Source organism: Delphinapterus leucas, chromosome 4 (genome assembly GCF_059928025.1).
Source record: "Delphinapterus leucas isolate spDelLeu-1000000601 "Yukka" chromosome 4, BTC_Dleu_Yukka2, whole genome shotgun sequence".
Taxonomy (NCBI): Eukaryota; Metazoa; Chordata; class Mammalia; order Artiodactyla; family Monodontidae; genus Delphinapterus; species Delphinapterus leucas.
The window spans coordinates 68,613,769-68,757,947 of record NC_143132.1 but is presented as its reverse complement, the minus strand read 5'-3'; the positions used below and the strand labels follow the sequence as shown (position 1 = coordinate 68,757,947).

The 144,179-nt window shown below is 47.7% G+C and overlaps 1 protein-coding gene across 1 annotated transcript; it reads right to left on the bottom strand.

Annotated features, from left to right (window-relative positions):
* Positions 1-31,043: 31,043 nt before the first annotated feature.
* PDIA5 (protein disulfide isomerase family A member 5) lies at positions 31,044-120,179 on the bottom strand. Its single transcript, XM_022567174.2, has 17 exons — positions 120,024-120,179; positions 98,537-98,663; positions 95,574-95,661; positions 86,090-86,173; positions 85,784-85,829; positions 81,777-81,869; positions 78,768-78,828; positions 73,860-73,927; positions 67,216-67,307; positions 67,051-67,122; positions 60,602-60,738; positions 47,314-47,384; positions 46,617-46,777; positions 42,375-42,505; positions 37,986-38,056; positions 31,764-31,898; positions 31,044-31,273 (listed from the first exon to the last, which is right to left on the bottom strand). Exons 1-17 carry the CDS (start codon positions 120,069-120,071, stop codon positions 31,193-31,195), a joined length of 1,566 nt encoding a protein of 521 aa, XP_022422882.2. The 5' UTR covers positions 120,072-120,179; the 3' UTR covers positions 31,044-31,192.
* Between the last annotated feature and the right edge of the window lie 24,000 nt (positions 120,180-144,179).

The window sequence follows — 144,179 nt, the reverse complement described above, 5'->3', positions numbered from 1 at the left end:
CTGACTCCACATCAGAAAGAAGGTAAGCCAGAATTCAATGAAGTAAAATCTGAAGGAAAAAGCTCTGTCAATCTAGAACTTTATATCCAGCAAAAATTCTTTTGAAGCATGAAGGTGAAATAAAGGCAAACAACAGCAAGATATACCTTCCTTTCAAGTGCACATGCGATATTCACTAAGCTACACCATGTCCTGGGCCATGAAAATAATTTTAAAAATATTACGTGGAGTAAAAGAAACCAGACACTAAAAAGTACATTCTGTATTTTTCCATTTAAATGAAAGTCTAAACAAGTAAAACTAATCTGTAGTGAAAAAGAAAATCATAAAAATGGTTGCCTCTAGTGGTTGGGTTGACTAGAAAGGGGCATGAGGGACATTTTTAGGGTGGTGATAATGTTGTGTCATCTTGATAGGGGTTTGGGTTTCACACGTGTGTCAATTTTTCAGAACTCTTTCAATGGTACACTTAAGATTTTTACATTTCATTGTATGTAAATTTTACCTCAAGAGAAAAAAGTGTCATGCAAATATTAAAGACTAATTAGCAATTCTGAAACTATTTCTCTGTTTTCTAGGTTTGAGCAAAGAAGTCCATACACTGAGAATGATGGAAGACAGGTTTCTCAAGTCAGGGAAGAGAGTTAAAAATAAGGAGTTATCCGAAAATAAGAGAGCAAAATGCCACTTCCAAGAAAAGGGACCAGAAATCTTTGGAAAAAAGGTTGACCTCAGGCCTGGGGCACAGAAAGAACAATAGGAGCCTGGGCCATCTTATGCCAGAAAGCAAAGACGTGCCAAAGAATGACAGAGATGTATCCAAAGGACATAAGAGCTAGCTTGAAGGAATTCCCACTGATCCAACCTGTGACATTATCACAGTATCAAACTAAACAATAATTGTAATATTTTGTAACCCCCCTTGAATGGAATAAAAATGAGTGAAACAAATAATTCATGAGTCCATACTGATATAAATTTAAAAGATAGATAAATAGGTAGATAGATAAATATAAATAGATAGATGAGGAGGAAAAGCTTTTCCTTAAGGTAGAATGCCAAGTAATAAATACAGGAAGAATGATGGACTTAGAAAATTATTAATGGATGCCAATGCCAACATAACTAGACAAAAGTATAATAAGGGACAGGGTATTTATATATTCTCAAAACATCTCCCCAAATTGCCTACTAAACAAAGGGAAAATCAGGAACTTTACAGTGGAGAAGCCTGGCAGACACCACCAAGTCACCAAGGTTAATGTTGCTATTTTAGAACAAACTGACTAGGACTTCCCTGGTGGTGCAGTGGTTAAGAATCCGCCTGCCAGTGCAGGGGACACGGGTTTGAGCCCTGGTCCAGGAAGATCCCACACGCCGTGGAACAACTAAGCCCGTGCGCCACAACTACTGAGCCCGCGCTCTAGAACCTGCGAGCCACAACTACTGAAGCCCAAGCTCCACAAGAAAAACAATCGCAAGGAGAAGCCTGTGCACTGCAACAAACAGTAGCCCCCGCTCGCCGCAACTAGAGAAAGTCCACGCGAAGCAACGCAAGACCCAATGCAGCCAAAAATAAACAAACAAATAAATAAATAGAACAAACTGACTTTATGTGTTTCCTAATGTGATGCACTGAAAAGGACACTGTCACAGATTGAGTTCTCTGGAGGCAGAGTTCGGAGTGCAAAATGCGTATTAGTGATTAACACCTATGAAGGGAAATGGAGTGGAAACAGGATTGAGAAGAGTTCAAACTGCAATTCAGACCTGACAAAGCTTTCCCTGATCCAGTGGGTGCTCTGGAGTGAGTATTGTGTCCTATGTGGGACAAAATGACCAGTCTTTTATAGTCCCACCTCATTCAGTGACCAGATGCAGGCTGCCCTGGGAAGGGTGTGACCCCAGATGAGGCAGTACTCTGCAGCTGATACGGACCCTGAAGGGTCTTCACGCATTGAAGCTGGGCAGCAATTTCTTCACTGGCTGGGTGGGGGAGGGGAGGGGAGGTCTAGGCAGCTTAGCTCCATGTCTACCACAGCCAATGCCTGTGTTGCTTAGACCCACTTCTCCAGGAATATGGTGGACCTCTTCCGGAGGGAAAACTTAGAGGAAGGAAGGGAGGGAGATGAGCTACAGCTGATGCCGTTGGTCTCAAGGCTACCATTGAGGTAATCATCACACCCCTCCTTCCTATCCGTTCTAGTTGCCCTCATCTTCAATTTCCAGCACTGCTGGCCTCAGTGCCTAATCAGTGGCATGACCCAGACTCCCATCCCCTGGGCAACATGCCCTGCTCCAGCTGTGGTTACTGTTCCTGATTTTTTACAGTCACAATTGGGCAGGGGATTGAGGCTCCCAAGTGGGTCATCTGCATTCCATACGTGTTCCTCCCTGCCCCAATTGTGTAAAAGCAGCCCAACCTCTTCCTGATGCTCCATAACCCCTGGCGAGACAGTGACACTCTTCTTGCCTGGTCCCTGGACACAGGAGCCCAAAGTGCTCAGGCAGCAGCCATAGCTCATAATCCAACGGGATTCTTGTATCACCTGCCAAATGTGTGGCACTTTTGGAGACCAGGAACTCAAACCCCTCAGAGCCCAGGGTTGTGGAGACAAGAAATATGAAGTCCCTCTATTAGTCTTTAAGAGTCATAATAAGAGGTGCCAATCTGCTTCTACCCCTTGGTACCGAGACTCATGTATTTTTCCTACTAGGGATACAAGGAATCATGATACTAGGGATACAAGGAATCATGTTACTCGTGATCAAGAATCATGAGTTTCTTGGGCTTCCCTGGTGGCTTAGTGGTTGAGAGTCCGCCTGCCGATGCAGGGGACATGGGTTCGTGCCCCGGTCTGGGAAGATCCCACATGCTGCGGAGTGGCTGGGCCTGTCAGCCATGGCCACTGAGCCTGTGCATCCGGAGCCTGTGCTCCGCAACAGGAGAGGCCACAACAGTGAGAGGCCAGCGTACTGCAAAAAAAAAAAAAAAAAAAAAAAAAAGCCATCCTTAACACATAGGTGTCGTATTTATATGATGTTATTTTTCTTTCAGGTTAGCGCTGTTTTTGACAGCCATATATCTTAGAAATGGAGGGGAAAAGCTTCTTATTTGTATCTTGAAAATTCTGAAATGACATTTCCACCACTCTGCAAAGGCTTTTGCAAACTGTTATCTTGGTTTTTTGTCCGAAACTATATTTTCATTAACCTTTCACAGATTCAACAAATTGTGTGCCCTATGTGTGCTGGCAGTGGCAATGGTAAGCATGATATGGTCCTCCCCTTTAAGGCATTAAATGGAGAGATGGGGAGAGAAACATGTATAAAGACAATGATAATCCAATAAGATAAATGTCAATAAAAATATGACCAGAAGGCTCTAGGAGGATCACAAAGGGGTAACTAAGCTGCAGAGAAACAGAAAACTTTTTAAAAAAAGAGGTGATAAAGAGGAAGAAGGAAAGTCAATCAGGCAAGCTGTGGTGAGTCATGGAGAAGGGACTCCATATTTGTAAAGACATAGACACATGGAACAGCATTAACAATTCAGGGAACTGCAAGTGGCCTGTGGTTGCTAGAGTGTAGATGGGAGGTGAAGCCAAAAGAAAGGCCAGACTCCAAAGAGCTGATATGCCAAGCTGCCAAGTTTGACTTTTATCCTGCAAACTTCAAAGGATTTTAAGCAGAGGAATGGTAAATAAGTGTATTCTATAATTGTAAAAAAAAAAAAAAAATGGTGCTTTAAAAAATAAGCATGTTCTATAGTTTAAAAAAAATTCAACCATTAAAACAGCTATAGGAAGATAAAGTTGGATATGGCTTTGGATAAAGAAGGATTTCTAAGCATGAAGAAACCACAATGAAGAAACCACAAAGAAAAAGATTAGGGAACGAGATTAAATAAAAATACAGGGCTTCCCTGGTGGCGCAGTGGTTGGGAGTCCGCCTGCCGGTGCAGGGGACGCGGGTTCGTGCCCCGGTCTGGGAGGATCCCGCATGCCGCGGAGCGGCTGGGCCCGTGGGCCATGGCCGCTGAGCCTGCGCGTCCGGAGCCTGTGCTCCGCGGCCGGAGAGGCCATGGCAGTGAGAGGCCCGCGTACCGCAAAAAAAATAAATAAAATAAAAATATAAAATGTGTACATGAAAAATTAAGAACCAGACAACAAATTGAGGGAAGTATATGCCAAGAGAATTAGGAACATTTTCACTGCAAATAGGCAAGGGACTAAAAAGATAATTCACAAAAGAGCTATAAGTGGCCAACAAATATTTAAGTGGTAATTAAAGAGAAAAAAATAAATATCTTACCTTTCTAGTAGGAGTTGTATTTCAGAGTAAACAAGTGGTCCCAGTTGATGAGAGAAAGCTCTATTTAATAGAATAATAGGAAGTAAATGTAACAGAAGGAATGATAGAATTATAAAATCATCATTTTCCACCCAAATGAAAACACTGATTTAAGCAGAAATTAACAATTAGTGGTAAAGTCTGTAGGTGAATGGTGGATACACAAAGGACATTCCTCTGGTGCAAAAGTGCACCACACAGATTACTGAGCAGTTGCAAAGGGGAAAACCCACTTGTGCAATGGAGGGAGAAGGTTGTCACCACTGTCATCAGGGGTCAACCTTAACATTCCTAATGACTGACCACAAGATGTTACAGGTTAGACCCCTGATATGATGCAATAAGAAATACACAACACCTGTGATGTATTCTTTCCAAAAATGTTTAGCTTGAATCTCATGCCTTTAGAGCTAGCTCCTCATTTACAGAAAATACAGGGAATAGAGGATCAAAGTGAACAGCACTGCAGGGAAACAAGACAAATCTGGAAAAATAAAACATTCTACAGACAACTGACCCAATCTCTTCAAAAGTCACTACATGAAAAGAGAGAGAGAGGAGAAAAGAAAGAAGGATGCAAGGAAGGAAGGAAGGAAGGAAGGAAGGAAGGAAGGGAGGAAGGAAGAAATGTGAGGAAAAAAGAAAGAGAAATAAAGGAACTGTAGATTAAAAGAATCTTAAGAGACATAATAATCAAGTTGAATGCATGGTCTTGGGTTGGATTTTGTTTTAAACAAACCAGCAAAGACATTTTTGAGACAACTGGTGCAATTTAACTATCAAATAAATATTCGTATAATATTAAGAAATTATTATGATAATTTTTTACTATGGAGGGAAATGTTCTTTTTTAAACTACAAACTGAAGTAAAAAATATACTTAAATTTTTTCAGCTACACCAATAAGTAAATACAAATTTTAAAAAGGAAAAACATTTTTACCTGTTAAATACATTTCTTCTTATTATTTTGGTTTCTTTTTATATTTTATTTAAATTAGAAATTAAGCCACTGGTCAGAGTAGGATGGTTGAAGTTTCATTCACTTTGATCCCCTTCTGGTAAAAGAGCAAATTAATTCAGCCTTTCTGGGAGTGAATTTGGCAATATGTATTGAGTCTTTAAAATACTCATGCCAATATTGCACTCCTCCTCCTTTTTTAAGAAATTTACCTTGAAGAAACAATCAAGAGATATAATGGAATATATACTTTATATACATATATATACATATTCTTTACCATGGTAAAAAATTAGAAACTATCAAATGTTCACTATGAAATAACTGATGGTATATCTACAACATGGTATATTATGTAACTATTAAACCTATGTCAAAAGTGGTTAATAAGGGCTTCCTTGGTGGTGCAGTGGTTGAGAGTCTGCCTGCCAGTGCAGGGGACACGGGTTCGTGCCCCGGTCCGGGAAGATCCCACATGCTGCGGAGCGGCTGGGCCCGTGAGCCGTGGCCGCTGAGCCTGCGCGTCCGGAGCCTGTGCTCTGCAACAGGAGAGGCCACAACAGTGAGAGGCCCGCATAATGCAAAAGAAAGAAAGAAAGAAAGAAAGAAATCACTGTATGATATCGTATCTATAATTCTAATTATTAAGGATTTATTTTAAAAAGACTGGAAGACAATACAGAAAAATAGGCACAGTTTATTTCTAGACAGTAAGATTAGTGTTGTTTTATTTTATTTGACAGACTTCTGAATTTTGCAAATTTTCTCCAATAAATAGACATTCTTTTATTATAATTAGAGGGAAAACTTGTGTATATTAAAAATGCCTTCCAGGGCTTCCCTGGTAGCGCAGTGGTTAAGAATCGACCTGCCAATGCAGGGGACACGAGTTCGAGCCCTGGTCTGGGAAGATCCCACATGCCGCGGAGCAAGAAAGCCCATGCACCACAACTACTGAGGCTGCACTCTAGAGCCAATGAGCCGCAACTACTGAAGCCCGCGTGCCGCAACTACTGAAGCCCGCGTGCCACAACTACTGAAGCCCGTGCGCCTAGAGCCCATGCTCCACAAGAAGAGAAGCCACTGCAATGAGAAACCTGCTCGCTGCAACTAGAGAAAGCCCATGTGCAGCAGCGAAGACCCAATGCAGCGAAAAATAAATTAATTAATTTATTTAAAAAAAAATGCCTCCCAAAACAAGAAGAGAAAATCCAGTAAAGAGATTGGCCCAGTGCAATGCGGGAGATAGAGGAAGAAATAGCTGTAAGAGCCTATCCATGTAAAATTACATGCTATTTTAAACTATTTTAACAAAAAATGTAATTTATACTTGTTTAAAAAATTATAGTGTATATAAAGTAAAAAAACAAGTCATCCTTTAACTTTTAACTTCTTTTACAGTCTTCTTCTTACTGTTTTAGTGTCTTCCATACAAAGCTTTTTCAAAAAATGAGATATTCTACATATTGTTCTATAACTTGTTTTTATGACAATATTTCATGCACAGTCCCTCTTTCTACCCCAGTCAGTATCTGTGGACTTACTTCATTCTTTTTCACAGTGGCAGATGGTAATATGGATTACTGTAAGTGATTGAATCACTTTCTACTAATGGATGTTTAGGTTCCCTTTTCAGGCCATTACAAACATTGATATCGTAAAGACTGTCATATGTATTTAGGTAGGACAGATTCCTTGAAGTGGAATTTCCTGGTCAAAGGGCATGTGGATTTAAAACTACTACCAGATTGCTGTCAAAAATCCTATACTAACTTATACTCTCACCAGTACTGTGTGCATTTCCTCAATACTCACCAAAGCTGGATTTGTATCATCAGACTTTAATTTTTTTCCTATTTGAAAGTGAAAAAAAGTTACACCGTTGTTTAGCTTGCAGTTTTTATATTATTAGTGGAGATGGTAATTGTTTTATGTGTTTCTTGGCCAAATGTGTTTTGTCTTTTGTAAGTTGCCCATTCATCTGTTTCTGTGGCTGAACGAAGTGTGAGTACTATTAATCTGTTGAAACCCTAGATTTAAAGCAGCATCTTCAAATATTACAAACTCTGTTAACCAAGGATAAAATGTTTCAGGTTAAACAAGGATTCTAATTTCCCAGACTCTTGTTTTGAATGTTTGCCTGTTTGGATCCAAAAGTCCAAAAATCTTTTTGATGTTCTATGTTTATAAAAAATAGACTCTTACCTCATACTTTCCAGATAGGTATATTACCATAATCTTCCAGGTGGAGACTCGGAGCACGAAGTGTAGTATTTAGAGTCACAAAATGATTCAGTGGCAGACATGCATCTCAAGTTCATCATTCCATCTTATTTTTCAATTACATGCCCCACATTTTCCTTCTTCAGTTCACTCCCCGTCAGTCTCGTTTGCAGGAATAAAGAGGCAGTTAGTATTCATAGGTTTTATTCAAATACATAAATATGTAAGCTCATGAGAGAATGAAACGATTGCACATAAGCTATAAATTATTTCTTGTTCTTGTTTACGTATAGTGTTTTAATTACTGTATACTTCTTGGCTAAAGGGAAAAATGACTTAGAAATAATTTTCACTCCAGCCAAAATTCAGTACGAAATATGTTTTAGTACAGCGGTAATTGCTCAGAGAGAGAGACCTCAATGTGACATTGCTGCTGAGGTTTAAGAAAAAAAATAAGCTGCAAGGAAAGGACTTTGAACTTTTATTACAGGAGAGGGTTTTAGGTGGGGGAAGTTCTCAAAATCCAAAATACCGTTTCCCTAACTGCTATAAATACATCTGTCATTTCTTCACCGCCCCCATACGGCAGTGACCTTGTAGGATAGACGGAGTGGAGGGAAAAGCCTATTTCAGAAACGAGGAGTTGCCTGTGCGCTATAGTAATCCCTCCCCTTTAACCATTTCCTGGGGACTAGGAAATGTTCTATTAACACTGATAATATGATTAAAAATAACTATTACCATTCCTTTATTGTGTGCTAATTACTTTGCACCCATCTCATTTAGTTTTTCTAGCAAACCTGTGCGTTGAATATTATAATTATTATTATTTTACAGGAGTAAGTCTCAGAAAACTTGGCCAAGGTCCCACAGTTAGTGAATGTAAGAGCCAGGATTCAAATCCAGGCTTGCTGACTCCCATGCTGGTTCTTTTCACTGTGATGCTTTGCTGCCACTTGCAGCTGGTAGTTCTGTAACAGGGAAGACAGACGAGCTGTGCTAGGCCTGTCATCTTAGGACACTTCACATGTCTTAGGGATCCAGCCATGTCAGGGTTTGCCTCTCAGCTCTGCAAGTTCAGAAAGCCAATGTTATCTATGTGTTGGTTCACCCTGGAGTGGAGTAAACCACTGGGCCACGAGCATCCCGAGGGAAGAAATCTAAGATCACGCAAGGGGAGTGTGAATACACTCAAAATCTGCAGGTCTGTGGAGGGAAGAGGAGGTAATGACCAGGGAAGCCACTGAGACTGGAGACAGGGATACAAAAGCAGGACAAGAGATGTCCAGTCCATGCCAGGGATCATAGCAGTCTATCGGGAGCCACATAATGTAGTGGATAAGCTTCTCCAGTGGCCAGACAAATGGCAGCCAGGGGCAGAAAGGCCTATGGGAGCCTTGGCTTCTCTCACTTGGGCAGAAGGCAGCCTGTGCAAGTCTGGAGGACTGCTGTGAGTTAAAGGCAAACTGAGCTGAGGATACAGAAACAGAAGGCAGGCACAGCTCTTTGAGGTGCATTGATTGACCCAGCTAGGAAACCATACTAGAGACTAAGTTGTAGTTACTCTCAACTTTCCCTTTCAGCTTAAGTTTTGGACTCATATTCCTGGAAGGATTAGTCTGTCAATTACATGATTCATTCCCACTTAGCCACAGCTGATTGGACCATGTGGCCAAAGGGGCTACCTAGCAATCAATCAGACTCTCTGAATTTGACCTAATAAACACAAAGAATGGGTTGGTCAGATGCCACGTGCATCGAGCTAGCTGCAAGGTCTTTTAGAGGGTGGGCCAGAGAGTCTATGAAGTGCCACAGGGGAGCAGACATTTAGAACATAGCAAAGGAAGCCCAAGAGAAGTGAACAAGACTATATCTCCTCAGAGAGATGGGGCAGGTAACTCATTTTAAGGTTCCCAATGAGGATAGGTTATTTCTTGCAATTAAGTCTCCGTCAAGGCACTTTTCCTTTTGGGCACCCTATCTCCCAGGGACCAAAATACTAGCAGCCACCCATGACAGCCCTGTCCTCTTGGGGCAGTATGATGGCTAATGTTATGTGTCAACTTAGCTAGGCCACAGTGTTTGGTGGTTGGTCAAACATTATTCTGTGATGGTGTTTTTTGCATGAGATTTACATTTAAATCTATGGGCTTTGAGAAAAGCAGGTTGTCCTCCATGATGTGGGTGGGCCTCATCCAGTTACTGGAAGGTTTAAATAGAACAAAGACTGACCTTCTCTGAGCAAAAAGGAATTCTGCCAGCAGACAGCCTTCAGACTTGAACTACATACAGAATTGGCTCTTTCTTGGGTCTCCAGCCTGCCAGCCCACCCTACAGACATATCTTTATCTATCTATCTATCTATCTATCTATCTATCTATCTATCTATCCATCTATCCACCCATCTATCTCTCCTATTGGTTCTGTATCTCTGGACAACCCTGAGTAACACAGGCAGTGATGGATAACCACTGCTAGATTCCCTTTTTAGTCTGCATGAGTTAGGGGCATTACTTCTAACATCTTGGGCTCATAGAAAAGAGCACTCGAAACCACAAAATAGGATATGCTACAAAAACTCCCTTCTCTTATATATTAAACCTCATTAGGTTCCATATTAGAGAGTGACTTACCTGACCTTGCCTTCAGATTCCAGCTTAGCTCAGTGTTTCTAACAGTGGGAATATATAAATTCACCAGGATATTGCTTGTCATACTTTAACACCAGCAATAAGAAGTACTGATTCTGGACCTATATTCTTCGGCACCATCACAAATCTCCATCACCTCTAACCACACACAAATGTCATTGATGCCTGCAAATGCCAGAGAGGAGATGCTAATTTGAAAACTTTTATTGGCTATCATTTGTTTGAGGATGATGAACTGAATCACAAATCAAGCTAAAGGTGTGTTTTGCTCTTTGTGAGTATACAAAATTGTCGGAAAGGTGTGGGGAGGGTGAGCCCATTGGAAGTTTTAGGTCAGTCAGTTATATATACTCTATTTTGAAACATTATTAGTTTTGTTATTTTGAAACATTATTTCCTAATTTCAATCAACCAATTAATGTTTTGAAGGGAAGACGAACAGCAGACGGACAGTATTTATTAAAATTATATTGTGAGCCTTGTGGCAAATGACAGTGATATTAGACTACAAGAATGCCCATGTTTTAATAAGATAAACTTAGTATTAATTATTATTTTATATATTTCAAGCTAAAAGGCAACTTATAAATAATCCATAGGTTAAAGGAAAAATTATAACATAAGTTATGACCATTAAAATTGTACAACAATGAAAACACTCCTTATGAAAACTTGAGTGAGGCAGTCAAATAGAACTAGAAGAAATACTATACTGTCTGATGGTTTATGCTGGGAAAAAAAGAGGGGTGGTAAGTTAATGAGCAAAGCGTTCAATTCAAGAAGTGAGAAAAAGGGTAATAGAATGAACACCAAAAAAATGGAAGGAAGAAAAAAATTAAGATAAAACCAGAAATTAATGAAAATAGTAAACATACAATAGAATGATCGACAAAACCAAAACAGATTCTTTGAAAGGTGAATAAAAGACAGAACTCTTGCCATCCTGTTCAAAGAGGAAAACAGGATAAGAAAAATCACAAATGAATATTGTCATAATGAATTAATGGAAAGGGTGACATAAATATAAACCCAATATAGATTTCAAAACACATTGGGGAATAATACAAATTAATATCCTATCAATAATCCTGAAAACACCCTTGAAATGGAAAATTTTTCAGAAAAAAATACCAAGATTGTCTAGAGAAGGAATATAAATCCTAGATAGACCAATAACTAATTTCAAAAATTGTGTCAATAATCAAAAATTGACCCCCCCCAAGGCATGGGGCCTAGACTTTTTTAACTTTTTATTTTGAAATAATCATGGATTACAGAAAAGTTGTAAAAATAGTACAGAGAGTTCCTGCATAATCCTCACTCAGCTTCCCCTACTGGTAACAAATTACATCACTACAGTATAATGATCAAAACACAGAATTTAACATTGATGCAATAACTAAAAAACTATAGACTTACGGAGAATTTTACAAGTTTTCCCAAAAATGTCTTTTTGTCTTGGGATTCAACCTAGCATCCCACATTACATTTAGTAACCATATCTCCTTAGTCTCCTCCATCTGTGACATTTCCTCAATCTTTTCTTGTTTTTCATGACCTTGATACTTTTGAAAAATAACAGAAAGTTACTTTGTAAAATGTCCCTCTGTTTTCTTTTTTTAAATTATTATTATTTTTTTTTATTTTATTTTTTTTGTGGTACACAGGCCTCTCGCTGTTGTGGCCTCTCCCGTTGCGGAGCACAGGCTCCGGACGCACAGGCTCAGCGGCCATGGCTCACAGGCCTAGCCGCTCCACGGCATATGGGATCTTCCCAGCCAGGGCAAGAACCCGTGTCCCCTGCATCGGCAGGTAGATTCACAACCACTGCCCCACCAGGGAAGCCCCACACTTTTTTTAATCCAAGGAAATGTACCATTATTTTAAGACATATTAGAAAATACCATATTTTAATATAAACTGTACATGCATAACTTCCCCTTTCTTGTCACCTGTATTTTTCTACTCATATGAATTGAAGGGAAGATGAAATTATTTCAAAAGTAGTGAACCAAGGCCTCCTTAGCTAAGAACCAGAACTTGAAATAAATTAGGTTTGGTTCAGTCTGGAATATTAATTGGATTTAATTATTTATAAGCTAAATGTCATATGGGTCCCTGATCCTTAAAAGAACTAATCACATTTCAAAGGGCAATGAAAAGCATATAAATGTAATAAAGTTGCCCAGTCTAATTATCAGCATATTATCTGAGAGTCTGTGGAGAAAGTGGCCTATTTGACATTCTAGAAACTAGCCTAGACTTTTGCATCAGACTTTGTACAATGTCATTTAATACCCATGGAGAAGAAACAAAGATTTTACACACACACACACACACACACACACACACACACAAAACACAACACAACACATACTTCATAAGGATACATGCATATTTAAAAACATATATCAGGTGCATTGGTGGATGACTATCTGGGGGAGAGTAGAGATGAATAGGTAAAAATAAAATTATATAAAACTAGAAAGGGACCTTATATGGACTGACAATAATTTGCTATGAATTGAAGAATAAGATTAATCCAGCTCTCAGCACTTGAGATTACAAAAAAATTCAAAATACAAAAAAACAAAAACAAAACAACCTGGACCTTCCCTTGACCTTAAGGTGCTTATAAATTAGAGGAAAAATGATTTTGTAATATAAATGTGATAGCTTGTAAGGTGCTAAGAACTTCTGGATTCTTAGCCAAAGAAATAGTACAGTAGGGCTTCCCTGGTGGCGCAGTGGTTGAAAGTCTGCCTGCAGATGCAGGGGACGCGGGTTCGTGCCCCAGTCCGGGAAGATCCCACATGCTGCGGAGCGGCTGGGCCCGTGAGCCATGGCCGCTGAGCCTGCGCGTCCGGAGCCTGTGCTCCACAACGGGAAAGGCCACAACAGTGAGAGGCCCGCGTAATGAAAAAAAAAAAAAAAAGAAAAGAAATAGTACAGTAATCTTTCACTTAATGAGTTACCCTAATGCATTAGTAATTTGGTTACCAAAACTTTTTTTCCAAAAAGGGGGAAAGACTATCATAATGCGTTCAGTGGAAGATATCTCATAGTTTATACCATTCTTCATGCATTCATCTCTTTTGAACTGTCACATTTGGCTACAAGTGAAGAACTAAGGCACACAGGTTAGAGAGAAGCCATAGGGAGAACAGTGAGCCTGGTGAAAGATGTTACAGCCCTGGCATGGGTAAACAGGAGCCCCTCTTTTGGTTTGGAGTGAAAAGAATGTAAAGGCAAATATCCAAGTGATGCTACACATAACATGTAAGGATGCAGACTGCGTGAACATCTGATCCTAGTTACATTACTAAAGCAGAATATATAAACCAAAATTATTCACAGTTACTGTGATATGACACCAACCATCTAATGGGAGAATTAGGGAGTTTCTGTGTTAAAATGCAGGTTTGTTTTAGATAAGACAGGGTAGACTCAACACAATAAAGTTTTACGTATCACTCATGTCATGGTCCAGTGTCTTGGGCTGCTCCCTTAGCAGCTCTTCTCCAAAGGGGGACCCAGGGATCTTGGTTCCTTCATCTAGAACACATGGCATCCAAGGGAAGAGAGAGCTGGAGGATCATTACAGGATGTTTTAAGAGTCAGACTGAAGGTTGTTTCCACTGCTCCCCCTGCATTTCACTGCAGAGAAGCCAGTCATAGACCCCACAGCATAATTATAAGGAAAGCTGGGAAATGCAGAACCCCCCGCTCCCCAGCATCCAAGAACAAACAGAATGAGGAACGCCCTGTGTTGCCTCTACCAGACAATTGGTATCAGGAAAATTATTGAAGAAATCAGAAATTGCTACTTTCTGATGCTTGTGACAATACACAATATGTGACCACTTATTTATAGACACAAAATGCTAGTCATTAAAACAACTAATCCCAATTTTTCAGGTTGATCTGGACAGCAAGTCTCAGAATAAAAAGAGCAAAAATCCAGCCCAATTTTCCCCTAGTTGTGCAGAAGCTCAGTAAAGTGGTAGAATTTATGGTGCTCCTGTTGAGACAGATCTGATAGAAGTAAATAAACCTGTATTTCATTAAGGTTCATTACTCTGTATCTCTTGAAGTGTAGTCTTGAACCCAACAAGGTAATTTTATTTAGTTGAAAAAATTCAAAATTCAACCATTTATTTGGATGTGAATTTTAAAAAGAAAGAAAAGGAGCAAATTAATTGTACATAGCAGCAAAACTGAAAAAAATACCATTGCCTGGCCTCCCTTTGGATTCCACGAAGCTCACAGAAAAAAATAACCAGTATTAGGAATTCAAAATGTCCAGGACACCAAAAGAATGCTTTTCTCAACATAATCTGCAAAAGCCCTGTGAGTCAGGGAGGTACCCTCCTTGTCCTCCTCACTTAACAACGAATGACCAACTGGCAGACAGAGGGCCTTGCCACTGAGGGTGGTGGTTCTTAACCCTTTTCGGCATTGTGGATCCCTTAGTACTACCACCACTAGTACTAATACCACTACTATTACGACTCCTATCCCTAACTTGCATTTACTGAGATTGCCATATGCCATGCGCTCTGTTCTGCACTTACACAAACTCTTCTATGTTAATGCTCAACACAACCCAGTATGGAGAAATCATCATGATGTCCTTTGTGCAGAAGGAGAAACTAAGGCACAGAGAGGTCCCGGTGACTTGCCCAAGGTTGCATAACTAGTTATCAGCAGCCTGGAGCAAGGACTGTGACCCAGGTCTGTCTGCTCCAGAGTTTCCTTAAGCTCTTAACAGCACTGCCTCGCTGGACCTATCATATTACATAACAGTTATTACTGATATACTTTATAAGACAATGCTCATTATGAATACTGGTTAACACCAAAAAATAGGAAGCAAATGAAAATCAACCTGTCATCCTACTATCAAGAGGTAATGGCTACTAATTTATTGCTCTATTTCCTTCAACCATTTTTAAAACAGCTTTGGGTCAAAATAAAGGTGTCATTCTTTTTTCTGTTTAACTGCTTTGTTGAAATATAATTCACATACCACATAATTCACCCATTTAAAGCCTATAGATTCAGTGGTTTTAGTACCTGCACAGAGTTGTACAATCATTACCACCATCTAATTTTAGATTATTTTTGTCTCCAAAAAATGCTCGGCATCCATTCCCCCACCCTCCTACCTCCCAGCTCTGGCAACCACTAATCTACTTTCTGTCCCTATTGATTTGCCTATTCTGGACATTTCATATAAATGGAATCACACAATATGTGGTCCTTTGTGACTGGCTTCTTTCACTTAGCATGATGTTTCTGAACATGTATCAGAACCTCATTTCATTGGATAGCATGTATCAGGACCTCATTTCATTGGATAATATTCCACGGTATGCATATACCACATTTTGTTTCTCTAGTCATCTGTTGTGGACATTTGGGTTGTTTGTACTTTTTGGCTATTATTAGCAATGCTGCTTTGAACATCCATGTATAGGTGTTTTGTGTGGGCATACATTTTCATTTCTCCTAGGAATGGAATTTTTGGCTTATAAGGTAACTCTATGTTTAATCTTTTGAGGAACTTCCAAACTATGTTTCAAAGCAGGTGCACCATTTTACACTCCCACCACAATGAATGAGAGTTCTAATCGCTCCACATCCTCTCCAATGCTAGTTGTTGTCTGTCTTTTGATTATAGCCAACCTACTGAGAGTGACGTTGTAGCTCACTGTGGTTTTGATTTGCATTCCCCTAATAATTAGTAAGGTTGAGCACCTTTTCATATCTTCTTTGGAGAAGAAGTCTATTTAAATCCCTTGTCTATTTTTAAAATTGGATTATTTCTTTTATTGTTGAGTTATAAGAGTTCCTCGAATATTCTGGATACAAATCTCTTATCAGATATCTGATTTGTAAATATTTTTCTCCCATTCTGTGGTTGTTTTTTCACTTTCTTAATGGTATCCTTTGAAGAACAGAAGTTTTTAATTTCCATGAAGTCCAATTTATTTTTTTTCTTTGGTTGCTTCTGCTTTTGATGTCATATATAAGAAGGTCATGCCTTATTTTTAATAAAAATATTTTTAAACAAACCAGAATCATATTAGATGAAACATTTTGTATCTAGATTTTTTTCACATCATATTTCATCATATGCATTTTCACCTGTAATTTACCTAAAAAATTTCCCCCAAATTTTACTTTAAGGTTATGCTATTTAGTTTTATCAAGGCTTCAGAGATATAGTGGGATTGGAGAAGATGCTGGAAAACATTGCAAAAAAAAAAAATCCCAAACTAGCAAATCAAATCTCCAATCCAAAAATTTAATAACATTCATTTTTAAAGTAATATAATTACATTACAAAAATGTAGAAAGAAGAGAAAACAAAAATACCCATAATCTCATCACCATAACAGCCCCATCATTATTATTTTAATGTATTTTCTTCTGGGACTTTTTTTTTTAAGCATATCTTTGAAGAATTGCAATCATACAGTATATACAAATTTGCATTCTGCTGTTAAAATTTAACACACCATAAGATTTCTTCCATGTTTCTCCCTAGTTTTCATAACTATCATTTTTACCAGCTGTAGAATATATCAAATGAATGTACTATAATTTACATAACTATTCTTTTATTAGATATTTGGCGTTTTTTCTGGAACCTCTCCCTCTTCCTTTTTTTCTTTTTTCCTATTATGAGTAATGCATAGATTAATGTTTTATTGCTTATAACTGTTTCCATGCTTGGGATTATTTCCTTAAGATACATTCCTAGAACTGGAATTGCTAAATTGGAAGTCAGGATTTTTTTCATGTCTCTCAATATTATATTGCCTGATTACTTTCCAAAAGATTTGAATCACTCTGAAATGCTATTGATGATGATGCTTCGGGTACTGTCATTTTTAAAGTACTTTGTTAATTTAAGTTTTTAAAAAAGCTTCTTGTTTTAATTTGCATTTCATTTTATTACTCCTTAAACAGCCCACATAGATGGGATGTTCTGGTTTCATTTCCTTTTAAGTTAATTTTTAATGCGAGGAACACAGTTAAGCCTGTAATATATTAAATATGTAGCTATCTATATTTATAGATATATGAATACGAATATATATTTCAGGGGATGCACTACTTTCAAGTTTTATTTCAATGGTAAATTTATGTTTATAACTTTGCCATAGAGATATAATTCTAGTAAATTTCTTCTGTACTTGTTGAATCAGGGTTATATATTAGTGAGACTTTTTTTTTCCCCTAAGCAGAAGGGCAAGTGGGGTGAAAAGATAAATTAGTAAAAAAAAATATTCATTTAGATAAGGTATTATTATATCTTGATATTGCTCATGTTAAAATTTTATAGCCAAGTTCCCATCATTTTGTAGACATCTTTTAGTATGTATTATTTTAAATATAGCTTATTATTTTAATTATCTCCAATTAAAAGCACTTTTACATATCAATGTGTATTCTAGTAAAAAGGAGCTTTGGATTCTTTCCATTTTGTAATATGGCCTCTATTTCTCTCTTTAAAGTAATTTTAAATATAGCCAATAAGTCCCAAGGAGTTCCTTTAGATAAGCTATGAATTTAAAAATTAACCCACATTTTATTTTATTGTGTATTGTGCTACAGAATAAATGTTAAAGGATTTTCACTAAGTGTTTTTGTGCCTTCACTAAGTACTTTTCTTTTATCTGATTATTCACACACTGCTTTCAATGAATACTAACTACTTCTATTTGGCATTCTATTTCTTAGCGAGAAGGTGGATTCACCACATCCTAATTATCATTATGATTCCATTACTCAGGTAGTCCTTGGAGACCACAAGAATTTGTCCAGTTACTTGCAGTTACGGTCAATCATTGCCACCTGAAATTAATGCACAATTAAGTCAACTCATGAATATCCGGATTCAGATGTCTATCTTGAAAAACCGAAGTTAAGAAGGCATTTTGGCAATTTCAGAACACATTTTTTCTTCACTGCTTTTTAAAAGAGCCTATCAAAAGCTTACAAAATGGGGCTTCCATCGTGGCACAGTGGTTAAGAATCCGCCTGCCAATGCAGGGGACGCGGGTTCGAGCCCTGGTCCAGAAAGATCCCACATGCGGCAGAGCAACTAAACCCGTGTGCCACAACAACTGAGCCTGCGCTCTAGAGCCTGAGAGCCACAGCTACTGAGCCCTCGTGCCACAACTGCTGAGCCTGTGCTCTAGAGCCTGTGAGCCACAACTACTGAGCCCTTGTGCCACAACTACTGAAGCCTGCGTGCCTAGAGCCTGTGCTCCGCAACAAGAGAAGCCACAGCAACGAGAAGCCCCCACTCATAGCAACTAGAGAAAGCCTGTGGGCAGCAACAAAGACCCAATGCAGCCAAAAAGAAATTAAAAAAAAAATTTTTACAAAATGATATCCATTTACTTACTACTTAATTTGGATTTTTTAGAAATTTAGGAAGCTCTGAGGGTGGGCACTTATTTGAATCAAAACGAGGGCATTTTTCTGTTCCACTTCTCCTCCTCCATTATTATTTTCATCCCTCCCTGTGGTTGGTTCCTTCCTTCTTTCCCTATTGCTCTTTTAACTTTATCTAATCCAGGTCCGTATTCCCACTTTATTCCCTCCTTCTGGGTGCCCCTCCTTTTGTCTTGCCCTGCCCTTTCTTTGAACACCACCAAATATCTAGCTGTGTCTCTAGTTATCTCATTTTTCATAACTCCTATTCTTTTTTATATTAATATTTGTTGTCCTAATTTTCATAGAGTATCACAGTAATTCATGCCCATTACAAAGACTGCAAAAACAGAAAATGTAGGAAGAATTGAAAACCACCAGTTATTCCAAGAGGTAACTACTATTAACTCATTCCTGTTTGTCTTTTGTCTTCTTTTCATTAAAAAAAAACAAAACAGGGCTTCCCTGGTGGCGCAGTGGTTGAGAGTCCACCTGCCGATGCAGGGGACACGGGTTCGTGCCCTGGTCCGGGAAGATCCCACATGCCGCGGAGCGGCTGGGCCCGTGAGCCACGGCCGCTGGGCCTGCGTGTTCGGAGCCTGTGCTCCGCAGCGGGAGAGGCCACAACAGTGAGAGGCCCGTGTACTGCAAAAAAAAAAAACTTAAATCAGGATCTTATTAGATACATTTTGTATCTAACTTTTCTCACTTCATATTACATCACAAGCATTTCACCTCTAATTTATCTAAAATGTGTAATACCTCATTGAAAAGAAATTGGAATATCTATAAAAGCAAGATGAAGAAAATGAAAATCACCCAGAGATAATCACTTTTAACATTTTGATCTGTTTATTTCTGGTCTTTATTCCTATGCATATTGTTACAAAAGCTGGATCATACTCTACATATATTTTATAAAATATTGAATTTTGTGTAAAAATTTTCAACATTTCCTCAACAAACATTTATCGAGCACTTAGTAAGTTCTGGGTGTTGGGAAATATAGAGAAGGAGACGGAAAATGCCTTCACTTTCATACAGCTTACTTTCTAGTGAGGAAGAAAGACAATAAGCAAACAAATAAGAAGAGATATGATATCCTGAGGGACAGGTGCTAGAGAAAAAGAAAGCAGAGCGAGGGGATGGAGAACAATGTAAAGGGTGTTGTCTCCTTTGTATGGGGTGGTGAGAGAAGGAGGGGCGCCCAAGGAGATGATATCTGAGCAGACATCTAAAGAAACAAATTTTAAAAATATTAAAAATACCATATATTTTTTCTGGATTTTGTGTTGTTTGTAGTGGATTTCCGCTTAAGTGTTTAACTTGAAATTTCTCCTTTTTATCCTTTTTTTTAAAAAGATTTTTTGACGTGGACCATTTTTAAAGTCTTTATTGAATGTGTTATAATATTGCTTCTGCTTTGTGTTTTGGTTTTTTGCCCATGAGGCATGTGGGATCTTAGCTCCCCGACCAAGGATCGAACATGCACCCCCTGCATTGGAAGGCGAAGTCTCAACCACTGGACCGCCAGGGAAGTCCCTCTCCTTTCCATTCTAAATAAATATCTGCCTTTATCCCAAATTTTGTATTCTTTTTCTTAAAGAGGGCCCCTAAATAGAATAGGCATCAGTGCTCACAAATCGCGAATCTGTGGCTGGCAGTGCTCTCTGCGATGGGGGCTGGCAGACATAACTCTTAAAGGGAGAATGATGTTGGGTGTCAGTCCTTAGACTCCACCATACTGATGGGTGGTCACTGGTTCAGCAGATCAGAAGCCCAATCTGACAGTGGAAAAGCCCAGAAGCAGATTCACATTACATAATTCTGGGCAGGTTTAAGATTTGGGTCAGGAATTCCCTGGAGGTCCAGTGGTTAGGACACGGCACTTTCACTGCCATGGCCCGGGTTCGATCCCTGGTTAGGGAACAAAGATCCCACTAGCTGCAGGGGCGTGGCAAAAAGGATTTGGAGCCCCAAGTACATCTGAAAGTGATGCTGGAAACAAGAGGATGGGTTGAATACACATATAGCAAAAAGTTATGTGCCCAGATTCTACCGCCACCTCATGCATCACCCTGGCTGATGGAGCTTGGTTTACTCCAATTCATTCTCTGAGCTATTGCTATCAGCAATTTACCTTCTTCAGACACCTCTTTTTTTTTTTTTTAACATGTCAAAGTCTTCTGAAAACCCAGGGTCTGCTTGCACTCAGATAAGCCCCTCTATGCCTTCACGGGTTCGTTTATTTCTTGACAGAAGAATTTTGAAACCCAGACCAATTTGTTTCCACGCTGCAGAAAGTGGAAGGTTTTAAAGCAGTCAGATGATGAAGGAATTAAAGTCTGTGTCTGCTGAGGTTCTAACGTCCTAAGAGGAGATGTTTGCTCGGCACACTCCCACCCTGGATGCCACGCAGAACGCTCAGTGATGTGGCAGCGTTTGAAACGCCATGTTCCACACGTGCTGCTTATTCTGTGGTCTGGAAAAGTAGAGGGGGGTATTATTACTGTCACTTACTTTGCTGCCTTTTGAGTATTAGAGCCAAGATTATTTCAGCTGCATAGATCCTGTATTGCAATGATAATGTGGATGGATTTACATATATAGCTCCCTAGCGAATGATTTTTAGAAACAATTTTCAGGAGAGTTAAAGGTAGCAATAGATGAAAAGCAACTTAATTACTTAATCATAATGAAAAATTACCAACCTTTCGGAGGATGATGTTGTTGGAAAAACGTCTTTCCCTTCATTTTTCCATTCTCCCAGCCTTGGTTCCATATATACAAGTAAGCACCGCACTCTGGTGAAGCCTGCCGTACTCAGCCCACCGTTTCTGAACTCCGGCTGCAGTTCAGAACAACCTGGAGATCTTTTGAAACATATCAGTGCCAGGACCCCATCCCCAGACACTCAGGTTCAGTTGTTTTGGGGGTGGGGCCCTGGCTCTGATAGCTTTTCAAGCTCCCCAGGTGGTTAATCATGGAGCCAGGATTGAGAACCGTTGCACCTGGGAAAACATGGGCAGGAATGTGATCTCTCCTGCTCCCAAGGAGCAAAGTAGCAGACAATACTGGTGACTGCAGGGAACTCAGCCCCTGGGGTTACCAGTTTCCAGTGACAACATGCTGATGTCACCTGTTCCTTCCTTTTCCTCATCATGAGGTACTTAGGGCTTGAAATAGGAGGGTATCTGGGGTCTGTGGGGCACCACTCTCAGCTCAGGCTGTGAAGGTAACTGTCATAGAAAGGATGCCCTCCCTCTCAGCTAAATACTCAGAGTCAGAGATGTGGGCCAAGAGGATGAGGACATTCTCAAAGGGACTGCGACTTTATTGCTGGAAGTGGTTCAGTGAAAAGAAGGATCTACATAAAAGAATCCAGTGGCGGAGGAGCACAGATCACAAAGCATAGGGAGCAAGGAGGGCACACGTAAGAGGCCTTGAGGAGAGTTCCTGGAAAGCCTAGCTACTGAGGCTCGCAACAAAAAGCTATGACAAAGCGAGAGAGAGGCATGGACATATATACACTACCAAACGTAAGGTAGATAGCTAGTGGGAAGCAGCCGCATGGCACAGGGAGATCAGCTCCGTGCTTTGTGACCACCTAGAGGGGTGGGATAGGGAGGGTGGGAGGGAGGGAGACGCAACAAGAAGGAGATATGGGGATATACGTATATGTACAGCTGATTCACTTTGTTGTAAAGCAGAAACTAACACACCATTGTAAAGCAATTATACTCCAATAAAGATGTTAAAAAAAAAAAAGCTATGACAACAGAAAGGGCTGTTTTAATTAAGTCTAGAGTAAGAGGTTCAGGGAGGGACATCTGGGCTCACTATTTGGAGCCAACTGCATAATTTTGATGGATGAGAAAAGAAAGTGAAACTCCACAACTTTTTATTTCTGTTTACTCTGTCAAAGAACATGATCACTGAATAAAATAGGATGGTCTTTGGTTAGAAAGAACTGAGATCCAAGATAGAAATTTTAACTGAAAAAAAAAAAAAAAGCCAAAACAGCTAAGAAAATTCTATTTAAAAAGAAAGTAATTAAAATGGGGTTTAAAAATAAAATAAAATAGGAATAGATAGATTAGTGGAACAGGGCAGAAAAGTAAGGCATCTGAACACATTTTGAAATTTACCATATGATAAAAGTGGCATTTCAGTGGGGAAAAGGTAAATTAATCAAAATGATGATGGGGCAAGTGGTTAGCTATTTTGAAAAACAAAACGCTGGATTCCTACCTCACTCCTTATAACAAAATAAATTAGAGGTATATTTTTAGATACCAGAAAAGCACCAGTAAATATATATATATATATATATGATCTTGGAGTAGAAAAGAATTTTCTGAATCTATATATCTATATACACATACACATATACATGTACACACGTACATACACACACATAAAAAGCACACTACAGGGACTTTCCCGGTGGCCCAGTGGTTAAGACTCCGCGCTCCCAAGGCAGGGGACCCGGATTCCATCCTTGGTCAGGGAACTAGATCCTTCATGCTGCAACTAAAGGTCCTGCATACCGCAACTAAAAATCCTGTATTCGGCACCAAAAATCCCACGTGCCGCAACTAAGACCCGGCACAGCCAAATAAATAAATAAATAAATATTTTTAAAAAAGCACACTACATGTTTGTTTATGAACCAAAAAAAAAAAAAAAAGCCCCAGACAAAATGCTTGGCAGGATACACACGACACTTAACAGAAGTTATTTCTGGGGCATGAAACTGGAGGGCAATAAAGTGAGACAGTTTCTCTCTCCTCTCTCTCCATTTATATTCTCTCTCTATATATATAGAGAGAAAGATACACATGTAGATGTAGATATATATACACTAAGTTAATAACTAAATACATATTTTATATATAATAGAAATATATAATATATATTTAATATGTATTTAGGTATTAGTTTATTTCGTTTTATAGAGAAGATATATAGAATTTTAAAAACTGTAAAAAATCAACATTGGTTAACAGTTTGAAGAAAAGCACTTGCATGCTCTCAATAATTTCAGATTTTTTTGACCCAGACAAATCTCCCCTCAGGGTCCTGAAAGAATGTGAGACATGTCTAAGTCATAGGCCAGGAAAGGGAAGACTTACTGAGCTGGCATTATGCTGGGTAGCTCAATACTGACTCGTGGGGCTTGGAAAGGAAGCAATAATTACTAGAAGCAAGCATCACCAAGAGAAAGTTTTGTTGGTCTTGGAAGTAAGGAAGGAAACCTGCATTGCATCTGAGCTCCGCTACTTACCACCTCTGTCAACTTTCATGAGTTACCTAAACTCCCGGAGCCTTGGCCTCCTCATCGCAACATCATGGAGTTGTGTGAGCATTGTATGAAAGGGTCCTAGAAATGATTCCCAACTGTAAGGGGCTGTGCACGGGTAAAGGATTATTATTTTTTCACAGGGTTATTAGATTGGTTCATCAGAGGAATGTGGTAGACACAGTATATCCAGACCTCAACAAAACATCTGACAATATCTTCCACTGTATCTTTTAGGAAAGGTTGGAAAATATGAGTTAGATGCTGGGACAAGTGAGGAACTTGTGGAATGGCTGTGCCTAGGGAAGCTGAACTAGTAGACTGACAGGAAATTTCTATTGGCCTGATACAGGAGTCTTGGTTACATTCTATCTTTTGCAATGTTTTAATTCTCATTAAATTTGCAAGGGACATGAAGTTAAAGACAGAAAACTTGTCAGAGACAGAAACCCAATCTAAAACATCCTGGCAGGCTAAAACAAAGAATTTTCAAGATAAAAGGTAACTAGAATAACTGTGTTTTATAATTACTTGGGGGTTAGGGGCACCGATCTTTTGCATGGTCGAAAATAGCGTGTAACGTAGAATTGGCCCCCCACATCCTCCAATCCTCTGTATCCATGGTTCTGTAGCCATGGATTCAAGCAACCGTGGATCAATTGTGTAGTATTATAGTATTTACTACTGAAAAAAATCCAGATATAAGTGGACGTGCAAAGTTCAAATCCGTGTTGTCAAAGGGTCAACTGTATATCAAAAATAAAATGTGCCAAGATCTTTACAAAAATATACATCCCAGAGCTAGCAAGGGTTAGGAAAACAGGTTACTTCATAAACTCTTGGTAAGAGTATAAATAGGTACACTGATGAAGGAAAATTGACAATATATATCACTGGCCTTAAAAAAACAGGCCTTAAAAACAAGTATATTCTTTGACCCAGAAAGCCACTTTTGAAAATGTGTAAGATGCATAAAATAACAAAACCAGAGCTGGCCATCCCAGCATTATTTATGATAGAGAATAACTATATATAACATATATATCTAATGGTATGAATTTATAAGTAAAGGATAGTATTTACATAGGATAAAGTACTATAAAGCAGTGATTCTCAGCTGGGGATAATTTTGCTCCCATGGGACATTTGGCAAAGTCTGGAGATATTTTTGGTTGTCACAACCTGTGGGGAAGGGGAGATGCTGCTGGCATTTAGCGGGTAGAGACCAGAGATACTGCTAAAAATTCTATAGTGTGTAGAAAAGTTCCCCACAACAAAGAATTATCTGTTCCAAAATGTCAATAGGGCCCAGAAATAGTTGAGAAACTCTGCTGTATGGTCTTAAAAATTATGTGGAGAAAGAATAATGACAGGAAATGATACGGGAGAGTGTTTAAACATTTTGTAAATTTTTTAAGTTATAAAATACTAAGAGATTTTATTTGTGCGTGATTTTTAAAAATTGGAAGATGATACGCTAATCAACAGTAATTGATGAGTAGCAGGGCTATGAATGATTTAAATTTTCTTTTGCATGCTTTTCTGCATTTTTCAAAGTTTCTTATAACATATATTACCTTGAAAATAAGTAAAGAAAAATATTCAATGAAAATTAATTATCAAGGATTGGTCTTTTCTGTGAGCAGTGTGAAAAAGTTTTGATGGTTTTTGCTGACAGTGAGCCTGTAATCTTAGACTACATTAATGGAGATATAGCCTATAAGATCTGGAATGAGTGATTCATGGTCCTCTCCCCCTTGTGCTGGCCAGGTCTCACCTGGACTCTTATGTTCAGGACTGGCCATCACATTTTATCAGGAATGTAGAAGATGTATATTTACACTCTGCCTATTTATACAGAGAAGAGTGTGTGTGTGTGTGTGTGTGTGTGTGTGTGTGTGTGTGTGTATTTTCCTATTAATTGATTTAGTAGAAGTGGTTACCTCAGTCTGATCCAATAAACTGAAAGTTCTCTTTAGGTAACTCTAGGATGGCTCCCTAGGTAAAGGTCCAGTCTTTCAAAGCCCCTCTTCTCCACGAGGTGTGGACAAAGTGAAACTGACAGAGGGACCTAGATTCACACCAGGCCCTGCAGATCCTAGCGCCCCCTGCTGCTCAAGGCTGCACCTGGCGTGGTGGCTGCTGAGGGTCACAGGGTCCTCCTGCTTCTGGGGTATTCTGTTGCTGTCTGTTCCTAAAGCCTGAGCTCATGCACTTCCTTCCTTCTCTAGACCTGGCTGGGGCACCACCTCATTCCCGCTGGTGCTGTGGACCCCCGAGGTCTGCCTGTGATCTCACTGAGGTGACAGCTTCTGGTAAGCACATTACCTAGATTATCAGCCCATTTCTGCACCCCTCTGTGTGGGCACAGAGGAACTCTGGGTCCTGGCCAGACAGGAAGCAGGGCTGCCTAGAGAGAGTTAAAAGTCAGGCCCACTTTGCTAAATTGGGTCACTTAGTTTATATATTTAGGGCATGCTCTTTTTAGGGCATGTGTAATTTTTTGGGGGGTGTGGGGGTTTGGGGAGAAGCACTTTTTGATGTAATTTCCCATGTAAAAAGTCACATATGCCCTTTACCTAGATTCACCAGTTATTTACATTTTGTCTCTTTATCTATGTGTGTGTTTGCACATATATATTTTTTTCTGAATCATTTGAAAGGATATTAAAATCCCAGGAAAAATTCATATATAGATAAGATTATTCTAAAATTTATGTGGAAAGGCAAAGGAACTCCAATAGCTAAAACAATTCTGAAAAAGAAAGGTAGTGGGAGAAATCAGTCTACTTGATTTCAAGGCTTACTATATAGATACAAGTAATTAAGATTGTATGGTGTTGGTGGAGGGATAGATATAGATCAATGGAATAGAACAGAGAACCCCAAAATAGACCTCTGTAAGTACAGCCAACTGATTTTTGACAAAAATAAAAAAGCAATGCAGTGGAGGAAAGACAGTCTTCAACAAATGGTCTGGAGCTATTGGACATTGACAGGTCAAAATATGAACCTTGACTTGAGTCTCACATCTTATATAAAAATTAATTCAAAACGGATATATTTAAATGTAAAACTTTAGGGAAAAAACAGAAGAAAATCTTTGGGAACTGAGCTTGATGATTTTTGACTAGCGTGCCAAGACTGTTCAATGAAGAAAAGACAGTCTTTTTTACAATTGGTGTTGGGGAAGCTGGATATCCACATGCAAAACAATGAAGCTGAACCCTTACCTTATACTTAACTGAAACTGGATCACAGCCCTAAATGTAAGACCTAAAACTATAAAACTCTTAGAAGAAAACATAGGAGAAAAACTTCCAACATTGGATTTAGCAATGATTTGTTAGAAATCACACCCAAAGCACAGGAGACAAAAGAAAAAAATAGAAATATCAGAGTTCATCAAAATTAAAAACTTTTGTGCATCAAAAGACACTAACAAGGAAGTGAAAAGACAACCCACAAAATGGAAGGAAATATTTGCATATCATATATCTGATAAGGGATTGATATCCAGAACGCATAAAGAACTCCTACATTGGACCAGTAACAACAACAAAAGAACCACACAATCCATTTCAAAAATGGACAAAGGACTTGAATACACATTTTTCCAAAGGAGATATACATATGGCTAAAAAGCACATGAAAATATGCTCAACATCATTAATCATTAAGGAAATGCAAATCAAAACCACAATGAGATACCACTTCACATCCATTAGGATGGCTATTATTAAAACACACACACACACACACACACACAAACCCAGAAAACAACTTTTGGCAAGGATGTAGAGAAATCAGAACCCATGTGCATTACTGGTAGGAATGTAAAATGGTGCAGCCACTATTGAAAATAGTATTATGATTCCTCAAAAAACTAGACATAGAATTATCATATGATCCAGCAATTCCACTTTCAAAAGAATTGAAAGCAGGGACTCGAACAGATGATTTGCACAATTTTGTTCACAGCTGCATTATTCACAATAGCCAAAAGGCACCAACAGCCCAAATGTCCATTGACGGATGAAAGGATAAACAAAATGTGGTGTATCCGAACAATGGAATATTATTCAGTCTTAAAAGGAAGGAAATTCTGACACATGCTATAACATGAACCTTGTTCATCATGCTAAGTGAAATAAACCAGACACAAAAGGCTAAATACATGCTTTCACTTATAGGAGGTACCTAGAATAGGCACATTTATAGAGACAGAAAGTAGAATGGTGGTTACCAGAGGCAGGGAGGACGGGGGTATGGGGAGTTGTTGTTTAATGCATACAGAGTTTCAATTTGGGATGACGAAAAAGTCCTGGAGGTGGATATTAATGATGGTTGTATAATAATATGAATGTACTTAGTGCCACTGAACTGTATACACTTGAAAATGGTAAATTTTATGTTATGTGTACTTTACAACACAAAAAGGCACACACGCGCACACACACACACACACACACACACACACTCCTCAGTGGCAGCAGCTACATTTCAAATACTTAATAACCACATGTGGCTAATGGCCACTGTGCTGGATATTCTAGGCCTAATATAAAGGATTTGGGGGGAGGCGTATATTTGGTGGGCTCGTAACAGTAATTTGATTTTCACATGTAGCTCAAGGATATCAGTTTCATCTTTCCAGGCTTAACATAATAAAATAATGGTAAACAGTAAGAGCATACCGGCAGGGAGCTCAGTTGTGACCAGCAATGCCCAGTCACTCTAACTGGGAACAGGACTGGCCCCTCCTCCATTCTGTGTGATTTGGGCAAGTCAGTGAGCCACAAGCTTCACCTCTGATACATAAGAGGGCCCAGTGCTTTCCAGATGCGATTCCACATCTTTTTACACTGGTGGAGCAAATCAGTTCCTGAACCCAGAGCATCACCTTTCTGTGCCTGGCACAGAGCAGCTTCTGGAACCAAACATCTCTAGAAAGGGAGGGCACCATGTGGGGAAGAGGAGAAGGGTTGGGGGGCCAGCTCTGGGAGCTCTGGTTAGTGGTGATGGGGAATCACTGGTGGGCGAGAGGCATGCGGGACGCAGAGTAAGGGAGACTCATGGGGAATGGAAACAGAAGCAACGACCCAAAGCGGGGAAACTGAGGTTATGCCAAAGCCACCAGAACGAAGACTGGGAATCAGTTCTCTCCTAACTCTACACTTGCTTCTTGCAGAGAAATCAGCCTGCAGAGGTAAGATCTAGGGGAACCGAGGGGATAATGGCAGGTCCTCGAGTGAGGGCTAGGGCGGGGTCTGCACTGAAGATCAGTGAACCCCAAATGAACCAAGCGAGGCCACTGGGAATGGAACTAACCAAGGGCCATGATCTAACCAATCTGCAGAGCTCCAGAATTGGGGCACAGGGTTGAGGGGTGGGGGTCGGGGGGAGTGGAGGAGGGGAGCTCTGTCTGCAGAGGCAGCTGCCCAGAGCTGGGAAGAACTTGCTCAGGTCATGCCCAAAGTCATGGTAAACACTAGACCTTCTGACAAAGGTCCCATAATTAACAAATCCTGCATATAAACAGTGAAAAGGATGCCATTTCCTGATGCTTTCAAGTCCTCACACAGAAGCCAACCCAGGCTATGGAACAGATGGAAAGAAAGCCTTGTGCCTTGAATGTGAGCGCCCATGGTCCTCTGCCAGGAAGTGGATTTTGTCAGGTATTAAAGATGCAGTTAAAAAACAGCAACGTTTTTGGAGGCACAAATAAGTATGTTCCTCCACAAATACTCCAAGTGTCCATTAAGTGTGCCCATGTGCACACACACTCCCTCATGAGCCCCTTGCAGGAGAGGGTACATGATATTCAGCATCAGGATCAAATGGGTCTTTGACAGCGTTCGGCACCGGCTGAGCTCAGTAAATGTGACATTTAAACGTGTGCTCCTTTCATACCCATGCACCTGGGGGGAGACCAGGGGCCACTTAAAAAAGTGGGTGCTTAGGGAAAAGAAAAGGCTGACCTTAGGGAAGCTGGGACACGGGCTTTCAAAACCTTTGATCTCACTTAACAGAGCTGTGTGCAGTGGCACTTCATCAAGGGCGCCATGGGGAACTCTGCGGCTCTCACCCCCCATCTGGGGGACACATCAGAAAGAAGACAGGGGCTGCAAGGGACGGGCCGGTCCAGGAAATAGGGCTGTGCCCACAGGCCAACTCCCCTGTAAGGCCACCAAAGTGTGCTGCCCAGTGTTGCAGCTCTGGCAATGCCACCTCTGAACTTCCCCGAGGAGCCCAAGGCTAGGACTGCCGCTTACCACGAAGTCAAGACAGGGGAGTGAAGCTGTTCTACTCCCTTCTTCTCCCTATGGAGGAGGACCACGGCTCTGGCAGCATCACTGGGCACAGGCCCGGTGTTAGTCATGCAGGGATGCGGAAAGCAGACCTAGTGGGAAAGAGTCAGGAGAGAGACGTGACAGAGACAGAGTGAGGCCTGGGTGGCGCCCATCCATGAGAATGCAGTGCGAAGATGTGGAGGTTCCTGTGGCGGGGTGAGGGGAGCTGGTTTACAGACCGGCATCTGCACACGAAGAGGCCACCACGTCCCACACACCGTCCCTTCCGGCCAGTGCCGAGCAAGCAGCTGCACAAAGGCCCCTCCCCAGCCTGAGATGCCCCTTCCAGCCTGGGCTTGACAGCTGCACTCATCCCTAAGTGGAGACTTACTTTTCTTTAAAGGGAGAGCTGGGAGGGAATGGAGAGAGCAAGAGAAGACAGAAATAGCCGGAGAAAGAGAAATATGTAAATGCATTCCAGGAAAACGCCAAAACTGAAACCGCAATGATCCAGAAAAAGCTAATGGTTCCCGTCAGCTTCACAATCCCATTTTCCCTGATCATCTTAACGTGTTTCCCCTCAAAATCAGTCATTTTCCAACAGGATATTTTGTGGTCTGATTCCGCTGTCCTGCTCTCCAGTGGCTGACAGGGGCCCGTAGCCCATGCCTCCCTCCTCATCCCCCTGCCCCCCAGTCCCTTCTGGGCTGGCGTGGGGCTCTCCACCTCCCAGGAGAGGACGTGGAAGGAGGGAGAACACGGGTATCTATCTGTTAGAACAGGCTCCCTGGAAATAACCCACACCACCAAACAACTGGTTTAATTTTATTTCAAAATTGTACAAAACGGCCGTAAGCGGCTATAAAAAACTTCATCTTCAGAACACGTGGAAATTCAGAAACAACAACAAAACAGGTATCCTTCACAGTGTAATGGAAAAGCTTTCTCTGAGGCAGAAATTACAACTCCTCCTTCTTCTTTCCTAGTCTCTCATGGTCTCCCTCCCGGAGTGTTCGAATAAAACTAGTAAATCCCAACTCCTGTAGCGGAGGGAAAGAGAAAAAAAAGGAACTTTAACCTGATGCGGATGTGTGCCCCCCCCCCCCCGCCTCCTTACTCCCCTTCCCTGACCGCCCCCGCGTGCTCACTCCTCGGGACACAGAGAGGAGGCCGGGGGGTGGGGGAGCGGGGCCTCGGGGGAGTGGGTGGAGGTGGGGCAGGGGGGAGCCGATGGGGGGGTGGCGGCTGGCCGTGTGGGGAGGGTCTGCTTGGCTACAGAGAAGCCCTGAAAAGTGGGTGAGGAAACTGTCCCGCACCCTGGAATCCGCACCACACCCCCGCACCCCCTGGCTCTGGGGCCAAGACTTGTGTGAAAACCCCTTGAGATTTTCTTTCAGCCCGGCCAGAGCCTTGCCTTCTCAGCTCTGAGCATTGCAGCTGACCTCTGTGCTGTCCAGGAAGCCTCCTCAGTGGCTGTTTCCCTGCCCGTCAGCAGACAGAGCTTGGGGCAGGTGCCTCCCTGCAACTCACCGTCGGATTGGTGTCGTACTTTTCTGCAAACTTCCCGTAGTGGTAGTAGTGGAAAGTGGGGTAGGCCTTGATGGCCTCCTGCTGACACAGGTCCTGGTTCTTCTCTTTGATGCAGTCAACAGCGGCACAGGCAATCTGTGGGGCCGAAGAAAGGGAGGGTCAGCACGGGGGTCTCCAGTCTGAGAGCTGAGGCCTGGACCAGGCTGTACTTGAGACCCACATCATTTGCTTTTTGATCTCCTCCCCAAAAGCAGGGATACGCTGAAGCAAAGCATCCCCAGCCCAGAGCTCCACCGAGACTGAGAGTGCCTGTTTTCAATTCCCCAGGCAGACAGGTGAGGTTAGGGGACTTAGCTTGGAATGCCCTCAGACTACCCTTTAAAATCAAGAGTATAATGACTGTAAAGGAAATTATGACTTGAAAGCATCTGTAAACACCACAAGTTTTGTGATGCTTTCTGTGAGGCACTGTGGGACTCATTCGTTCATCAACTAATATTTCCTGAACATCTTTTGGGGGAGGCAGGGTAGTACCAAGGTTAAGAATAAGAGCTTTGAAGTCAAGTTTCCCATGTGCAACTCTTGGCTTGGCTGCATATTAAGACTTAAGGAAAATTACCTAGCCTCTTGGTGCCTCAATGTCTCATCTGTAAAATGGAGATAACAGCACCTAGACTATCAGGACATTATGAAGACTGAGTGAGAGAAGTCAGGTGAGGTGAAAGGGCACAGGACCTGGCACATGGTTAACGGTCAGTACACGTTAGCTGCTGTTATAATGACTCCTACTGGCCCCGGACACAAGCTCTGTCCCCAGTAGGAGCTCAGCATCTGGTCAGGGAGTTGGATAAAGAGGTGAATCCAAGGCATGACAGGAGGTGTGTGAAGGTGGTCCAGGGTGCCAAGACGGCTCAGGGAGTGGCACAGAGGTGCTCTGCAAAGTTTGCCACGTGGGCCAAGGCCTGATGGCGGAGGAGAAGCAGGTTCCAGCCAGGGGAGCACATTCCAGAAACCGGGACAGAGTTCAGCATGAGTAAAGCAAACAGTTTTTGGTCAGAAGGAGGTTAACTGGCCGTTGGCCTATTCTTGCCCATTGAACAAATTCCACATGCAGGGTAGTTTTTCCTTATTTATTGTTCTTTCCCAAAAAGAGGGTAGAAAGCAGACATGGGAAACTTTTCTCCTGTTGAGGGTCACAGAGCAGGGAAGGAGGGGAGAGGGTCAATTAAAGGCAACAGCAATCCACAAGCATTACAGAAGAGGGGCCGGCAGCTTCTGATGAGAGGAGGCATTGATGGAAGTCCTGCTATGGGCCAAGCCTGTTCTAGATGCTGTGAGGACAGTGGTGACCTTGACAAAGTCCATCATCAAGCGACTGACATTCTTACTGCAGGAAGGCAGTTAACAGACACATAACAAGTGAGATCACTGCAAAGTCCAAGGGACGCTCTGAAGAAATCAAAAGAGGGTGCTTGGATAAGACCATGGCCAGAGGGGTTGCTTTCGCCACGATGGCCAAGGAGGCCTTTCCAAGGAGATAACATTTGATCTGAGACCTGAGTGATGAGGAGGCAGCCAGCTGCGTGAAGGCCCGAGGAAAGAGCACCCAGCTAGGACCAGCCCATGCTGGGACCTGCCTGGGAGAGGAATGGGCGCGGTGCCTCCGAGGGCTGGAACCCACGCAGGAGCCTTGGCAGAACTACTACCACGCTGGAGGTTTAAAACTACTGAACAGCCGTGTCTCACAGAGTTCTCTGGCTGCTGGTTATTTCCATTTGGATGGAGGCCCCCTTTCCAGGTAGGAGAGCCCTGCAGGCCGCCAACAGTCAACGCTTACCGGTCTCTTACCTGTACCCAGGTGAGCGGGGCTACCGTTCCGCAGGCAGCAGCGCTGACAGGCAGTGAAGAGTGAGCTGTGGCCTGCACTCTGGTTACCAGTCACTCATCCTCCCTCACCCGCCCTCACGCCCCACCGTCTACCTCTTCGGCTACGTTACGTTCTACATGATGAGACTTCTTAGAGCAGAATCTGCAAACTCTGCACACAGTCCCTATCTGGCTCTCAGTCCTGTTCTATTTGGCCCACGCAGAATATTTTAAAAACATAAATCTGAATTAGCTGCCAACCTAGAAAAACAGCCAGAAGATTTTATGTAAAGTTTGGCTCTCCAGCTTCTCTTTAAAAGCCAAATCTGAGGGCACTTGCCCTGCCTTCCCATAGGCAACGTGTGGCTGGAAAAGAAGGGCGGCTGTCTCCTTCAGGCAGGGTCAACTTGCTGTTTGCCTGCGCCCCTGCAGGCTTCTGAGAACCCCAGCTTGCCCTCCAAGACCCTCCTGAATTATTCAGAAACGTGAGGCAGAGCCTCCTCTGGCCGTCCTCAGGGTTCTGTTTCTCGGGGCAGGTGCTGAGCGGCCGGTCCGGGGGGCGGACCATGCACATGGGGCAGCCTCTGTGTCCAGCCCTCGGCTAGGGGCTGTCACTCCCCTGCTAGGCTGTGAGAGCGTTTGATGAGCGCTGCTCCGGGCCGCTGCTCTCCCTGCATCCGGTTTAAATTATGAATTTAATTTGTATACATTAAAATGGGGAAATGTGGGAAGCAGTGGGAAATGTCGTGTACAGTTTTACAAATCGACTGAAATAAAAATGGGTCCTCATTCTGAACCCCCTCGAATTAGCTGCCAGCCACATATACAAAATGCTTCTTCTGGCTGCAAAGGCTCCCTTGCTCTCAGTCTCTGTAGGAAGAGGGGAGGCAAGCACAGGCCCCTCTACAGGAAGTGACTGAGACTCTTTGGAAAGAAGGCAGCAAATAAACCTCTTCGCATCTATCCCAATTTCACCTGTCTAAGCACCTGCCCCCCTTTATACCCACTCAAGATCTGCAATGACTCACCTACGGCACCAAACGTACACTGACTTCTAGATTCGTTCCATGGTAGGTGGCTGTCGTGCCCTGCAATGTCCCCTTCGCCCAGCACTTGACTTGCCACTGGCACCTGCAACTCTTGGCTAAAGGGAGCTAGAAGTAAGGCCCACAATGGACGGAACTTGCAGACATGTCCCCTGGCTTTCTCGCCTCTGAGGGGGATGGCTCTGTCCCTGCTGAGGTCTCCAGGGACTGAGCCTAGTTACCCATGCGGTAATTTGCTCATTAACACACCTGCTCTGGCTTCCCTTCCTCCATCCCCTCAACTGCTTCCTAAGACCACCTCCCCCAAAATCCCCTGCATAAGAGTCCCAGGCCCTGAGTCCACATCTGGGAGACCTCTGACGACGCCTATTCTTTCAGTTCTGATGCTGCCCCTTTCCAGCTGGGTAACTTTGGGCTAATCATTTAACATCTCTGAGAGTCAATCTCCTCATCGGTAAAATGAGCAATAATACCTAGCTGACTAAACGACTGTGAGGACAACACAACGTAAGGCTTTAAAAGTACTAGCAGAAGAGGCGCTCACAGGAAACATCAAATACATCATCTGGTTCCTTCATCTAGCCAACGTTTACAGAGGTTTCAGGCGTCAAGACTGTGGGGGATTCAAGGACAAACGAGGTCCCTGTCTTCAGGGAGCTTTCCCTTCTGATGGAACTTGGGGGACCATACACAGCACACGCAACACGGCCAGAGCCTCGTCAGCCAATCACAGAGGGGCTCCTGCTGCCCCAGAGCCCATTCCTGGGACGACCTTGCACCTGGCCGGGAGCTGTGCTGCATTGCTGTTCCCTCAGCCCCTACCCCCAGGCTGGGACACCTTGAGGTACAGGGAGAGAGAGGCCCCACTTTGCCAGCCCGGTGATCCCCTGACCCCCGCCTGCACCCACCAGCCTTCCACCTGAGACCCTTGTCCTCCATGGCCACGTCCAGAATGCTTCTGTTCCAACACTAACAGTGTGCAGCCCTTTCTCCCCCACAGCATGTCAACTGCTAAAGTCCCCAGTAACCTCCTGGGAGGGGGAGGCTCCCCAGTTAAAATATGGGCTGCCTCACACAGCTTTATTGATTCAGTAAAATAAATCTCTGCAGGAGCTAATATTGACTTTGGCTATGAAAATGGAAGTGAACAACCAACTGCATATTGATTGGGGAAGGAACAGGGACCAACTTCTGGGTGGAAAAAAAAAATGCAGTTCTGGCTCAGAGGTGGCAGCACGGGGTGTCAGGAAGGAGTCAGGAGACCCAGTTCCGGCTGTCGGTGACCCACCGCGTGTCCCTGGGCAAGAGACGCAGCTCCTCTCTGGGCCTTGATCTGCTTGAGGAGAAGGAGAGGGCTGGACAGGCCAGTGGTCCCCAAACACCAGCCTGTGGCCAGCAGAAGAGCCAGCTCTTAAAAATCACACATTCCTGGAACCATCCCCCAGAGGCTCTGAGCTGATAGTTCTAGGATAGCACCCAGCCATCATGGCACCAGTACCCCAGACCAGAGACAGAAGGCTTCCCTGCTATTACTGAGAGCCACCTCTAGGAACCCCAGGCCTGCCAGCTGCCTGGGACAGAGGAGTTAATTGTGTTCCTGAAAATGAGTGAGAGTGATGCCTGGCTTGGAATAAAGGGAGTTGGAAGGCGGGACAGAGGGAATAACAGGGGGAATGACTCCAGGAAAAGGTCAGCAACACTACTGGCCCAAGTTAAGACAATTAAGCAAAGGCGTATCAGTATCTCAGAGAAGGAGGGGGTCACCATGGAAATGGGACCCCTCTGCATCAGCAGAGGGGACAGGGAAGAAGAGGAATGGCCCTCAGCTGCCTACCGTGGGCACGGCCAGCCTGGCCTCGTTGGGACTGATGTGTTCCCTTCACAGACCCTGGAGCGCGGAGACCTGAGCATCTCGTGGGGCAGGAAGCCCCCACACCTGTCACTCTCCTGTGTGTCCAGAGCACCAAGTGTTCTGGGTGAATGAAGAATGATGGGAGTTGATATGGAGAGACTGCCAGTCTAGTCCTGGCCCCGGGGAGTAAAGGCCTCCCCACACCAAGCAACACCCAGCCCCGCAGGGACGAGCAGCCTGGGCTGTGCCGGAGCTCTCAGACTGGAGGCAGCCACTGTGCTCAGGCCCCGGCTGGCAGAATCGGCTGGAGTGGTGAGGGAGACGGAAGACAGGAAGTCCCTTCTTGCCGTGCCCCTCTCAATGCAGGCCAAGTAGCAGGGAGAGGAGAAAAATTTTTCTGGTCCTTGTATTCCCTCCTGATGGTGAAGGGTGCCTCAAGGGCACAGGCAGGACTTCTGGGTGACAACGGGACTCCCCAAGTTCAGGGAAGGGGCTCGGAGTCTAAGTGTTCACATACATGCCCGTGGCCTACCCTGGCTTCCTCTGACTCGCTGTCCCTGTACAGCTCTCACCATCCCATCTCCACCACCGTAGGGTTGATGCAGGGTGATCTCATCACCTGCCCTGGCCGCACCTGACAATCCCACCTGGGAAAATAAGGCAGCAGGCAGAGATGCACCGGACTTCGGCCTTGGGTGTGCGTGAGCGCATTTTGGGGGTCTTTCAGGGGACAGGTTCCTATGATGGAGCCCCAGGCTGGGAAGAGCCTTTGAAACCATCTAGACCAGCACCCTGACTTTAGAAGAAGGGAACTCGAGGCCTGGAGAGTCTTCCAGCTCACGTAGTTTAACAGCAGCCCCTGAGTTCCGGGGTCTTCTCCCTGCCATACAGCCCCTCAGCCTTGGAGTCTGCCCTGGCTGCTGGAGCGGCCTGGGGGAATGTGCCCGGGGCCCCCTCCCCGCTCTCTAATCCAATCTGTAGCTCTAGCTTGTTAATTTTATGCTTCATCCGTCAGCAGCTGCAGGAGCCTTTCACTTAGGTGGGATGAGGCTCTGCACACACGGCCGTGCTCTCCTCCACCTTGGCCGCCTCCAGTTGACTTCTGTTGGATTTTTTTTTATTTGTACTTTTAATTATACAAGTAATGCATGGCTACAAATCCTACCGTAAAAAGATTTGAACACTAAAGAATAAACAAAATGACCCCTTTACCACCCCCTCCTCCAAGGAAGGGCTGTAACAGTTCAGTGTATCCCTTTTAGTTGATTTTGCAGCATAAATGCAGCCTGCTCTATCCTGCCTTGTGAAAAGGATGTCCTGGTTGCCAGGAATCCCCGGGTCTCAGCAGAACCTGTCTGGGGAGGGAGGGCACCTGAACAGAAGGGAGGAAGGTGTGGGCACTGGTGGCAGGGGGAAGCTGGAGGTGGGACGAGAGATGAAGAGGAAGGGGGTCCTTACCTTTCGGTCATCTTTGAAGGCATCAGCAGTGGCAGTAAAGTGTGGAATGACCTTCTTACAATGCGGGCACCCTGCGTGAGAGGGGAGGAGAGAGTTACACACATGGGGGAGGCTGCAGAGCCAGGGGCCCCGCCTGGAACCTCCAGAGAAGCCTTTCCAGGAGTTTCTCTCCACCCAACAGACTTTGCGGTTCATCTGATTCCCACCCCCTGCGCACCCCACTGTCAGGGTTCACGTATCAACCCCACCACTCAGACCCTCCACTGCGCGTCTGCTGTTGGCAAGAGGGCTCTGCAGGAGGCCTGTGCCAGCGCCAGGTCCATTCCTGCCCAGGACCTCCCACCCCACACTCTCCCATCACACACACACCCACGAGGCTGGGGGTCAGGGAGACAGACACTGTGGTCTTTCCCTGCAAGCTCCTTCCACACAGGGCTGCCCTCAGGGTCCATAAGAGCCTGATCCAGGGTGCAGTGGGAGCTTTGGGCTTAGAAAGGAGGACGCATGCTCGGGATTCTCTGAGCCTGTCACAAGGTTCCTTCTCTCGCCCCAGTGACAGTAGCGAATCTCTCCACTTCATGACTGAGAAAGTGGGGCTGGGGAAGTAGGGGGCTGGGAGCAGGCCCTCTGCCTGACCCCGGCAACTCATGCTTTGCCGCTGTTTCCCACATTCCCAGCAGCCCTCACCCCAGACTGAGCAGGCAAACCAGGCCCCTGGTCCTCATGCTGTCCTTCCTCCCTGCTCCACAATCCACCCGAACCCCAGATCCAGGAAAGGGAGACTCAAGGTCAGGCTAAGAGGAGGATAAGTTGCCAGGAGTCCCTGACGTTTCTCAGGGCCTGGGTTCCCAACCCAGGGACGACGATCCGTAGTTTTGGAGGCCCTGGATGGGACAGAGGTGTATGTGGTGCCCTGAGCCCCTCCAGCTCCAGTGACAGGTCTCAGGCCCGGGGCTGGGACCTGTGTGGGACCACTTTCTCCTCCTGTTTCAGCAAGCCCGGGGCAGCGTCCACTGAGCAGAAAGCCCAGGAAGCTGCAGGCTACTCTGTCCCAGACCCGCTTCCCTGGCCCTTCCCTCAGTGCTCACCAATTAAACCCCAAGCCCACCCCTCCCAACCACCCTCCAGACACTGAACCCAACTGCCAAGAGAACAGCACTGCTTTGAGGGAAGGAGTTCCCTGACTGTGGTGATTAATTCTGATCAAAACACAGGTGGGAGAGGCCAGATGCCCCATGGGCAGACCTGGCTCCAGCCAGCTTCCTGACAAACAGCCCTCCCATGGCCTTGGGGAAACCCAGGCAGGGAGGGAACCGAGACAGCCTGGCTCATCTGCTCTTTCCCTTTTCAAAATAAGATAATAATGACTGGCGTTTCAGAGGGCTTTGTGAATCCAAATTAAGGCTGAGCTACATGTGAATTTAGCACCTGAGCCTTTTCCTGAGATGGGCGGGACCACCCATGTGGCCTGGCTGGCAGAGTGGCCAGCTGGCCCCAGAGCAGCATGGATGGTGATGGGGAGGCAGCTTCAGGGGATTTTCCCAGCATCCATCACAGGAGTAGAGAAGACAGCTAGGCTAGTTACGTGTTATACCAGAACTGAGATAAAGTACCTCGCAGAGCCGAACTCATGGCAGGTGCTAATGGCAATTACAAGAACACTGTACTAATTTGACCCAACAGAGGGAAGAATGGCTCAAATTCATGAAAACATCATACTACAAAGGAATGATGGTATATAGCTTTCAAAACGTGTAAAGAGCACAACGTGCTGGTTGAGAGCACGTCAAAGCGTGCCCTGTGGCACCTAGAGGTCCCCTGTGAGCGGCACATGGACACCCATTAAGACATCAGGCTGGCCGGAAATAAGCTACTCCCTTCCCCCAAATCTGGTATCACTACTCATTTCTCCTTTCTAACGTCTCTGCTTACTCAAAGTATAAAGGTCACTGTCAGCCTAGTGCAAATTCCTGCTGCCATCAGTTTAAAGCATCTAGGTCTCAGATTAATGGCCTTCTGGTACATCTCATTTTCTCATTATCCAAAAGAAAGAGCATGGCAGATGAAAAACTAGAGGGGAGGCTGTTTTAGAAAGGGCATGAAGATGTTTCCCAGATGTGTCAGTTGGGCCGGAACAGGCACGATTTTTTAATTTGGGCTCTTTAAAAAGGTACCACCTCTGTGTAACTGGAAATGAAAGCAGCCTCCCAGAGTGAGGAAAGAGGAACAAAGACCAAGGACAGGACAGAAAATTCCAATTCTAGAGACTCAAGCAAGCTGGCCTAAAAAGGGCAGTCACCACGACCAGACCATGATTCAGAGCAATGTGGGGGGCTTGGAACAGAAGAGAACAATGAAACAGCAGGAGGAAGAGCTGTGTAGAAACTGGGCAGGTAGGAAGTGGGGGGAGAGGAGAAATGGGGGTTGGTGTTTGCTTTTTTACTTTATACCTACCTTTATCTGTAGTATTTAGGTTCTTTATATAAAAGTATATGTTATATACTACATAAATTATAAATAAGGATATATTATTTTTATCATTGAAAACATTTTAAAGATTTTTTTTGTCTTTAGCTAGTTCCCTCTTTCCCTGCCTCTGTCCACTGATGAACATACACGTCTCAGGAGCCTGGAGCAGAGCTCAGGACAGGAAAGTGCATCAGGGGAGATGGGAGACTCCAGGCACCAAGCCCTCTGCCAACAGGTGAGTCGCTCAGTGACGGGGCCCCGTGTGGACCATGTTTAGTTATTTTTGTCAGGGCAGTCTGTGAGGCCCTTGAAGCCGGCAGGGACCAGGCCTCCTTCCCTTGCATCCTGGGCCCCCGAAAACATCCAGCACACAGCGGTTACTTGAGGCAGGTCGTTAGCACCCCAGCAGGGTAGGCGTCCCCTGAGGTCTGGAGGGAAGTGGGGAGCATTTCTTTTTTTTTTTTTTTTTTTTTTTTTTTGCGGTACGCGGGCCTCTCACTGCTGTGGCCTCTCCCGTTGCGGAGCACAGGCTCCAGACGCGCAAGCTCAGCAGCCATGGCTCACAGGCCCAGCCGCTTCGCGGCATGTGGGATCCTCCCGGACCGGGGCACGAACCCGCGTCCCCTGCATCGGCAGGCAGACTCCCAACCACTGTGCCACCAGGGAAGCCCGGGGAGCATTTCTAGGGAAAGTATTTAGTCTGGACTTTCTCAAATCCACCCAGTGGCTGGTCAAGGACTCCTACTTCTCTGGCCAGGTTCCTGCCGGCTGCCAGGAAAGTAATCACCCTCTGAATCGGGACTGTGACTAAAGGAGAGCACCAGCCCAGGCTGCAGGAAGGGCTCTGTCACTGACTTGCTGCCATGGCTTGGGCAAGTCAGGCATCCCCTGAGTCTCAGTCCTGCACCCCCAACTCTGCCCAGAAGGAAGACAACTTCTTAAAATCCACTCAGTCTTCCAGGCTTACTCTAAGGACAGAGGAGGACAGGAAGAAGCTCTATAAGGAACCGACAGGGCACAAGGCCCACTTGCAGAAGAAAAGGCAAAAACAGAGGGAAGTGTCAGCTGCCTGAGGGCGGGGTCTGAGGCTGGGCCAGGAGGCGACCTGCCCAGACAGTGAGAACTGAGGAGAGACTTTACAGATTATTGACACTGGAGAGGTAGGGGCAGGAGGTTAGGACTCGACTGAGCTGCCTGCTTCTCTGTGGAGCCCAGCTTTATTATCCCCATTCTATTACACGGAGCTGTAACCTGGGGGAGAGAGAGGGCAACAGAAGAGTGAGAAAACCAAGAGCCTTTCCTTTAGGTATCAATGAACAACTTTAAAATGGGAATACACAAAATTTGAGACCACAAACACCAACATTAGCAGACGTGTCATTCCTTCCACTTAGGCTTGGATTAAAGTGGGGATCACGGTGAGGACCTCTGAGTGACTATGATGGTACTTTTACCCCAGTTTCAAATCCATGGCTTCAGAGCCACTTGGGAAGGTCAGGGAAAGGAGGCTGGGCTGGGAGTGCTCAGCAAGATGAGGGAAGCAGAGGCCTAACCGGGCTGGCTGAATTCCCAGCTGCTAAGTTGCAGGGTTCAAAGGTGAAGTCAGTGCCTGCAGGGATGGAGGGAGCAGACAGGAGGGAGGAGGCGGCCGGGTGGGAGTTTCCAGGCAGTTGAGGGGACTGAACAATTACAAGGCAGGCCCCTGGCACAGACAGAAGCAGAGGGCTTCAGGACTGATGTGCGGACAGAACCTGACAGAGCTGGACCTGGATTCTGAAGGATCTCAGCCTGGAATGAAACCTGCTCACAGCAGACAGCCCAGAGTCGGCCTGCGGCTGCCCTGGTCCCTGGGGGGATCTTCTCAGTTCAGTCAGGCCCACCCCTCTCCCTCGCCCCTCAGCGAGCGCCCCAGCTACTTACAAGGGGCGTAGAACATGACCAAGGCGTGCTTCTTCCTCTTCAGGGTGTCCCGGAAGCTGTCCCCAGCCAGATGCACCACGCTGGTCTGCTGCTCTTCCCAGGCGGGCTCTGGGGGTGGAGGGGACTCAGGACTGCAAGAACCGGGGGTGGAGGGGAGACAGTCATTAGGAGAAGCTCGTGTACAGGCAAGCGCTTCCGTCGCCCCCAACCACTTGGGGAGCACGTGAGAAAAAAAATCACTTTGCATCCTTTCTAAAACTGAATTTAAAACCTCAGTTTAAACATGAAGAACTGTGAACCATCTGCAAAGATCCCCTCTAAGGAGCCTATTAAGAAGCCATTTTGTGACGGTGTGGAAGACCCGAGTCGCTTTAAGGACCTCTCCAGTCATCTCCTTGCCATGGGGAGAAGCCCCTGCACCTGGGCTCCCTTCCCCTCCCTCCTGCCTCTTCTGGGACCCTGAAGCACCCTCCATTATCTTCTGCTCCTGAGCCTTTGTTCTGGTGGACAGAGCATGCGCCATGGAGTGAGGTGGGTCTGGGTTCAAATCCAGATTACTGATCACCTGTGTGACCTTAGGTAAGTTACCAAACCCCACTGAGCTTCCATTTTCTTTTCTGCTAAATGAGTACAGTTGAGACCTACTTCCTGGGCTCCTTGTGAAGAGCAGAGACAGTGTATATGAAGCACCTGGTCAGTCAAGCAACTAACAGTTGCTAAGAGCCTATATGCTCTCATAAATGACAGGCATTCGATAAGGGTTTATAATTTTTCAGTCTCCTGTTCACTAGTTCCCTCCACTCTGCCTCACAAAAGTATAGGTCTCCAGGGTCTTTTAAAGCCTTTGCTGCCCTTGTCCCCCTCCCTACAACCTTCTCTCTCCCTTCTCTGAGAAGTGTCTCTGGGGAACGGTCCGGACCCCATGCTGCCACATGCACCCCCTGCACTCCCTCCTTCATGCCAGCACCACCTCGCTTCTGACCACCAGGCCTCAGGCCTTGTACCCAGCGAGGGCAGCATGAGTGCAGCACCAGGCACCCCACGGCCTCTCTCACCTTTCAGAAGCCCTCCTACCAGAGACCCCTTCCCTACCTTCCCGACAGCCTTCTCTCTTCTCCTGGTTCTATCTCTGTGCCCCTGCAATTCTCATAAGATCTCATCCCTCTGTGTGGCTTCCATAATCCCCTAGGCTGAGGATGACTCGAGCCCTGGCCTCTCACCCAAGCCCCCTATTTCCAGGTGTTTTTCAGGTATTTCCACCTGGAGGTCCCACTGTCACCCCAATCCCAACAAGACTTAGAACTCTTCCCTCTCGTCCACACTTCCCAAAACAGCTTTCTTCCCCAACTTCTTCGTTTTGGTTAATGGCACCCCTGCTCTCGTGACCAAGACCGGCTCCTCCCACCCTTCCTGTCTTCCCCACTTCTTTGCCCTCCAGGTGCCCTGTCAAACACCCTGGACTCTTCGGCTGACACCAACCTTCTGCTCTGCCCTGTCCCTGCATCCTGCCTCCCTGGGCTGGCCTGCTGGTGGGCACATCTCAGTCACCCAAGCGCGGCCACTTGTGCACAAGCCTGGAAGTGCCATCAGCCTCCCCCGACACTGTCTGTTTGCCCTCCTGCTGGTGGCCTCAACCCTTCATCTCAGAGCATCTGCTGTTTATGCTCTGCCTGGAGGATTCCTTCCAAGCTCCCCCAAAGAACCACTATTTGTCCCTAGGCAAGGCCCTTCACCTCTCTGAACCTAAGTTTCTTCACCAAGGAAATAGGAATAAAAACTCTGGCCTCAGTAGGATCTGAGTATGAAATGGGGCAACAGCTATCAAAGCACGCTGCAAAGGCTGGGAAGGTTCTAGCACTTAGGGGGTGGTGCTGTCAGTTACAGTGCTGCATGAGAGCTGGCTCAGAGGCCATGGCCCACGGGCCCAGCCACTCCGCGGCACGTGGGATCTTCCCGGACCGGGGCACGAACCCGCGTCCCCACAGCTTCCTCTCTTTGAGTATTTCCACACACCATGCACTGCGCTAAAGCACAATAACCCAATTTAATTCTCTGGACAAGTCTATGGGAAAAGTATAGTCTCCACTTCACAGATGGGAAACTGGGGCTTAGCAGGGTCACGTAAATGGCTTGGGGTTACGATCTGAGTGCAGGGCTCTTAGACTCCAAAGTCCATGCTCTTGGGCTTCCCTGGTGGCGCAGTGGTTGAGAGTCCACCTGCCGATGCAGGGGACACGGGTTCGTGCCCCGGTCCGGGAAGATCCCACATGCCGCGGAGCAGCTGGGCCCGTGAGCCATGGCCGCTGAGCCTGCGCATCCGGAGCCTGTGCTCCATGGCGGGAGAGGCCACAACAGTGAGGCCCGCATACCGCAAAAAAAACAAACAAAAAAAGTCCATGCTCTTACCCTAGTGCTTTTCAGGCGCTCAGCAGTGGTGACTATGGACAGGAAGGACAGAGACCCTCCATGCTCGCTATTTGTGTCCAGGCTTCTGGAGCGGGGATTAGCAACGATAAATGCTCTGATTCCCCAGCTCTCTAACCACAGTGCAAGCACCAGGGACCTCACCTGAGGCCCCACCCTGCTCAGTCCTTCCCAGTAAACCAGCACTGGCACCAGAGCGAGGCCAGAGGCGGGTGTGAAGAGCAACCTGCCTCCTGCACCAAAGGCCCGGAGGAGAGAGCACCTCGCCCCTCTTGGAGATGAACCACTGCTCCGTTCTGGTCCCTAAGACAAGGGCTGGCTACTCTTAGAATCTACCCGCAGTGATCAGGAGGAAGCTGAGACCTGGACCTGGCCAGCCCACTCACCTCTTGCCAGGGCCTCTCCTGAACCTAGTGGCTCATCCCATTCCATAAGCTGGCATTTCTCAAAACCCCATGGCTGAGGGTTTCACTCACACCTCCTGAATCAAAGCTGCAGGGACGGCAGCCCTACCATCTGTACTTTAAGCAGCACCTCAACACCTGTAACGCTGGCGTCCACCCAGGTTCGAGGACCGACGTCCTAACAAAGTAACTCCTTCTGGATGCTGCTGTTCTGCACAGTACTCGCGTCACTTTGTGACCCTAAAGTCTTGGTTCTCACGTGGACATCATTATGCCATGTACCGGGGCCTCTGCAAAGGCTGGAGTCTGTCTTCTTTTACTTCATGTTCCCCCCAGTGCTGAAATAAGGCAGTATTCTCAAATATTCAAGTTATGTGTGTGTGTGTGTGTGTGTGTGTGTGTGTGTGTGTGTGTGTGTGTGTGTGTGTGTGTGTGTGTCTCGGGGGAGGGGTGTGGACAGGAGAAAGCACCTGTGTGGTGGCCCAGTTAGTCCCCTCACAGGAGGGGGAAATGCTAAGAACTGCGGGTTCCACGGTCCTTGGATGAGCAATTGCAAGGCTCCTCGTGTTCTCTGGACTTGCAGGCTGTTGTGGGCTGAACTGTGTTCCCCGCCCCAAATTCATATGTTGAAGTCCTAATGCCAACTACCCTAGAATGTGACTGTATTTGGAGATAGAGTCTTTAGAGAGGTAATTAAGTTAAAATTAAGTCATTAGGGTAGACCCTAACCCAACTTCACACTGGTGTCCTTTTAAGAAGAGGAGATCAGGACACAGACACTGAGGGAAGACCGTGTGAAAACACAGGGAGAAGATGGACATGGAGAGGCCTCAGAGAAAGCAACCCTCCTGACATCTTATCTTGGACTTCTGGTCTCCAGAATTGTGAAAAAAATTAACTTCTGCTGTTAAGCCACCGGTTCTGTGTTCCCTGTTGTGGCAGCCCTAGCAAACTAATACCCAGGCTGAGGGAGCTCTTCAAACCTTTATTTTCAACCCCAAACCACCACAGGCTACACTGTGGACACTACTGAAGGCCCAGACCTGGGTCCCTGTGAGTTCAGCTCTGGATGTGAAGAGCTGTGTGTTTCCTTCGTTCACTCAAAGGGAATGGAATAAAATGTAGACGATGAAACCTGGGGCCAGGACACTGGGGAAGGAGTCCTAAAAATAGAAATACACGGTTTACTGGAGCAGATGAAACTGCACCCAGAAAGGCTACCCGTGACCTGCTGGATGAGTACACGTGATCAGCACACCAGAGGTGGCGTCAGGATTGGGAAGTCATAGCTGTCTTGGCGTTCAGGCCCTGAGCCAAGGTCAGCGGCTCCCAAGGTTTACTTCATCTCCTCAAGGCCCTCTTCAGTGGCCGACAGCCAGGGACCAAGATGTGCTATCAAGACCGGCAGACTTACTTTTGCATCCACTCAATAAAGCTCTTCTTTGTTCTGAGCGCAGGCACTGCATACTTCTCTCCATTCTTAAAATACTTGAGTGTAGGAAACTCGGAGATGTGGAATCTTTCTGCCAGGGCCTTGTTGACGGTGGCATCAACAGCTGCAAGGACACCAGAGCTCTGGGACGGGGGAGAGGCCAACCATGCATGACAGCCTCAGATGCGGTGCTGGCAGAAGAGGAGCCCGGACACCAGCCGCCAACCCACCGAGGGCCTGCCGAAACCTCACAGGGCGGGAACTTCATACATCCCGGGAACAACTGGACACGGGCACGTCCATCATTCTCATTTGTGGGCTGAGATGAAGCCTTTTAATCTCCCCCACCAACCAGGCTGTGTAGACTGTGGCTGTTCCCAATCGGCAGGCTCCCACAGAAAAGAGGGAGAAACTTGGGGCTTCACCCCAGAGCCATGACCTGGCAGAGGTCACCTGGAAGGGTATGGGAATGTGACCCTAATCTCTCTGCACCCCTCCATCCCTGGTAGGGGCCCCACCTGTCTGACTAAGACACATCTACTCGGGGACACAGAAGTTCCGCAGGCCTCCAGGGGCCAGGAGAGCTGCTACAGGGCTTGCAGGGGAAAGTCACTGTAATGATTCCTATCACTGACTCTTTAGGAGAGAGCGGTGGAGGAGTTAAGGAAAGGAAGCTTACATCTGCTTCTCTGTGGAGGACTTCTGCTGCATTCTCAAACTCTGGTTTCATTTTCTTACAGTGTCCACACCCTGCAGGAAGAAATCAAGAGAAACCATGTCCATGGCACAGAGGCTCCAGGGATGTCCCCTGCCTCCGTAAGAGAGCTGGGTCCTAGTCCCAGATACCAGGGGTACCCAGGAGAAAAGAAGAACAGCACCAGCTCAGAGAAGAGAAATCTTTTGCCTGATCCACTGGGGGTGGGGGTGTGGGAGGGGCACAAGGGGCAAAAATGAAATAATTACATCAACAATACTGGTGACATGCATACAGGTCCTGTGTGCCAGGCGTGGCTCTAAGTGCTTTATACCCTCACAACAGCCCTACGAGGTATGAACTACATTATCTCCATTTTACAGATGAGAAAACTGAGGCACTGAGAGGGTGGATGACTGCCCAAGGCTACATACACAGCCAGAGGTCACAGAGCTGGGCTGAAAACCCAAGCAATCTGGTTGGAGGCCACAGCCACCGGCAGCGTGTGCTTCCCAGCACTATGCTACTGTCACCACTATCATCTTCTCCAGGGCAGAAGGGAGTCGGGGCCTCGAACTGGGAATAAGAACTCACATAAGCAAGAGTATGGGGAAATGTCAAGTTCCAATTGTCCCAATAAGGGAAGAGGTATGATATGACAGGCACAGTGATCTGACTTGTCATTCCCAAATAAATGGTATTTTCTTGGGACAAAGGCTGCTTTGCCCTCCTCTCCTTACAACACTTGAATGCAGTAACATGTTATGAATAATGACATCTGATACATTAAAAAGGAAGCAAGCACTTTGTGTCAGTGATGACAGGACATTTGTAAATTGCTTTCATTTTAGTAGAAAGAGTACTCTCTGGCATCTACGCTGAAGGGGCTGTGAGGCGAGTAGGACCAGACTGGCTCAGGCTGGAGATGACTCTAAAGGGAAACCTGGCTGGGAGCGGGGGGTAGGGCGGCACAGACAAGGCTAAATGGATGGCGGACATGTGACTTGGCCTTCTCATGGGGTGTGCTACTGCTTGGGAGCTTAGAGCATCACAATTCTACTACTGATTATTGGGAAAAAGAAAGACAAGAAAGGAAGACACGTGGAGACCAAGCAACATGCTACTAAAAAACCAACAGGTCAATGAAGAAATCAAAGAGGCTATCAGAAAATACCTCGAGATAAATGACAACGGAAACACAACTTTCCAAAATCTATGGGATGCAGCTAAGAGGTAGGTTTATAGTGATACAGGTCTTCTTCAAGAAATAAGAAAAATCTCAAATAAACAACCTAATCTACCATCTAAAGGAGTTAGAAAAAGAAGAACAAGCAAACCCCACGATCAGCAGAATGAAGGAAATAATGAAGATCAGAGAGGAAATAAATAAAACAGAGACCAAGAAAACAATACAAAAGATCAGTGAAACTAAGAGCTGGTTTTTTGCAAAGATAAACAGAATTGATAAACGTTTAGCCAGGCTCATCAAGGAAAAAAGAGGACCCAAATAAATGAAAGAGGAGAAATAACAACTGATATCAGAGATACAAAAAATCATAAGAGAATACTACAAATCATATACCAACAAACTGGACAACCTACAAGAAATGGACAAATTTCTAGAAACATACAAACTTCCAAGACTGAATCAGGAAGATATAGCCTATCTGAACAGACTGATCACTAGTAGTGAAGTTGAATTTGTAATAGAATCATACACCATGATCAAGTGGAATTTATTCCAGGGATGCAAGGATGGTTCAGTATCCACAAATCAATCAACATGATATAACACATTAACAGAAGGAAGGATAAAAATCACATGATCATCTCAATAGATGTAGAAAAAGCATTTGACAAAATTCAACATACATTCATGACAAAGACTCTCATCAAAGTTGGTATAGAGGGAACACAGCTCAACATAACCAAGGCCATTCATGACAAACCCACAGCTAACATCGTACTCAATGGTGAAATGCTGAAAGCCTTTCTTCTATAAATTTATTTATTTATTTATTTTTGGCTGTGTTGGGTCCTCGTTGCTGTGCGCGGGCTTTCTCTAGTTGTGGTGAGCGGGGGCTACTCTTCGTTGCGGAGCACGGGCTTCTCATTGTTGTGGCTTCTCTTGTTGCGGAGCACGGGCTCTAGGCGCGCAGGCTTCGGTAGTTGTGGCACACGGGCTTAGCTGCTCCGTGGTATGTGGGATCTTCCTGGGCCAGGGCTTGAACCCGTGTCCCCTGCCTTGGCAGGTGGATTCTTCACCACTGCACCACCAGGGAAGCCCTGAAAGCCTTTCTTCTAAAATCAGGAACAAGACAAGGATGCCCACCTCTTGCCCTTTTCATTCAACATAGTATTGAAAGTCCTAGCCACAGCAATCAGACAAGAAAAAGAAATAAAAGGCATCGCATCCAAACTGGAAAGGAAACAAAATTGTCACTATTTTCAGATGACATGATACTATATATAGAAAACACTAACACCTCCACCAAAAAACTATTAGAGCTAATAAATGAATTCAGTAAAGTTGCAGGATAGAAGCTTAATATACAGAAATCTGTTGTTTTCTTTACACTAATAATGAACTCTTAGAAAAAGAAAGCAAGAAAACAACCCTGTTTAAAAACTGCATCAAAAAGGAAAGAATACCTAGGAATAAACTTAACAAAGGAGGTGAAAGACCTATATTCTGAAAACTATAAAACAATGATAAAGGAAACCGAAGATGATACAGAGAAATGGAAAGATAACCTGTGCTCATGGATTGGAAGAATTAATATTGTTAAAATGTCCATACTGGGACTTCCCTGGTGGCGCAGAAGTTAAGAATCTGCCTGCCAATGCAGGGGACACGGGTTCGAGCCCTGGTCTGGGAAGATCCCACATGCCGTGGAGCAACTAAGCCCATGCGCCACAACTACTGAGCCTACACTCTAGAGCCCGCGAGCCACAACTACTGAGCCTGCGTGCCACAACTACTGAAGTCTGTGCGCCTAGAGCCCATGCTTCAGAACAAGAGAAGCCACCGCAGTGAGAAGCCCTCCTCACCGCAATGAAGAGTAGCCCCCACGCGCCGCAACTAGAGAAAGCCTGCACGTAACAACGAAGACCCAATGCAGCCAAAGATAAATAAATAAACAAAAATTTAAAAAAAGTCCATACTACCCAAAGCAATCTACACAGATTTAATACAATCCCTATCAAAATACCCATGACATTTTTCACAGAGCTAGAATAAATAATCATAAAATTTATATGGAACCACAAAAGACCCTGAATTGCCAAACTAATCTTGAGAAAAAAGAACAAAGCCGCTGGAGGTATCACTCTCTCTGACTTCAGAGTATACTACAAAGCTACAGTAATCAAAACAGTATGGTATTGGCACAAAAACAGACACAATGGATCAATGGAACAGAATAGAGATCCCAGAAATAAACCCACACATTTATGGTCAATTAATCTATGACAAAGGAGGCAAAATATACAAAGAAGAAAAGATAATCTCTTCAAGCAGTGGTGCAAGGAAAGCTGAACAGCTAAATGTAAAAGAATGAAATTAAAATTACATTTTCTCACACCATATATGAAAATAAACTCAAAACAGATTCAAGACCTAAATGTAAAACCTGAAACTGTAAAACTCCTAGAAGCGAACACAAGCAGAACACTGACAAATTGTAGCAAAATTTGTTTGGATCTGTCTCCTAAGGCAAAAGAAACAAAAGCAAAAATAATCAAATGGGACCTAAGTAAACTTAAAAGCTTTTGTACAGTAAAGGAAACCACTGACAAAATGAAAAGACATCCTACTGAATGGGAGAAAATATTTGCAAATGATATGACTGGTAAGGGGTTAATATCCAAAATACATAAACAGTTCATACAACTGAATATCAAAAAAAAAACATCCCAAAAAACAACCCCCCCCCAAAAAAACCCTAACAAAAAAAAAAACCTGATTAAAAAATGGGCAAAAGACCTGAACAGACATTTTCCCAAAGACATCGCTAATCATCAGAGAAACGCAAATCAAAACCACAATGAGTTATCACCTGACACCTTTCAGAATGGCCCTCATCAAAGTCTACAAATAACAAATGTTGACAAGGATGTGGAGAAAAGGGAAACCTGGTACACTGTTGGTGGGAATGTAAATTGGTGCAGCCACTATGGAAAACAGTATGGAGGTGCCTCAAAAAACTAAAAATAGAATTACCATATGACCCAGAAATTCCACTCCTGGGTATGTATTTGAAAGAAACAAAAACACTAATTTCAAAGGATACATGCACCCCAATGTTCATAGAAGCATTATTTACAATTGCCAAGATACAGAAGCAGCCTAAGTGTCCATGAACAGATGAATGGATAAAGAAGATAGATACATATATACAATGGTATATTACCCCGCCATAAAAATAATTCTGCCATTTGTAACAATGTGGATGGACCTGGAGGGTATTAAGCTTAGTGAAATAAGTCAGACAGAGACAGACAAATACTCTACGTTATCACTTACATGTGGAATCTAAAAGAATAAAAGAAGCAAATGTATATAATGATACAGTAACAGACTCACAGATATAGAGCACAAACTGGTGGTTACCAGTGGGGAGAGCGAAGGGGGAAGGAGCCAGACAGGGGTATGGGATGAAGAGATACAAACTACTATGTATATAATAAATAAGCAAAAAGGATACAGCACAGGGAAATATAGCCATTGTTTTGTAATAGCTTTAAATGGAGTACAATCTATAAAAATATTGAATCACTATGTTGTATACCTGAAACTAATATAATATTGTAAATCAACTATACTTTAATTAAAAAAAAAAGAATCTGGACCAAAAAGAGAAAGAAACAAAGGAAGGCAGACAGACACACACCAGTATTATCAGAGAAGACCTCCCACACCCTCCAGGAGCCACTGGGCCATGTAAACAGCTTTCCTGCCTCCATCTGAGCACTTGGCTGGGACAAAAATTCCTCTCTCCTCCAAGGTCATTCCTGCAGAGCTCAGCTCCACATGGCACTGAGACACAAACAGGCCCGTTCCATTCCTGCCTGTTCCAATTTCCTTAGTCCATTCTCAACTTGTTCCTCCCAGAGACAGGAGGCCTCACAGTGGCTACCCTAACTGCCCCCCTCAACACACACACACACACACTGATAATAGAAAACCCTGGCCAGTGTTGTCAAGCCCTCCTCTGGACAGAGTGCTCTGGGGGAGCCATGAGATGACTCGGTGGAGGAAACTCACTGATGGAATGCAGCCCAGGGAGTGGCTACAATTCTCAGCCGTACCAACATGTTGGTCTTTCTCAAATGGGCCCAAGCAAGGGGGAGGGACACCTGTGGGCTCATGGTCTGACTAGAGCCCACTTGGGGCCCCCATGAACCATACAGGTATCAAAGTCATCATGATATTAAAATGTAAGAACATTATTTTCCAGAAATGAACACTTAGTGTTATCACAACCCATTTGCACTTTCTAAACAACTGAGTTACAAAAGCATTTTTTGTTTTGTTTTGGTAAATTGTTTGTTTGGAACTGAAAATGTGATTTCCCCACAGAACCAATCTTATACCCAGATGCTATGCAGAGTCTCGAGAGTGACCACAAAAGTCCATTTAACAGGATGTACCTGAAGCATGTAGAGCACGCAGTGCTATTTCTGTTTCACTGAGCCGTGCCCCAGATGGAAAGCACACAGACCGTGGTCCAGCTCGGAACTCCCAGCGGGCCTCTCTCCCTGCAGGCAGCAGCCGCCCACAACAGCAAAAGGGAGAGCATCCTCCTCAGCTCAGGGCAGACTCCGGGCTTTTCTGGGTCCCTGACACTGTTGAGAATTTAAGCTTCTCCCCCACTTCTCCCGTACTGATGCATATATGTTCCATACTGATGAATAACTTCAGAGGGCTCCGAATGCCCTCACCCGCTCATAGACCCCTGGTTAAGAGGCCAAGGCAACGAAGGGCTGACTGCAAGGCAGTCACTTTCCCGGCGGGGGGCCGGAGAAGAACAACGAGCTGTCCCCACAGGTGTCCAGGCTCAGGTATCCTTCCACGAACATCCGCATGTCTGGAGTAAACTGGATATCCTAAGGAGGATTCTACTGACTTAACATGACATATATTAAGACTTAAACTTTTTTTTTTTTTTTTTTGATTCTCACTAAAATAAAAAGAATAAATCACTCTTTGGGGCTTACAGTCAGGAGGCTCTACAACTCTCAAAGGAGCCCCCAGGCCTGCCTCCAGGCTGACCGCTCCCTGCACCCTGCCCCGAGGTGACCTCCCCTGACAGGGGCAGAGGGAGCTCACCCTGCATGAAGAGACACGGAGAAAAGGAAGCTCAGAGGCTCTCCTGCTGATGGAGGGTCTGTCACCCAAGAGTTCGGTCTCCCCTGGAGAGTAGGAAGTGAGCGGCCTGAGTGAGAGCCGCTCAGCCCATCAGAGCACAAGGGAGGATGCCCGGGCAGGCCTCAGGAGACCCGGGCTTCAGGCTCCAAGTGGTCTCCATGGCAGGCGGGAGGGGCAGGAAGGGGATGCTCCCCTGAGCACCCTCTCCTCTACCACGTTATGATTGGTGCTGTCAGGCCAGTGCTAGCAGGCCCCACGGTCAAGGTGGGTGGTGGGACTGGGTGGGAATGGGGGGAAAGAAGACAAACCCACTCATAGAAAACCACTGTTTCTTTCCAAAATGTCCCAGTCAATGAGGCAGGACCCCCGAAGATGAGGGAGTTCACCTTCATACCTTTGCCAGGCTCAGCCCTTTGATGCCACTGCCCGCTGGGGAAGCAAACAGACTCCACATCGCCTGCCAACTTCTATTAGTGGCGGGCGGGAGATGGCCTCTTAAGACAGAGAATTGGCTCACTGGGAAGAAGAGCTGTGATCGACCCATGATGTCTGCACTGGACACAGGAGGGGTGGCTGGAGGACATGCCAGGAGGTGCCAGATTCTTTGGCTTGTACTCACAGCTCTCTCCTGAACCTCTGGCCCCATCTCCCAGGACTCTGCCAAGTAATAAAAGCGCTTGCTCTCTGCACTGGCCTTCCACACACTATCTCAGCAGCCCCACGAGACACAGGGCAGGGATCATCAGAAATGACGGCTCTGGGAGATAGTGATAAACTGGAGATCCCAGAGGCACCGTTAAACAAGATGGGATTAGAAGGTGGATCTTCTGGCTGGAGCTGTGACCACATGAGCTGACCTTTTCCCTGAAGTTCTGTCCCCCAGCACCCAGCTCACTTCATCACAGCCCCTGCCCTGATGGATGAGACCTCTCCATGCGGAGTGTCCACCTGGGCCCTGGCCCCTACTTTGAGTCTCCAGTTCACTCCAGCCCCACCGAACTACCTATTTCTCTTCTACTCACAAAAGACATCTTATTCATATCCTCCTATGGCATTTCATTTTGTAGTGCCCTGTGACTATTATATTGCTGTCTCTTGGTATTCAGGGGCGGCCAGGGCATCTTTTCAAATCATAAATCATATCAAATTCCCTTGGTCAAAACTTTCTAATGGGGCTTCCCCGGTGGCACAGTGGTTGAGAATCCACCTGCCAATGCAGGGTACAAGGGTTCAATCCCTGGCCCGGGAAGATCCCGCATGCCGCGGAGCAACTAAGCTCATGTGCCACAACTAACTACTGAGCCTGCTCTCTAGAGCCCGTGAGCCACAACTACTGAGCCCGCGAGCCGCAACTACTGAAGCCCATGAGCCTAGAGCCCATGCTCCACAATGAGAGAAGCCACTGCAATGAGAAGCCCGCGCACTGCAACGAAGAGTAGCTCCCGCTCGCCACAACTAGAGAAAGCCTGCACACAGCAACGAAGACCCAATGCTGCCAAAAATAAATAAATAAATAAAATTAAAAAAAAAAAAAAAACTTTCCAATGGCTCCCATCACAAGTGGATCGAAATCCAAACTCCTTCTCACAGCCACAAGTCCCACACTGTCGGACTTTCCTACCCTCCAACCTCAACTCAGGCCATCTCCCTCCTGTCCTCTACTCTGCAGCCTGTGGCCTCCTTCTGCTTTCCTATCTCACCAAGCTCATTTCTACCCCCATGGCTCTTATCGGGCTGTTTGCCTGGAACACGATCTTCCCTCAGGACTCTGCGTGGCTGATCACTTCACATCATGCAGGCTTTAGTTCAAATTTCACTTCTTCAGAGAAATTCCCTGACCACCTGACCACCTAACCCCAAGAAGCCTCAACCCATCACACTCACTTCCAATAGCCTGCTTATTTCCTTGACTGTACTCAAAACAGCTGGAGTAATGTGCTTACTTGAAACTTCCAATCCCCCAAGTGGATGTAAGCTCTCTACAGGCTTGGACGTCCGTCTCACTCACCACTGAGGATGGCATCCCACATACTTTGTGAATGAATGAACCTCATGGCTGTATTGTTCAGGTTATACCTGTGCACGCAAGGTTTAACTGAACTAAATCCTTTTGGGGCAAAAGTCACACCAAGTAGTTGCTAGTTTAACTAAACACCTCTACTTAGTAAAACCAGGAGCCAAACCAGTTACTATGTGCGTACGCTCCTCTCCACACCACCATTTACATACACTTCCCCTGATCCTTACTAGGTCTGGAAAACATCTTTGGAAATCTCCAACATCTCTGGATGTTGTTCTGAAATTACCAAATATTCCCAAGAGTTCTCTTGATAGCATTATGGTTTTCACCACTAACATCAATTCCCTCTGCTCCTTAGACAAGATACTAAGGCTAAGCAATAAGCCTCTGTAAACAGAGTTTGTGACGATGGGACCAGCCAGGCCCCAAGAAGGAGAGAGGTCTGGCGGAGCAAACGTCTCCCTCGCTGGCACCCGCCTGGCCTGGGGAACTGTGGGTCATGAGCAGTGACTGCCTTGACCCCAGCCTCCGGGCCTGGCCTTCAGGCTGTCCTGGCAGTGTGGGCTGCAGGAGAGCCAGAGGAGGACGGTCAGAAGCCGGAGCAGGACTCCAGCCCACTGCGTTTTACTGTCCTGATTGTGATTTGATGGGCCATTAAGTTTTACTGCCAAACTTCCTTGTTGGGTTTTTATCAGCTTGTAAGTGCACTTACACTGACTTTCATGACCTGGCAAAGAGGCTGCCCGTCAGTTCCTTGACCACACTCTTCTCTGGCTGTGGGAATGTTGGCTTCCCGTCAATTCCAAATCTTCAGATCCCTCTGGATTCCGTTAACTTCAGTTACACCTATGATTTTATTGCAGGCCAGCTATGGAGACTCTCCTGGCTCCTGTAACCAGAATTTTCCAGGAGACCAGATTACTTTGGAAAGCTCCCTAGTACCTGGTTCTCAAGAGGAGCCTGGATTTTCCTACCCACATTCCTGCTGCCTTGCCTGGACCTTGGCTTGGGTGTGCCAGGGAGGTGGGGCTCCTACAGATGCTAGCAGAAACAAAGATGCTGTAACATTGTGATGGGCCCCCCAGAAACCTCTGGGCTCTTTCGAGGCTTCCCGCTGTATATGCACCAAAGCTGACTTGTAGACACTCAGATACTCTAGGGCAGACACACACTGATGAATGCCTCATCTACCACGCAGCCCTCTTCTTGCACAAAGAGAAAGTTGGGATTTTTTTTTTCTTCCTTTACGTTAGTGTAAAATGTAGATAACAAGCTTTAAAATTTTTTCTTCCAGGATTCTACCCTAAGGAAATAATCTGACATGTGGACAAATAATTATGCATGAAAATGCTCTCTGCAGCCTGATTTATAGTGGGGAAATACAGTAAACAACTCAAACCTTCAACATTATGGTGCTGGTTAGGTAATTTATGGTGCCATTATATAATGGAATATTATGTGACCACAAAAAGTATGTACAAATAAGCATTTTTAATAACATAAGAAAATACTTACAAGATAATGTTAAGAAAAACATAAAGGAAAAAGCAAGGAAAAAAGAACTTAACGAATGAAATGAAATCCCTTCCTCCCACGTGGCACAACAAATGAAAAATCCAGATGAATTGGGGCTTCCCTGGTGGCTCAGTGGTTGAGAGTCCGCCTGCCGATGCAGGGGACGCGGGTTTGTGCCCCGGTCCGGGAAGATCCCACATGCCGCAGAGCGGCTGGGCCCGTGAGCCATGGTCGCTAAGCCTGTGCATCCGGAGCCTGTGCTCCGCAACGGGAGAGGCCACAACAGTGAGAGGCCCGCGTACCGCAAAAAAACCCAAAAAACATACACACACTCCTTTTTAATTATCAAAAAGTCATCAAGATAAATTCAGCTTTTTAGTTTGAGCTCCACTATTTCAGTCTGTGGGGATCTTTTAAAATCTTAATACCATTGTTTGATATTTTAACTAGCTTCCTTTTTCCAACTCTAACCCTTGCAGATTTGAAAGCTTGCCTTGCTTTTTATAGTTTCAACAAAACTGCTTATAAAAAAACAAGTACCAGACAGAACCAGGCCAGACTCACAGTCACAGAGCACCAAGGGGACGGTCCCCTCATGGTGGCCGCATCCTGCCCGGTTCTCCCTACTGCACTTAGGAAAACAACAACTCATTTTTGATCAAAGAAAGACACACTAATTCATCAACTTAGCAATCCTATCCCAAGAAACAAACCAAGCACACGTGGCAATCCTTAGTAGAATCTATGGTCTTCTATGTTGATAGATCCCAACGTGTTTTCCTAGGTCTCCAAAATGGTCTGTTTCTTAACCGCTCTCTATTTGGTCTGGGATCGGCACCTGTAACACTGTAATTTCCGGAATTCACATTTTATTAGCTTGGGAAACATGAGCCAGCACTGCCAGTCTCTGGCCTCCTGACATTTGTCCTTTTCTCTAGGTCCCTCAAACACCACAAAAGTGGTTCTCTGATCAGTGTTTGCTCTCGGGAACACTCAGGCACGAGATGCCCAGCTAGGCAGCTAAGAGGGCCCTGCTGTCAGTTCACCCCTCCTGGGCTCAGATTCCTCTCTAAACCATGTACAGTCCATCCCTTCTAAAGCCCACACTCCCAGATAAAGGAGGAGGACTGTGTAGAGAGATTATTTAATGCAAAGCCGCTCCCATCGGATGGGAATTTAAACAGGCAGTTCTTCAGGGAGCTTCACCTCGGGCTTTTGCCCTGATCCCTCTCACTCTGCCAGTCCAGCAGAAATACATACACACACACACACACACACACACACACACACACAGGCAAAGCCGGGGGGCCGACAGGCACCTCATCAGAGAATGCAGGGTCCCTAACAGGCAGACACCCACCAATAGAAGCCTCAGATGTTTCCATTTCCTAAATTTGAACCGGAGCCCTCTCAACAAGGGTAGCGTACTCAGTAACAAAGACTAATGGGGAAAACGAAAGCTGCTATCTGCCTTCTAGTTCTCATTCTCTAATTCAGCTCTCAACAACCTCATTTGTTCGTTTTCTCATTCATTAAGCCCTTACTCTATACCCACAGGTGACTTGGATTGGGGCAGTGATGATCATTCTGGTTCAGAGAGCGAGGAGGGTGCATTATAAGGGGAGGGGGCAGGGAAGAACTCTATAGCCAGGCTCTGGGGTCCAGACCCTGCAAGCATCAGGTGCTACAATGGATTGCTTACCACCTGAGAGTACAAGAAAGAACACAGACCAGAATTTTTGCGGGTCTGCAACCGGGGTTCTATAAAGAAAGGGCTTAACAAACAATTATTAAACAATTCCAATCCACCAGGTACATGCTGTTAGCATTCATCAAAGGGGATGCGCACTCTCCACGCTGTGATGCATAAACCACAGAGCACGGCTCAGACCACTCTGCGCTCCTCCAGAAGCCAGGCGGCTCTCTCAGCACAGGCTGGAAGCACCGACACACAGCGGGGAACTGAAAACAGTGAGCTGGTACCTGCTTCTACTGCTGGGACAGGGACGCAGGCAGGGTGAGTTCAGCTCTGGATGCAGCATGACTCCCTGCGCTTCCATCAGCAACGCTGAGACTGGCCGGGAGAGCACACCTCAGCGGGGAGAGCACTGCAGTGCTGCCTGGCGGGCATTCATCAGGTACCTTCAACCACAGGGATGCCCTCACTGAGCCCCTGCAGGGCTGGGCGTGATGTGCTCCTAAGGCCCTCTCTGTCATTGCCCCTAATTAGGAGGCCCTTTGAAACTTCGTGTTTTGGGGGTTTTTTTAGGTTTTTTGCGGTCGTTTTTCTAGATAGTCAGAAGAAGAAAGGCCAAAAATAATTTTCCTTTGGATTCTCTTAAGGATTTGGCACTTATAAGAAAGGAGGACTTGGGGAAATCCCCAGTAGTGGTCTGTATATGAACAATTCCTGATTAACCAAACCCATGTGATACTACAGGGGAAGCGGAAGACGGGAAGGCCAGGGCTCAGCAGTGCAGGACTCACAGAGCAGTGCCATTTCTCCGTGCAATAGTCTCCTTGTCTGTATAGTGGGGCTAATCATACTCGCTTTGCAGCACTGTGGGTAAGATAAAAGGAGATGACCCTGCGGGCAGCCACTTGGCCACCGTAAGGCAATACACAATGAATAGCGTAAGGGCCTCTATGACAAAGATGATTAATAAAGTATTCTCTCACTAAAGATGCCTCTGTGGACTGGGCAATTATGACACTGATCCATGAAGTAGTTCTTTTTGCTTTTTTTTTTCCTCTTACCCACCATCACTGGGCCCAAGAGCTGGCAAGAAGCTATGAGAGAGGAGCACCCCACACACATGCACTCTGTCCCAGGGTGCTGGGGACCCACCTTCTACACCCATCAGGATGGGCCCACCTTTCCCAGGAGCTGCTCCCTGGAACTCTGTGCCCAGGGGCTGTCATGCCCTTGCTCACCTTTCCAGAAGCAGCCTTCTCCCTCTGAGAAACGAATTACAATCAATTTTCCATTCTCCACGGGAACAGGGAGGACACTGGCCTAGAAAACTCCTGAGCTACAGGGCTTTTCAGCCAATACGGCCAACACATTTTACAGCATTCACATGTTTTCCTTCCTTGATGCACAAAGGCTGCTTCAGGCTGTGACGGACGCAAGCTGAAGCAGAAAGAAGCTGTTCTAGACGCTACGGGGTCTGAGGCTCCAGCCCTGGCCTCACTGTGCCCTTGCAACTACTGGGCAAGATTCGGGCCCTCTTGGGGCCTCAGTTTCCCCACCTGTAAGCTGAGGGATGATTGCCGTCCTAGGTAATATCTAAAGGCTCAGAGCGGCGCCCGCCCTGCAGCGGCCGAGGGAGGCAGGCGGTGGCAGAGAGGAGCAAGGTTCCACTCACATGGGGCGTGGAACAGGACGAGCACAGAGGAGTGTTCCTTCACAAACTGGTCAAAGTCTTCATCGGTCAGGTGATAAACGGAGCCGCCCTCATCTGCCCAGGGAGTCTCGGGGACCTGGGGCTGTGGCGGCTGTGGACTGGAAGACCAAAAACAGGCAGAGCTCAGAGCACGCGCCGGGGCCCGCGCAGCCCTTACCCCCAGCGGCTCGCACGGCCTGCTTCAGGGGCGCACCACGACCCCCCGGAGGAGCGGAGCAGGACTCCTCGGCCCTGCCCACCTCCACCGTTCCCTCAGAGCCCAGAGGTGCTCAGCTGATAGCCTGTGGCAAACAGTCGCTTCAGCTGCAGCCCTCTGGGCAGATCAAGAAACCTCACTTCCTCCCTAGAATCGGGGGCGTTCGTGAGCATCTCAAGCTCTTTCAACCTCTCAGCCAACTGGCAAGAATAAACAGCAACAGCAAAGAGTGACCTTTGGCAAAGTTAACTGTTGTGCTGCATGGTGCCCACAGGGCGGGGAGCGGGGAGAGGGAGTTAGAGGGGAGGGGTGGTGGTGAGGAGGAAAGGCAGAGGCCAGGTGTCTGAGAAAGACCAAATACCCGGGAAGGGCTGGGGGCCGGGGAGGCGGGTGCAGGGCGTTCACCGACCAGGGTGGGAGGAGGGTCGTAATGAGGAAGGGTGGAGCCCAGGGGAACAAGGCACCCTAACTATGACAGCATCCAGGCTACATCACGAACCCTTCCTAGAGACTGGAACAAAGTTATCTGGTTCTCCAGAGGCAGAATGCTGGAGCAGAAAGGGCCAGGCTCAGAAGTCAGTCCAAATCCGCGCTCTGCCACCACGAGCTGCAAAACCTCGGGCTGGTGCTTAACCTCCCTGGAGCCTGCCTCCACCTGGGACAGCCATGTGCTGACATCTGTGTCGCCAGCCGTTGTGACGGGGGAGGCTCACAGCCACCCTCTCTTGCTCCAAAGTTGAGGATAAGGCTGCTAGTGACACAAACTCCCTGATGCTTTATGAACACCTTTGCCAGAGCACCTTAATCGCTACTTTGAAAAAACGCTTTAGGATGACAAATGTGAAAAGACAACCACTGTTTCCTGCCTTTGAGAGCTTACAGTAGAAAAAAAGTGTAAAGTTCCAGCAGCCAGGGCTGAGAATTCATGAGACCAATGTTGCCCACGCGATGGAATCTGCAGCCCTCCCACGCAGCTGACACGGTGGAACCTGCCAGCCCCACCCTACGGCAGAGCCTGGGTCTGACGGCACCTTCAGAAGCCCTCTCTGGTGCTTTGGACGAGGCCCCACCGGTGGCTTCAGCCACCCTGGTGTGAAGCAATGGGAAGTGGCAGGGAGAGGGCAAACCACTCTGAGCCCGTGCACATCCAGTGTCAGGTAGCGCTGATGGCAAAATGAAGCTTTAGAATGAGTCACCAGCCAGACAACAGTCCCAGACCAACACCAAGAAACCTAGGTTCCAAAACCTGGGCTCAAAACACCAATCCCTGAAAACATCACCAACTCCACTTCAGGGACTCTATCTTTCCAATACACCTGGACACATGCAAAATTACGTACATTCCAAGGTATTCATTGTAGATGATTTGTCATAGCAAAGACTAGAAGAACCCAGTGTCCCTTGGTAGGTAAACTGCAGTCCTTCTGCAAGATGGAGGGCTGAGCGTGGTAAAGGAGGACAAAGAAGCTCCCCTACACTCTGATGTGGGTAGACTGCTGGGATATACACAACAGGCCATAATGTGCTAACTTCTGCATAAAATAGAGAGAGATAAAAAATACTTATTCATGTTTGCGTGTTATCTGCATAAGGACTAATTAAAGTTGTTACCTCTAAGGGGTAGGAGGGAGAATAGGATGGAGGAACCAGATAAAAGGAAAACTTCAATGTATAATTTTTAAGTATCGTTTAAAAAATTATTTTAATTATGTGAAAGGAATCTATTCTAAAATTAAAATAATTTTTAAAAATCCAGCACAATTATACACCCAGAATGGAGAAGCCATGCCTCAGCAGAAGTACAAGATATGAAAGTACCTGAGAAATTTCTAGTTAAACATGGAGGACATACTCCAAAACCACTAAAGTGACAGTACAAGAGTTAAAAAAAAAAAAAGTATGAACCCACAAGAGCAAAAAGAACAGGAAGACAGCAGCAAAGAGAGAAAAAGAGGTCAGTGCAAATTTAGAAGCTAGAAAACCGACTTAGCAAAAAACTTCTGCCTTCCTTAGAGGGTGGAAACTTGAGGTGCTGGGTGCTCAGAGGGGGCAGGGGCCCAAGAACCACCCTAATATGCAAAGGCTCCGAAGGACCAGGAGGACCCCCTTAAAGCAGGGCTGTGGCCTGGGGCTGAATGGGAGGCCCTCAGATCCTGTCCATCTCCCCAGCAGCCAGGTGGGTGCCCCTCTCCCACTCAGTGGACAGCAGGAAGTTTGCTTTCTGGAGAGGCCTGCAGAGCTGGGCACAGCAGTAAGAGGCACTATGAACTATGCTTTTTACTGTCTCTCTCCTTAAAGAATGGGGCTCCCTCTAGATTATCTCTCTACCTCCTACGCCTAACACAAAGCAGATACCAAATAAACTCTTTTTGAATCAACAAGGGAATGAGAGAAGAAAAGTTGAAGGAACTGGAGGTGTCTAACCAGGAGAAGAGGAGACATGGGGAACACAATAGTTGTCTTCAAACATTTCAGACTGCACTGGGAAGAGAAACTAAGATTTATTTTCTATGGCTCCATAAAGGAGAACCAACACCAAGTGGAAGCTCCAGAGAAAGAAACTTTAGCTCAACAGAACTAAGAATGTTCTATCTACAACAGATAAGAGAGAAAGAGCCGGACTGGGAGTCAGAAGACCTGGTTTTGAGTCCTGTTTCCTCCACCTTCCAGCTCTAGGGGCTTAGGCAACCAGCCTGACTTAAAACATCTACAAGGCAGTATATTTGTAGGCCCTTCTTCATCTGCCTTGCAGGTACATCTAGACAGATAATGGACGTGAATGTACGAAGTACTACCCAAATGTTCCTAGATATCATTCATAACCTCAATAAGAATCATTCAAACATGAGTGGACACCCTCAAAATGAGTCGAGGCCCTGTCCTCTGAGGTGTTTAAGCGGGATGGAGTAACTACATCTGTCCTAGTGGTAACACGACACCGAAAGGGAATTGCTGGGGGCAGATTCGCTGACTTTCACATTCCCTTCCAATCCTGCAACTCTGACTTCTGCAGGTTCTCCAGGACTGGGAAGTTCACACAAAGCACGTCCTTGCCTGAGGCAGGTGCACATGCCATTGATAAGAAGATGCAACTCAAAATATGACAAGTCAAGAATGCTTTGTGTTTGTTTTCAGTCCACTTCTGGTTAGTATAAAAATACACAGGCAGAAACAGGTAGCTAGGTCAAAATGGATTGCCACTTCTGCACCCTCTACCTGCCAAGCCCAACTGAGTAGCAGGAAATCTGCAGAGTGTGGAATAAGAAACGCAGCTGCCAGAAGCACAAAGGGGCACACTGCCAGGATCATCGCATCTACCCCAGAGCCCTGGGGCACTCCGACACCAGGGATGCCCTGCCTGGCCCACTCGCCAGTCACATGTCAGACAGCAGGATTTGGCTCTTCTCTCCTGGGCTTCTGAAAGTCATCTAGAGCAGCGGCCCCAACTTTTTTGGCACCAGGGAGCGGTTTTGTGGAAGACAATTTTTCCACGATGGGGGTGGGGTGGGGGTGGGGGATGGTTCAGGCAGTAATGCAAGCGATGGGGAGCCGCAGATGAAGCTTCGCTCGCTGGCCCGCCGCTCACCTCCTGCTGTGTGGCCCGGTTCCTAACAGGCCGTGGACCACTACCGATCCACAGCCCCCGAGTTGGGGACCCCTGATCTAGAGAATTAGCAAGGCTGGATCCACCCTCATCCTTCTACATTTGGTGACCATAAGCCATGAGCAGCCAATAGAGAGGCCCAAGGAAGAAGTGCAGGGCAGCAGGAAAGGTAGGATCACTGCTACCCACCCACCAGGATTTGGTGGAAACCTGGTGAAGACTTAAAACACCTGGCACCAGGAAAACACACACACACACACACACACACACACACGCACGCACATACGTACGCACGCACACAGCTGGGTATATGTTGGGGGGAATCTAGAAGGAAATTTGCCAAATATCACCACACATTATCCTTGGGTAGTGGAGTAAGGGGGCCACTTTTCCCCTTGTTTAAATATTTACTCTTTTCAATAATGATATAGCTCACTGATAGCCTTAAAATCAGAAAAGACTTTTAAAAAATGAAGCTAGCTGGCAGCACAGTGACATCACTAGATCTTGCTGAGGCAGCTCACTGGGGGTCCTCCCTGCCCTCGGCTGTGCTGGGGGAGTGCGCTATGGTCATGCCTTTGGAGAAGCTGCCCCCATATGTGCACCTCCAGCACAGGGACCACAGGTGGTTGGGCGGCTCCGGAGTTGCTACCCAGCGGGACCCGGGTGCTGTCTTCCCTTCCCCGGAGTTACCCCACCAACCTCAGCCGACTGGAGACCCAGGGTGAACCAAAAGCTGTTAACAAGGTCTCCTGCCCATGGGGGTGAGGAGAGGAAGGCAGAGGTGGGAAGTGGGGAGGGCCAGTCCAGGACAGGGATCAGGAGGCAGCCCTGGGGGTAGGAGTGGGGCCCGGGACAGGGTCTGGTGGAGGAGCTGCGGTGGGCCTGGGTGGGGTGGGGGACGGAGTGGCGGAGTCCAGCGGGGAGATAATACCCCGTCTCAGAAAAGCCACTGACGTGCTCCCCTGGTCCAGGGCTAGCAAGCAATTCTGAACACTTTCTAAAAAAAATAATAAACATTATCCTTCCAAGAAGATACGAGTGTATTTTGAAGCCAGAAAAGGTTACAGAAGGGGGAGGGAAGCAGATTTTATGCTCTGGTGACAAATGAGACTGCCATTTGTTGAAACCTTCTCCCAAAGCAGAGCGACATATGTCTGGCTGGAGGAGAGGACATGCTTATTATCAAGTGAAAAATGAAAACAGGGGTGCGAAGGCCCAGGTTAAGACAATGACTACAGGGTAATGGGGAGCTGCCTTCCTGGGCAGGGGCTGGAAATGAGGTAATAGATGGAGACAGAGATGTGAAAATGCTTCCAAGAAATAAAGGACACCATGCAAACATGGTTCTGCCACGGTGCTTTATCTCCTGGGCCCCCGGGAACCCACGGAACAGAAGATTGAGAGTTTCAACCTTCAGAATCAAACAGTTTGTTGTGGGTTTTGGGGTATTTTTTTTTTTTTTAGTACAAAATTTATCTTCCTTTCCCATTCTGAAAATAACACATTTTCAACCTCATTGCTTTGGATAACTAATCCTTTAACCCTGTGCCCCTGCGGTAACGATGTCAATAAACAGCCACCGTGCTGGCAGCTGGGGAAAGGGCAGAGGCTCTGGCCAGAACGCGGGGGAGCTGCTGCCGGGGGCCGACCCCAGCCCTTCTGCTTGGCACTGCAGGAGCTTGGACGAGCTACTCCATCACTCTGCTTAGTTACCTCATTCAGGAAATAAGGGTCATAATAGTATCTTCCTTATGGGGCTGTCCTGAGGATTCCATGAGACATAAGGTGCTTAGAACAGGGCCAGCCACAAAGTGAAGCTCCCAAAATGCTCCAATTCTTATTCTAAGCACCGTGCACAAATAACCGCACACTGGCAGTGACTGGTAAGTGCCAGGCCAGTGCCAGGCAGAGCCCAGAGCAGGTGAGTGTTCTGGGGTGGGCTTCAGGAGAGCTCCGGCCACGGAGAAGGCGCTGGGGAGACAGACTCCCCATCCAACACACCAGTCAGGGTCCAAGCGTCACGCAAAAGTCACACACCTAGCATGGGGGGCGGGGGACTCCAGGTGCACGGGCGGTTTGGGTTATAAGGATCTAATCACATTATAAGCAGGACCACAGGTTGCTATGAAGCAGCTCTGCGGGGCTGCGTGGTGAACAGCAAAGCAGTCTGCAAATCTAAGGCATGAGGACACTTCTTAGCTTCATGGCACATAATACAAAGTGTTATGTTTGAAATGAGTGTCTGACTGACAACTCTATTTTCAGAGAGATGTGCAGCGGAACCTCTCTCAAACCTGCCGTCCTGGGTGAGAAATACTTCTAGCCATCAGGTAGACTAAGGGGAAAAAAACCTATCTGAAATGCAGTCGTCACGGCCAGTCACACAAAATCCTCCCGACTCGCACATTCTGCACGCACAGATCCCCACCCTCACCTAGATGCAGCCCATAGACAGTTGCGTGGGCAGCACACAATGGTCCTTTCTTTCCTCATTCTCTTCCCAACCACCAGAAGGAGCCCTGTGCCCAGGGACACCCTGGGGCCCGGCAGATGCCCCTCCCCCTCTGGGTACCCTCCCCCGCCCCACCAAGGCAAACGCCAACTTACTTCTTCAGCCACTCCACAATGTCCTCAGCTGTGGACCCATAGCTGTCGTACTGGAACAAAAACCGTCCTTTCCTGTGAAACATGAGGAGACACCGTGGGCTCAGCCAGGGAGGCAAACGCCATCATGGAGGGGAGCGAGCGTCAGCAGGGAAGCAGGGGACTTACTCGAAATAGCAGATGGTGGGGTAGCCGCGCACACTGTACTCCTCCTTGATGTTTTCAAATTCCGAGGAGTAGACATTCATCCCGGCCAGCACCTGGGAGCAAAGGGAGAACAGACCTGTCCACTCTCCGCCCACAGACGCCCTCACCTTGTCCATGCCTGCCCAGCCGTCCCACCAGAAACAGATGATGGGGACGAAGCCTCACAGTCTGACGCACAGCCCAGGGCAGCGGGGGATCAAGGATAGCCAAGCCAGCTGGGAACGATGCCCGCGTGCTCTGGAAGAAGCAGTCATCTGGGCCCAAGGGCTGCCCCCCATACAGGCATTCCCTCCTGCCTGCCCTGTGGGAAAAACCATCCCAGAGCAAAACAAAGTTCTGAGGGTTGAAGAAGAAACCTGGCCTTGTTACCAAGGTCAACCAGGTCCTAGAGTGGGTTCACTGCCACCCAAGTACATATTATGCCTTTTCTCTGCCCATGTCAACTAAGGTTGTACTCTTCTCCCAAGTTATGGAATCACCACTGAGCCACTCTGCCACTCTAAGGCACCCTTGGACACCTTCCTGGATACCTCAGTCTGTCCGCCCTGGCTTCATGTGCAACATTCTCAGATCTCACAGTTAATGTGGCCAAGGAGGTTGCATGGGTCTCATGACCATCCACCTGCCTAACTCTCCTCCCTCCAAACCCTGTTAGGCCTCCTGTGGGTGACCATCACCTACAGCATCATTTGAGCATCATCTCTGAAGTCTGAACATGTTCTGGTGGCAGGGGTCCACATATCCAACACCCCTGAATGGGAAAGGAAAACTGTAGTAGCTTGTATTACTGATGACAAGCCTATGTACTGAGAACAACCCAGAATGAGTCCCCTAGAACTCCTTTCCTGAAGCAGGAACTTTTTTCTATATGGCAGGATCAGGTGCCTGGACAAAGGACTTTGAATCTGTCCTCACGAGAGAACACAGTGTGGCCAGATGTAAGAGGGCTGTTCCACAACGCCGGGTGGCATAGAGGGGCAGGCAGAGGAAGTTCAAAAAAGTCAGCAGCAGTTACAGAAGCAGAAAGAAGAAACCAGGAAGCGGAATTTTGCTGAATAATATGTAAGGAGGCATAGGGAGAGAAAACGGGAAAGAGCAGTCTCAGTGGACAATGAACTTGATTCAGAGGACTGTTTCCACTTGGCAGTCGCGTGACCTTGGACAAGTCACTCACCCTCCCTGAGGTTCCCTGTTTGGAAGATGTGGGTGAGGAGACTATCACAGGGCTCTTGAGAGAACTGAATGGGATGACCCAAGTCAGAGGTTTTAGCACAAAACTGGTGCTCAAGTTCTTTATTTCCTACCAAATCCTGGGTGATGGGAGCTACCCGTGCCTCTGGCAGCTCCATCTCTAGAGGCATCTAAACGTATCTTATGAACCATTTTAAGTACCTAGCACAGTGCCTGGCATACAGCAAACACACAATAAATGCTTGCTAAATCTGTTTTTTTTTTCTCCCGCCCCCTTGTGGGATGCTACAAGGAATACAGGGAAAATAAGCCTGAGACAGAACTTACTAGAAGCCCTGGAACACTCTAAAAGCCCGTCTGTTCACTTCCGCAGACTGATTCAGCAGCCTGTTCCAGTAATAATTGTCTACTTTAGAGTTCTTTTTTAATGTCTAATTGGTCTACCCAGTGTCAGTGCACATTCACCACGAGGTTAATCTTCCACATCCTCCTCTTTCATTACATCACTTCCCGGTGCAAAACCTTTCAACTCCACTGAATGCAGGCTAAAGTCTAACTCCACACTCAAAGACCATATGGTCCCTGTCTCGTCTTTTAATTCTTCTTTCCTACAAAAGCCTTAATTGTGCACCTGCTAGGGTCTAGGTTTTTAATTCTCCCAGGAATGAGACAGTCTGAGATTTCTGCACAGAGAGGAAGTTGGACTGTTTGCCGTCTGGGGCCCCTTGCAGATGGGAATATACCACAGTGGCTAGGAGCCTGGGCTCAGGGGTTAGGATGCTGGGTCTAAATCCTAACTCCTCTCTCAGTAGATGTTTTCCTTGAGCAAGTCACAGTTACCTCTGTGCCTCAGTCTCCTCACCTGCAGCCCCCTCCTCTGGCTGCTGTGAAGGCTAAATGAGACGGTACAAGTATCGACAACACTCAAAATCTGTTAGCCGCCTTCACTAATACCACTAAGAAGCTCTGCAGATGTGCTCACGCTCCCAGAACCCGTGCTGTATTCTCCTGGCCCTGACTTCGAGTATTCTACCCCCTTTGCCCATGTTGCCCACTCCCCCTCTCTCGGCTACCACCGAAGACTCATCCACCTTTTAAGGCAAATCACATCCCACTCCCCTAGGTGGCCTTTCTAAACCACCTTTGCTTGTGATGAACTCTTAATTCTCTGAATTTCTGTAGCACTTCTGACTACTTTGGGGTCATTTATTAGTTAATGAGATAACTGTTTTTTGAACGACTACTTACAAACACTTTTTGGAGTCTGTGAATCCAAATGAGGCAAAACTGGTCTCAACCTACGGAGAAGTTAGGGTCACTGTGCCTGACACCGAGCCATGTGGGCTTGGGGCCAGTCGGCTGACACAACATGATCTTCCTCGTGTCCAGCCCATGCTGTGACAGGAACCATCAAGGGAACTCCACAAAGCAGGAGCGTGTGAGCTAGTGGTCAAGGAGGGTAAGATTTCCACAGACATTCCAGGAAGAGAAAATGGAGACAAGACAAAACAAGACGTGGCTCAAGAACCGAGACCATGTTGGTTTAACTGTAGGACACACAGAAGGGAGTAGGGGGAGAAGGCTGGGCGAGTTCACTGAGGTCGCTGTGGACCAGGCTTTAAGGTCTAAGAAACCAGGACTTTACTCAGGAGGTGCCGGAGAGCTATCGGGGGTTGTAAGGGGAAAGTCACAGGTCAGGGAGACAAGTCGGCAGTCTTTGGTAGCCACCCTGTATGGGCTAACCAGGGTCTGACCTGGGCTGGTGGGCAGGGAGAGGATGGAGGACGTGAGGGGGACAGATGGATGACAATGGCCTGGCAAAAAGGCACATTGCCAGAGGAGCCTGCGGTGCTCGGGAGGAGTCGTGAAGGAAAGCTGGCCACCTGCCCGATGGAAAGACACTGAATTTTATTTTAGACATCCTGCATCTGGGACCCAGGGAGAAGAATGCAGCCCAAGATGGGAAGCAAGCAGTCTGCCATGTGGTACTGGAGCTTAGAGACTCAGGCTCCATGGAGCTACATTTTGTTGAGCTATAGATGTAGATAAAAATCACTGAGGGACAGTCCATAGGAGACAAGGAGAGTACGGGGCCAGGCCCTTGTTCCAATGTTAATAATAAAGGAAGGGGGGTGTAAAGCAGACCCTTGGCAGCACCCCGTTCGGTGAGTGGAAGGAACAGTAAGCACAGAGCAGTGGGAGCCGCGTGGAGGTGTCAGTCATCTGTACCCGTGAAGTGTCTGCAGGCTATAGAGCTGTCTCCACGCACCAGCCCATTCGCGCATCCAACAGCCCAGTGAGGTGGGCAGGGTTGGTTATCATCCTCATTTTAAGGATGGGGGAAGTGAAGGCTCCAAGGCAACTTGCCCAAGATCTCCCAGTGGTTAGTAACAGCCAGCACCACAGTCTGATCTGCACACATCTGTCACCAAGACCGACACATTTCACTGTTTACACCCAGATGGCCCATCATGGCCAAGGTTCACAAAAGACTCAGTGTGAACATCAATAACTGGCAAGGCTGGGAAGAGGAGACAGACAAGGATGGGCTCTGCTCTGAGATGGGGAGTGGCTGCTGACGAGGATGTCCATTAGCAGGAGTAGGTGGGACAGATGCCGATGACTCACCAGACGTCAGTGACAGCAAAAAAAAAGAGGCAGATCTGAGTCTGGAAAATGGCAAAGGCTGTGCATCCCTGACCCAACCTCGCTTGCAACTTAATGACATCATTAGGTTGGACACCTCCCAAGAAATCTGTAGAGGAGGAAGGTTTCTAACCCCTGCCACAGACACGGCCAGCCAAAAAGGGCCCAAAGACGACAGAGATGAAGAGGAAACAGGAGGTGCTAACCCAGCTGGATTTCAGCAGTGTGGTGAGGAGCAAGCTTTTGATTTCAGGGGACCAGCAGCCCATCTCTGCCCCGTGTGCAAGGACAAAAAGGAATCCACACCTCTGGCTGCCCCGTTCCTGGGAAGCTGTGGCCGCACCATGAGCCCTGGCCTCTAGAGGCCTCCTGAAGTAGGTGATGGTCCCGGTGGCTCGGACCCTTCCTCCTTTATGGAGCTGGGAAAGGGTGAGAACCTTTCAAAAGGTGCTTTCCTAAGAAACTAACGGGAAAGCAGAACAAAACAAACCCCAAGTAAGAAAATACAGAAGCAAAGTAACGGATGAGTTCACATAACACAGAGGTAACTAGCACCTGGCCAAAGCTGGGCTTGAATCGGCCAGCCTCACTGGGTACCTGAACAATCCCACTGACTTTTCTATAACGTTGTCTAGGGAACTGGGAGGGTCACCTTTTTCTATTTCTTGACCTGGGCCCAAGCAGGAGAAGCAGATACTGGGTGTTTTTTTTTTTTTTTCCATTTTTGGAAGCAGGTACCCTTAACAAGTAATCTTCAGGGCTAACCTTGCAAGTGAGCCTATTGTGAACCCAGGGCCAGAAAAGAACCCAGGGCCCTTGTCCCACAAACATCCTTCCCACTTTGCCTCTGTCCTTAGGAACTGATGCTCTGAATTCCTTTCAAAAAGGAGAATATCGCTTTTAATGTAAATATAGAGCTTAAAATAAAATGTACCCAGTAAGCCACATGCTCATTCATTCATTCATCAGCATGTGTTGAGCACCTACTCTGAGCTTGGCCTGTGCTCTGTGCTGAAGAAATGCTCAAGAGCTCACATCTCAGTGAGAAAACCTTATTATAGTTAGTATCAACTGGTGGGCAAAGCGATCCAGAACAGAAGCAAAGATGAGCAGACACGACCATGCAAGGCAGGGACAGGCTCTGGGGGAGCACAGGAGGGGCCTGGAGGAATGCTGAGTTCGGCAGGGAGAGGCAGCATTGGCTGAGAGTCTTCCAGAAAGTGCACGAGACTGGCACCAAGACCTCACCTGCTTTGACGGAGCTGGCCAGCTTATTTGTCATCTGAATGGGGCTGGAGTTCTTTACCCTCCACTGCACTAGAGTTCGGAGGGTGAGCTGAACGGTTGTCTAAGTGTATACGGGTGCAGCAGAAAGAACTCTGTGGGTAATTAAGTCTCTTCTCCAGGCGAAATAATCTTAAAATATGGTATCTATTGAGGCCCCAAAATGTGAAGTGAAACTTCCCCAGAGTGATATATGTGTGCCCCAGGGCCAAACGTCTCCAGGAAGGTTGCTAAAAGTTTATTAGTGAGAAACAAGCAGGACATTGGTGTCTCCCCAGAAATGAGGTCAAAAGAGAAAGCACCTGGTTCTTTGCAACCCAGTCCTGGGGCCAGCTAGCAGGGCTGTCACGGTGCTCAGGGGCTGCCCTTTAAACCTTTTTTAATTGACTCTGAACTAATCAACTTAGTTTGATCCATAAAGATCGTGGTGCAGTTTTAAGGTCTCAGGACCCCCTTGGTGGGACTCTGGCCCACCCCACTGAGATGGCACCTGATGACCTGTCATGAAAGGCATATGGATTTTGCCATGCTCTCAGAGGAGCTAGCAGTTATTTTTCTGTTGCCACCAAGAAGAGAAAAAAAGAACAAACACCCAAAACTAACGAAACAAAAACCCCCAAACCTCTGTGGCTCGGGGTAAGTGCAAAAATGGACAGACCTATGGCACAGAAGAGACAAGCCTGGCAAAGGCGAAGGACACACAGAGACGACCAGGCCCGTCAGAGACTGATGCTCAGCCCTGGGTGAGGTCTGACTGCCCTGGCCTCCCCTCCTCCCTCACTGACCATCCCGGTTGCTCCTACTTCTCTGAAGGCCCGTTTCCTCAGTGGCTCCCCTTCCCCTCCTGTCTCCTAAAGGTGGGCGTCCCTGAGACAACCCTGTCTCCCGCCTGCTCCCCAGCACACTCTCCTTCCGAGAACCCGTGGGCTCAGGTTTCCAGCTCCCCACCGCCTCTCCCCGCTGTGGTTCCAACGTTCTTCCTGCCCCACAGGAACCACAGAGCCCTGCAAGCCTGGGCAGGAGGCTGCCTCATGGACCCTCTTGTGCTTTGGGCCCACCCTTGGTGTCACCGTGCCCCCCTTTCTTTGCCACTGGGCTCCCCGGGCACCGAGAGAGCCTCGGCCTGCTTTGGAGCCCAGCCCCCGTCATTCTAGGCCCCTGACGGTCTGCTGTTGGCCCCTGGCCTCTCAGCGACACCGAACGTGCTTTGCTGGTTTCCTGGTTATTTCATTACTGGTCTTTGACAGGCGCCAAATTCTCCTGGTTCCAGCAATTCTGGCCAGTTCTCAGCATCCACTGAGGACAGGTCTCTGAACCACACGCCTGGGGCAGCAGGGGCAGCAGTAATAGCATAAGTCCTTCCCGTGATTTCAAAACCTGCCCTCTCCCCTCGCCCTGCACCCGTCCTCCGCCATCTCGCAGGGAGAGAGGGAGAAGTAGGGAGCTGGCAGGCAGCCCCGCCTGGCCCATGGCGCCTCACTTACGAACTGGCCCCGCAGCTGGGTCGCAGCCTTCTGGAAATGCGGCATTATCCTCTTGCACACGCTGCACCCTAGTCACCGGCAGGAGAAAAACCAAACGGTTACAACTGGCCCCATGCTCCACCCCCTCTCCCCTCAGGCCAACCTCCACCAACAAGCATTTATCCCACCTCCAGGAGTCAGGACTGCCCCAGGCTCTGGGAGCACATGGGGCCAGAGGCAGAGGCCCCAGACCCCCAAGAGCTGACAAACCCCAGCCCAGCAGTCACTCAATAAACGCGGGACTGACAAGCAAATGTGACGCAGCTGGGGGAGGGCAAAGCACTGAATAATTTAGAGCTGAGGATGGGTTCAACGGGAATTCAGGGAGCCGGAGCAGGTGCCCGGAAAGCACCCCCTTTGTGCGCAACTAAAAGCCTCCCCTCGCTGCGCAGCCAGGGCCTGCAGATGAACCTGAATCAAACGCTATTAGGAGGAAAAATGTGCATCCATACATACAACGGCTTTGAGGATTTTCTGCCTCTTTTCCTTCATTAACAATGAATCACACCATGGCTAGAGGCAGCCGAGCGCTGGCCAGAATCAGACACTCAAGTTCTCATCTTCCTTCGACCTGCTGGATGGCCCCGACAGGTCACCTCTTTGGGCTGCTGCCCCTTCCGGCAAATGAGGGGTGTTGGACCAGATGGCCTCAGGCCCCTTCCAGCACTGACACTGGGGAAGTCTGTGATGTCTTTGACTCAACCCTCTCTGGTCCACCACGGTCACACTCCTCTCCTGGGTGGTGAAACCTCCAAATTTGGGGGGCTCAGGGCCAAGACAGCCAGGCCCCAAACACCCACTCCTACTTCAGAGAGACTCTGATTTAAACCCACCCCTTCCCTTCAACCAGAACAAGCCACACATGGGCACCGACACCGCAGGACACGAGCCCCAGTTTCCTCAGACAGGAGGAATTCTGACACACAAGGCTGTTACTCTTTCTGCCAGCCGCCCTGCTGCAAAACAGGCTCTGAGACGCTTCTGAAGGCCACAGACACCAAAGCTGCCTGGAACCCACGTCAGTCTGGATGTCATCTCGACACGGCACAGTGGGGACAGGGCCACGCAGCAGCAGACTAACAAGCTCTAACCCACATTTAGCTAATGCCTTGGCAGGCTGTGGGCAGAGTAACGCAGGTAGAGAGCTGCTCTCAGCCACTGGGCCAGATACGGACACTGGAGAACAGTGAGCAGGTCAAAACTCCCCGGAGACCACCTGAACCTCCCCAGCACCAAGTCTACTAGACAAGATGCAAGGCAGGATATTCTGACATAGAACTCTCAAAATGCCCACAGCCCCCTAGCCCCCTCCTTGACGTTCCTGCCTGGCAAACAGACGGACACACACACACCAGCGCATTACACCTGGGCTTAAGTACATGCTGTTAGTTCAGGCTCAGACTCAAGGAGACACAGGAGCTGCTGTGAGGTCAGCCTGCAGCGCAATCCCATAGCATCTGCCCTCAGAAGACAAGAGGCACCTCTCCCCAGAAGCTGCCACCACAGCACAGTCCCCACAAGCACTGGAAGGGAGGAATACGACACTTGTCAGGGGGCCTTGTTCCCTCTGTGGGGATTCGGAGAGAAGAATGGAAACAGAGACAGCAATGCCAACTCCCTGGGGTGCCCAAGCTCCACCAGGTGGATGCCACGTGGTAGGGATGGGACGCCGCACGGCAGAGGAAGGAGCTCAGCTCTGGGGAGAATGAGACCCAGGTGTGCATCACCCCTTGACCACTGCTGCCTGTGTGACCCCGGGCTAGCAATGTAAGCGGTCTGAGCCTCAGCCTCCCCATCTGTAAGGTGGAGACCACACCTGCCCTGCAGGCTGAGGGTAGAGCCAACACCTGGGAGGGCGGGCAGAACTAGGCACCAGCAGGGGGGCCTCTACCAGCACAAGGCCTGAGAGCCTGCCTCCCCGTCCATGGTGGGGTGACACTTCCACCGGGAATGGGGATGTCACTCCATTCCCCAGGAGAGAGGATGAAGGGGGCACACATCAAGCCCTTCACCCCCCCCCCTTTAGTCAGTGACTTGATAAGATGGGGGAAGTTGGACACCCACTGGGTGACACTCAGGAGTTTACTGCCTATCCTCACAGGTGTGGCCTCTCTCCCCCAGCTCTGCCGGTCTACAGCCTGCAACAACAGTATCCCCCGTGACTCCTAAACAAGTGTCAGTCAGCCAGCTGTCCCCATGGGTGGAGTACCGGGTGAAGAAGTTATTGAGGGGAAGAAGAGATGGAAGAGTAACAGGAAGCTCTGGGCCAAGCCAGTTGCCACTTGAGCTTTACCAAAAATAGAGCTCGTACTGTGAACCCTATTTGAGTTTATCTTTCAACTGATTCATTCGGGAGGAAGGGGAAGACAGAAGACTAATTATCACTCTCAAACCCCAAAAGTTAGAGCACCAGCCCTTTTATTTTCTCATTAATTCAGCCAACGAACATTCACTGAATAATCAGTAGGTCCTTGGGACCCAGATTTGTCACAACTAAAGGCTTCCACTGCCTTTAGGCTCCTTCATCCCAATCTTTGATCCGTTAGGATCAAAGAATCCTAAAGGACTTCCCAGTTAGGGAATTGCTGTTTCCCAGGAATAAGCTGAATTATGAGGCCATGACTGCTTGGTTGGACTCGTATAATAAAAGCACAAGCTTGTTTCATTAAAAACAACAGCAACAACACAATCTGGGGACACCTGGGACCCAGGAGGCCAACCAATCTGATGCCACACAAGTGTAAACTTAACAGCCCCGAGTTTTCTCCCTCCCTCTCCACTACTCATTGTTCTATGACACCTACAAGGATCCTAGCTTCTTCTGCCCCAGCTTCCTATTCTACAAAGATAATAAGCCTGCTCGCAGCTCTGCCTGCTGTGATGAGGAGGATGGTCGCCCTTGCTGACAGCCTGGAGAGTCGGGGTGAGGCAGGGGGACTGGCACACACACTTCGGTGCACATTGCTAGTGAACCTCTCCCCGTGATTACCTACTGTCGTTACGCTGAAACCTGCACGGTTATACCATGACCCTGCCTTGTGACACGTACTGTATACTGACATCACTGTTTTAGTCTCATTTAACCGATGTGTTGAGACCTGAAGAGTTCTAAGATAAACGAAGGGAGGCCCGTCCTCAAGGGACTACGCAGGCAGGATAATTCCTGAAGCAATTCACAGCTGGGCAGGTAGTAAGATTCCCTCCAAGGAGAAACAAAAAGGGGTGAAACCAACAAGTGAATATTAATAGGGAGACTGACCCGGGGTTAAAGAGCAGACCGCCTGGGCAGAGCCGGCTCTAATAGGAAGTGGGACTCCAGGGCCTCTTTCCATAGGCAGGCACACCCCTGGGGCAGGGAGGGGTGGGGGGAGGTTGGGTGGGGGGCACCCAGCAATCAACATGGGCTGGGGAGAGGCTGTTGTCATAGTGAACAAGCCACAGGCCCAAGTCAGGCAGAACCCACAGAAGGGCATCCAGCCTGGGGAGGCATGGTCAGCAGGGTTGAGATGGGAGGAACCTGTGCTGGGAGAACTTCTCAGGAAGGGGGATTGGAGGCAGGCTTTTAAGAGGAAACAGAACCCTGTGCCACAGCCTGTGGTACCCACTCGAGCCACAGACATGCCTGGGCACACCCACTTCCCATCACATACAACCCCCCCCTCGCTCCGGCCTTTAGTCCTTTGGCTTCCTGAAGGCGCATGTAGCTCACAGAGATCGAGCTCTAAGGCCACACACAGGCTCTAATCTGAGGTTTTTCAGTCTGTGGGGGGGACCAGTTAGACTTCAGAGGTGGCCCAGATGGGGGAGTATCTGTGGCTTTGAGGACATACTGTCAACTGCTCTACTCCACGGGTGTAGCTTGAAAGCAGCCACAGACAACATGCAAATGCACAGAGGCGGCTGCGTTCCAACAAAAATTAAGTTACAAAAAAGGCAGCCGGCCCACAGGCCATGACTTGCTGACCGTTTATTAGAGGGTTACGAAGTAGTAGGAAAAACCAATTAATGTTTAAATAAAACAATGAAAAAGAAAATATCAACGTGCTCTGTATCTGGTGGAGTGGATGGCAAGTAGTAAGGGTAAGAATGGTTTAGTGAAACTTTTCAGCTTACTTATATACTGGGCTGCAATGTAAAATATGTTTAATACTACAAATACAGTCAAAAAGTTTGAAAGCCACTGCCCTGATCCAACCCCTTCCTTCCCTTACAGAAATGGGAACTGAGGTACACAGTAGTGAAGGACTTCACCAAGGTCACCCAGCCTGCTGGGTGGCACAGCTGGGATCAGAACCCACGTCTCCTGGTCGTCATCTCAATGATCCTACTGCTGTTCCCACGACCTCTTGCCTCATATAGAGACTGAGCCCCAATAGTGGGCCCCTTTCTCCCTGGTCCTGATCCCTCGGCCCTCCCAGGTGGCTCTGCAGGAACCAGAGCTGGACGTGCAGCCGCCCCGAGGCCGGCCAGGCTCCGGGCGGTCAGCAGCAGCTGCCAAGGAGAGCGAGCCAGGGCCGAGGTGCGGCTCCACCGGGCACACGGCTGCCAGCAAAGGGCCACAGGCCCGTAGGAGGCAGAGGGTGGGGAAGGCGGAGGGACCTGGAGCAGAGGCCCATGCTACTGCTGGGGGAAGAGGGCAGAAGGATGCGGAAGCCAGTGAGAGAAAAACTGATGTGGACTGCAGGAGAGGCGGAGCCAGACGAAAAGGCAAAGACAAAGGAAAAGAGGTGCAGACGGAGACGGTGTGAGCACCGTGACTGGGCGTTCTAAGTGGAGGCCCGGGGCTAGTTCCCAGTCCCCCTTGCGCCCCCAGCGGCCCCACCCAGAGTCTGAATGTCTGACTTGAACCCAAAGGAGAAAGTCACTCACAGGAAGCATAAAACATCATCAAGATCGGCTTCTCTTCCTTCTTCAGGAGCCGTCGGAAGTCCTGAGGCACAGAGAACACTGCAGGTTACAGACAACGCAGGAATGGAGACGACATTCCCGGGGGAACCACAGTGGCGGGAGGAGTGCGGCGGGGGTTTGGAAATCCCATGGTCTGACTTGGGGGCTGGGGGTGCAGTGCAGAGTCCTGGCACGTCAGGGGCTGAAAGACCCTCAGAGACCATCTATTCTAGCCACCTCACATGTTACAGATGGGGAAACTGAGCGCCCGAGGGGACAGATGGCTTTCCAAAGGCCACCTGGTAGGATGAAGTAGTTGGTACCAGGTTACCAGCGTTACTTTCAGCTCCCACTGAACAATGAATACGGCAAGGAGCTAACTGGGTCCCGTGAGGCTGTCTCTTCTTACGCGATCTATGAAGTGGCTCTGTTGTGGTGGTGCTTGTATTCACGGAGGCCCAACTTGGCCAGGTGTGGATCTGCTCATCACATAACACGGGGTTAACCCACCGCTATGAATCTTCCCCAGCCCAGCCCTACAGCCACCATCCAGGGCCCGAGGAGACCATGGTGCACACAGGAGCGTAAGGATGAGATGCACCCCCATTCCCAGGAGGCTACAAGCTAAATGGATCATTTGTGTTTGTACCCTTAGAACAGCGCCTGGCTCGTTATCAGACAATATATAATCATTTGTTAAATGAATATAATAAATGTAAAAAGACAAATGGTCACAACAGTGCTAATGGAGATACTTCAGTGTAAAGCAGGGTAGGAGACTTTTCTTCCAACCAGAGTCAATGATGTTTGGGAAAAAGCAAATCTGTCAAGGACTGCGGAGTAGCACCATGACAGAGCATATTTTGATTAAAATAAGCTCCTCTAACCAGTTTCCATGGAAGAAAATTAGAGGTTTTTCTCTCTTGAATAATAAGGAAAATAAGAGGAAATTTCAAAATGCAGCTTTCTGGCAGCAACAAGGCATTAGGTAAATAGATGATGGTACATCCCGCACAATGGAATACGACTGCATTATTAAAAATGATGAAGAGGAATATTTAATGTCACAATAAGATGTGCATGTTACATTAAGTAAGGGTGAAAAGCAAGTTACAAAACAGCATGTAAAATGTGATGACACTTTTGTGAGTAACAGTATTTATGTGTGCATTAAGCAGAAAGCCTGGAAGGCTACAGAAAATACTGGCAGTGGGTATCTCTCAATGGGGAGGGATGGGATGATTTCTTTTCTTCTATGCTTAAGCTGAATTTCTAAATTTTCAACAATAAACATATAGTACTTATAATTTTTCAGTTAGATAAAAAAGATTACAAATATTTTGTGGGAATTTATAACACTGCATAACGAATTCTGAAAATGTTTACTCTTATTTACATAACTAGCGGGTTAAGGCGCTCATTTTAAGACAGAATTAGTAACGAAGATCTTTGACCCTGACTAGGGGTGGAGAATGCTTTGAAAATGATCTTCTGGAATCACTGGAGCTAAAACCGGTAAAAGATCTGAGAAGAAAAGGTTTTTCTGAGCCTGTAGCAATTTGGTAACAGTAACAATATCCCATTATATTCATAGATGCTTAATTACCTTCAAATTAAGTGTGGAACTCTAAGCTTACAAACAGAAATTGGCAATTCAAACTTGAATTTGGAACTTGTTATTTTACGGGGATTCTATTAGCAGAAAAGCAGCAGCACACAGTATAACAAGAGGATTGCCTACAGGTGTAGAAAAAATATTTCTGCTTAATATTTCTAGTTACAGAAGAGCAATTTCAGGAGTTTCAGGACATGAACATTTTGGGGGAGGGAGGCGGCAGGCAACCACTTTCCAGAGAGGCTGAAAGCCCATATTACCGCAAAATCTACCCGGGAGAAACCATCGGTTCAGGCTGTTTGTCTTTTCTTGGCTATAGGCACAGGTGCCGCCACCTCCCGACACCTGCCCCTCCTCCTTTCCCCCAACATGCCTATTAAAAAGGCTTCATCTTCAAGCTGAGGACACTGGCACTTTTTATCCCAGAAACGTTGATGCCCATCCCCTAATCCGAATCACCCCTCAGCTGAAAGGCCTACTGGGTCAGCCCACGATGATCACACATGATCTCTCCTGCAGGAAGTATAAATGGCATCATTTTCTTCTGAGCTAAGAAGCATCAAGAGTCAATAATTTTAAATGAAAAGGGGAGGCAGAGGAAGATAAAAGGCACATTTTATGTTATCAAGAGAAAAACGAACATTCTCCTTCCATCTACAAAAAAGCCCTGCTTGTCTCACAGGCCATTTGAAATGTGACAGAGAAGTTCTTGCCCATCCTAATGTAAAGGCACAGCCAAGCAAGTAAGGCACACATGTGTGCATGACACAAACACAGGTACACATGGATAAAGAGGCACATGCAGGTCAGGCGGGGCAGGCTTTGAAAGGAGGAGGGTCAGGGTTGTATGGAGACCGTACATCAGAACCACCCTTCTGACCCCAGCCCCCCACACCAGCCAAATCCAGAAACTGAAGTAAATAACTTGTTCAAAGTTAACACAGTGACCCAGAATTGTGAAGACCTGACCCAAGTCTCTGGCAATCCAACCCAAACCTCACAGATTATTCTTAAACAAACAAAAAACCAAAACCCACTTTAAAATAAAACCCAAAAAACACAAAGGCAGTCCCAACAACTGAATAACCTAACAAGGAGAAAACATTTAAACAATATCCCTATAAGGAAAATCTAAACACGTTAAAATACATTATATACGGCAGCAAAAAACGGGAAGGGCTCAGGCAGTCAGCCTGTAATCTCCTGTTCGTTCCATCACAGAGCTGGGAAGGAGAACCAAATGTTAGAGCCCTGGCCCAGCTCCCTTGGAGGCCCCCAAATACTCCCACTTCTCAGTTCCTTGGGCATCTCTCCTGGGAGACCCTGGTTAGGGGGGAAGCTTCCAGAGCCCATCAGAACTGATACGGAAAAATTACCTTTTCATTATCAATGTGGACAACATCTTTGGCTCCAGGATCTTCTTCCCACAGTGGGGGCCCTTTTGGATCCTTCAGAAATGCCACTACGGACTGACGAAAAGAGAGAAGGGAAAACTCGTTTTAGCCAGGAAAAGAGGGAGGTGGGGGAATCAGGAACCTGACCTGTTCCCTACCTGGAGACCCAAGTGCCTGGAACGGGATGCATTGTGCCCTATGGGCAAACGACTGGGGGTGTGCCATACTATCACCCACTGACAGCTTACGAAGGGCCCTAAAAATGCACCCCACCAGGATTTTTCAGCCACATGACACCTAACTCTGGTCCACTGACACCTACGATGCTTCTTCATGGACAAGAGAGGAAATTTGAGACAATTCGTTGGCTTATTCAAAACAAAGGCACGTGCTTCTAATAAATCTCACCTCCTCCAGAAAGTCTCCCTGATCAATTTGAATAGAGGTCTTCAATCCTGGGCAAAGTAAGATACTTACACATCAGGCAGCCACTAAAACTGTCAACCGCATAAGCAAGTAATCACAGCTGCTTGTAACCGGCTTGGTATTTCATGATCTAAACTGGTTTGGGAGAGTGTTAAATCCTGATCATCCTGTGAGGCTCAGGTGGGAAGCCCCCAGGGCAGGGTGCTCATCGCTGTGGCCCCCTGGTTGCTGGATTTCTCTCCTTAAGGACCCCCTTTTAGACGGACCAAGACCTTCAGGATAAAGGGCTTACTTAGCCTTTGTCATGTGGACAAGTGAGCAAATGCAAATCTCTGCTCCCCTCGGGCAGGACACACATGCAGCAGGGAACAGGGGGCACATCCCTCTGCTCCCTTCCCCACTTGCCACAGTTCACTGATCCAGGACAGAAGCTGCATTCCCTTCCCTCTCAGACAGTCATGTGGGAAATGCTGCTCAAAGCCTGTGAGAGCCAGAAACGGGTAACAGAAACCAGCCGAGGCTCCATCCCTCCAACCCTGGAAGGGAGTTGCTGGCCATCCATGTCAACAGATGGCCCCTCAGTGTCCCCCAGTTTGATGCAAGATTCTGTTACTTCTGCCCACTCTGACCAAGCTCCAGGGAGCAGATGAGGAACTGGGTGTGCTGGGGTGGAGAAGGGAGGAGGTCTGCAGTGAGAAAGGAAACACCCCCGTAGTGAGCCTGTGCATGAAGCCCGCCCACCGGTCACACACAGAGAACCTGGGAAGCTTGTTATTTCTGGAAATTCCTATTTGGAAAGAGCACTGTGGGAGAGTGGGAGACAGCTAGGACTTCGCAGAATTTCATTCAGGTAAAGCTCTCTGTCTGTCCAAACAGAGCTGTGAAATGCCTGCTGGTAAGAAAAGTGGGCCATTTCCACCAGGCAAAGGCAGACCGCCTTCTCTCAGTCCCTAGTGAGAGCTTCACCGTGACAATACAAGCCAAAGTGGAAGCAGCAGGGCTGTCCCGAAACCCATACTCACAGCCACGAGCCATGTGAGAAAGACGCTTATAAGTGCCCACCCGCCCGCTGTTCCAGAAGATCCAGTGCCGGTGCTCTCAATTTGGGGTACACAGTGGACTTCAGGAGTCTGTGAAGCCCCAGACTCACAGGAAAACACTTCCTTCAATGTATGCATGCGCACTGTTTCTAGGGAGAAGGTCCATGGCTTTCAGGAGATTCTCAGTGGGATTAGGAACCCAAAATAGGTAGGACCTACTGCTCTGGGAGGCTCCTGTCCCATCCCAGCACGAGCTAAGTTAAAGGGCTACCACCCCCACCGCTGCCTCAGCATCAAGGAAAAAAGACGAATGTGGATGGAAAAAGGAAAAAAAATCACTTCTTTTAATGTAATAATTGAAACGTTCATACTACCAATCTTTTGCTTTTCAGGTGATTATTCTTCTTTAATTGAAGTTGAATAATTCCATCCACAGGTTCTTAGTCTCCAAATCAGTCTAACCAACAAGACCTTGGGTAGAAAGGTCTGCAGGGAGGGGCACATGGGACACTGCCGTCAGCTGTCCTATTCTGGGTGCTCTGAATCCCAGGAAGATTGCCCAACACCCTGCACCTTGGTCTGCATGGCTGGGAAACCACACCCACGGCCACAGGCCTTGGGAGAGGGTCACCCGAGGGCCCCCCGAATTTCGCCTTCCAGGCACCTCTGGTCCTCACCACTCATATACAGTAAGGATTTTGCTGGACAGTCGGCTGACAAGCAAAAGGCCGCTTATACAGGAAGGCCCCCTCTTTGAGTTCCCCGCTCTTTACACTCTCACTTATCTGGCCTCTGGGCTCTAGGGACCCTGGCCTAGTCCCTGTGACCTGGCCCCCGCAGGACCGTACAGGGTGACAGCAACAACAGCCAGACCATGAGCCTGAGCCTGTGCACCCACCCTGCTGGGGGCCTCCTTCATCTTTCCGGAGTTAGAGGCTCAGGAGAAACCCTGAAAGGAAAACTGATCCGTGACCAAGGAGGGCTCTGTTCGTGGCTGCTCCCTGTAAAAAGCAGGAGCCATCAGGCAGTCACGGGGAGCTCCGCCATCGCCCCGCACCCTGGAGAACCCCAGGGACTCTACTCCAGTCCTCGATGGTCCCACACACTTCGGGGACCCTGGGACCAAGGATGCCCTCTCTCTGCCCAAGGCCCTGACCCCGTACAATGCTCAGCCCACTTCTCCAGCTTCTTGATGCTGAAATCACAGGAAGGACGGGAGCAAGCGGGTCCCACACACCTGGTCTTTGTAAGGAGGTAGAAAGGGCAGGACTTGGCCTCCCTCACCCAGGCAAGTCCAGACCACCCGGGCTCCTCTCCTGCTACTGCAGTTCTGAGTAGCTGCTGCTCTCTGCTCCACAAGCCCAGGACAGACTCCTCAGAGGGCCAGCTAAATATAAACTGAACACAACCTCCAAACACAAAACGGAGAGCCCCCGCCCCCCTCTCCATCAGCACCTCCCCCACCCCACCCAGCGAAGTCTGACTCCTGCGGAGCACGTGTTCCCTCCAAGGACTTCAGCTGGCGTCTTAACACAGAATAAGAGGGGTTAAGTAACTCTAGTTGGGAGAATTTTCTCTAAGTGGCTAAGTGGGTGTTAAGACGATGAGTAATCAGGCTGAGCCTGGGTACGGTAAAAGCTGCAGCAACTTAAAAAAGAACAAGTGTTAGTGGATAAACAAGAAATGACCAGGGAGGTGGGGGGAGAGAGGCAGAGGGAGAGGGGCACAGCTGCACAGACAGATGAACAGACAGAAAAGAATGGAAGGAAACAGATGGAAAGAGAGAGACAATGAGAGAGGAGCCCAGGGTCTAACACAGTCTGAGAAGCAGGAGAGTCAGAGAGGGTGGGTTCAGCATATGCTGGAACAGAAGAAACACATGGCCCCAGCCAGGGCAGGGGGATGCTGCCTGGACCAGAGGCAAAAGAAGACTGATTTGAGGAAGGGAATGCACATGTTGAAGGAGGAGAATCCAAGGGCAGTGCAAGGACTCAGGGCTGGGGGAGCTGCTTTGTGATTAACAGGACAGCACCTGCAGGTCAGAGGATCTCCATATTTATTTTCACTGATGCGTTTCCATCTCCTTCTGAATTGCATTTGTAGCAGGGAACGATCTCACTGACATGGGCATCTCATCTGCAATGAGCTGCATCAGCCCCAAAGATGCTGCTTTGCCCGGGTTCTACAACACCGTGCTCACCTGGGCACAGCTGGCCCCCTCCAGCCTGTGGGCGGCCCCTGTGGACACCACTGCAGAGGTGAGGGAGGGCTCTGAAGCCACAGCGAAGGGAGACTCAGGCCTTTGCAGGGGAGGGCATGATGTCATACGTATCACCGGACAACTGCTGATAGAGTCACAAACTGTCTACAAGGTCGGTTATCCCCACTTGTTTAACAGTTACAAACTTTTCCAGGTATTCTGCTGATCTATGTTCTAGAGATGAGAATCCCTCAGGTCATTTGGAAGGGCATTTGTACACTCTGCCCTTCCTCCTCTGCTGAGAATGAGGGAGGGAAATTTACCTTAAATGTCACAGCTCGGTTATATTCAGTATGAAACGCACCATCCCTGTCAAATGAGGAGAAAAACGTGTTAACTTTAGCAATGGTTGTGAAGACACTTACTTACCTGTGGTTTCCTGCAGCATCTTAATAAGATCCAGTTACTGAACACAGGTCAAGTGTTTTTTTTTTAAGAAATAATTGTAAACACAGAAAAAGAACCATTCTGAAATAAAATTAATCTCACTAAAAATCGCGGTTTGCTGAGAATACCAATGAAAGCTTTCAGCATTTACTTGGAAATTGGAAATGCCCACATGTACTTACTGGTAATGGAATAATTCGACCTTTTTGTCCTTTGCGCTTAGGTCAACTTTCATCTTCTTGCACAATTTTCTACTCTCTGCGTCACTGAAAGACACAAATGTCAGGAAAAAGACACTTGTTACCTGAAGCCCTCACGAAGGTGCTAACGGAGTAAAATTTGCTGGTGGCCCAAGAGTAAGGCAGGTAGCTTGGAATTCTCAGTAGCAAGTGAGGCCCTCACTACGCATGGGCTCTCCGAGAACAGGAGGAAGTAGAGAAACCAACAGGATCTGGACTGATTTGGAAAGACAGGGGCAAGCAGATGGGGAGGACACATCACTACTTGTAAGGGGCAACGTGATGGATCCAGACAAAGGAAGTGCCCCAGAAGCTTAGAAGGCAGATGGTCCATTCTAAGAAGGAAACTAAGCTCAGGACAGTGGTTCCCAGTCCTGGCTGCTCATTAGAATCACCTGGGGAAGTTTTTAAGCATACTGATTCGCTGACCTTCCCGCAGATCACGACTTCAGAAGCTCTACCTGCAGCCCCAGCAAGTTTTTGTTTTTACACCTCTGATGTGTGCCATATGCCACCTGCTATATACCATCAAACCAGAGTAGGAGGGAAATGTTCTGCGATGTTGAAGGAGTTATGAAATCTGACCAGGTATTGACAAAAGCCGAAATGACAAAGGGGAAAGGTTTGGTGAAGTGCTAGCGTCTGCAATATCACACTCCTGCAACTCTTCTCATAAGAAGAGTCTGCCGGGCGCCATTCAGCGTCTACCGCGTGCTCATGCACGACCTCCTCTAATCTTGGCTCCCTTTCCGTTAGACCAGGGATCTCAAGATGTGGTCCCTAGACCAGCAGCATCACCACCACCCAGGAACTTGTCAGAAGTGCAAATTCTCAGCCCCATCCCACACCTGCTCAGTCCAAACTCCCGGCGGGTCCTCGAGCGACTGTGTTTTAAGAAGCCTCCCAGGTGATTCTGACACCCGCCCCTGCCCTGCTCTGCTCTTCCTCCTCTCCCCGACATCTCTGCCCCCCACACGAGGTTCGGCTTCCCGTGTGCCCTACGCCGGCGCCCCCAGAGACCTCACCTGTTCTCACGGCCTCCCCACCACCTCACCACATTCAGCCAGGTCTGCCCGACAGCCAGCCAGAGGCAGCCAGCTACCGTGCCCGCAGGGCCGTGCTCCTCACTGCAGGACCCTTCCCCACATCTCAATGGACTCAGCGAGGGCACCTCCGCCCACACCCACCCCCACTGGTCCCCGGTGTCTACACCGCATGAGAAACCTTGTTCTGCCAGGGATGACAGCCACCTGAGGGAAGTCCTGTCCACTCCCACCTGTTTACCTACCTCAGTACCTTCAACGGCCACCAGCTTCACACAGCTGAGCACCAGCCCCAGAGCAGATGGACTAATTACACCATTCAGCTCAATTCTAAAAGCCACACTCATCGACGGACAAGCAAAATTATGGGACCTCATTTTAAGTGTAAATGTGCAATTTGCAGTTCAAGAAGAATGTCTTGCGGGACAGGTGTGTGGGTCGGAGAGGGAGAGTGTCAAGCACTCCCAGGGGCCCCCCAGCCCAGGCCCAGAGCCTTCCCTCCCTGCGTAGTCCTACCTGTGGTGGCCATCACTGCAGCCGCTGCAGCTTCCAGCACCCCACATCGGCACCCCCAGCAAACAGGGGACTAAAGAAACACACGAAGAACTTAGAAAGGAAAGGCTGTGGCCTCTCCCTCAGGCTGGAAAGGGCCTTCTGAGATAGGGAGTCCAGAGAGAAGGGATAAGCTGGGCTCCGGAGGGGACCCAGAAAGGCTGAGAGCGTGCATCAGGAGGCCCTATAAGGGCAGCCCACGCAGCCAGTGGCTGAACTCTTACCCTAGAGCCCTGTGGGGTTGCTGGGCTCACCTCCACTGACGGTGGCGATTACAGTTCGGTCTGCCCTGTCCTGAGGGCGCTCTGTGGAGAAGCCACACTGACAGGCAGAGGGTCTGTGTGTGACAACTGCGACTGAGGCGCCGTTTCCCTGCCCCAGGGGAGACAGGAGGGCTCGACTTAGATGTTTATAACTGTTCCCTTGGCACTTTCCCTGTCCGGCTTTGTTCTGTTGCGTGCAACTGTTTCTGTGACCACCCACTGTCCACCCAAATGTGACATCAAATAGTGGCTGCAGCAGGAACCAGGTCCAGGTGCCCACGGCCCCCCTCGCCCCATGCTGGCATCCAGCGGGGGCACCCAGACTGCAAGGCAGCCCCACGTCAGCTCTCTCCTCCGTTGAGCCTGGCTGGCAGCCTCTGCCTATGACTTTACAAAGCAGAGAGAGAAGTGATGGGGCCCATCATTGCAACCCCAATCCCTGCCGGCTGTGTGGGAACCCACTCCATGGAAAAGTGTCACTATCCCGGTGAGCCCAGGCCAGGCTTAGGAGCAACATTCCAAAGACACTGGGTAAAGCTGGAGGGGCACGGAGGTTCCCCGAGAGCACATCCAGCCCAGCCCGCAGCCTACGGCCCCCACGGCTGTCCAGTGACCACAGCTCTGTCACTGCCACAGGATTCCTTGTGGCAGACTCTGTGCAACCCTCTCCCCTCCTTAAGTTATAGGACACTCCCTGAGGATTCTCTCCTCTTCCCTGCCCCCTACACACACACACACACACACACACACACACACACACTCGCACGCACGCACACGCACACATTCTCAGAGGGGTAGGTGGGGAGCCAGCCTCCCGTCCTCTGCGAGCATCTCTGGCACAGACCCCAGAGCCTCAGCCCCCCTCATCCAGCACTGTCACATGCCCTTCCCCGCTGTCTCCACACCTGACCAGCATGTCCACTGTCACCCCCCATCAGAAAGGTTTGCTCCACCAAGCCGAGGGCTCTATTTTGTTCACAGCTCGTTCCCCAGGGTTACAACAGCTGCTGGCACGTAGCAGGCGCTCTATAAATAGCCTGAGTGAGTGAGTGAATGATGCCGGCTGGTGCGCTGGGATGAGGCACACACTGCTGGCTCTCTGGGCTCTGCCTACTGAGCTCCAGGAATCCTGCCAGGTGAAAATCCCTGACAGTGCGCTCTCAGATTGGCTCCCCTCCCTCCTACGATTCTGTCAGAGAGAGAGAGAGAGAGAGAGAGAGAGAGAGAGAGAGAGAGAGTGTGCGCACTAATTGCACAGGACAATAAAAGTCATAAGAGTTCAGGAAGGGGAGAAATTACCCAAGCTCAGGGACTTAAAAGGATCTGGGTTGATAGATTATGCACAATTAATTGTGCTGCCGCCCTTCTCTAGCCAGTGACCGAGGCTCTGGGGGGAAAAGACAAAGGCAGTGAGCAGGAAAATGAGCTGTTCTGCAGGGGATGGAGAGGGAGGGGACAACCACAGAGAGTGGACTGGCCATGCAGAGGCCCTCGTCTGCCACCCCCGACTGTCCTGCAGGAACCAGACTTTTCTGCTGGGGAGGCTGGAGCCTCAACACCCTCTGCCCGTTTACTCACCCATGACCTGCTACATCCCCTCCTCCCCCACCTACCTGGGCTCTCCTCTACAGAGAATGTGAAAGGTCACCGAGGCCTTTTCACACTTCCCTCCCCATCCCTGGCCCAGACAGACACATACACATGGGCGTTTTCGTTTGACTTCGATGTGGGTTGCTGGCCAGCAGTGCAGAGTGGCTGCAGGTACGTGCTGTTGTGTTTACCAGATGTACACGTGCAGTGGCGTTCATTCAAGAGCCTGGCAACTAACACTCCTGGGAGTCAGACCCAGGGATGAAAGGTGGGGGGTAAGAGTAGGAAGAAAGAGAAGAAATAAGGTGCTGGAGGCTCGGGAAGGGGAGGTACTCGACTTTGAGAAGTCGCAGCCTAAGTATCAAACCCTCCCCGGAGTCACTGTCAATTGGAGTGACTGATGGCTTCTAGATCTGGCTCTGCCGCTAGCCAGCCTGTGACCTCTGGCAGGGCCCTTGGTTTCCTGAGCTGCAAAATGCGGGAGTTGTCCATATGAGCTGGATGGAGCTTTCTATTCCCCTACAGGGTCAAGTATTACTAAAGCATCAAGGCAGGCTGCCTGTATCCTGACGGATGGACCAGGAGCCAGAAGCCAGGACAGATGGTGGAGACTGGGCTGCCTCCGGCAGCGGGTAAAAAGCAGACTACACTGAGGACCAGGGGCGAGGCCCCCAGCCTGTCTTGGACACTGTGTGCCTTGGCCAACTCAGCCTTCCTGGGGTCCCTTTCCCCATCAAAGAAGGGGTAAATCCCTTTCTTCCATCTGCTCGGGTCTAACACGGGATTCTGAGTGGATGGACCTGTGACCCCAGAGGGTGGGTAGCAGAGGAGAGGTGGGGCGTGCCCCCACTTCAGAGACATGAAGAAAATGCAAGATAAGGAGCGAGTGAGCAAAACAACACCGTCAGCATGCCTGCAAGGTGCCCCATGCAGAGGACAATGTGGAAGGAGGTAGCTGGAGGGCAAAGGCAGGAGACAGAGAACAGCCTAGAACAGCTGGGCCTTCAACTTGCCCAGACCTGGGTGGCTGGTCACTAGCCCTGATGACGAAGGGACTCCCACAACAGGAGTCTGGCTGTCCTCCTTGGTGCCAACCTCAAGAAGGCACATGAATCATGTAGCAGAGTTCATGAAAGTGATGGGAATACGAGAAAGAAGAGCATGCCTTCTCATCCTCCACCTGCCTCCCCGGCCCAGCAGTTCTAGGGGGGACACGTCGCCCCCACCAGGGTACAGCAGTGTGCCACAAGGCGTCTGAAGCCACGACACAAAACATGGCGCCTCTTCTGGAAGCCTGCTTTATCCCATGGTAATTTCAACACGCTCACATGTAAAGGAGCAAATGCTAAGTTCGAATAATTTTTGGAAGAAAACATGGGCTTCAAAATATGTTATGCCTGCCCTAGCAGGTCCCACGTCTTGGATCTGGGAAGCCAGCACTGCTCCAGGGAAAAGAAAGCAGATGGGAGAATGAGAGCAGGTGGTAAGGTAATGACCTTAAACCCTCAGGAAAAGAAGGCAACAGGCGCCCCATCGGGCAGCCTCAGCCCCGTGAGAACCAGCCCCAGGAATTAACACCCTGGGCACGGTTCCTGCCTGCTGGCTCCAGCTCCGCCGCCCAGAAAGCAGCCCTCCGTGCCAAGGCCGAACCCCGATGCCAGGCTGCAGGGCACGTGGGGAATACCAACTCCCTCACACTCAACCTACTTAAGAGTTGGACAACTACCACCAGCCAACCCGAGCATGGCTGCTGAGATCTGAGCCAGGAGGTGGAGTGAGGGGAAGGGAGAGCTGACAAATCCCTGGACAGAAGCCAGAAACCCTACCGACACTTCAGAGCAACAGGTTACGGGGGCCCGGGGCCCAACGGAGAGGGGTATGTGTGCCTACCGGCACACAGGCAGGAGCAGGGAGGAAAGCACCAGAAAAGCAAGCAAAAGAGAAGAAATGTCCACACACAGAAGAGAGGAGGAAAAAGACCAAAAGAATGGGGGAGGCAGGGACCCGAGAAGGGAAGGAGCAACAGAAACTATCAAGGGAGAGGGAACAAAGCGGGAGAAGAAAAGAGATGCTGTGAGGGAGGGACCGGAGAGACGTACGAGGCAGACACCCAGGGTGGGGAGAGACACGAAGCCTGGAAGACACACCCTCCCACACATTTCCATGAATACATGGGTCTGTATACACATGCATACACACGAGCACGTATGTGTACACACGTATGAGCCTGGCAGCTTCTGGAACGCTCTGAACCAGGCTATGCAGGGATGGGAGCAACTTGGAAGATTCAACTCCATATTCCACACAAGAGCAAACTGAAGCCCAGAGAGGGGCAGTGACTTGCCAAAGGTCCCACAGCTATTTGCTGTCAGAGCCTAGACTCAGAGCCAGGCCTACTGACCTGCAGTCCTACAAGTTCCACAGCACCGCACAGTTCTTAAGGGCCAAAGCAAAACACCCTGTCCACTGGGGCTGACTCTCACACCCAAAAGTTGTGAGGAGCATCCTCACAATGACCAAGGGGTCCTCACCCAAGGAAAAGCTCTTGAAGACAAACACACCATTTCCCTCCCTCCAGCTTCTTGGAATGTCCTGACAATCTGGCCCAGATGAAAAACAACGAGAGTAGAATGGGATCTCACATTAAATTCGTTTCTACAAAGATCTTCAACACAGACCCGGTAAGAAGGCAGAATATGTATTACTGTTCCATTTCACAGATGAGGAAACAGACTCAGGGTAACCGACCTGTCCAGGGTCACGGGGCTAGTAAGTAGTGGAGCTGACCCCTCAACCGGGGCCTGTGTTTACTGCACACACCTCTACAGACGCCTCACCCCGGAGCACTGTCTTCTCTCCCCCTAGGATGCCCTCTGCCCCCCTCACCTGCCTTTTAAGGGGGGAAAGCAGAGGGGCCATCACCCACGCCAAGCCCTGGCATCCCCATTCCCACCTCCGACCCTTCCCTGGCAGGGCAGGAAGCAGAGGTGGGGAACCACACACAGCAGGGCCTACTCGAGGGCAGCTGTGCTCTGGCTGCCCACCTGCTGTTCCCCTGCTCACTCACCCGCAGAGAGCACCCACCGGAGGGCTTCTGCCCGTCCCAGGGCGTCTCATTCAGGCTCATAAACACAGACTGAGTGCGTTTAGGACAACAGCTGAGGGCTGTCATCACAGGGCCTGGAGTGCACACGGTGGGTTCCCTTAATTAACGGGGCACATTCAGAAGTCTCAGAGCAGGAGTGGCTGAGCAGACGGGCAGAACCAGCTCACGTCCTTGGGGATCTCTCTGTGTAACGGTGATCCGTGAACTGCCACCCAGGGCGGCCTGCACGGACCAGAGCTCCGAGTTCTATCCCTTTGGCTGTTCTGGGAAGATGTAGCTGTATCCTGCCTCTGACTTCAAACTCGAACCCAGGTATTCCTGCTTCCAACATCATCCATTATAGCTCCATAATCCACCTACCCATCTAAAGTTTTAAAAGCTATTTAATATTGCAGTTTATACTTCCTCTTGGAGGCATAAATGGAGTAGCAATTATGCGCACAGTCAATCCTTCTGTCTTAAGGTGCCTCTTTTAAGCTCCAAGGTCCCCAGATTTTCATCTTAGAACATCAAAAGTCACAGGATTATTTCTCCCACTTGCACTTTTGATTCCAGACAGCATGTCTCCAAATGAGTCCTGAGTTCTATTCTTGGTCTGTGTTCACACACTAACCCCGCCCCATAAAGTCCTGCCTGTCCAGGGCCAGATGACCCGAGGGGCCCACACCACAGGGAGCTGCCTGCAGGGAAAGCCGGGGCACTTTAAAGACCTGCTACTTGGAGGTCTTCGCCCCAGATTTGAATTCGACCTCCTCTGTGAAGTTTTCCTCAACCTTTCCAACCTTCGTTCCAGGCAGAACGAAGTGACCAATCACCTGGCCGGGTGTCTGCTTCCTCTCCTCCTTGCACACGGCGCTCCTCGAGGACACTGTTAGCCATGTGTGTCCCTCAAAGCACAGAGTAAGGGCTCGGGAATGTCTGCTGAATGGACCCAGATGGATGGCGCAGCCAAACGAAGCTCTTCTGCCCACTTCTGCCACCTACAAGCCTGATGAGAACTCCCTGTGATGAGGCTCTGTCAGCTTGGCAGGACTGATGTCATCTTCGGGTATGGAGATTCCAAAGCACCCTGTCCCCTCTAATAGGCTTTAGTACTTTGCCAGTCACACAGATCACGCCTGGTAAAATATGGGAGACAGAGACACACCTGGAAGATAAGAACACTTCCAGACCAACTATGAACTAGAAGTAACCAACAGCTACAATCTCGCCAACTGTCTAGTGAGCCGTCTGTTCCATTTCGCTGGTGTTTGAATCAGCTGGGAGGCGTGAGGCCAGACAGGCACGTGTGTGTGTACATGCGCGCACATACACAAACACACACACACACTCACACACCCTACAGCAAACACCGACTGGCTAAGACTTCTCCTGGTCTCATTCAGTGCTTTGTCAAAATATGAATCTCCTTCAATTCTCTCCAACGATGGGCAGGACCAGCTTGAGGCTATCAACTTATAAAACTGTTGTGTCCCAGAAGTTCATTTGCAAAATAGCCACTTAGAACTCAGAATAAAGACGAAGAAGATTGCACTGGAGTGGAGCCCATGAAAGCTCACTGAACCCCACAGGGTAGCAGCAGGGCTTGTGACTCGGGCAAAGACAGAGACAGTAAAGGTTACAAAGATCTTTATGGGCCATGCAGGAAAAGAACTGCCTCTTTTCCCAGGAGAGCCCACCTCGTCCCCGTACTAGCAAGACTGAAATACCGCCTATGCTCCTCTCCTCTCCTCTTCCCAAGCCCACACTCCCGATAAACCCCAAGTCCAGGTGAGGAGTGGCTGCACTCAGAGGCTCTGGAAACACCTCCTGTCCTTGTCAAAAGGACATGTAAATGCTGGCATCCACCAAGTGCAGCGCAGTGCCTTGCGTGCAGCCAGTGCTCAACAAACGTGCAAAGAATAAACCTATTCTTCCTGACCTTTTCCGTATGTTTCACGGTCTATGTGTCTCTGCTCTGTTTTTGCCGATCTATGCCCAACTGGGAGCTAATTATGTGACAAAAGGTGTGTGTATGGAAATCCCAGCAGCAAAAGCACTGAACACAGGGAGATGTGGCAATTACTCCTAATGACTGAAAGGAAAGGGAAGCTGAGCACACCGTGGACTCAAAACTCCCAAACTCAAAAGCATCAGAGGAATTCGAGCAAGAGCCCCCTTCGCCACACTCAGGAGCAGCTCTCCCTCCCACGGGCCGGCGCTTGATTCTGCCACCGCAACACCGACAAGGAAGTCTCCGGGAGGGGCAGGCGAGGCAGGAGGAGAAGTAGCTCACAGCATCATCATCAGGACGCGTGGGGGTAGGGACGCAGGCCAGAGGAGAGAGCCGGAAGGACTGAGCCACCTGTCCAGGACTGACACATCTAATGGAGCCACCTTGGAGCCAAGGCAACAGACAGGTCGTCAGCTGGCTCCACCGCTTTTGCACCGTGGGCACTGGAGACCTCTATTAAGGGCCCAGGCTACAGGCAAAGCCCACAGTTCTTGCTGCAGGCCCCCCCCACCCAATAAGCAAGCCCCCCGAGTGGCCCTGGAAATCATCTTGCCTCTTTGGGCACCAAGGCCCCCTCTGCCACCCACTGAGAAGGCAAAATCAAGTGACACATGACAACAGAGTAAAAGTAAAAGCACTACGGAAGAGGGAAGAAGAGGGGTGGGGCCGGAAAGACAGGAGCGGGAGCCACACCTGCCCCTCCTCCAGCCCACAGCGGTCCTGCAGCATTGCTGGGCCGGGGCGGGGCGGCAGTCCTTCCGCAGCCATCTCTCCATCACATCCCCTCTCCCAGAGTATCAATCAGGAACAATTCCCACCCCACCCACCAGAGCCCACGCCCGGCCCTCCAGCCACCATACCCCACATCCCCAGGACATACCCACAGTCCACCCAGCAGATGGTGCCTTGTCCTTTCACTGCCTGGGCCACAGTAGACAATAACCTGAGATGACTTTCAGCTGCAGCCTCTGTGAAAAAACAAAAAATAAAACATCTGTGCCCAAGTGCACCATGGCCTCCCCTGCCATCTTCCCTCAGGGGCAGGGAAGGACGGAGACCAGTCCTAGAGGTGAGGTCCTGAGCACCAGTTAGAACGTCGTCCCTGTGGCAACGGTTCTCTAAGAACAGCCCAGCTCTTCTCAGAAAGCTCTGCTCCCGCCATCCTCACAGATGCAGAACCCTAACCCTAACCCTAACCCGCCTTCAAGCCACACCTCACGCCTCACTCTTCCCAGAATCTCTCGGCCGGATCCTCAACTTCCAGTAGAATCTCTGACTCATTACCATTCTGGGACACATTTTGAAAATTCTATAACCGAACAATTACAATTCTATAAGGGGGACCGAGTCTGCTGATTCCACACTGGTCTGCCCTGGTGCCCAACCTGGGAGCTGACAAGGGAGGGACCAGACCCTTCCTTCACTTGTGCGTCACACACACACCTAGGGACTCGGTACAACGTGGTGATTTAATGAGGCTTACGTGTGACACTAGTGTCTGATGGACTGATACTAAATGTCCCCAAGTCACTTTCACGGCCCTCTTTCCCAGCACTGGCAGTACCTTGGGGGACAACCGCAGGACCGTGGACTGCGCCTCGGGGCTGGGCGGATGAACATGAGAAAGGAAGAGGCTTTGGGCAAAGCCCCTGGAAACTAGGAGGGCGGGTGCTTAGAAACGGGGCCTCTGTGGCCAGGATCTCCACGCTGCCAGCCTGCAGCGGTCCACTGCTGGGCGGCTGTGGCCAGGCTGTCACCTTGCCCCGTCACCCCTGTGAGCTCCCGGGCAGGGGCCTCCACGCAGACACTAAGGAGAGCGCAGGCTGCCTGCCGCCTTCCCCCAGCAGAAACCACAGGACACACTCCACAGCCAAGCAGAAGTGATATACGAACTAGCTGTCTCCTCAGATCTCCTCTTCTAGTGCGGCTAATGGAAGCTGTGAACACAAAGCACGCTGAGCCTTTCACGCAGCGAACGGAAAGCATCCCGCAAGAGCCGTGCATGGAGCCACCTGCAGGAGGCCCTCCCAGGAACCCCCCCAGGCCCACAGGAGGAGGGGGCGCAGCCGAGGTGGGAAAGGCCGCCCCCCACCCTTCCAGCTGGGCTCTGGGAGGCAGGGGAGGGAATGTAGAGCCATATGAAGGCCCTCCCAACCCTGCCTTTCAGCCGTGGAAGGGGAGGCACTGGCTGGAAGGGGTGGGGCGGGGGGAGAGAAGCCAGTTCCCGGCGCTGCTCCCAAAGCCCCTGGAGGTCCCCAAGTCTCAGGAGCAGGGCTGGGCAAGAGGCAAGGAGGCAAAATCACCCGGCCCGCGACCAGCGGTCCAAAGCAGGCAGGAGCCGGGCACACGGGCAGCACTCAGAGTTCCACTACCAAGAGGCAGAGACAGAGGCTGGGCGACGGCCCGAGAGAAAACAAGAGTGCTCCCAGCCCTGCCTCCGGCCCCTGCAAGCCCTGGTCTGGACACCTCGCCTTCCCACTCTTTCCTTTCCGAATCCTTTCCTGGTGGCGAGCCTCCTGTCGCTGCAGACTCAGAACATCTCTCCGCGCGCTCCAGCAGAGGAAGCGAGACGGAGGCAGCAGCGGGACCAGCTCTACCGCCCACTGGCTGGTGGACCTCAGATCAGGCAGCTGTTCTCCCTGAACTCTAATTCCTCCCTCAACTGGACATTACCCGCAACCTCACAGCAAAGCAGCAAGTGAGAGCGTGTCACACAAGTTCCTGTCAGAGTCCTTCTAAGAAGATGAGCTTATGTGAGAGGACCCACCCAGGGAAGGACCTGAGCGAGTCCCTGGAGGGCACTGACGACCCCCCAGCCCCGGAAGCAGCCAAGGGGGCTGAGCCACGCTTGTCCAGGGCCCTAGACCCCAGGCCTCAGGAGCAACTCTGCTTTCCCCCTGCCTCGGTTTCCCCCTATTCTCGACAGGAAAGGAATGCTAGTCACACGCTGGGCTCCCAACAACAACCCCAGGGAGTGTGTGCCAGGCCCTGGGAAGGGCAAGCACGTGCCCGCGTGCTTGGAGGATGCAGGCTTCAGGAGGGACACACATCCAAAACATCCATCGGTCCCCCATGCCAATGGGAGTCGAGGATGAGCTGCCAGGGAGAGCTGTGCCCGGAACCAGCCCAGCCACTGGCTACTGCTCCTTCAGGGCACAGAATACTTGGCATCCTTAGGAGCAGCGAAAACACTTAACTCTGCTGGAACAGCATCAACAGTCAGACGTTCAAAGTCGCGGCCAAGAGCTGAGCAAACCTCTCTCCATCCGTGATGCCCTCGCCAGCTTCAAGGTCAGAAGAGGCAAACCACTAGTCCTACCCCCACTGAAGCCACCCTGTCCTGAGCGTGGAGCCCACTCCAAACTCAGTCTCTTGTTCTGACCCCAGAGCGGGACAGACTGGGGCCAGGCAGGGCCAGGGCTGCCAGCCTGGGTGCGTTCCCCCAAGCCTGGGACCAATTCAGCTGGCGACAGGTTGGCCCAGTCAATTAATCAACAGCTCTGGCGAAGCACGCCCTGGCAGGGCCGGCCGTGCTGTCCAGAGAGCCAGAGCGTCCATGCCGGGTGGTCACTGTCCTCTGTCCTCCTTCACACACACGTCCTCTCCCTCCTGAGGTACTGAGGGACTCCAGAGGGCTTTTCCTAAGAAACACTGGTAAAAGGGAACTGAAACGCCCTCTTAGGGATCCAAAAGCAGCAGAACTGACACCCCTGCATCTTCTGACGGACCTTCCCTGAGAGGTTTTTAGTCCCGGGGTCTCTGCCTCCCACTTCTGTCCCCGTTCCTTCCTTTCCATCCCGCCGCATCCCTGACGACGGCCCCAAGGCCAGGAGGGGCACTCACCAGATTTGGAGTAAAGCACCAGTACGTTATTCCGGGTCCTGAGAAGTTTTTTCAAGTCCTTGGGGTCAGAGACTCTCTCGACGAGTGAGGAGAACTTTGTAGAGGACAGCCACGTCGGCAGGACCACCTGGGGATCAAGGAGCCAAGGACCATGAGTCTCAGGTCCCGGCTGGGGCTGAGCAAGAAGGGGTGCCCCAGATGTGCTGCCTCTAGGCACAGTTGCCTTGGGAGGGATAAGGCTCACCCCTCCTTCTCTCAACTCTACACCTGCCTTTCGCCTCATCCCCTCTCCAAATCGCCCCCCCTCCCACAGGGACTCTTCCGGACCACTTCCAGCCACCAGCTCACCCTTCATCTTTTTTACAAAGCCGTATGGACTGCACAGGTACATAAGCATGCTGCATGGACATTCTTGCCATCCTTTCAATCAAGACCTCTCTGGGAGCTCAATGTCTGTACCCTACACTGCACCCAAACACCACACACTGGAGCAATGTGAAAACTCCATCTCACCTAGCAGCACCAAAGCCCCAAGTCCACAGAGAAGTATGATCACCTCTTAATGTGATCCCGTTTAGGGTGGGAATGGATGGGTGAGGGGTTTTCCACTTTCCCCACTGAGCCAATGATCTCAGGAGATCAGCCAACAAGAAACAAGCCAATTCTCCCAGAGAAAACCCTAAAAAACCTTGGGCCCTAGAAGTACCAGGCACCTCCGCAGGCATGAAGAGAGGTGGGCTGAAAAGCAGCGGCAGGGAAGGGGAGGTTGTTAAATGTTTGAACAAAGAGCTGTCACGCAGCAGATCCCCTCACCCAACCCACACAGTCCCCTGCCTAGCCGGCAGAAAACACAGGGGTTACCATCTACAAAGACTGAATAAGAAAAGTTCTGCCAGGAGACACCAGGCAAAGGTGGGAGGGAGTATGGACAAATTGAACCTAGAGATCACCCATCTCCCCTAAGCCCCTACCCCCCAGCGTCTCCCTTCCCTTTTCCAGAATGTTGCCAATCTGATCCCCCCAAGCAGGTTAGAGAATTTTTCTCTAGGTTAACTGAGGAGCATAAGAAAAACAACCAAAAGATAGTGATTTGGAGACTCTTCCAATGAAACAGCTGACTTCCCATTCAAATACCCACTGTGAGGCCCTCCCAGTAAACAAGTGCCCTCCACCCCCTCCCCACACTCAAGAGTCTGCAACCCACAGCCCATGTCTTGATCTTCATTACACACAGATAACCAAGATTCACCAGACGTCTGAGCGAAGCCCTCAACACAAAGACAGAGATGAGAACAAAACAATGGAAAGATGAAACTTAAAAAGAACAGAAGAAAACAACTAAAATTATTATCCTCAGAGAAATAAAATGGTGCATCCATAAGACAAGAATAGAATGCTATGAAAAAGGAATAGTCAAAGAGAATGATGAAAACCTCTTAGAAAGTAAAATCCTTGCAGAAATAAAAAATTTCAATAGGGCTGAAGGTAGAACTGAAAAAACTCCTATAAAATAAAACAAAAAGATCAAGAAATAAAAAGCAGAAGAACAAGATAAGACAAATAATAGGTATTCACTAAGTGCAAGAGCCAAATTAAAGGAACTAAAGAAAAAGAAGAAAATAGAGGAAAAGAAATTATCAAGGAAATAATTCAAGAAAATATCCCAGAACTGAAGGATGTTGAGTTCCAGGTGAGAGGGCCCAACATCACCAATAAAAAAAAGACTCTCACCAAGTACATCACTGAAAATTTTCAGAACACTGCTGACAAAGAGGAGATTCTGAAAGTTCCAAAGGGAAAAGAAAACAAAACAAGAAAACCACCACACACAAAAGATCAGGGGTCAGAACTGGCATAGGACATTTCATCAGCACACCAAAAGACAATGAAGCATTGCCTCCACAATTCCCCAAGTTACATGATTTCCAACTGGAATTCTATAACCAGCCAAACTACCCGTCAATTGTGAGTAGAGATTGACTCAGACAGACTTAAGGTCTCAGATGTGAAAAATTTACCACCAAATTTCCCATTCTCAGCAAGCAACTGGAACTCATGCTCTACCAAAACAAGAAATAGATAAAAAATGAGAAAGACATGGAACCTAGGAAACAAAGGATCGAACAGAGGAGAGAGGCAAGAAGTACCATGTTGATGGTGAAGAGAAGTCCCAGAACAAATGTCCTGACCCCACGGAGCAACCAGCCCAGAATGGAACAAGGACAGAGGACAGAGGAACGTGGTCAATACGAAGAGGCAACTACAGATTATCCTATATGCTTGATCTTACAGATCACTTAAATAATCTGACGAAAGTCACACAGCTAATAAGAAGCAGGTCCAGCGTCTGAACCCCAGTCTCTCTATTTGACCCCAGGCCCTCTCATGCCACTGCCTCTTTATAGCCAGAAGTCTCGCATTGAGTCTGAGCTCTACCACGCAATAGCTAAGATGCCCGGGCAACATCACTCGATCTTTCAGACACTTCGTGCTTCGCATCTGATGTGGAGAAAATGATACCTCCCTCATGGGACAGCTGTGAGGATGAAATGGGGTAACTTATCGAAAATGCTTTATAAATCATAAAGCACTCTAATAGGATCAGTTACCGTAATATATAATACAAATTTCCATCTCAGCAGAGTAGGAGATGGAAATGTGGCCATATTTTAGTGTTTCTAAATATAATCTGCCATTGGATGCAACCTTACCCTTCTCCCCAGGGTAAAACCATCAGGAGGAGCTGTCCAAGAATGATTTCTCCCTTATTCTGCCCCAGCAGGGCAGTGCATGATGCCTGAGGACCCCCTGCCCTCATGCAGCAACCTTGAGAGCTCACCAAAAAGCTCATTCCACCTTATTATCACGTTATTCCATTGCTCCCAGGGAGCTAACACACTTCAGACTAAAAGGTCCATAGCACAGTGCACATGGTTAAAGGAAAAAAATAAAAGAATCTGTTGGACACTGCTGTTTTAAATCCTCAAATAACCTGGCCAGTCAGAAAAACAATTGCCCTTGCCCAGTGCCTCAGGACTCTGACCCGAAGACCAGCTCTCCTGAGGCTGGCCGGCACCTGCACTTCTGGACAGGGGAGCAGGAAAGGGGAAGGGAGGGCAGGCCCAGTGCCCACCTGCCTGGGTAGCACAGCAGGGTGCAGCTGGGCCAAGCGACAGCGAAGTGTCTACAGCAAAAACCACAAGAGCACCAAGTTTCAAGGCTTATCCACAGCTTCCTTCCTAGAAAGCCCGGCGAGTCCCTCAGGTCATCTAACCAACAGCCACTCTCAGAGTAAACAAACCACTTTTCAGCCAGCCACCAAAGCCTCTGAGCCAGTGTTCACCCTCACACAGCAGAGAACTTCAGCTCTGCCAGAAATACAATGATGCTGGGGCTTAAACTCACGGTCTGCGGCCGGCCTGGTTAAGAACCCTTTATGGAGGGTCCATCTCCTCTTCATCTCGTCCCATCCCTATTCCACCCCCTAGACTAGGAGCACCTGGCCCCTTGAAAGCCCTGTTTGTCCAGCATAATAAACATGACAAACACACTGGCCGCCACACTCTTGAGCTTTGCAGAGGTACCCTGCTGGGAGCATGTTACAAGGTAAGTCCATGACAGCTCTCAGGAGACCCAGAGGGACCACGGAAACCAGACAGACCTAGGGCAGTCAGAGAGGGTCTGGGCTGGAGAGTGGTGGGAGAAGGCAGATGGGGCCAGGCTGGGGTGGAGGGTGGGGTCTTCAAAGCCTGGCTCAAGAGCCCCTTCTGGCCCCATCTCAGACTGGACAGTCGTCAGAAGGCTGGAGTGAAGGGACCTGCTGGGTGGCTGCCCAAGTGGAGCGAAATGGGTCAATCCAAGAGCCTCAAGGGAAAAACAACAGAACTCAATGATTATTCATATGTAAGCGAGGAAGAAAGAGAGTAGAGGCTAAAATGACCCAAGGATTCTGTGCTCAGAAATGGAACAAGAACCAAAACTGGAAGAACTGGGAAGCAGCAGCAGCAGAAGAGGCTTCTGTCTTATGTTGAGGAAGGTGATAATAAGCTTGGGTGCAGACATGTGGACAAGACGCCCCAATGCAGGTGTCCTCCAGGCTGGAGAGTGAGCCTCAAGGTCAATGAAGTCTCAGGGGTCGGGGTCCAGGGGGAGAAGTCAGGAAAACCCTCAGCTGAGGAGGAGGAGGAAGGACCAGGAGAAAGGTGGGAAGAAGGAAGGAGGTACCACAGACCTGGTACCTGGTCAACACAGACCAGGGAGGAGACACGCAGGAAATCAGGTGTGATTTGCAGGTGAAGGTCAGGGCCAAGTCCCCAGGGATGTTCCGAGAGCATTCTGGTGATGGGAGGGCAGCCGGAAGCCAGGCTGCAGAGAGAAGCACACCCCACGCAGCGGGGAGCACAGGCGGCCGCAGGGTCGGGAGAAGGATGGGCTGTCTCCACCTAAGACAGGGAGCTGCATGGACGTTTGTGGGCACTGGCGAGGCAGGATTTGCAGGAAGAGGATTTGAAAATTTGGGAACAAGAGGAAAATAGGATAGGTAGATCCAGGGGGAACTAGGGGGAACCAGGGGACTTTGGTGTGCAAAGAGCTAAGATGCTCAGTGTAAGATCCCTGAGAGAGGAGGGGGAAAGGCCCTTGGGTCTGGCCTTAGACAGACCCTCACCTTAGCAAGCAACCACAGGGGCAAAGGGAGCGAGGCCCTTTCCTCCCTCCCCTAACCCCAAGGGGACTCTCCTCCAGCCACTTAACATTCTCCTTTCTCCTCCACTTCAGTCGATTTTAACCTTTCCAGTGTGCACGCTCCTTCCTTTCCTTAAGATACAGCTCCAGTAAGCCTTGGGTCTCCTTGCCAAGAGCCTTCTTGCAGACTTCATGAGGCACAACCCACAAACCTTGCTAACAACAATAACTAAGGCAACTATAACAACGTTAATGATGCACAAACTCTCTGCTTTGTCAAGCCCTCGGGGGGATGGGGCAATGTTTGAGAAGGAAGCCAGCCACCTTCGGAGCCAGCCAGGGAACTGTTCCTGGGTTCCGCAGGCTCTTTACATTCTAAGTCTTTCCCTTTGGAGGTAGAGGAGAGGAAAAAAATCCCCTTTGTGCCCTATGCAAACTCCTTCTTTCCCCCAGTAATTGTTTTCTTTCTGCCCCAGCCTTAACAGTATTTACATCAGGGCTGAGCTACCCCATGGGCTGGGCTGAGATCCATAAAACCTTTGCCTGGGTGCAGGGCAGAACACTGCCAGGAAGAACGGCTCCCTTCCGCTACTGCTAGGGAATACAGGCCCCCAAAGCCAGGTCCTGCTTGCATCAGAGTCAGTGCCCGCCCCCCCACCCCGCCATCAAAGTACCGGTCCCCCCAGCCTCCAACACCTGTCATAGTACTACACCCGCCTCAGAACACTGGGCCCCTCCATCAGAGAAGCAGCCCCCTCCACCCTGAGCCCCTTCCCCCATCAGAGTGCAAGGCGCTCTGCAGAGCCCACTCAGGGTGCCTGGCACGAAGTCCTCACCTCCACCCTCCACCACGGCTGCAGGCAATGAGGTCGAGGACACTGACTTCTCCCCCTCACCTTCCAGACTCCCTGCAGTGCTCTCCTAACAGGTGTCTGCCCTGTTCAGGGCCCACCAGACAAATGGTCCTCCAGCCTGGAGGCTCACGCTCCTCTCCTCCCTTTGTGGTTTCCCCACACCCCTTAGACACCACAGAAAGAGCACTGCTTCTGGAGTCAGACAGACCTGGGGTCAAAGCCAGGCACTATCACTTACAGCTAAATGATCTCAGATGTTACGAGTGTCATTTCCCTGCCTATAAAGTGAAGATAATACTGATATCTGCGCGGTTGCAGGGTTGGCTGAGGATTAAAGGAGGGGGAGAAAAGTACATAGAGAACCTAACATAATGCTTGGCACACGGTACACAATCATGGTAATTATCTGTATTAGTACCATTAGTGAGACAAATCACAGAGCAAGGGCAAGAGAAGAAACGGCACCACCTTTTCCTCTCCAGGGCCCTGCCGGCAATCAGGCAAAACAGCACATCCAGGCAGGAAGAAATGCGCACGTACACACATGCAGCATCAAAACCTCAAATGATCACCCGTCAGCACAGCAACCAACAGGCCACACAGCACGTGGAGGACAGTCCTTCCAGGTTTTGTGCCCATTTGCCCCTCACAATAACCTGATGAGTGGGCACTAGCCTCATCCTACAGATGAGGAAACTGAGGCTCAGAGAGGTTAGCTTACTTACCAAGGTCACACACAGTAGGTCAAGTTGCAGAGCTCGGACTAGAGCTCGGGCCTCTCGGGTCCTGGCCAGAGGTGTTTGCTTCCCTCCACCCCACAAGCTCCTTGGACTCGCAGCGACCCAAGTGGACCACCTTCCCAGAAGTACCTCCTTCCCAGGAGCACCTCCTTCCCCAGCCAGGCCCATCAAAGCAGCCAGGAAAAGCCCAAATCTTCCAGAATCCCCTGGCAAGGAGAGTCCCAGCAGGGATTTGCACTAACCCTCTGCTTCCCGCAAGCCTAGAGCACCCTGTTGTCGACCACCCTTCTCGGGACCCTGGGGCAGTCAGCCCAGATCTGCCATTAATCAGAGGTGTGTACAGGGGTCCGGGCTCCCTTCTGCCTCGCTGTCCCTCTAACACACCACACTCACAAGCTCCTCTCTTCACTTAACCTCACCCACCATCACCACCAGCCTAGACATAAAGAGTCATACAATTCTGGAAAATAACAGGGAGAACAGTCCTTGCCACATTACACCCTCAGCTTTAAAAAGCTCCAGATCTCTGGGGCGCATGCCAGCACCCTCACATTCTCTATAGCCCGGGAGGCTGTCTGTCGTTATAGATTCACTATTCAATGCAGATCATGAAGCCAGAGGTATTCTATTATGTAAAAACAACTTGCTAAAGGAAAAAGAGTTGAAGACAGAAGGTTAACATTACGGAAAAAGGGTGGAGGTGGGACTTGACCTTTTTTGCTCTGTCACCTGAAAAAAGATACCCTTCTTATGTTGGGAGCTGTGAAGAAACTGGTTTAATTTAGTGTAGCCCACATTTTGCTCAAAATAGTTTTGAAATGTCAGAATCTAAGTCTAGACTCTTAGGAAGCTAGTGGTAAAGGGATCCAGGAATAAGGTTAAAAACAGATGACTTGAACCCAAGGTCAGAGAATCCAGCTGGCTGAGTATTTGAGAGCTAGAGGTTTGTTAGAAAGAGTCAGAGACCCAAGTTTTGTGCTGGCTTTGATACTTACTGACTATGTGACCTTGGACAAGCCATGTCTCCTCTCTCCTTTCTCTGTAAAATGAAGGGGTTGAAAGTGATTTCCAAAGTCCCTTCCAATTGTGATATTCTGCAAACCTAGTTTCATGACCACTACCAGAGAAGTACGGTGAGGTAATTACACCTCATGAAGGAACTGCTGAGTTGCCCTGGGCATGTGGCCACCCACATTAAAAGTCAAACCTCTCAGTCTTCCTTGCAGCAAGTGCCCCTGGCATGTAAACAGAAGTGTTATGTGGCAACTTTTAGGAACTGTCCCTCCTAGACACCTGGTATGAGTCTTCTTAGCCTCTTCCCCCTTCCTGCTTGCTAGAATTTGGAAAGATGGCTGGAACTCAAGCAGCCACCTTGAGACAATGAGGTAGAAGGACTTGCTAAAAATATGGAGTTATCAAGATAGAAGGTACCTGGGACCCTGATACCACAGATGGATATACTGGCCCTAGAACACCCCTTTCCAGCTTCTATGCGAGTGAAATAAACAGTCGCTTTAAGGCACTATCATTCTGGGTTTTCTGGCACACATGCAAATAGATCTTGTGTGCCTACTGAAACAAAAGCTTTAACTAGAAAGAAATACTAACATCTGCTCCAGTTGGGATATTTCAAATCATTGAATCATGCATTATACTTTAGATAAACTGTTACAAGGAAGGAGACAGCGAGACTATCAAGGATCTGATTTACTGTGTTCCTCCTAATTACCTGAGTTGCACTATGCCTGTTCCTAACAGTATCTTGGTCACCTGGTGGCAGCTACCCACAAGTGAAGGGAAAATTAGCTAGTAACTCTCCAGTTTCCCCACAACCTCAGCCCTTTACTAGTAAGGGGACCACTGCAGGCCACCAGAAGGCCAGGACATTCCTTGTAGTTCACAGGCTTGAGCTGGGCTGGTTGGTTTCCCAGATACACGACTCCTCTCAACATTCCTCACATGCCATCTCCAGCCTCCAGGTAGCCCTCCAGAGCCAAGGCCTCAAAATCTCCTGAGGCTGCGCAGTACAGAGGAGCCCGGAAGGCTGTGGAAACTAAACATGTTAATACATAGAAATCCGTGTCCTACCATTTCATTTTGGATGGCTCCAGTCATTAGAAAGTCAAATTCCTCCCCCTCCCAAGCCATTCTGCCAGCCTATCACACTCTGAAGACAGCAAACACATTCCCTCTTAAGATTCTGTAGGTGAAATTCCCCGACTCCTCATGTGCCCCCAAGCCCCTCACTGTCCTGAATGATCTGCCCTAGACACCGCCATGTTCCTGGTTCCCAATGTGACTGACCCCAAGGCTGGGAGCACGGTGGCAGAGCCTGAAGAGGGTAACGTGCCATATTACACTATAATTTACTTTTGGAAATAAATACCTATGCTTTCATAATTCAAAATACAGGAAATTAATCTCAACACAAATCTTGATTTTTGGATCATGGTTTTCTTAAAAAAACTGAGAAACACCATTAGTGAATCTCTTAAAATATGGCACCCAACTGTCATACAGCGCTGGCAAAAGCCTAAACCAGTACAATTCTTTTGGAAAGCTATTTGGCACAATTAATCAAGTATCTTAAAAGTATTTACGCTCCTCGACTTCGTAACTCCACTTTTGGGAATGTGTCCCGAGGAAATTAGCAGAGATTCTGACACATACATGACTTGCTCGGTCCTACTCATAAGAGTCAAAAATTGTAAACGACCTAAATATTCAACAGCGGGGGAGTGATTACTTAGAGTAAACCACTCAACAGAATAAAATGTGCATTTACACGATGTTTTCAAAGATTGTGCAATGAAAAGACATTTTTTTAATGTTAAGTTTTTAAAAATAGAATTCAAAATGTACATGGTATGATTACAACTATACACAAAATTATGCTCAGAAAATAACTGGAAGAAGAAATGCACCAAAGTAAGGCTTCGTCCTTGTGCGTATTTTTCTAACTTACCATAATAGGCATGTCGGATAGAAATACTTAAAGAAAAAAAATTTACCATCATTTGATTACCGTCACGGAAATAATTAACAATCTCAAAGTATTTCCCCACCGCAAGAAAATATAACTTTACAGTTGAGAAACCTGGCAGAAACCTCCTCAACTAAGGGACCAACAATAACACCACCAGTAATGGGTCAAATCAACTTATGTCTCCTGATACAATGCACTGAAGGGAAACATCCAAAACCAAATTGAGGGACATTCTTCAAAAATGTCAAGGTCCCGGGCTTCCCTGGTGGCACAGTGGTTGAGAGTCCGCCTGCCAATGCAGGGGACACGGGTTCGTGCCCCGGTCCAGGAAGATCCCACATGCCGCGGAGCAGCTGGGCCCGTGAGCCATGGCCGCTGAGCCTGCGCGTCAGGAGCCTGTGCTCCGCAACGGGAGAGGCCACAGCAGTGAGAGGCCCGCGTACCTGGGAAAAAAACAAAAAAAACAAACAAACAAACAAAAATGTCAAGGTCCTGAAAGACAAAGACTGAGAAACTGGCCCAGATTAAAGGAGACTAAAGAGATATGACAATTAAATTCAATATGTGATTCTGGATTAAGTCCCGAGCCAAGCACTACATTCCTGACTTTGATCATTGTACTCTGGTTATGTAAGAGAATGGAAACACTGAAGTGTTTATGGGGGCAAAGGAGAGTCATGTCTGTAAACTTTATATATGCAGAGGGAGAATATGATAAAACAAATGTGATAAAATGTTAATCTGGCCGAAGGGCAGATGGAAATCTTTTATATTCTTCTTGCAGCTCTTCTCTAAGGCTATTTCAAACTTAGAGTTAGGGGGAAAACACCTAAAATAAGACAGAAAAAAAAGAGATGCCTAGAATACAACCAACTACTGCCCCCACCTCTTCCACAGGCTTCCTGAAATCCTCGGCCATCTATCCAGTGTCACTGGCACTTTCCCATGTAAGAGCATCTGCCCTTCTTCACTTCCAGCTGACTGACTGCTCACTCCTCTGCTCACCTGACATTGTGTAGTTTTTTTAATAAGAACTATTATACAGAATCTGCAAAGAACTTTGCATGCAACACATACCTAGAATGGCTTTGATGAGTGAGGGTGGGGGGGAGAAATGCTAATTTTTAAATATAGGTAATTTATGCCCCTTAAATGGGCAAATTTTAAGCATCTGTCACCGAGCACTACGGCTAAATACCCCCTTCACAAGGAGCTAATAAGGCCTAACCTCAAACCTAGTTTGAAGATTTCGCCACTGATATTTCCCAATGTTCAAATAAATGTCCACCACCCAGCAGGCTTTGAAATAAAAACGAGCACCGCCTGGATGGTGTGTGTATGTGTGCGTGTGTGTGTGTCTGTGTGTGTGTGTCTGTGTGTGTGTGAGAGTGACAGAAAGACAGAAGCCTGGCCCTGGGATGTGGACCCCTGACTAGCTACAGCTGAGGAGCTAAATGTGCTTAAGAAAGAGAGAGAAGTAGGAAAGCGCTTGGCTGGCACAGAACCCAAGAGAGGATTCTTTAATCCCTACATCGAGGGCCTAGGGATGTGGCCATGATAATGATAAGAGCTGCAAGTACAGAGTGTTTGTTGCGTGACCAGGAGCCAGCTACGCTGCTCATATGACTATCTAGTTCATTCTCTTGGCAAGTGAATTAAGTAGGTAATTTCATTATACCTATTCTATAGATAAGGAAGCGGAGACAAAGAACAGTTAGAAACTTGCTCAACGTCACTGGCAAGTAGGTAAGAGAGCTGTGACTCAGACCCAAGATGAAGCGGAAAGACCAATTCCTACAGCCACACACGTCTCACTGCTTGCTCCTATAAATGCACAGCCAGCTGCACATCTTATATTTTGCTTCCTTTAAAAGCCACACCTTATACATGGGCTACACAGTTTTCCCACCTGTTTCCACAGCACAAACGTGGCTGTCAGCAAGGGAGAGTTCAGAGGCAGGACAACTGATCTGAGAGCTTATGAAAACAGGTTTTCTTATCCTGAAATTGCAACTGCAGTGCATTTAACCAGGACTTAAGTCCTAAAGCTTTTAATGTTGTGGAAAACCTCTTCTAGAGCCAAGAGGGCTCTGGGTTGCTGCCAGCCTGGTGTGCCAGGCCTGCTAACGAGGAAGAGCTGGTGGAGGGAGCAGAGAATTAGGTAGCAGGGACGAAGGAAGGGCAGGTGAATTCCCACTCCGGAAACCCAACCCTGCCTCAAAGCTCCATTAATTGAAAAGAAAATAACAATTCAAGTGCTCATGACTCATGAGGTACATCTGTGCTTTGACATACAGTATATCATTCAGTCCCCTAAAGCTGAGGGTCTAAACCGGCATTTTCTACCCCTCTGGCCTTAACCCAAGAGCCAAGTCATAAAATCACTTCGGTGGGTTACCACCAGCATTTTTAAAAATAACATTAAAAAGGAAACATCCATGCTTCCCTGGTGGCACAGTGGCTAAGAGTGCAAGGGACATGGGTTTGAGCTCTGGTCTGGGAAGATCCCACATGCCACGGAGCAACTAAGCCCGTGCACCACAAATACTGAGCCTGCGCTCTAGAGCCCACGAGCCACAACTACTGAAGCCCATGTGCCTAGAGTCCGTGCTCCGCAACAAGAGAAGCCTCCGCAATGAGAAGCCTGCGCCCCGCAACGAAGAGTAGCCCCTCTTCACCGCAACTAGAGAAAGCTCGCATTCAGCAACGAAGATCCAACGCAGCCAAAAATTAATTAACTAATTTTTAAAAATTAAAGAGAAAAGGAAACATCAGTCTGTACCATAAGCAGCAAGACTGTTTTTGGTGAAAAATCTGCATCTGTTATGTTCATATAGACATATATGTACTTGATTATAATGTAAAATGCAAAATTGTTCTTCCAGGAGTTGCAGTAAAAATGTTTGAAAAACTGCTATAAACAATCTGTGTGGGAGGTGGTACCATCCCCACTTTACAGATGTGAAAACTGAGGTTCAAAGAACTTAAGGAGGGCTTCCCTGGTGCCACAGTGGTTGAGAGTCTGCCTGCCAATGCAGGGGACGTGGGTTCGTGCCCTGGTCCGGGAGGATCCCACACGCCGCGGAGCGGCTGGGCCCGTGAGCCGTGGCCGCTGAGCCTGCGCGTCCGGAGCCTGTGCTCCGCAACGGGAGAGACCACAACGGTGAGAGGCCCGCGTACCGCAAAAAAAAAAAAAAAAGAACTTAAGGAATTCAACTTGGGTGAAGTCTAAAAGGGCAGAGCCGGGACTCAGAGGTCTTCTGGGCACAGATTAGAAGCTCTTCTCTTTGCCCATCAATGTGCACACTTCCCACTGGTATCCCTCGAGGTCTCTCCACTCCCCAGAGCTCTACCCAGAACAAGACCCGAAAGGCCAGCAAGTCTGCTTTCCCTTCCAATCTAGCTACTGAGCACAACCAACGAGAAAGAGCTTCGGTGACTGCCTGAGCCATCTTCTCTGCTACCCGCTTGTGCACACTTCCCTAAACGCCTGCAGAGAAACGCAAAAACGGCACATGCTTCAGCCAAGTGATGCCTCACAGTGTCACTAGTGTATGTGGCTTGTAACATGGGCAGAAGTTGTGCCACACCACTCGGCCCAAAGCTGCAACCTTGGCTGGCAAAATACGTGTCCACCACGTAAAATTAATGTTAACTTGTAAATGTCTCCAGTTTGTAGTTGGACAACAGCAATAAGTATAAGCTTTTTGGAAATACAGATTCCTGGGCCTTCCCCTTGAAGAAAATCACCTCGTGGATCTGGAGAGCCCAGGAATCCATTTTTACGCATACCTCCCTAAGGCGGTTGGATTCACAGCCAGGTTGGAAGGCCATTATTCCATCTTTTAAAAACCCCCTCCCTGGACTCCATACCACTCCCCTCTCCCTCACAGCCAGAATGTTCCATCTCCCTCCCCGCCTTCTACCCACTCCTCAGCATTGTCAGAGCTGTCAGCCCCCCACCATCAAAGAGGCTCTTGGTGGAGGTCCAGCAATGACCTCCACATGGATAACCCAACGGGCACCTCCATGTCTCGTTTTGCTCAGCCTCTTGAACCCAGGCAGAACTCGCTCGGTCTCCCTTCTACCTCTCCAGCCACCCTTCCTATCTTCTTTGTAAATCCACCTCCACCATCCTGCAAATGCGGGAGTTCCTCAGGGCTCACTCACTCAGTCCATCTTCTCTTCCTGCCCCACACCCTCCCCTGGGGTCCCCCACCTGAGCAGCACCCCTAAATTAACATCCTCAGCCCAGACCTCCTTTCTGAGCGCCACACCCTCACATCCTGCTCACTCAGCGGCTCTTAAACCGGGGTCAAGTGTAATTCTCAAATGTTAAAAACCCAATTCTCATACAAAGACTGAGCACATTTCAAAGGGTTATTAACTCATTAATAAGGGACCCACTAAAATGACAAAGCTTGGTCAAAAGAGGATATAAGAAAAAAAAGGTTAATAAAAAGATTTTAAAAAGAGGTTATAGGGAATTCCCTGGCGGTCCAGTGGTTAAGACTCCATGCTTCCACTGCCGGGGGCCTGGATTCAATCCCTAGTCGGGGAACTAAGATCCCGCAAGCCGTGCAGCACGGCCCCCCCCGCAAAAAAAAGAAGTAGTTATAAGAAACTTACAAGTGGTCGATGAAAAACAGGTATGATATGATTGCTAAATGAGATACCAAGCCGGTTAATGTCCTGAAGGATCTCTCTTCTCTACCAAACAGAAATCATTTGCATCCTTTCTAACTTTACAGAGTATGGGTCCTCAGGAATAATAAACAAAGTGACATTCCCTAAAGTACCGGATGCCGCTGAGGTGGGCTTCCTAGACAATGCTCCAGTGTGACATTAGAAAGTCACTAGATCATCTTTTATTTCCAAGTTTGGTGATAATTTTTCTTACGCTGGGGTCTATGAATTTGGATGGGGAAATATCACATCTCTATTTTCACTAATTTCACTGAAATTTAGCCTTCCCTTTATTATGAATGTAGGTAACTAATTACAGTAGCACTTGCAGTGTCCGTGGCTTTGCCATCAACAGAAATCACATTTTCTCATCACAAGAGGATTGCTGCAGATATCTTGAAACACTGTCTATGCTTATCACTACTTAAAATTACAGAAATTATCAAACTTGCTACTAGACCTTCTTATATGATGCAGTTAAAAAAATACATACTATTTTGTCACAATTTATTATATTTTAATAACTATATTTCAATATCACTGGTTTCTTTTGTAATCCTATGCATTCTGTTTTATACATTTAAAAACATTTTTCTAAGAAAGGGTCCATAAGTCTTCAGAGAGGCCGTTCCTGACTCCCTGCAGTAGGATAGGGACCCCTGTTACACATTCTCTTACCACCTTATCTTCCTCCTTCCAGCACTTACTAGCTGAATTAAATAATAAATTAGTGGCTCTCTCACTAGGCAATGGGAGGAAGGGATGGTGTCCATCTTAGTTATATTTTGTCCCAAATGCCTTGGTATAGTATGTCTGGCTCATAAAATACTCTCAAGAAGTATCTGTTAAAAACAAAAAAAAAGGGGGTTTCCCTGTTGGCACAGTGGTTAAGAATCCGCCTGCCAATGCAGGGGACACGGATTGGAGCCCTGGTCTGGGAAGATTCCACATGCAGTGGAGCAACTAAGCCCGTGCACCACAGCTACTGAGCCTGTGCTCTTGAGCCCGTGAGCCACAACTACTGAGCCCACGTGCCACAACTACTGAAGCCAGCGCGTCTAGAACCCGTGCTCCGCGATAAGAGAAGTCAACGCAATGAGAAGCCTGCGCACCGCAGGAAGAGTAGCCCCCGCTCGCCGCAACTAGAGAAAGCCCGCATGCAGCAACGAGGACCCAACGCAGCCAAAGATAAATAAATTAATTAATTAATTAAAAACAAACAAAACACCAACAAAAAAGAAAGATCTGTGGAGTAAATGAACATCTGTGACACGTGCAACATGCAGACAGTGGTCCATGTTTCTTTGAAATGAGGAGCATGTACAACACTCTGCCCAGGACCCAGCGGGTCAGACCCCTTGGTGACAGCAAACCTGCTTGTTCCTCGGGAGCCTGCCCTACTTGGCCCTATAACAGAGCTTTCCAGCCAAGCCCACATCTTGGCTCAGAAGCTAGATCACCCTAATGTTTTAAGCCCCAATGTAAGGCCCTCGACCTAGATCTCCATTAATACCTTCCACGCGAAGGATTAAAGGATCTGCTCACGAATTAAAGACATCTGCTCGAGCCAAGGGGTTAGACAAATGGTGGGATTCTTTGGGGCGATGGATTCTCTACCCCTGCCCCAGCCAGCTGTGAGGAGTGGGGAACTCTGAAGCGGGGCACAAGCTCACCATCAGGCCATCTGGGAACAGAGCGCACATCCACCTGGGGGCTCAGTATGACCTTGGGGGATAAAAAGACGCAAAAAGGCTATTATAATCCCATACTCCTGAGTGTTTAACCCCGACTCCCCCGCACTGCATGACTGCAAAGCTAATCATTTAGAAGTGGTCATAAACTGGTGTGCGGAAAGAGGCCCTGTTGGACGTAGGTGGTCAGAGGGGACAGCTATCTAGAGCCATGCAGGAGGGTGATGAGAAGGGCAGGAAGGATGGTCAGTGAGGGCCTGGCTATGGCCCCTACTCAGGCCATCAGGGAGCTAAAGAGCAAGGTTCATGGGCTCCCCAGGTAAATGGCTGGTGCTGCGATTTCAGAAAATAGCACCTGCCAAGGAGGCTGCTCAAACATTCAGGCGACCCACTCATCTGCCTATGTCCTCCCCTTCCAGGCCACGACCATCAATGGTCTCTCTCTTCCTGCTCTGTCAACCTACTCATCCCTCTTTTGGGGTAACAGTACTCAACCAGCTTACCTCACCCAGCTCATGTGGGACTCAAAACTACACAGGTGTGAAATATGTGGAAATGCTTTGCAAACTCTAAAGCCCTCTACAAATGTACCAGGGGTCTTCTAATTCTCGTTGCCAGGTCAAATGGGTAGCCAGAGGCCTGGGTCAGGGCCACAGGATGGGCCAGGCAGGAGGAACAGAGCTCCTTCCCTCTCCCACTGAAACCTAGGACACCAGGTTTCCCTAGGGGGAAAAGGAAGCGGGGGGGCAAGTAAACCATGGAAGTCCAGCAACGTAGGAGAACTTAGGCTCTCCTACACCCCATGCGCACTCTCTGGTCCACTGTCATTTAGCCTCCAAAACCTACCACAATCACCAAGGGAGACACAAGAGCCCCACAGAACAAAACCACAAAGCTGGGGCATACCTTCCAGGGAGGCGGTGTGGTTGGTATCTCCATTCTCAAGAGAGGATCCACTTTCAGAAGAAAGGGGAAACACAGAGCACTTAAATCCTCAGTTCCTCTGTCCGCATGCACGCGTGCCCGCGCGCACACGCGCACACACACACACACACACACACACACACACACACACCCATCCAGAGGCTCTGCAGCGGCCCAGTGCAGAGGGGCAAGGAGCCATCAGGAGCTCAGCTCCAGGGGACTGTGACGGGGAGAGTCCTGGCTGCATGGGCTCCCCAGCCATGTCTCGCAGCCTCCGCTCACACCCGCTCTGGCCCTTCACTGGCTTCCGGGCGCCCCTTCTCCAACGATCTGAGGTGACTGCTGTGGCTCCTATTTATTGGGCACGTCCACGTGCCACACAGTGTGCTGGGTGCTTCCTGTATTATTTCTGATCCTTTCAGCTTTGCAAGATGGATATCATTACCACCACTGACAACAAGAAAACAGTCAGGGCCCAAGGTCACATAGCTCCTGAGTGTCTAGCTGGCTAAAAGCCCATGTTCTTTCTATACCATCGCACTGGACTACATCTTGTAGATAACAGAGAAGAAAGTAAGAGGAAGAAAGTGTTGTTTTGGGAAAATTAATCCAGTCTCTCCCGCTCCAACCCAACCCTCCACTGTGGCGTAACTGCTCTTGTTATTAAAAGGGCCGTTTTCATCATATCTCTCCATTGCCTAAAGAATCAAGTCCCAAAAGCTTTGTCAGGCATTTAAGATTCTTTCCAATTCACTTTTCCAGCCTCGTTTCCCCAACCCCACACTCAAATCCTCCCTTCCATCCAGCCCGGCCCATCACTCCTCATTGCCCACGTTTCTGTCTTGCCTTCCCTGCCTGCAACACTAATTCCTTCAACCAAACACAGACTGGGGGTGACTGCACGCCAGGTCTGGGCGAGGTGCTGGGACAGGGAGGATCCCCGCTGTCACAGAGCTCAGAGTCTGCCTTCCTTGTGAGGCATGAGCTGCGGCCCTTCTCTGGCCCCTTGGTGCCCCAGAGCATGACCCTGGCCCGAATCCACAGCACTGTGTTTGCCACTCCTACGGCACTCAGTCATTCCAACTCGTGTGCCAGTTCTGTTTTAAAACTTCCTCTGTAATGTGTTTACTTCTGTGGGAAAAGTGCACTCCAGGTTCCAAGCAGCATTATCAATGGCAATTAGGCTCTCATGCCAGCCCACAAAAGCCTATTAAATATATAGAGGTGTAGAGCCTAAATACGTGTACATTAAAAGCTCTGCAGGAGAGAACAGGGCAAACATCTGCTGCTTCCTGCACCCCTACCCACTGCGCCATCAAGTTCTGAGCTTCACGCCACCCTCTGGGGCAGAGGCCTGAGCAGTGGCTTGGGAGGAGGGAAGCAGGTGGGAGCTGGCACGACAGAGATGGAGGGGGAAGAACGCTGATGTGTCATTCAGGGGCCTGGCTCCCATCCCCACTCTGTCTTTACAAACTAGGCGGCCTCAAGTGGGTGAGTCCCTTCCCTCTCAAAACCTCACTTTTCTCTTTTATAATCAGGGAGCTGAGTTAGGTCAGTAGCTCTCAGACCTCTGAAGCTCACAGATTGGCAGGATATATTTTTAAACATGTATTTAAAGTATATGTTTAAAAATATATAGTGTGTATTACATATATATTTTAAAATAAATTTTATCAATTAAAGGCTTTTAAAAAAAATCACAATATACTATCACTGCTTTCATTTTTTTCAAAAGGACATTATAAACCACTCCTCCACCCCACCCCACCCCCCACATGCACTCCCTCAATATGGACACCGTGTCAGAGAAATGAAGTTTTTAAACCGGAAATATTTGGAATCATGAAAAAAAAAAAGCCATTCACCATTGTTATTTTTCCAATTTGTCCGTGAACCGGTGCAAACTTCATCACAGCCCAGCTCCAGGCCTCAGCCTGACGATGGAACCCTTGAGCTGGGTGAGGCTGAGTCCTCTCTAGCTCTGACATTACTCCACTCTGAGCGAGCTCTGGATGGAGACTATACAACAATCAGCATGGATGGCCCTGGGGAAGGGTCAGCTGCAGGAAGGAGCTGAGTGGGACAGCAGGAAGGGGCAGTCGGCTGCAGGGGTAGGGACAGGGCAGCCTGGCCTCCCCAGCCGCAGGCCCAGGGCAGAGACACCCAGCCTGGAAGGGCTGGAACTAACCTGTCCCAAGTGTTGACTAGCGCTGTTTCCACCCCAGAGTGTGGAAGGCTGCGAGTCCCCAAAGAAACTTTTTTAAAAGTTCCTTTACTAACTTTTTCTGATCAAAAACTAATGCACATTCATATAGAAAACTTGGGAAGTACCTAAAAAGCATAAGCAAAGAAGTAGGCAAAAGTCACCCACAACTCCACCTTCCGGAACAATCACTGTAAACATTTTGATGCACTGCTAATCCCTCAAACACTTTTGTAGCTATCTTCAGCCACCCTGGGATTCAGTTTTGTATCCTGCTTTTCCCCTATTTATCACACTCAAACACTTCTCCATGTCCTTAGATATTCTTCATAGCATCAAAACATATTTTGATAATAAACCCAGCATTGTAGTAAATACCAATATTCTTTATAAACATTACTTTCCGTGGTATGGATAGGGCCAGAAATCACTTAAACATGCTGCCGTTGTTAAGCATTTAAGCCACTTCCATATTTTTGCTATTGCAAAAAACGTGGTGGGTGTACAACCCTGCCCATTAATCTCTGTAGACCCCTTTACACTTCTCTGTATCTCTTGGGTCACAGCCCAGTGCTCTGCGCGTATCTGCCCCCAGTAAATACTGAGTGGACAAAGAAACCCAATCCACTCCCAGGAGCTTCGGAACCCTTATCAGATGGACGTAGAGTTTATATTTACAAAGGCCCACCCTGGTGTCCACCCGCCACTCATCACTGACCCTACACCTCAGGCTCACACCTGCTAAGTCAATCTTGGGCTTGGGGAAAGGAGAAGATGTCAATTCCTTGTTGAGGCCTCCCAGGTTCTAGGGCTCTCAGCAAACCTACCCACTCTCCACACCTCCAGGTGGGGGGCATCAGCAGACCTCAATTGCCTAGAGGACTCCCACAGCCCCTCCTGAGGGCTCAACCCATCCCTTAGGAAAGTCATGGGTGACCTCCCTCTAAATTAATGTATGGCTCCCCTTCAGGGGTGCTCCCAGAACTTCAAGTATCAGCACTCACTGTTCTGTCTTTATCTGCTCACAGGACTGACTCCCCTGCCCAACGCAGGGCAACACCAGAGGGCAGGAACAATGTGTGTTTTGCTCCCTGCCCAAAATCCAACCCAGTGCCAGCCAAACAATGGAGTTGAAAAATAAATATTTGCTGAATGAAACTTCTTTCTGGTCTGAGTCTCAAGCCTTTTATTTTCACAGGAGGGAGAGGAAAGGGGAAGAAGAGAGGAAAGTAGGACCTCCTAAAACAGCCCAAGTGCAAAGACCTGATAGCGGGTGGCACTGGAGATGGCCCCCTCTGCACAGTCCAGCAGTCCTGCCTGGCCTAGAAACCAGCCCAGACCAACCGGCAGCAGGAACAGAATACAAACAGATCAAACACACCTAGATTCGGGGAAGTGACACTGCCCCACTCCAGCCTCGTTTCTCTCCAAGAGAATGGTCAGATCTAGAGGGGCAAGGACCTTCCTTTCCCACCCATTTTCATACAACTAGAAAATACAGGGCCACTCCTCACTGGCGAACCCAGAAGGTCAGGGTACTGAGAGATGGAAGTATTTAAAGCAACTCAAGCCACACTCCATTTTTTTCTCCTCACGTTTCATCCAGCATCCTCGCCACACCCAAAAGAAAAAACCTGTAAAATCTGGGTTGGAGACAGTGCCAGCAGCAGGAGGTTCCCTTCAGGAACTTCAGGTAAAAAAGGAGCCAAGATTGTCCTAAAATAAGGCAGACCAGAAGTTATACTAGAGGTGTGGAAGGAGGCCGTATTATCCTATCACACACCCACAGCAACACCAAGGCCAAACCCGGGGCCCTGGGTGCTGTGGACACACCCATTCCAACCTCTGTCAGGGATGCCCTGCGGCATTCCTCCCCCACCCCACAAGGGTAGCAAACTCCTCCGGAGAGCCTGCACTCCCATCACCCTGGCCCACCCCTTCTCCACTCCTGTACGGTTTTGCAGTTTAGAGCTACGTCCTCTGATTTCTCACCCGACCCTCCTGGCAACCTTGTTAGAGTGGTATTTAAAGCGTCCCCATTTCATGGATGAGAAGATTAAGTCAGGTACATTAAACGATAGGCCGCGTCACAAGCCAGAAAGTGGCTGAGGTTCCAGCCAGCCTCAGTTGGGTGAAGGAGCTTAACTCCCCCGCGGTGACCCCACCCGGCCCCGCCAAGCCTGGCCGGCTGGCGGAGATCCACGTGGTGACTGGAGGTTCGCGGCTGCTCAGAGCCGAAACCAAGAACTAGGTGGCTGGCTCCAGAACAAGGTTTCCGGCAGTGCTGGTGGCAAGCACCCACCCCCTTCTTACCCCGTACTCACACAGGTGCAGGGCCCGGAGTCTGGGGTACAGCACCCCCGCAAGCCGCCGGCGTCCGGCCCTAGCCCGCGGCCGCCCCTGACCTGCGCCCCTGCAAAGTTGTGTCCGCGGCGCAAACCCCCCACCCCCGCGAGGTATCGCCCAGCGCCCCCGGGGTCCCCCACCCCGGGCTCCTTTCGACCTTTGAGCCCCGGAGCACCCCGCTGGGAGTGCACGGCGACCGCCCCGCTGCCTCCCCCGCAGCCACCGGGTCCCCGCCTGCTCGGCACGCACGCCCCCAACCAGGCGCCCGGAGGCATCTATCTCCCCGCACGTCCCGGGAGGGCCGGGAGCAGGGACCTCGGACCCTCGCCGGCGCACGTGCCGTCCCGGCCCGGACCCCAGCGCCACAGCCTCACCCAGACCGCCAGCAGCAGCAGCAACCACGCCGGCACGACCCGCGCCATCCCCGCCGCAGCTGCCCACGGCCGGTTCTGGTCCCCACTCGGGCTCCCGCGACCGCAGCTCCGCCGGGGGCAGTCACCGCCGCCACTTCCCAGCCGCTCCCCGCCTCCGAGTTCCCGGTGCCACGTCTGTCAAAGCATGCGCACCGCGCTGGCAGAGCCTGCCGGGGAGAAGTGCGTGCTGGGAGTTGTAGTTTGCAGCATGGCTGAGCAGGGGTCCGCGCGTGTGAACTTGGCCCCCAGGCCAGGTAGAAGTCTGAGTGGAGTGCGACATGGTCAGGGTCAAAGAGTAAGGGAAAGCAGTTAATTTGGGGGGCTTGCTCTGTGCCTAGAACTTTAGAAACAAGATCTCCTTCAGCTCAGGTAAGTTTTATTTTCCACACTTTGAGGATGAGGTGGCGGCCCAGAGAACTTAATATGACCCAGATCACACAGCCTGGAAATGGCAGAGTCCGGTGCTGCTTGTGGAGGATAGGAAAAGCCGTCGTCCCTGCCTCCCTCCTACTGTTTCTTTTTTTCATTCAGAAAACTGTATTGAGCTGTTGGAAAACAGTTTGACATTTCCTCAAAAAGTTGAACAGAGATGACCTTATAACCCAACAATTCCATTCCTGGGCAAAAGACTTGAAAACAGGTATTCAAACAGATACTTGTACACAAATGTTCATAGCAGCATTATTCACAATAGCCAAGAGGTGGAAACAACCCAAGTGTCTATTGAGAGATAAATGGATAAACAAAATGTGATATATTCATACAGTGGGATATTATTCAGTCATTAAAAGGAATGAACTACTGATGTATGCAACAATGTGGATGAAACTCGAAAATATTATGCTAAGAATGGAGCCAGACACAAAAGTATGCATATTGTATGATTACATTTATATGAACCATCCAGAAATAGGCAAATTCATAGTGACAGAAAGCAGAGTAGTGATTGCCTGGGGCTGGGGGGAGGAGGAATTGGGGAGTGACTGCTCAGTGGGTACAAGATCTCCTTGGGAAGGAAGAAAATATTTTGGAAAAAGACAGAAACGATGATTGCACAACATAGTGAAGATACTAAGTGCCACTGAATTGTACACTTTAAAATGGTTACTTTTATGTTATGTGAACTTTATCTCAATAAAAAAAATTTTAAAAGAAAAAAACCATCATTGAATCCATTCCTTGTGCTAAAACATTCATGTGTGGAATCAGTTATTCATTCAAGAATTTTTATTAAATACCTACTACATCCTGAGGCTCAAGATATATAGTAGTGAGATGGACAAGGAAGTGCACAGTCTAGGATTGATAGATTATAGCTGGAAGATCTTTGCTCACTGTCTGGAGGTTCCAAGCTCAAAACCTAGAAGTCATCCTTGATTCATCCTCACTTCTCAACAGGCCCATCCAACCCATCACCACATCCTGTCAGTTTTACCTCCAAAATATAACTCTTCTGCCACCTCCCAAGTCTAAGTCACTGACATGTCTCAGCCACTCAAGGGCAAGACTGCGCCTTCCATTTGCCTGCTCCTTCCTCCTTGCACCCCCTACAATGCAGTTGTTAATATCAGTCGGATTTTGTTAGCCATTTCCTTGAAACCTTCCAATGGTTTCCCATTGCCCATAAAATGAAATCCAAACACTTCCCCATGACCTGTGAGCCATGCATGGTCTGCGCCTGGCCTCTAGACTTCATCTCCTGCTTCTCCCCTATGCTGTCCACTTGGCTCCAGTTACACAAACCATCATTTCCTGCCCATCCCCCACCATCAGAGCTGTTCCTACTTCAGGGCTAGTACTTTTCCTATCCTCTCTGCCTTAACACTCTCCCTGGTCCTTGGTCTGACTGCCACCTTCTAATCCCTTCAGGGCTCTCCTACATGTACATCCTCAGAAAGGCCCTTGGAGCAACCCATCTAAAGGATCTCCACCCCCAAACCCCTTATCCTCTAGCTCAGATTCTGCTGATTCCTTGCCAGCCCTTGCCACAATCTGCCACTACTCATCTAGTTGGTGTGTCCATGGTCTCCTGCTACAAGTGGAACGTAGGTTCATGTCTCTCTTGTTAGCCACCTAACTGCAGAGCCTAGCATAGGACCTGAGCCTCAGGTGGTTCTCAGAGTTCTTTTTGATAACTAGCTGATTGAATGAAGTGATGTCTTGGAGAGTTTCAGAAATTCCTGAATCAGGCGGGAGACAGGGCTTCCTCTGCATGCTCTGCATCCTCAAGCTCATGATCGGCATATGGGAAAGTGGGCCTTTCAGCTCCTCCTCTCTGTTTTTTTTTGGTGACTCTGCGCCAGGCCAGGAATGGAACCCCGGCCCTCGGCAGTGAAAGCGCAGAGTCCCAACCATTGGACCACCAGGGAATTCCTTCTGTTTCTCATCTGTAAAATGAAGTGGCTGGTAAAGATATAGAGCACCTGTACTCCCATGCATTGATGATGGGAGTGTAAATTGGTTCGTCCACTTTGGACAACAGTATATGTATAAAATATGTACCAAAATGTTCATAGCCGCTTTATTCATAGTAGGGCTTAATTGTGCCTACTCCCCCACAAGTTCATATATTGATGTCCTAACCCCCAGTACCTTAGAATGTGACTATATTTGGAGATAAGGCCTTAAGAAGTAATTAAGTTGAATGAAGCCATTGGGATGAGCCCTAATCCAATATGACTGGTGTCCTTATAAAAAGAGGACATGAGGACACACAAAGAAAAGGAAAGACTGTGTGAAGACACAAAGAGAAGATGGCCAGCTACAAGTCAAGGAGAGAGGTCCTCAGAAGAAATCAACCCTGCTGATACCTTGATCTTGGACTTCTAGCCTCCAGAATTGTGAGAAAGTAAATTTATGTTGTCTAAACCACTCCTTCTATGGTACTTTGTGATGACAGCCCTAGAAAACTAATACAGTGGCTAAACTGAAAACAATCCAAATGTCCTTGTAAAAGTAAATAAGTAAATGATATCCTATTCTGCAACAAAAAAGAACGAACTACAGATATATACAAGAACATGGATGAATCTCAAAACCCTGATGTTGAACAAAAGTAGCCAGACACAAAAAAGCACATACTGTATGATTCCATTTATCTGAAGTTCAAGAACAGGTAAGCGTAATCTATGGTGATAGAAGGAAAATGGGGGTTCCCGTGGTGGGGGCGGGGAGGAGGAGAGATCAACTGGGAAGAAATAGGACCAAACCCCTGGGTGCGAGAAATGTTCTAGATCTTGATTAAATGATGGTTACATGAGTCTACATGTATAAAAATTAATTTATTAATTGAGCTGAATTAGTTGAGCTGTATGCTAAGATTTGTACACTTTACTGTATGTAAATCATATCTTGATTTTTTTAAAGTTCAAAAAATGAAGGTTAGAGTGAATCAGCTAATCTTCAGGATCCCTTGTAACTCTTGTATGTATCTCCTGAGTCCAAGACTGGCTAAAACTCCTGGATCCAGAGGAGGGCTGAACTCTGCAGAAATTAACTGCCGAAAGGGAAAGAGTCCAGGAGAGGAAGGAAGGAAGGAAGCCATGGGTCTATGAGCCAGAGAACCAGAGGGCAGGGGACTGAGAGGGAAAAATAAAAATTGCCAAGAAAACAAGCCATTTCATCCTGAAATTGAAACTAGCTAAAATGAGATTTATGGCCCTTCTGGGAATGTTTAACGATTCTAAGCTTCACTCTCTTTGAAATATTAGGAGAATAGCACAGGGCAAGTGCTGTCCCTCCTCCATTACAGCCCTCGATGGGAACCATCCATTCTCCAGCAGCAGCCCCACGGGGCCCGGCCAGAGAAACTTCTCGTCCTGCGGTTTATGGTGAATTGTGACGCCACCTTATATTTGTGTAGCCAGTTCCTCTCCATCATCTGAACTGAGATGAGGACCAGCACAATGACCGTGTTCTGACATTCAAGCATGGAGGAGAATTGGCCAGAACAAAATGGGAGGAATGTTACGTCCAAACACAAAAGAATATGTTCTGTATAATTCCACTTACATAAGCTACGAAAAGGGCAAAAGGTCTCTGTTTTGTTAGAAGTCAGGATCGTGGTTACCTTTGAGGGAAGGGTGTGGGTACTCACAGGAAGGGGTCTCTTGTGGTGCTGAGGTTCTTCTCCTCCACCCGAGTACAGGGTACCTGGGTATGTTAACTCTGTAAAAATTCATCACACACATTCATGGGTTATGCTGTCCTTAACTTATATTTGAGTAGGAAGTTCACAGTTTTTTTTTAAAAAAAGAGGAGGAATGAGATGGAGAGAAAGAGAAGTCAGCTCTGAGTAGGGAAGGTGGAAGGAGAGGAGAATACTAAAGAAGAGACAGCTGGGAAATCATTAGTAATCCCTACACCTGGGCGAGCACCTAGTCCCACCAGAACACCCCGTGCTGCTCACAAGCCTTTGCCTCTGTTCATCAAGTCTGCTGGCATGCCGCTACACCCGTACTCCCACTTGGCTGATACCCACCCAGCTTGGGCATCCCCTCCTCCAAAAGCTTCTTCTGATACTCATCATTTTCCCACCAACACCCCCAGCAGTCCAGGGCTAAGTGTCCCTTCTCTGTGCTCCCACACTTTCCTGTGTGGAATGTGGTCCTTAAGATCATGGACCATGACAAATTCATAGAGACAGAAAGTAAAACAGTGGTTTCCAGGGCTTGAGGGGAGAGGGAAATGAGGAGTTTGTGTTTAATAGTTATAGAATTTCAGTAGGATGATGAAAAAGTTCTGGAGATGGAGAGTGGGGTTAGTTGCCCTACCATATAAATGTACTTAGTACCACTGAACTGTGGACTTTAAAATGTTTTAAGATGGAGGATCGTCTTCTCAACAAATGATGCTGGGCAAACCAGATCTCCACACACAAAAGATTGAAGTTGGACCCTTACCTCACACCATATACAAAAATTAACTCAAATCGGTCACAGACCTAAATGTAAGAGCCCAAAGTATAAAACTCTTAGAAGAAAACATAGAGGGAAAGCTTCATGACATGACACTGGATTTGGCAATGATTTCTTGGATATGAAACCAAAAGCACAGGCAACAAAAGTAAAAATAGATTAACTGGACTACATCAAAATTAAAAACGTCTACACGTCAAAGGACACAATTAACAGAGTGAAAAGGCAGTCCACACAATAGGAGAAAATATTTGCAAATCATATATCCAATAAGAGGCACTGAAGAAAACCAAAACAGAGACCACAGTTTGAATATACTCAGAGACACAACACTCATAGTCACATAACCAAAACTTAAGACTGTCCTGATTTTCCCAAAAACAAAGCTTAAACTTTCTTCATGTCAGTGTGATCGTATGGCTTCCTAGCTAATTAGTTACAAACAAACAAGCTAATGCAATGAAAAGGAACATGAGTTTCTAGGAACCAGTCAACAACAGAAAACAATGTACCCCTCATTCATGCTTTATAAACTGAGCCATAACTGCTGAAAGCAAACTTCTAAAGTCTCCCTGTTTAGTTTATTTCTCCCTGATCAGTTTATTTCTCCTTCGATAAAATATTCATATCAAGTAAAGCTTTCTGGATTTTTTTGACAGGGGTAAATATCCAGAATATAAAAAGAACTCCTACAACTCAACAACAACAAAAACCAGCCTGATTTAAAAATTTAAAAATGTTCCATCCCTGGAACAATCCAGGATGGGATTCTGGGAAGTGTCAAAGATAAGAGCTCCAATGTCTGGAGAACTTCGATACACATTTCTCCAAAGAAGATATGCAAATGGCCAACAAGCATATGAAAAGATGTTCAACATTACTAATCATCAGGGAAATGCAAATCAAAACCACAATGAGCTACCTCCTCACATCCATTAGGGTGGCTACTATAAAAGAACAAACAAACCAACCCAGAAAAAATCAAGTGTTGGCGAGGATGTGGAGAAACTTGAACACTTATGCTCTCTTGGTGGGAATGCAAAATGGTTCCGCAGCTGTGGAAAACAGTATGATGATTCCTCAAAAAATTAAAAATAAAACTACCATATGAACCAGCAATACCACTTCTGGGTATATACCCGAAAGAATTGAAAGTAGGGTCTCAAAGAGATATTTGTACGCTCATGTTCAGAGCAGCACAGTAGCCAAAGGTGGAAGCCACCCAAGTGTCCATCAACAGATAAATGGATAAATAAAATGCAGTATATACATACATTCGACCTTAAACAATAAGGAAATTCTGACACGTGCTACAATATAGATGAATCTTGAGAACATTATAAGTGAAATAAACCAGTCTCCAAGATGACAAATACTGTATGAGACCTCTTATATGAGATACCTAGAGTAGTCAAATTCATGGAAACAGAAAGCAGAGTGATAGTTGCCAGGAGTCGGGCTGCAGGGTGGGGATGGGGAGTTGTTATTTAATGGATACAGAGTTTCAGTTTTAAAAGATGAAAAGAGTTGTAGAGATTGGTTGCACAACAATCAATCAATTGGTTGAAAATGTACTTAACATTCTAGAATGTACATTTTAAAATAGTTAAGATGGTAAATTTTGTTATGTATATTTTACCACAATTTAAAAAAATTTTAAATTATAAAAAAGAAAATGTGAAAATTTCAAAATAAAGTAAAAAAAAGACTTCAGCTTTTAAAAAAAGATGGTTAAAATGGTAAATTTTATGTTGTATATATTTTACCACACACACACACAAACACACACACACACACACAAAAGAATATGAGCTGTGACCTTAGAAAGGCATGGGTTTGAGTCCTGTCTCTGCCACTTACTAGCTGTGTGGCCTTAGAGAAGTCACATGACTTCAGATCCCCATTCTGTAAAATGGGGATAATAATAGTACTTTCCCCATTGGGCTATACTGAGGATTAAATGAGATTATATATGCAAAATATCTAGCTTGCATTTGTACTGGATAAATATGTCTCTCTTCTTTGATAGCCCTGTTCATAATATAATTTCCTCTAGTGTCTAGTTCCTCAACCACCCTAACCCCTGCATCTCAACACACACACACTAGATGTGAACTCTTTTTATTTTTTAATTAATTTTTACTGGAGTATAGTTGATTTACAATGTTGTGTTAGTTTCTGCTGTACAAAAAAGTGAATCAGTTATACATATACATATATCCACTCTTTCTTTAGATTCTTTTCCCATATACAGTACTGAGTAGGGTTCCCTGTGCTATACAGTAGGTCCTTATTAGTTATCTATTTTATATATAGTAGTGTGTATATGTCTGTCCAAATCTCCAAGTTTATCTCCCCCCTTCCCCTTCTGGTAACCATAAGTTTGTTTTCTACATGTGACTCTATTTCTGTTCTGTAAATAAGTTCATTTGTACCATTTTTTTAGGTTCCTAGATATGAACTCTTAAGAACAAAGACTGCATCTGGTTTACCTTGTTTTTCTTTGTGTCCCCCAGTGGTCAGGCCAGTGCCCAGCACATAGTAGGAGCTCCTTAAATGTTTAAAATAAACTTTAACAAGAGGGCTTGACAAGGCAGAAGGGAAACCTTCTCAACATTAATATGGACAAACAGCAGAACAGGCCAAGTTATTTTAAGACCAAAAAAAGAATCCTCAGAGATCTGGGTTAGAGTACATCCTTCTGAAAACAGGGGTGTAGGGCTTCCCTGGTGGCGCAGTGGTTAAGAATCCACCTGCCAATGCAGGGGACATGGGTTCGAGCCCTGGTCTGGGAAGATCCCACATGCCGCAGAGCAACTAAGCCCGTGCACCACAACTACTGAATACACATGCCACAGCTACTGAAGCCCGCGCACCTAGAGCCTGTGCCCCGCAACAAGAGGAGCCACTGCAATGAGAAGCCTGCACACCGCAACCAAGAGTAGCCCCTGCTCGCAGCAACTAGAGAAAGCCCGTGTGCAGCAACGAAGACCCAACACAGCCAAAAATAAATAAATAAAATAAATTTATTAAAAATAAATAAATAAATGAAAATAAAAACAGGGGTATAGAATAGACAGCTTAAGGGTGTCTCTGTCAGCCCCTTGTTTCTACGGCAGGCCTGGAAAGAGTGTGCTTGGTTATTGAATAATAATTAATAACTCATTATTGGGCATTGATTGAACATTCATCATAGACTCATTGCAGGGCCTCCCTCTGACATTTCATTAAGAAAACATCACGTTAAAAAGCCCAGTCCTCAACTCAGTAAGAGCACTTCCTGCTTGTCCTCTCCGGCATTGATCCTTAACTCTTCCACCTGTCTCACACACCCCTTTCCACCTGTCTGTCCTGGCTCCAGCTAGAAGGATGCTTAAACCTGAGACCCCCCAAGCCAACCCCTTGGCCTTCACTTAGAACAGTCATCTTCCCCATGTGACTGTGTTCCCCCTAAGCCTCCAGCACTCTACCTAGCCATGTCCCCCTGGCCTGGACCCCCGGAGTGAGACCATGGCAGCCTGAAGTTGTGCTTTTCACTTCTTTGTTCTGGTCAGGTCTCCTAGAGGGCCATATCCCTGATGTCTCTGTATGTTTTTCACCTTCACCTTTTTTTCTCAGGATTTAGCTCTCTAAATGGCTTCAACTACAGGGCCCCAGGCTCGAGCTCATTAAAAAAAAAATTTGGCTTGCTAAAACTAAATCCAGAGTTGACCTTAGATGATACCATTTTCTCCCTTAATAATAGTATTCACATTACTAACGACTTCAAGTTTGTATTTAAAGCCAAGTGTCAAAAGCCAGGATGTCCTCTCATCCTCTACCTTGTGGGCTCACCCTTCTGTTGATAGTCACACGTAAATGACTCAAAATCTCGTCCCACATGTGATGGGAAACCCAACACCTTCTTCCGCCAAATACCTCTGAAGAGTCCCTGGAACAATCCAGGATGGGATTCTGGGAAGTGTCAAAGATAAGAACTCCAATGTCTGGTTTCCACTGAAGCATTTGAATCTCACTGGCACTTTGGTTTCTCTCCACCCTGTGCTGACATGAACATGATGCAGCCCCCTTGCCTTTGATTCTCCAAGGCAAGCACAAACACAAGGATATAGCAGAGTTTTATTGAAGGATTTATTGATTACAGAGGACAGTTACATCACCACGCAACTACTAGGCAACACCACAGATGGCAAATGACCTAAATGGAATAAATACTAAAAGCCCGCAGCACTCCATCCCGGGGAACTCCTCTGGCTAAGGCTTCTCCTGAGTCCCTGCCCACCACCCACCACCACCACCACCCCGTCCCCCACCATCCCCCCCCCCCCACCAATCTGTTGCATCACCTGTCTTGGGTTTCTGGCACAGAGTTCCTGAAACTCTTGGAATTTCCTGAGTGGTGACGGGAGTGCATTTTTTTATTCCCAAAGAGCCTCTTTGGACTACACCTGAGTTTATGCTAATGAGTGACTCAGGGTGGAACCCTTAGAAAGCTTCTGAATAGGACCTGTCCGTATAAAGACCAAACACCTGATTAGCTCCAGGGAGGGGTAGCAAGCTGGAGACTGAGATATAAAAACTCTTGAACAATAAGATTTCCGAATTGGCAAACACATTGATGTGCTGGGAGGTTGGTGTACCTGGAGAGGACGTGGAAGCTCTGTGCCCTCCCCATAAATACCGTGCCCATTAGGCTGTGCCAGAGTGGTACCCTTTATAATAAGCTAGTAAATGTAAGTACCGTGTTTTCCTGCATTCTAGTGAATTAGCAAACCTGAGGGTGATTGTGGGAACCGCCAAATTTTTAGTCAGCCAGGCAGAATTGTGGGTCTCCTGGGGACTCCATTTTTGACTGGTATCTGAAATGGGGGCAGTCTTATGGGACTGAGCCCTTAAGCTATGGGGTTTATGCTAACTCTGAGAGTTGGTGTCAGAATTGAATTATTGGATCCCCATTGGAGAATCAGACAGGAGTCTTTCTGTGATGGGCATTGCTCTTATGGGGTGTGTGTGTTTGGGGGATCTGCAACTACGTAGGTCTTGGTGAGAGTCAGGTCCTGCATCATATTACAGAAGCCCCAAAGGCCGTATTGCAGGCAGAGTGTGGGCTCTGTGATCCAAATCAGCCAATCAGCAGCTTAAGCCAGTGACTTTGTCTTTGGAGCAAGTGCTACAAAAAAGCAGGGAATATTTATAAGAGGAGGACCCATGCTTGGGCAGCAGGTCCCACAGTATCCACCCCTAACCGGGTGTTCCTTGGTGTGACCTTGGCTGGGGTCCTGGATATTCAGCTTCCAGCCTGTTTTTCAAGTCTAATCCTCCAACTGTCCTATAATGGTTTTCATTTAAAAATACGTCCACAAATCTTTGGATACTCTGCTCTTCAAGAGCTGGGACTTAATTCCCCTTCCCCTGAGGATGGGCTAGACTTAGTGACTCTCTTTTCATGAATAGAATATGGTAGAAGTGACAATGTGTGACTTGCAAGACTGGGTCATGAAAGACATCGCAGCTTCCTCCTTACACTCTTGCTTGGATCCCTCACTCTGGGGGAGGCCAGCTCCAATGCCATAAGGACATTCAGGCAGTCTCATGGAAAAGCCCATATATAAGGGAAAAAAAGCTTCCTACCAATAGCCAGCGAAGTATTGAGTTTTCCTGCCAACATCCAAGCAAGTGAGCCGTCTTGAAAGCAGCTCCCCAGCCCCAGTCAAACTTCAGCTAACGGAGGCCCCACCTGAGCTGCTCCCAAATGCCTGATCCATAGAAACCAGGAGATAATAAATGTGCATTGCTTTTTGGGGGCATAATTTGTTATGGAGCATAAATAGCTATTATACTTCCAGATTCTGTGAGCCACCGAAAAGCCTTCCAGTAATTTCTATTTCTACATAGATTAGCCAGTTTCTGTTGTTTACAACCAAGAGCCATGACTGGAACCACTTCTTCACATCTTCGCCCTCAACCCCAATCCACAGCCCCAGCCTCTCACCCTCCCCCTTTATCAGGCAGGGTAGTTCAGATTTGGGTTTCTCATGATCTCACCAGCCTACCCAGCTTATTTCCTGGAGCTTTCACCTTCCTCACTCAAGCAGGCTGTCCAAACATCTTCCTAGCTGCAAAATCAGCCTCACCACTCCCTGAGAAGGCAAACGCAGCTGCAGACCACAGTGGCACTCAATTACTTCCAGCCCACCTCTCCTGCAAGCCTTGCCGTCCGCCTTCTCCCCTCATCATCCACTCCCTGCTCCCTTATAGGTTTCCTGTGATCTCGTCCTCTTTTGTGGAAACCATCTCCTTCCTCAGTTTCCTCAACTTTGCCCATGCTGTGTTTCTGCCCTACCTCCTGACTGCTCCTTCTCTGGTTTTCATTCTCTCACTTGCTGAGTAAGGAGCCTGCTGCCTTTTCTTCCTCTGTGCTCTCCTCCAGCTGCCTTGGCATCGCTGGCGGCTCCAGCCCTCAGCTGACAGTGACCCACCCCCAGCCTCTGCTTCTACAGCCGGCTCCTCTCCTGAACCTAATTATTATTTCTGTCACTGGCACCTCAGCTCAATGTCAATGTTTGAGAGCCACTCATCTTCTCTCCTGACTGCCCTCCTTCTATTAATGGTACCATCCTTCCTTCTGGAAACCAGGCTTAAACTCCCATCCCCTTTGACAGGTCCTTCTCCTTTACTGCCCCATCCCCTCAGAGGCTGAGGCCACCGCATCCCTTCCCTTGGTATTCCCCACATCTCTCTCCAGTCACTCAGGCTCTACTCACCTCTCAGACTGGCCTCTGCGGGCACCTCTCTATTATTATCTCTGCTTCCCATCCATGTTCCCCAAAAGGAATTGTTCCTACATACAGCCTCCAGAGCAGTATTCCTAAGGAACAGTCCTTATCCTATCATTTCACTTAGAAACCTTCTATTATATTCAACAGTATTAAGTACCAGCTGCATGTGAATTATTTATGATTCTTTGCATACAACCTACTGAAACCAACATGTGTCGGTTTAAACTGAAAATGCGAGCTGATGACATGGCTACGGGGAGATCTCACAGAACCCACAGGCAGGAATGCAGCCAAGCCTCAGACCTGAAAAACTCTTAGGACTCCATGTGCTCTCTCTCCATCCGCACTCCGCCTTTCTTAGCATCTGCTCCTCTACCTCCCCTGCAGACCCCAGCTCTCCCGGGTACTCAGCCCCTTGCAGAAGATGCCTGCCTCACGGGAGCCAAGGCACTAAAGAGACCAGTCCCCAGTGGAAATGGAGTCTTTCAGTCCCCGTTTCCAGTTTGCCTGTGTGCCAGTCAGGAATCGTCTGCTTGCAAATAATGGACACCCAACACAACTAGCTTGGGCAAAAGTGTAATTTATGGGCTCTGATAAACAAGCCTTGGAAAGGGCAGGCTGGGGCAAGGCCTTCTGGACAGAAGGTTACAGGGACTGAATGTCACTTATCTCTCCATTTCCCACGTATGCCTGTGAGTGTCCTTTGCTTAAGGTAGACCCGCTCCTTCCACATGTTAAAGGACACTAACGACACCTGATTAATCTTGCCACCTGAGAAGGTTGGCTCTTCTCCACAAATTCTAATTCAAGAAAAATTCTTAGAGTGGGCTCTAACTGATCCAGCTTGGGGCATGTCTCCATCCATGGGTTAGGCGGGAGGGGCACTAGATAAGGGTAGAGCAGAAAGCATAGACTCTGGAATAAGACTGCCTGGGCTTAAATCCTGGCTCTGTCACATATTAGCTGTGTGACTCTTGGCACGTAACCTCTCTGTGCCTCAGCTTCTTTGTCTGTAAAATAAGGATAACAACAGGACCCATCTCAGAGGTTGTTATTAAGATTAAATTTAGAGCGCTTAGAATAGAGCCTGCCACAAAGTAGGCTCTGTGTCAGCAGTAATGATGATGGCGACAGCACAGCAAGGGAAGACGAGAGGAGGTTCCCTCTTCTTGAACCATATGCTTGAGACAGGAGCAGAAGTTCAACCAAAGGAGTGTATGTTAGTTTTCTAGGGCTGCCTTAACGAAGTCCTGCAGACTGGGTAACTTAGAACTGAAGTTCATTGTCTCGGCTCTGGAGTGTAGAAGTCTGAAGTCAAGAGGTAGGCAGGGTGGCTTCTTCTGTGAGCTGCAAGGGAGAATCTGTTCCACGCTTCCCTCCTCACTTTTGGTAGCCTTAGGCCTTCCTTGGCTTGCAGATGCAGGTTCTCCTGTGTCTTCACATCTTTCCTTTGTATGTATCTGTCTCTGTGTCTTGATTTCCTCTTCTTATAAGGACACCGGTGTTTGTTTGTTTTTTTAATTTCCCTTTATTTATTTAGTTATTTTATTGGCCACGCGGCATGTGGGATCTTAGTTCCCCGACCAGGGATTGAACCCGCACCCCCTGCACTGGAAGCGTGCAGTCTTAACCACTGGACCACCAGCAAAGCCCCAGGACACCAGTGTTTTAGATTAGGGCTCACACCGATGACCTCATTTTAATCCTCTGCACAGACTCTATTTTCAAATAAGGTCACATTCACAGGTACTGGGGACTGGGGCTTCGACATTACTTTTTAGTAGGGGTGGGGTGGGAACACACAATTCAACTCATAACAGATTTGGGGCAGTACTGGGGCAGACCAACAGTAAGTGTCCCCTCCATTTCTAACTCCTAGGACCAAACATTCTGATCAGCCCAGCTTGGGTCAGTTGCTCATCCCTGGTCCTATCAACAGCTGCTGGAGGGGACAGTGGGGACAAGGAGTCACACTGCCCAAAATAACTGCTGGGGACAGTGGGCATGCCTCAGAGAAAGGGCTGGGATGTTGGCTCACCTGCTGCACAAACATCTCAGACATTGTCCACTCCAACACGCAGAGTGCCAGTCGCTGGGAGGTTCCTGGAGATGAGCAAGAAGATGTTTACCCTAAGCGAGTGAGAAGGGCCCCTATGAAAGCACTAACGGCAGGTACCACAGCATTAGTGCTCTAGTGGAAGCACAGACAAAGCATCATGAGAGGGCTTCCCTGGTGGCGCAGTGGTTGAGAGTCCGCCTGCCGATGCAGGGGACACGGGTTCGTGCCCCGGTCCGGGAAGATCCCACATGCCGCGGAGCGGCTGGGCCCGTGAGCCATGGCCGCTGAGCCTGCGCGTCCGGAGCCTGTGCTCCGCAATGGGAGAGGCCACAGAAGTGAGAGGCCCGCGTACCACAAAAAAAAAAAAAAAAAAAAAAAAGCATCATGAGAGTGTGAGAGAGGATTGAGAAGTCCCCCATTGGAAGTAGGGTGGAGGGGGCCAGAAGGAGCTCCACTGGAGGAGTGACAGCTGAGCTATTCTTCAGAGAGGAGAACTGGGATAAGTAAAGAAAATTTAGGGGTGGTGAGAGAGCAATAAGGAATCAGAGAATAGTGGGGAAATAACCTACTGTGTCTGGGTAGTCAAGTGAAAAATGAGAAGTGATAGCAAACATTTACCGAGCAGTAATTGGGAGCCCGACACTGTTTTATGCATTCCACGTGCATAATCTCTGCTATCTCCACCATGATCTCTGTACACTACCATCACTCTTGTTTTACAGATAAGGTTCAGTGACTTGCCCAAGTCACATAGCCAGGAGATGGTAGAACCCAGGGTCTTATGCCTCGTCTCCTCTGAAAGATTAGATTGGAAAGTTGGTTAGGCACAAAACATGGCCGGTTTTGCCAAGGAATCTGGGGTTTATTCTGGAGGACACAAGAAGCTAATGAGGAACTGTAGGCAGAGGAGGACCTGATTGGGCCTTTATTTCAGGATGACAGCTCGGTGGCAGTGTGGAGGATGCTGAGAAGCAGGGAGAGTTTCCAGAAAAGCCAAAACCTGCCATCTCCCCACCCCACGGGGGAGAAGAATTAACCAGTCATCCTTCTGTATAAGACAGCACCAGGAGCACCAGGGACTGTTTGTTGGCTCATTCGTTTCAATTTAATTTTTATCGAAGCATAACCTACATACAAAAAAGTGCACAACTCAGAAGTGTGGCTTGATTGATTTTTCATCAGATGAACATAGCCCTTAGGTTCATTCTTCACTTAATGATCCTGCATCCTTCCCTATCAAAGCCACCTCTGAAACCATCACTCTAACTGCCCCATCCTGCAGTCGGAAATCTCCTACTGCTTAACTATGATTCAACATGTTCTCTGAGAATTGCGCTGCTCTTGGAAAGTGGTATGGGCAGTGGCAGAGCTGGAGGACTCTGAGTCACCCTGTCCAGCTGGGCCTGGCTCCCCTTACTCTTGGTGTGGCTTTAGGCAGGTTCCCTTACCTCTGTTGGGCTCAGTCTTCATCTGTAAAATGGAGTCAATAATGGTTAGCTTCTTTCATAATTTCTAGAATTTCTATAATTTATAAAATTGATACAATATAACAACATTATTATATATAATACATCTAATTTATACAATGTATAAAATTAATAAATTGATTAATAAAATGGAGTAAATATTGGCCATCACCATCTTTGTTGGTGTCCATTCCATTTTACGTTGATATACATTTTTAGAGGAGTTTTATTATTTTTTATATTTATTTATATTTTATTTATTTATTTTTTGGCCGCGTTGCTGCATGCGGGCTTTCTCTAGTTGCGGTGAGCCGGGGCTACTCTTCATTTTGGTGCACGGGCTTCTCATTGTAGTGGCTTCTCTTGTTGCAGAGCACGGGCTCTAGGGCACGCAGGCTTCCATAGTTGTGGCATGCGGGCTCAGTAGTTGTGGCTCGCAGGCTCTAGAGCACAGGCTCAGTAGTTGTGGCGCACGGGCTTAGTTGCTCCACGGCATGTGGGATCTTCCTGAACCAGGGCTCGAACCAGTGTCTCCTGCATTGGCAGGCAGATTCTTAACCACTGCGCCACCAGGGAAGTCCCTATAGAGGAGTTTTATACAACCAGCTGGAAAGGTGATGCAGAGGACACAGAGGTTAGGAAGATGCATCTCTCCCACCTCCCCAAGCACTCCAGATATAGTGGGGAGAGGTGAAGAAGGTACAGTGTGGAAGCCAGGTACACAGACGATCCTTAGAAGATTCTCTCTTAGGTGTGGGGTTTTATGGGACTCTGATGGAATTTGTGACCTATTTTCTCTCTCTCTCTGTATCTCTGTCTCTCTCCCCTGCTCTGAAGGGCTCTACCCCTGGCCTAGGGGAATCCAGGCCCATACTCAGGTGGTGCTTGGATGGGGTTGGGCTGGAAGCCAGGTCGTGGCTCCCTGAAGGGCTACCAGTAAGCTTCATGGTTCGTGTTGCATTTTCAGTTCTCAATTATTGTATTTCCTCCTTTCCCCACGTGCACTTCCAACCAGTTCACCTTCAGACTGCCTCTCTCCTCTGTTCAACCCACACCCTTGGAAGTAGAGGAGCTGTAACAGTAAAACCTCCAGGGTAGAGCCCTGTTTGCCTCTTAGGCCTCATCTCTGCCATTGGCCTCCTGGAAGGTTAGCTCCCCAGCTCTTCTTGACCTCCCATCTCCTCTGGGAGATGGGTCCTCAGGCACACTTAGATCCCTACTGTGGGCTTCACTATGTATAGCGTGGGAGCAGGAAAAACCGTGGCCAATGGAAATTAGTCGTTTCTGGGACATCAGAATCCTGCTCCTCTGGGATTTATTTCTGAAGTATGGAAATGTAAAAAGGATGCTGGGGGGTCAGAAGCTGGAAGTCCAGAGCCCTGGACATCAGTCCACTTCTTGACAGGCCCTGATGCTTTTGCTATTTCTTTACTTCTTTGAGCTTTAGTTTCCTTGTCTATAAAATGGGAATAATACTGACCCAACTCATCTCAAAAGGGTTAGTGGTAGCACTTTTAAAAGTGTACTTTGCTATGAGGAATGTATGAGATTATTATTCTTTACTATTGTCTCTCTTTCTTGCCACCTTGCTATTCAAAAACCTTGTAATATTTTTAAAAAATAAAATTAAAAGTGATACATGCTTGAAGCACACAATCCAAGCAGTAGAGAAGGGCCTAAGGTGAACAGTTCAATTCCCCTTCATCCTCTCTCTCCCAATGCCCCAATCCCATCCTCCTAAGACCACCACTCCTGTTCATTTCTTATCTATCTTAGACACCTTCTGTGCTCATGCAAGTGAATATGCATGCAATAGGTTCTTTTTATCTCCAAATCAGAACATATTGTACATCTCTTCTGTACCTGGCTTTTTCCTTTAGTATTTTGCAGATCTTTGCATTTAGCACAAATCTACTCTTTAATGGCTGTGTGATACTCCACTCTGTGAACGTACTATGACATGTTTACCAATCCCTTAAAGTTAGACATTCAAGATTCCCATCCATTTAAGGCCCTTCAGGCTGGCAGATTGGAGACTCTACAATTGTCCCTAACATTGTGTTCCTCTGGGTTCCCTCCTCACCGGAATTCCTGGGCCTCCAAAGTCAGGGCTTGTGGAAGCTGAATGCAGCCAGGCACGTCCGCCCTCAAGATGGGAGGAGCAGTGGTGTGGGTTGAGGTCTCCCTAGGGCACAGGAAGCAGAGAAGGAAGTAGGTCTGGGGACATCTCTCAGGGTCATTGCCTCTGTTGACCTTCTCAGCCTCCCTGCCTGTCTCTGGGTCTACGCGGGGAAGCTCACTCTCTTATTAGAATCACCTAGGGAACTTTACAGTCTCAGAGCTGGACCACACCCCAGGTTAATTAAACCAAAATCTCTGTGATCTCGCCCAAGACTTCCAGTATGATAATTATTTCAAGTGATTCTACTGTGCAGTCACAAAAACTACAGCCCAGAAGCCTGGAGATAAAAATGGCATGGCAAACCTGAGGGCCTTTACTTTCTTCCTCTTGTTTCAACCCTATGAGAGAGGTAGGATTATCCCACAGCAAACAACCTAGAATGCATTTAGCCAGCATGCATGCATGATGCATACAGGAAGTGGTTCTTTTTTTTTTTTTTAACATCTTTATTGGGGTATAATTGCTTTAAAATGGTGTGTTAGTTTCTGCTTTATAACAAAGTGCTTTATAACAAAGTGAATCAGAGATATGTTCCCATATCTCTTCCCTCTTGCGTCTCCCTCCCTCCCACCCTCCCCAGGAAGTGGTTCTTATTCATTCCTTGCTGAGTATTTATTTGGTCACTGACTCATTCAAAATCGTTTATGTAAACTGGTAAGAATCTTTTAGCAGGCAATTTGGTAATATGTATCAAGAGCCATAAAACTGTTCAAAATCATTGGTCTACTTATTCCACTTTCAGAATCCATCCTAGAGAAGTAACATAAATATGGGGGAAAGGCTACATGCATAAGATGTTCATTGCAGCATTATTCATATTAATGGAAAACTGGAGAAACCTAAATGTCCAGTGATACAGGTATGGGTAAGTAAACCGTGGTACAACTATTTGCTAGAATATTAAGTAATCATTAAAATTATTGCTATGAAGACAAAGCAATAATATGGAAACTGCTTGTGCCATAATGTTAAATGAAAACAGGGGGTACAAGTGTATGGATACACTTTGATCACAACTGCATGCAGAGAAAACTGAATGTAAAGGAAAAAATTATAAAGGAAAAGCGCAAAATGCTAACATAGATTGTGTTAGGATGACAACTTTCGAAGTTTTTACATTGCTACTTAGATGGAAACAAATTGTAAGAAAATTCTGCCTTGTGTATTTGTTCATGTCTGTCTGAGACTTGGGGCATCCTAATGTTCAGGTCTTCCCCTACCATGCTGAGGCCAAAATCTAGTGCTTCAGGCTTCACCCAGCACTTCACCCAACACAAAAGCTTGATAATAGTGGATAAGAAGTCAGAAGATCTGGTTTTTGGGCTTCCCTGGTGGCGCAGTGGTTGAGAGTCTGCCTGCTGATGCAGGGGACACGGGTTCGTGCCCCGGTCCGGGAATATCCCACATGCCTCGGAGCGGCTGCGCACGTGAGGCATGGCCACTGAGCCTGCGCGTCCGGAGCCTGTGCTCCGCAACGGGAGAGGCCACAACAGTGAGAGGCCCGCGTACCGCAAAAAAGAAAAAACAAACAAACAAACAAAGATCTGGTTTTTAGCCCCTGCCCCAGTTTCACAGTTTGATCTTGAGCAAATCATTCCTCCTTTCTGAACCTCAGTTCCTTCATCTGTGAAACAACAGATTCAACTAGAAGGGTGCTCAGAACCTTCCGGCTCTGAAACGTGGTGAGCGTGATAGTGATGACAATGAAGACGATGTTAATGAACCCTAAGTGCATTCAGCAGCATTAAATGGCAGACTAAGAGGCAGAGAAGAATCTCCCCTAAGACCTCTGCAGGCAGGCTGCCCCTGTTCCTTATTTCCACATCCAGAACCTCTCCCCTTCCCTGCCCCACACTTAAACCCTGAAAAGCATAACTGAATAAATGTAAGGCAAATCACACACCTCTCTTCAATATTTGGTAGTTTCTCTCCACATCACTCACATATAGTCCTGATGACTTGCAAATGTAAGTGCCTCTGGAATATGCAGGAGATTGCGTGAAGCCAAACAGGAAGCCCTGTTCCACACACACACACATACCCGGACTTTTCATCTTGATAAAGTGATTTTCCTCAACAGGGAGAGGACGGGGAGCCATAAATCAGTGACAACACAGCTCACTGGGGCTGCGCAGCCCTCTGCTCGGGAGAGGTGTCTCTCTTATATGATGCGGATGCACCAGCCTGAGGCTACAGAATAGCAGGGAGAAAGGTCTGGAGTTGTTAAAAGCAGAATCACTCTGAGGGGAAGAGAAATTGAAATCCCAGGATTTAAAGAGAGCAATAAAGGTGATGATGGGAAATGTGAGGCCCAGGGATACACAGTGAGGCTTGACTCATCTGGTAGGAAGGAATATGCTGCTGGGATTAATACATTTTCCACATGACTGAAGTTTAACTGTCCAAGTGCTGGGACTTGACCCTTAACCCCATTAGAATGCTTCTCGATCTTCTTAAGTGTCTGTATGGAACATAATTTAGACTTTTTCTAATAACACAAGGGAATGGAATCAGGAGTTATATATTTGGGGGGTGATTATTTGTGAATGCCTGTATTCCCCACTGGACTGTCTAGGACATGCCTGGCCCAGAGCAGGCACTCAAGACATGTTTGTTGAATGAGAGAGAACCCTTGCTGTATAATACGCTGTATTATGAAGAACTCTGTTGGTCGTAAGTATCAGAAAAGGACTCGTGCTAAGCTAGGCAAAAATGGAGATAGTCAGAGGGATTTACGGTGTCTCTAACTGGAGTCTGAGCACCAGGCATTCACTGGGACTAGGCTGGAGTCCTGGGGGCTGGGGGGTACCCAAGGAAATTCCTTCTTCTCTCTGCTTATCTTTGGGCTCCTCCTTTCATGTTCTCCCTCATTGCTGACCATCTTTTTCTGCTCTGCAGAACAGCACTACTTTCATCTTCAAGTTTATAGGTCCTCAGCTTCAGAAAGAGACTAGCCCTTCTTTTCAGTTGTTTCAGCTCCTAAACTTCCAGGGATAGGGCTCCATTTGGCCCAGTTTGGTTGGTGTGTATCTCAGAACAATAGGATGACCACCCTGGAAACTTTATTGGTGGAGTTGGAGGGATCCCCAGATAAAGGAGTATGGATTCACGAAACAGTAGGCACTGACAACATTCACATTATCTCCATTAATCTTTACAATAACCTTTAAGGTGGGTGAGCCTGTTATCTGCACTTTATTTTTAAAATAAATTTATTTATTTTTACTTTTATTTAGTTTTGGCTGCATTGGGTCTCCGTTGCTGTGTGTGCGCTTTCTTTAGTTGGGGCGAGCAGGAGCTACTTTTTGTTGTGGTGCGCAGGCTTCTCATTGCGGTGGCTTCTCTTGTTGCGGAGCATGGGCTCTAGGTGCGCGGGCTTCAGTGGTTGTGGCACGTGGGCTCAGTAGTTGTGGCTCGTGGGCTCTAGAGCGCAGGCTCAGTAGCTGTGGCTCACGGGCTTCGTTGCTCCGTGGCATGTGGGATCTTCCCGGACCAGGGCTCAAACCCGTGTCCCCTGCATTGGCAGGCGGATTCTTAACCACTGTGCCATCAGGGGAAGCCCTATCTGCACTTTTTAAGTGAGAAAACTAAGGTTGAAAAAAGATACAGAATTTGCCCAAGATCACACTACTAGGTAAAGGTGGAGGAGACTGGAGGCAGGGTGGTAGGAGCTAGGTGCCTTCCAAGCCTGGGCGTCTCTCCATGCCGTGCATTCTCTGGTCAGCCACCCAAACTGTGGCCATCACCCTGCACTGTGGTAACTGTGGCAGACGGGATGGCCCATAGGGGTGAATGATCACTGACCCCAGGAAACTCCCTGTAAATTGCTGTCTTGGAAAAGCCCCAAAGTCAGCTTGCTTTTTGGCTATTTATTTCTCTCTCATAAAGCTAGGTGAAGGTTGTATCCTGCCTGCTCTTGGGGGCAATGTACTGCAAGTTGCCTTTCTGCAAAATTAATTAGCGAATCAAAGGTCAGAGCTGCCTTCTCCCCAGTGATTGCTCTGGCCTCCAGAATAGCTTTTTCCTCTTCACTGTGGCCATCCATGTCTTTTAACCCTTCAGCAGCTGTGGAAACCGTATCAGTTATTTCTGCATCTCTACCATCGTGAACTAGATTGGGACCCACTGTGCCTTCACGTGTAGGAGGTTTGTGTTTGGATGTGAAGGAAGATTATCTTTCACCATTGCCAAGAAATTGTGCAGAAGTGTTTTGACACAAATTTATTCAAAACATCACTATTATCCTCCTCCTCTTCATCGGACGTCACTTTTCTCCAAATATGCCATTGGTCACAATTTCCTCAAGTCCTTTTTTTTTTTTAATACTGCTAAAGTACTTTTTTTAAATATACTATTTTTGCTAAAGTACCTTTATTTTTTAATTTTTATTTATTTATTTTTGCTTGCGTTGGGTCTTCATTGCTGCACACGGGCTTTCTCTAGTTGTGAGCGGAGGCTATTCTTCATGGTGGTGTGCGGGCTTCTCATTGCGGCTGCTTCTCTTGCTGCGGAGCACAGGCTCTGGGCGCACGGGCTTCAGTAGTTGTGGCATGCAGCCTCAGTAGTTGTGGCTCGCGGGGTCTAGAGCGCAGGCTCAGTAGTTGTGGTGCATGGGCTTAGTTGCTCCACAGCATGTGGGATCTTCCTGGACCAGGGATCGAACCATGTCCCCTGCATTGGCAGGTAGATTCTTAACCACTGCACTACCAGGGAAGCCCTCCTCAACTTCTTTTTAATGTTTGACTTTCAACAGACTCTTAGGCACAAGCAATATAAAAGCCATATCTTTAATACTGTCACAAGGCTGAAGAAATCCTCTATAGTGTCTACTTGTTAGAGCAGCTTGCTCATGACATTTGTTTTGTAATAATATTTCATATTCAGAATATTCCCCTGGTCCATAGGTTAGATCAGGGAAGTAACATGGAGGGGATGATGGAGATGGCGGGAAGCTGGTAAAAATATCATCAGACAATAACCTCAGAGAGCACTTTATAATTACCTAGTAATAAGATAGCTCTGCTTACCTAGATAGCTCTGTGGTTCTCAAGTAATCTTTCATATAAGGTTCAGAAGGGTATTAGTACTGTTTAAAAAAAAAAAAAAGAGACAGGTCCGAAATGGAGGCACCTGTGCTAAGCCCATGTCACCAGATCAGGACAATACCTAATCTAATCGCAGTTTCAACCTTTTCCAGGAATGTAATCTTAACTGCTCAGCCTGGAATTTCCCTGTCAGCACCAGTGAGGCAATGCACCTAATAGATCCTTTTGTCCCCCAAAGAAGGGTGACATTGCCTGAAATAATTCTTTTTTTTTTTCTTTGTGACTTCCTTGTCCCATCCCCTCTCTGCCTTTAAATGCTTTTCCTTTTCTGTAGCTCTTCGGAGCTCCTTTTTGTTGCTAGATGGGCTGCTCCCTGACTCATGAATCACTGAATAAAGACAATTAGATTTTTAAAATTTACTCCGTTGAATTTTGTTTTTCAGCAAAAATTTGGTGGCAGCAAAGTGAACATCTGACGGTGTTCAGAGATACTGAGAAACACAGGTGTGATACCCTCAAACCTCTTTTTGAGGTCCCTGTCTTTCTTGACATTTCTGAGAGCCAGGGGTAAGTTCCTCTCGGTTCTGAGCGCCACTGTCTTTGCACTGAGCTCCTGATCTAACTAACTGGTTTTCCTTTGTAGAGCAGGTCAGTTTGAGCTGGTAGACAGTTCTACCTGGAGCTCAGACCCTACCACTTATTTCGGACCACAGTTCCCAGGTTTTTGAGTAGAAACCCCAGCGCTTAATTCTGCCCCACGATCCACATAAGAACTGTTAATGACAGTGCACAGTTCCCCATTTATGCGGCGCTCCTAGTCTGCAGTTCCCATTTGTTGAAATCCGCTGGTTCAGTCCTTTCCCCAGTCCAAGGTTCCAAGGGGGGGAATTGGTAGTGGTACCCACAGGTCCTTTTCTTGACTAGGATGTAGTAACATCTCTCGGTTACTGCCAATATATTAAGGTGCACATGTTTGTTTGTGGTTTTATGTAGATAAAGGCTAATTGCTAATGGGAATCTCAGAAGTCAAAGAAGCTGCAAAAATTCATGGGCACAGGTCAAGCATTTAAGAGCTGTTAGGGCACTTGCCACCTTGCCCAAAGACTCCTGTGTTTGGATAAGTGGTCATGGAACAGGTTAGATTGACGCGAAGTCACCTGCCAATCTCAAGAAAATGTCCATGCAAGAAGTACACTGTAAAACACAACATTATCCCCAACCCCTCAGCAGACCCCTCTTAGGTATTAGTTTGGCTCAAGAGATGCAAAGGCTTAGCTTAAATAAATAAATAAATAAATTTAAGAAATGGAATCTTTAAATCCAAAGAACTAAGTGAGCCACCTTTCAGCACACCTGCTTATTTTATGTCTAAGAGCTGCAGTCCTGGAAGCTATAAATAACTACAGAAAATGGCTAAAATCTTACTAAAGACAACCTGAAATTTTGTGTCCTGAGAACTTGGCTTGGTAATCGTCAGGTTGGGGTCCCCAAAATATGGCTGGCAGAAATGTGGGCTGTGGGGACTTTCCTGGTAGCGCAGTGGATAAGACTCCGCACTCCCAATGCAGGGGGCCTGGGTTCGATCCCTGGTCAAGGAACTAGATCCCACATGCATGCCGCCACTAAGAGTTTGCACGCCACAGCCAAGGAGCCCGCCTGCTGCAACTAAG

Excerpts from the sequence above, each read along its gene's own strand:
- PDIA5 (XM_022567174.2), bottom strand. The coding sequence starts at position 120,071 with ATGGCGCGGGTCGTGCCGGCGTGGTTGCTGCTGCTGCTGGCGGTCTGG. Across the intron at positions 86,174-95,573 it reads ATCTGCTGGGTGGACTGTGG|TGACGCAGAGAGTAGAAAAT; the intron begins GTATGTCCTGGG and ends TGTGTCTTTCAG. Across the intron at positions 78,829-81,776 it reads TCCACATTGATAATGAAAAG|GACTTCCGACGGCTCCTGAA; the intron begins GTAATTTTTCCG and ends TCTGTGCCTCAG.